The following is a 144179-nucleotide window of genomic DNA, read 5'->3' as shown; positions in this document are numbered from 1 at the left end:
TGGAAGTGGCCCTGATCACCAAGCTGAGCAGTCATGTGACTGATTGGCAAGGTATGGGAAGACTGGTTAAAAAGTAACTGCAATAACCAAAAGGTAAGGGGTAGCTTTTTTTGTGGTAGAGGGAATACCAATAAGAATGGTAAAATGAAAAGGTTATAAGTAAAGTGAATATTTGTGGTTTGGGGATATTTCTTTCTTTTTTTTTAAAGATTTATTTATTTATACAAGAACTGGGGTACAGGTCAGAGGCACAGGAGGGTGAGAAAATTCACCAGAGACAGAGCAGGGAGCAGAACAGGCAGATGGACTGAAAACACTGCTGAGGGGAGCAGTGGACTAGGCAGGAGAGGTCTGCTGCGCCATGTGGGTATCTCCCTGGCTGGCTGGGAATCGAACCCATACTTCAGAGGCTGAGGACAGCTTCACAGTGCAGCGCTCAACTCTGCGGAGGCCCCAGATTTGGGGAAATTTCAACAACTCTTTTAAATCGTGATAATGATGTCAATTCTATGTCATATATCCAACAATATTATTCTGTTATAGCCATTAATCCATCCATCCATCCATCCAACCATCCGAATGTTCATGCCTATGGACATCTTTCAAGTTATACATTTGTTTCAGAAGTTTTCCACATACAAGTGCAAAGTCAAAGTGGAAAAAAAAACGTTCTAGGATGATTTACTCAAATGAAATGATCTGCAGATTATCAGTGTTTCTCAACCTCTGTGTTAATCTTTTTTTTTTTTTTAAATGGCAAACATTTTTTTTTTTTTAATAGAGGCATGCTTTATTTATTTGTTTGCTGGTTTGTTTGTTTGTTTTGTTTATACATGCACTGGGTACAGTCAGAAGCGCAGGAGGGTGAGAGAATTCACCAGAGCCAGAGCGGGGAGCAGAGCAGGCAGAAGGACCGAAGGACACTGCTGAGGGGAGCAGCGGGCGGCAGGAGAGGTCTGCGCGCCATGTGGGACCCTCCTCCGGTGGCCGGGGAGCAGCCGGGGATCGAACCGGCGCCGCAGAGGCCGCGGGCAGCTTCGCAACCCAGCGCTCAACCGCTGCGCCACCGGGGAGGCCCCTCTGTGTTAATCTTATCAGCAGCATGAAAAATGCTCCAAGGAAGAAAGATTTAGAAGTTACGTCACTTGCTAAGTCCCAACACCATTCAACGTATCTCAGGGTCTGATTAGTTTAACCTTCACCATTCAAACTCTCACCACAGAATCTTTTATTGAATATTCTCAATTTTTCAAAAAAGTATTTTGAAAAATATTTTTATGAGGTATCATATAAATATAAGGTTTAGACCTCCATGTGCAAATATTCTTACTAGGTCACCTATAACCACCACCTCAAAGGTAGATGAAAGACACCAAACTTAGGGTGCAATTCAAATTTCTAAGACCCCCACTACTAAGTCAAGTATCAGGAATTTATTGAGCACCTATTATGTGTCAGGTACTATGGGTGGTATTATATAATAGTGACCTGAGTGACGTGTCACTGACTAATCAATAGCATATTGATTATGGCCACTAGCTTGCTTCAAACTTGTGAATCACCCTCACGTCCCCTGTGCTCTTCCAAACTGTATTTGTAGAAAGCAACTTTGTAGTTAGATTTCCAAAGTTCCTTGTTAAAATTGTCTCTTTGCTGGCAGACGAGACTAGACTCATTGAGGAAAGGAGTTTAACAAGCACTGGCTCAAATAAAAATGAGCAGGGGGCTAATTTGGATTTCATTTGTCTCAAAAGTCCTGTCTTCCTGTAAGACAGTAGACCACCGCCCATCATCATCTCCTGAGTGTCTCAATCTGTTCAGAATCCAGTCAACTCTTGGGAGCCAACCCTCCCTTTTATAGCCAAAAATGTTTCTCTCTCAGTCTTTTTTAAAACAATGTCTGATGTTCTAAAATTTTTAAATGAGGTCTGATGTCTGATGTAGCTAAAAGATAGGCAAAATAAACTATAACCTCTAATTGCATATTTAAAATATTTATAAAAATTGGCTCTGGGTTGTAGATCATAGAAACAGACTTAGCTTATAAAAGATTAAGAGATTTTTTTTCAGTCTTGAGGCTTGGATGTTTTGTGAGCTTTATACAGAGGATAAGAGTAAAACTTTAGCTCTTAAAGGATCCCCTTAAAAACTGTATTTTATATCCAGGATAATTCTACAACCATTAAGCCTTAAACGGGTATTAAGCCTGATGCAAAGTTTCCATCGACAGTGGAAACACATACTTAGGATTCTTCAATCTGGGGAGAAAAGGGCTGATTCATCTGTTTCAAGGGCCAGGCAAAGATAAAAGACCTCATCCCAAATGGGGCTGCCTCCTCCCCGAACCTTAACATTCCCCTCCAGTGTGTCTCTTGGTGTGGAAAGTATTATTAATGTCAGTATCACTAGCGCTTCTAAAAGATTCATGGACCATTTCCTCCCCTTCTTCTTGAATTCCCCTGTCTGTGACTGTTGCTGTCCTATGTTCATCTTACTATTGGGCATTTTGGTGATGCCAGCTATAGATTCTTTTATAACTCCCATCACAGAATCTCAGCCTTTTAGAGCTGGAAGGGACTGAGAGATGGCATGGTAAGATGAGAAAACTAATGTCAAAGAACAGTGACTTGTTTAAAGTCACATGGTAAACCCAGAGCAGAATCCTTCCAGGCTCCCTTTTCCATTTTTTCTTGCCATTTTCCCCATCTTTTTCACCTTCATTTTTGAAAAGATCTATGGAGTCCTATTTATAGACCAGAGCGTGAGGCTAGGCAAAATCCAACAAGGTGAGATACAAATTCTATGGAGAGTCACACAAATGGTGATGGGTTTCCAGTGAATAAATGTAAAGGTGAGAGGAATAGAGAATTCCCACTAGAATAAAGCAGCAAGGATGTCTACCAGAAAGCTCAGGCCACCAAACGTTCCAACTGGCAGACAAATATTTGAAGAGAAACAGGGAATCAGCCTAGTCTCAAGATATCTGTTAATTATGAAGGAGAAAATAGTAACTTCATGATGAGAAAATTCAGCAGACACCATCCTAAGCAGTGACCAAAATTATTATCAATAATCGGACAGATGGACATCACATGCCCCCTGAGAAGACATAAAGACTAAAAGCCCATCACCTCTCAGGTATTCTGGACCAAGATGCAGCTCCTCTTTCTAAGTGTGAGCACTCATCAAACACACATGAGTGACAGGACATTCTCTAAAATAACTGGTCAGTACTTGCCAAAAGTGTCATGGTGAACAAAGACAATGGGAGACAAAAGTCTTGTCCCAGACTGGAAGACACTAAAGAGAGATTATCATGACATGCAGCGCGGGATCCTAAAACAGAGATGAGAGACTTGTGCAACCCAAAAGAAAAACAAACCCAAAAGTGTTAATAACATGGTGTTAATGTGAACTTAGCTTTGAGTGATGGCTATATACGATGTTAACATTGGGGCAAACCGGATGAAGAGTATATGGAAATTCTATGAACTACTTTTGCAACTTTTTCTGTTACATTCAAAATGATTTCAAAATAAATTCTTTAAAAAGAGAGGGAAGGGCCTCCCCGGTGGTGCAGTGGTTGAGCGCTGGTTGCGAAGCTGCCCACAGCTTCTGCAGCGCCGGTTCAATCCCCGGCTGCTCCCCGGCCACCGGAGGAGGGTCCCACATGGCGTGCAGACCTCTCCTGCCGCCCGCTGCTCCCCTCAGCAGTGTCCTTCAGTCCTTCTGCCTGCTCTGCTCCCCCGCTCTGGCTCTGGTGAATTCTCTCACCCTCCCGCGCTTCTGACTGTACCCAGTTCTTGTATAAATAAATAAATAAATAAATCTTAAAAAAAAAGAGGGAAATAAAGGTTATGGGAGGCAGAGAGAGGAAAGAGTAGGTAACAGGCTGGACATGTAACATGATAGCTGACCATTCCTTCTAGAACCTAAGGCCACTGGGAATTGTACGTTATTCTATCCTTAACATACACAAGTTAAATAAACTTCTGAGTACAAGTTCCTGTTGGAAAGGATCAAACAGATTCTGATATCCTCATCAGCTGTGGTTGGTGGCAGGGGAGCAGTGAATGATGTCATGTGTCTTTAGGGCAGGCTGGGATCTGAGGCCAGTTACCCTAAAGACTATACGCCCAGAGGCTCACCCGCAATGGGAATCTTACTTCACAGGATAGGTAGGGAAGGCAGCACCCAGCCGAGGTGGGGTCGGAGAAAAGAGGACATTTTTGTTCAGGGCACTTAGCATGTTATACGTGTATGTTTCTGACAATGAACTGCTATTTTGGACATGTGTGAGAGAGACATGTCAGAATCCCAAAGAAAACAGCTGAGTTCCACATTCAGTTGTATATACAAAGCTCCATGTAGGTTAGTGATAACTTTGCAGGAGGGGCGGGAATGTGGGTTTGTTGGTATTTCCAAATGTGAAACAGGTCTTTCATCCCCTCTGTTTGGTTGTCACTATTCTCCAACAGAAAGAAAATACTGGCTGTCATATTGCCATAAACTTGTTTGGCAAAACACTTCAATTCCTTCAAATAGCAAATGAGCATCTCTTCCAAATGAGCTATTCCGACTTCTCCCTGATTCCAGGGTAAAATAATTGCCACATTTGGCTCCAGATCTGTGGACGTGGTAGAGAAAGCCACCTCCAGATTCCAGATCCTAACATTGTATGGAAGATTAACATGGACATCAAACTGACATTACCAATTTAATGGATTTAAACACTCAGCTTTAGAGTAAACAAAATCCAGTGGCAAGGTTTACACAACTTTAGCAATGTTTCAACAATACAACCCAGATGTCAGGGAATGCAAACCTCATAAATGTGTGCTTTCCATTTTGTTTCTTTCATGAGCACAATGGAAGTGGTACAGGCTAGCTAAAGAAGGAAAGGAAATGGATAATTAACAGGTGACATGTCCTGGCTAGATATACTAGGTGCTTTATATACACTCTCTAAGACTTGTGACAGGGTAACTATCATTTATTTCCATCTTCTAGATAAAGACAGGAGGATCCATTCCAAACTACTCAATTTGCCTGGGTAAGCCATCTGGCAAGTGGCAAAGTCAGGGTTTAACCTACGTTGGTGTGACTTACAAATGTCAGTTCTTTCCAAAAGCTAACACTGATCACCTGTAACACTCCTTTACTTAGGACCTTCCAATTTCTCACACTGCCACTAGGTCAGCTAATGCACTATCTAACTTTCAGTGCTTTGGTGGTGATACCTGGTAGCCCTTGCCGGCCTTTTACTGTCTTCCTTATGAAACTAAATTCAAGGTACTCCAGACTTCCACAAAGGTAGACTGTTTTCTCAGCTTCCCTGCATTTGCCGGCATCCACTCTAGGCTGTGTGATGCTTCCTTCACAGATCTGCCCACTGCTCCTGGCCCATGAAGGTGTTGATACTCAGTGTTTACTGCTACTCAATGCTCAGTGCTTAATACCTATTTGCCAAAATGATGGATGAATGGATGGAAGGATGGAAAAGAAGAGAAAGCTTCAAATATTTAAGGTAATTAATATTTTTCAAACTTTATAGAGCATTCTACGTAAGTGCTATAAATGTTACAACTCTGTGTGAATAATTTGCTAAAGCAGGAAACCTAAAGATCCATATTAGAAAATATTCAATGTTTTTAGTTCCATGGTTCACCACTGAACTAGGGTAGGTTTTGGTCCCCCTGCTGAAGGGACATTTGGCAATGTCCAGAGACATGTTGGTTGTCACAGCTGGGAGTAGAGACCTGCTACTGGCATCTGGGGAGTTGACACCAGGATGCTATTAAACATTCTACAGTGTATATGACACCCCTTGACCCCCAACTAAGAATGTCAACAAAGCTAAGGTTGAGAAATCCTGGTTCATTTGATTTAACGGCATATACTTCAAAGCAAGCCCTGGTTTGTCTGTTTGTTTCTGCTTTAATTAAGGGTTTGTTTGTTTGCTTGTTAATGCTTAAGATTTTTGGCTAAACGGGCTGGCTTGCAGAGCCTCAATTTGTCTGAATTACCAAGGAATGCTGGAATTTTCTTGCAGATATTTCTGGAACGGTCAGAAACACTTTGGCTGTCTTACACTTCTGCTCAGTAGCAATGCTTTTTTGCACATTCCTTGACTCTCCACTGGTTGTTGTCTACAACTCAAACTACATAATGAATCCAGCACATAAATTATTTACTCAGATTTAATTCCACTGATGGTTATCTTTGTACTTTTTCCTTTGCCAGCTAATCTGGCTCACTGCATTGGAATTTTGGTCATGCCCATCCTCCTTCTGCACTAAATTATCTCCATAGCATAGTATAAACAGAACAAGCTTGTGTGTGATATGCTTAACTGTTAATTTACCTAATTAAACTAATTCAATTAAATCATTTACATCTTTTTGGTATCATGCCAGTTGATACCACTGCACAAGTGGGGCTGTTTTAGAAGATGATTGTTCAGCAAATGAATGGGGAAAAAAAAGTAATGGAACACAAAATGAAGCAACAGTCCAAATCTCCTGGTTTGAAAATTAAATGATACCGGAAAAAAAGGGCTGCTTTCACAGGGACTGTGATTAGCTATTTTTCTTAAATCAATTTTCTTTAGAAATTGGTATTTTAACATAGGGATCATAATTTATTGCACAGAGATATTTTAAACACTATAGGTTCACATATTTGGTATGTTTAAATAATGTGTGCTCATTCCTACATTAGAGTATGCTTAGTAAAATGTTTTGCAGTACTGACAAGACAGGAACTGAGCAGCTTCTTTTGAATGAACATAAAAAATAATTTTGCTCAATTACATAAATATCTTTAGGATGCATACATATTTCATTTACAGTCATAATCCAAACATCCCTGTCATAGTGATAAATGTGCAAAAGTAAATGTAAAACATTTTATGCCAATAAAAATCAACAGGAAAAAAAGACAAGAAATTCTAGGCAGGAGAGCCTAAATAGTCATCTTTGTAGATCTGCCATAAATCCTTCCTTTGAGCTTGGCGGATAGAAAACTTGCATTTGAGGTAGGACTCTGGATGCCCTGGGTTTATGAATCGGGTGGGTCACCAAAGCTTTATCTTTCTAGGGCTTCAGCAGAGCAGGAGAGGGATGCTGGGCAAAATCTGGTCTTCTCTGTAGGAGCACAAAAACCCAGGCCGAGGGGCCAAGGCTCTCCCTGGACTTTGGGCAAGGAAAGCCCAAGTCATGCAGAAATTCTAGATCCCTCTTCCTTCATTGGAGTTTGCCCTAGTTTTCATCTTCCTCCTTATGTCACTGTACTGCATGCTGACCAGAGGGGCTACCTCGGTGATCCCATTCTCTTGTCAGTGATTAGTTTAGGTTTGGGTGTTGATTTACATTGGGAGTGAGAGGAAACAAAGGCACAGGTGGTCAAAGCAGGTGAGGCTGGAGGGTTGGGAAAGGAAAGGCAGTACCAGAAGCCAAGTATGGGAGAGAGTGGGGTTGGGTGGGATAGTGGTGAGACCCCTGTGATGCGACTACATTTGGATGTGTCTCTTTTAAGAAAGAAAGGGAAAAAGTTTGCTGTTAAGTGACCTAGAAATAGATGTTACCTTTTTACCTGAACAAGGTAACACAACCCGACACCTGAAATTTCTGTGCCCATACTATATCTTTGATGAGACTGAAAAAGTCCAGGCCTCGAGGACATCCTCTAGCCTTTGAATCCTACCACTAAATTTGTTGTTAAGGGAGATGTTAATTTTTCTTATTATTTAAGATAGTTTGAAACAGTTTTTTACCATTTCAGCCTAAAACATCCTAACCAACAGAGTGGCTTCAACTCAGTTTCCTTATTTGTATAATAGAGGTGAGGAATGATGCCTACACCCTAAAATTATCACATAACTTGAATGAGCTTTTTTTTTTTAAGATTTATTTATTTTATTTATGCATACAAGAACCAGGGTACAGGCCAGATGTGCAGGAGGGTGAGAGGATTCACCAGAGACAGAGCGGGGAGCAGAACAGGCACTGATTGAAATACACTGCTGAGGGGAGCAGCGGGTGAAACAGGAGAGGTCTATCGTGCCATGTAGGTATCTTGCCGGCTGGCCAGAATCAAACCTGTGCTGCAGAGGCTGCAGACAGTGTTGTGCTCAACAGCCTGAGCCACCAAGGAGGCCCCATGAATGAGCTATTTTGGAAAGCATCCAACTTGTTGCCTTGCATCCAGCCAGTGTTCAATAAACAGGGTGGTTACTTGCTTTTACACTTTTAGGGGCCTCTTATTTCTGGAAATTGCTCCTCTTGTACTACCCACATGTGTTCATAAGCACAGAGGCCCAACAATTGAGGCTACCAATACTTTTGGACACTAGATTATAATTAAATTCATGAAGGATCCCCACTCTTCCAAGGAACTCTGCAACTACTTCCTTTATCAAGTTTATTATCCTAAAAGTCAATCATCTTTTACCTTGGGCAAAAAAGTGAGTGCTATTCTATAGGAATCTCCCTTTCCAGAAATTGTTCATTGTGCTGTCCTTTCTTATCTGGGACTTTCTAAACAGAGACATACCCAAATGATGGTCTCCTCACAGGGGCTCACCACTGTCCTGCCTAACCCCACTCTCTCCCACTCTTGGCTTCTCCTGCTGCCTTTCCTTCCCTGTCCCCATCTCACCTGCTTGACTCTCCATTCCCACATCCAAACACAGTGCTTTCTAGTAGTAATTAACAATAAGTGCTTATGGGGGACATGCTGGTAACAAAGGTAGGAGGGACTGGGACTGGAGATAGGACCACAGAGAGGGAGAAGCTGGGAAAATCCGTTTCTGGCAACTGCATTGTAGAACATCAGTCCTGGTGTTCACCTCATGCTTAGACAGTGACTCTGGCTGCATGCTGTACTGGGCCACTCGGGGGGACCCACATGGCCAGACAAGGATAGGGTGTTCTATACAAATGCATACCTCACACACCTAGCAATTTGCTAATTGCTTAATCTGTACCTGGCACAATGCCCCATATCTTAAGATCTCATTTAACCACCACCATTCTAAAGGCAATAAGTCCATTTACAGACAGAGACATGGGAGATAGCAAAGGTCGAATGATTTGCCCAAGGCCCTACAGTTGGTGAGCAGAAAATCATAAACTCAAAACAGAGTCTATGTATTCATGTCCAGGAGCCAAAGATTTGGAGGCCTGACCACAGTCAAAACCTGCGGCAAGACCCACGGGCACGGCAGAATCAGGTCATCCTGGCGACCCCCTTGTGTGTACAACAGAAGAAGCACTAGAGTAAGAGGTATCATCACTATTCTGAGCAAGAACCTGTGCAGATCTCAGACTCATGCTTAGTTTACATGGCTGAAAAAATTAGCACATAAATAACAGCCAAGTCTTTCCCTAGTGGTCATTGCAGGAATCTACCAAAGCACTTGAGGCTACCACTTGTGACAGGTAACACACATCTCAAGAGATGTGAACCTATACCCTAAATCACATGCATCGTTATAAACAAATGCCACAGCAATAAAAATAATACAATTAAAACAGATAAACAAATAGCATCAACGGTTGCTAGCACCAGATCAAGGAGGTATGTCTTGTTCCTGGCACACGGTAGGTGCTCAATAATTGTTCGATAAATCAATGAAAGCAGTAGGGCCCTACTTCTTTACTTTCAAAGAAATGTTTCCACTTCCTGTAGTCCATGGGGAGCCTCCATTTTCACTATCCTTCCTTCTCTTTTTGTTTTCCATCCCTTTCTGGAGTTCCGCCAGCCCATAGCATTTACGCTTCTGCAGGCCACACATCAGTGGGTACTAACTGGTTAGCCCCAGCTGGTGTGCACTGGGCTGCCCAAAAGCCCTGGACAGCCTGGCTGTTATGGCCAGAGCTAGGCCGGTGACAAATGGGCTCCCAGTGCCTGTGACTTGGGAGAGCCAATGAATCACCGGGAGGCGCTCTTTCTGCATATGCATGACCCAGAGCAGTGCTAGCCTTCCATTAAGGACAGTGTTCAAAGCTTTGGGGGACCTTTAATTTATTTTTCAAATTAGAGAGACAAGAAAGGGGGTGGAGGCTTGAGAGAGTAAAGAACTCAAGAAGGGGGGAGGTCAAAAACTAAGATTGAGTATTGGGGGTGATAAAGGGTTGACCTGGCAGTGGCTGTCCTCCCTGGCCTCAGAGATCACATTCATGGGGATCAGTGAAGAATTTGGGTTAGAATGATGAAAACCATCCCCACAGGCAAAGAGTTCAAATACAGTTCTACAGTATTTGACATTCGACAAATGTCTTCAAATCCTATTCACAGGGACTGTGTATATGTATTTACCTATGTGTTGTGTCGGCACACATGTGCCTGCATACCAAGTTTGTGCCTGCACACATGCAAGACACAAGAGCCACACACAGTAACCTGTACACATGCAGAAATATGCATGTGGGATGTTTGTAGGGAAAAAAAAATATGACTGCACTGCATGCACAAGCTGCATATAAACCAGCACTAGTGAGAGGTGCTCTTTATATCTGGTTTTATCACAAAACATAAACCTGAGAAGAGAGGTCAGAGAGTACTCAGAAGATATGCCTTGAAGATTCACTGTGTCCTCCTAAAGCACCAGAGTCCACTGCAAGTAAAATCTCAGAGAACGAACTGCAAGGCAGCGCCTTTCCCTTCTCCGTGTTCTGCCCGCATGCATAAAGATGTCAGCATGTTGATTATTCTGATTAGACTTTTAGTGTAATTTACGGGGTCCAGCCATTGTGCCTGGGTGTCTGGTTTGTACTCGCTGCCCTGGCCATGCCATTTTTAAAATGTCAGGCTCAGCCCTGATTCATGGCTGATGCTAGTGACATTGCCGCTGACCTGAAAGAGTTAGGCGGCAATATTTAATTAAAGGGGGGAAGAAAAAGAATCAGCCTAAGGAAAGTCCAGGGAGAAATCTAAGAAAACCAAATCCATTTCTGGGAAGACCAACCTCTCCCAACAAGGAAGAAGTATTGAGAGGCTGATGTATTTGCATTTATTTATTTGTGGCACTGCCTTTTGGAGTGTACGGTCATCCACAAGGAGGGAGACGGTTGCTCTGCTCCCTTCACCATCACTCCACTGACTCCTGTTCCCTTTTTCTGTGGGGCTGTCCTGGGAGGTGGACCGTCACTTTCTCCAATTCCAGCCTTTGTCACATGTGGGTCAGCTGGCCTGCTATCCGGCCCATTGACCGCGGAAGCACCCAGGCTCCAGCAATCTGCTCCTAATCCAATGACCTCTTCCCAGCTTGCATGAGGCCATAATCAGTGCTAACTCCCAGACCCAGGATGCTCTGCAGGTTTCAGGGTGAAACAGAAAATGTGGAGCCTGTGTTCTGCTAGTGGGGGACATAAATCCAGTTCCCACTACCAATAGGAGCCATGTACAAGTCTCTGGAAGGAAGAAATTCCCCAGGCTTTGCAAAGCTAGTAGCTAAAGGGAGACAACAATTATTCCTTAAAAAAATACTCACATCTGTAACATACAGATCCACATACCTTACCCCACAAGCAGAAGGATGGCGCTTCTCATTAATGGAAGGTGACAGTGAGCTGAGGCTGGAGAAGGAGGGTCAGTCTTTGTCCAGGCCTACAGGAGTCAGGCTATTGTCTTCCAGGATCTCCTTCCCCCATGACCCCAGGGTCAGGGGCACACATGCTGGCCTTGAACTCTCCGTCTGTCTTCCCCACCATATTAATTACTATTCCCTTTGGTCAGGCTAAGAAAACAGCCTCAACTGCATTAGTGCTAATTAAGAAGAGTGAGCATGCGATTCTGGCAGCCTTCCCCTGCAACGTTCAGGCCAGGAAGGGGCCCTGGCAATCTTATTACCCCAGAAGCAAATCCTCCCTCTGCTCCTTACTGATCGGGTGACCATAGAGTGGTCCCTCCCTCCAACCCCCAACAGTGACTTTGCCTCTCTTATTATGAATGCATCTACCTCCAGCAGGCCTGGTGACCAGCAAGGACAGCCCTACTCAGACATGCAGGGCAGGGGGTCCAGCTCACTTCCTAAAGCCAAGGGGAGTGAGCAAACAGTGGGTATGTCCATTTCTAACTCCATCTGTTGTCTTTTTTCCTCCTTCATCCTCCATCAATAAATCAGTAGACAAACAGAATAAATGTGAATCACCAAATGTCATCATTCCCGACACCTACCACACTCTCCCTTTAAACCCACAACATTATAGCTGGCTTTTGAGGGAACCCAGCACCTGGAAGCACACAGGACCTTCCACAGGCTCTGAAGATGGTTGATCATTCTTTAAGCTGTCCTCTACATTGTGTCCTCCCTGCCACCCTCACTGCCCTACCTCATACACTGCGCTGGTGGTCATGTGGACTCCAGCCACCATCTGTTCCAGTCCATTCTGCCCCAGGTCACCAGAGTGACATTCTGAAGGACAGGTGGCTTTGCCACTTGCCTAGCTTACAAACACCCAGCTGATGCCTCTGTCTGCAGAAGAAAGTCTTTGGTACATAGCATAGGCCCGAAAGAGCCCTCTTTCCTTTCTCTTTTGTCAACCACCCAACACCAGGGCTAACATCTCCCAGGGCTGTTTCATTGTAGCAGTTCTCCCGGCCCACTCTCTGGCAGGGGAAACAAACACAGAAGTCTGTGTGGTCCAGGAGGAGAAGAAATACGTCCAAAGCAAATGGTAAGACAGTGGGACTATTGAGAGAGCCCAGCCTCTCTCACCCCACAAAAGGTAGAAAAAAAGACTTTTATTTTATGTATATATATACCATTACTAAATTATCATTTTTAGTATTCTACATATTATTATTGATAATATTGTTAATAAAGTAAAATAATTAACAAAATACATAATACATATATTTAAATATGAAACTAACCAGGCTTGCATGTTGGGAACTAATTAAAATTGGAAGGCAAAACAAAACACGTAACCGATCCAAACCACCAGCTGGGACTTGCTTCTCCACCTAGTAGTAGCCTGCTTGCCCACAGCCCCCTGAATAAACTCAGCACCCGCCGTCCTGCCTACCTTCTCGTGACTCTGCCCTGTCGGTTTTGAGTAGTTGGTGAGGCTGTTCTCACCCTCCTTCAGCAAAATTGAATGGAGCTGCCCTAGCTGCTGATGCCCATTGTGCCAGCATGCCCAGGGCAAACTGAATACCAATTAACAAATAGTTTTTCAGTATGTCCAAAATATTGCATGGGATATGCTTATATTAAAACTACTTGTTGTTTACTGAAAATTTAAATTTAATTGGGTGTCCTTTATTTTACTTGTGAAATCTGGCACCCCCACTTTGGCTGGAGCACACTCACTGTGCATTCTTGACAGGAACTCCCTATTCCAGGTGCTGAGGAAATAGCCGGAGAAAAAATGGCACTTTCCCCCCAAAAAACCTTTCCACATGGAACTTACCTTCTGCAGAGAATCAAGGGTCTCCTCCTCTAAAATTAATTTTGTTCAAGAGTTTTACTAGAAGTACCAGCTCTATACCTGCCAGCCAGCCTCAGAGCATCATTGTTCCCACCTCACAAACGGGGAGACAGTGCCATGCCACAGGTGAGGTAAGGCGACATACAAAGATACTGTCCTAGGACAATGCCTGGCATGAAGCTGGAGGCAATGGATCGAGGCAACACTGGCACTATACTCTATTTACATTTTATGTCCCCCTTGGTATCCAAAACATCTTTCCAAGGATGTATGACCACCTAATTCTCTTTGTACTTCTAGTGCCCAGTACATTGTTGGCACACAGTGGGGCTGAGTGGGCTGAGCGGGTCACAGTGTGGTAGTTTCAGTACATGTTAAGGCATGGATTTGTCTCCACACAAAGAGCAGTGGAAATCTTAACAAGACCCTGACAAGGAACGCCGAACACCTAACTGCAAAGGCAGTGTGGTTTTCTTTTCAACCTGGAGGATGCCCTTTGCTTCTTGCCCTCAAATAGACATTAAAAGAAAATTTACATTGCTTTTCTTTTGTACACACTCTCAAAGGCTGCTTGTCTTTGGTGACCTTGCTGCAGATAACCCTTAATAACAAAGTACCCTAATTTTTAAGGGGATCTGAGTTGTTTTTTTGTTTTTTGGTAAACATGTTTCCTGATTTTATTTTTTTGTTGTTGGGTTTTTTGTGTGTGTGTATTTTTTTTTTTAAAGTAACTTGTGAAAGAAAGAAAAAATTACAAAAGGCCCCAAATTCACCCATGATCCCACCATTTAGGAATAGCCCATCAGCATTTGGAGTAGTCCTTTATGAAATATACATACATAAACACACACACACACACAATAAGTTATATAAATTTTTCCTCTTTAAGTATTCATGTCCAATAACTTGGGATCAAACTATATGATTTTTTTCTGTCTTCTTCATTTCATCATTTCCAAAAACATTCATGTTTTAAAAAAACAAGGTTGGGCCTCCCTGGTGGCCAGTGGATTGAGCACAGCGCTGTGAAGCTGTCTTCAGCCTCTGCAGAGCGGATTCAATTCCCAGCTGGCCAGGGAGATTCCCACATGGCGTGGCAGACCTCTCCTGTCGCACCTGCTGCTCCCCTCAGCAGTGTATTTCAGTCAGTCTGCCTGTTCTGCTCCCTGCTCTGTCTCTGGTGAATCCTCTCACCCTCCTGTGCCTCTGGCCTGTACCCCAGCTCTTGTATAAAAATAAATAAATCTTAAAAAAATAAAAATAAAATAAACAAGGTCTTTAATAGCAGCATACTATTCCATATATATGTATACATACACATATATAAAACCCACAAATGTTCCATTATTTATAATTCCAATTGATTATTATTAGGCATTTAGTTAATTCCCATTTTAAAAAAGTATTTAGAATAATGATGCAAAGACTTTTTATACAGAATTCCCCTTTTTTTTCCTTTAGGAGAGAAAATGCTAGAAATTTGGTCAAAGGAGTGCACTTTGGCTAAAATACTTGAAATGGATAAAGCACTTATCTCTAAGAATCATAATAAACAAGCATAATGTGATGTCAAACGGTCTTGGTGAGGTGACCTCCAGGACTATCAATGGAGAGGTTTTGCATGGAGGAAGAAGCAACTGACCTTAGCAAACTAATCTCATCCCCCAGATTCTCTTCCATCTGGCAAGGAAGGCAGGCTGAGATTTAATTTATGAAGGCAGCTGGTTGGTTTCCTTACACCAAGAAGTTGTTAAGAACTACTGAGCTGATGATGGGTTCCCTTGAGTGTTTATGAAGTTCATTGTTAAAATCAAAATATACCTGGCTTGTATGTAAATTCCTATAAAAACAGAGGTTGATAACAAATGCACAGTGTATATGCCATTACTCTGCAGACCTGTTGATAGTCTTCTTTTACTAAGACACTGGGCTTGGCTTAGGGTCTCACCATAGCAATTTAGGTGGCCTGTACTGGCTGACCAGAGTTAGCGTAAAATTCCATTTAATGTCTGGATTCAGAAATACAACATAAAACAGATCAGCTGGCACTCTTTTATGAATGGGTGAGAAGTCCAGAACCCAACCACTTCCATCCCCCAGAAAAATTTTTGACAATCCTATCTGATAGAACTGATCCAGTCAATCTGTTCTGATCCCTCCAAATTCCAGCATTTCAAGATTCTGGCACCCTGTTATTCACATAACAAGAGACCACGTTTCATATCAAAGAGCTCCTTTGTCACTTTGCTTGTCCTCTTTGCCACATGATTCCTGTTCACTGGATGGAGGTGTGAACAGTAACGAAGGAGGTGTGAACAGTAACGAAGGAGATGTGGGAGGCTCTCCCCTGCCTAACAACAGTACCAGCAATGGGAACTGGGCAGCAAAAATGGGCTTTTGATACTCAGATTGCTTGGATGAAATCATTCTTCTGATTTCTTCCAATATGGGCTGTACCAGGCGACAAGAGGCTTTGGACAGACACAGGGTTTCATTTAAGTCACCCTGAAGCTCCCTACAGCTGATCTGACATATAGACAGCCTGGAAACATCTAATAAAAATGCAGATTATCATTAGACTACTGATACTGAGATTGAGACTGCTCACTCCACTAGCGCCCCTGAGATGGAGTCCTGCCCGACTGGAACCTGGGCAAGTCATCAGGAAGGAGAGACCGGGGCCTGGTCACCCTCCTCAGAGTCCTGTCACATCCCCTGGTCCTCCCCCTGGCTAGATGGAAAAGACACAGAAGGGAACATGAAGGCAGGTGGGGGCTACTGTCACGGAGCTGCCACTGGGTATTACTATCATCCCAGACAGCAGCACATCCCCTGAAAAGGGAGATTTCAAACCCCACAAGCTCAGTCCTCCATCCCCTTGTTCTCCCAGTCTTATAAAAATAGAAAGAACACATGTTCCCATTAGTCACTTGCTGGAGGGTTGCTGTGGGGTATATGCAAGCAACCCGTGCACTGGAGCCAAATTTGAATATCATTTGCATCTTCCAGGTAGACAATGGATACTGTTTCAAACACACGCAGCCCCCCCCTCTGCCCATACTCCCTACCCCCACTGCCAGGCACCAAGAAAGGCAGACCAGATGACATTTCCTGGGGATAGGGCCGCTTGTTTGTATGTTTTCACATCCACTTGTAAGGCCCCTCCTGGTGACTGGGGCCCACCCCAGCTGGAGAGGCATTCTGAGAGGCTTTTAATTAAACTTCTGCTTGCCAAGAGTGGTTTGCATACACACAGGAGGGACTAAGTCACTCCTGAGAGAGCCATAAAGACAGCCACTTCCTTTGCTTCTGTGTGTCCTCAACTCTGAGGTTACAACCAGAAGGCTGGCCAATCCAAGCAACCCCTTTTGGAGGGGCATCTACAGTGGGGTGCAGGGCTGACCCTGTGCTGTGGTGGCTCTATAACCCCCTTCCATGCTGGTTGCGTCTGGGCTTCACTGTAGGGCACCTGGGACAACAACCATCAGGGTAAAAGCCGGAGAGAAGAGGGCTATACAGGGGGTTAGGTCAGGGTACAGCCAGAAGGAGAAAGACCAGAAAAGCCTTTAAACCCTACAGGTGGCTTAGTTATTGACCTGCACAGCCCTTCTGGGAGGGCGGAGGCCCCAAGAGCAGGAGGTGTTCTTTGTGCCTCTGACCTGCCTTGACCTGACCTTTGTAACTCTATCAGGACTAGTGGTCAGTAGTTATCAACTGTCAATAAACCGCCAAAACACACACTTTAATTCAGAATACGGGAGGCCCATCTATTTACTGATCGATCTTGGCCTTGCAAGTTGACAAAATGTGGAGTCCCTTGTCTTATGATAATATTGAAAATATGTGCTATGACAAATTGAATGATCTACACTTCTCACACCCCACTCCCGAGGCCCTCAGTAAATACAGGTTGATTGACTGAGATGAAAGGTGAGTGGGCGGGCTTGCAAGAGACCAAGGCCACTGATCTCCGGGCTTGAGACCCCTCAGTTGGTCTCATTAAGGTTCTCTTCTAAAGTCTTATGGAAACAGGGGAGGGCTACTATGCTCCAGTTATCTGGGGGATTTACAAATAAGCTGCACATGTCTGTATAACTGAGGCAAAAACAGAACTGGGAGTTTCAGTATCTATGCTAATAGACACTTTGAGTCCCTGGATGCTTGCCAACCCCTTTCCACATGAACTTAGGCTGCTTGTGGTTTTGCAATTCTTCACTCTCTTCCCCAGCAGAAAACAATTATGTGTTTTTGGAGATGGTTAGATGACATGATTGAGGCTGATCACAACTTGCAGGCTGGGTGTCTGGGAGTTCTAGGCTAATCCTCTGTTTTCCAGATGCTGGGACAGTGGTGAAGAAGAGGAAGGTCAATGACTTCAAGTCACCCTGCATGCACTTGAGGTGACCACTCAAACGGGTTAGCCAGTAGGAGAGCTGGTACTTTCTAGTACTTTGCCAGCATGGCTACTTAACTTGTAAGTTGTAAATAAGAATCATACCGGCAGCCAGGAATTGTAATGCGGAGGAGATGGGTGAGGACCTGGAAAATGCTTAGAAGAGTTGGGTAGGTAACAGGAGGCCTCAGTACATGTCAACAATGTTATTTATGTATTATAATCATATAGTCACCCTCACCGTTAAGCAGGTTGGCTGCATAGCACAGGGTCAAGCTCCTGGCGTGCATAGGTAGGACCTGTATTTTCCTTATCACACTTGCATGAAAGGTTGTGGGGGTTTCTCAGTCTCAGTCCTATTGGTATTCTAGATCAGGTAATTGTTTATGGGAGAACTGCCCTGTATGTTGTGGCATACTGCCAGTACCGCTCTCCTCCTCACAGCTGTGACAACTCCAAAATGTCTCTAGGTATTGTCAGATGGCCCCAAACCACTGAGATAAAGTTCTTGTCATGAACCACATCTCCCGGGCTTGTGTCTGTACATGCTGTTATATAACTTTGGCCTCTGCTCAAGTCTCCCCATTGTTGGCTTGGTTCTCACAGGTAATTACAGGTGAGGCACAGAAGCTCTGAAATCTGACATTTGCCCCTTGGGCTATTTTAGCCCATTGATACTAAACATTAGCTGCTGAAGTCTGGGTCACCCTGCACACCTAGAAGGTGTCCTCCCAGCACTATTGTTGATACCAGGAATATCTGCTGATGCTCCCCAAAGGGTGGTAAGTTCTTGAAGGTCCAGGCACTGGCCGATGGCTACCCACCACCTCTGTCACTGCAGCTACTGGGAGCCTCCACATTGGGCTGCATTGTGCTCTCTGGTGGAAGTGGGAGAATGGCTCTCTCCCTGTTGGTGTTCACATTTCCATGGATGGACACCAAGGTGATCCCAACCTACTATCTCGAGGTGGCACAGGGTTTCACTGAAAATAGGTCCTTAGGTTCATACAAGTGTCTAAGGGAGGCTGGTCCAGAGGACACATCATGCATCAGTGGTTCAACTGTTCCAAACCCAGAGTTCCAAACCAGGCCTTTTCCCCATTAGAGATGCCTTTTAACTGACTCAAGCTGCTCTGGTTTCTCAGACTGAAACTTCTTTAGTCTCTTGGTCAAAGAGCCTTTGGGGAAACCTGAAGTCTATCAGCTGCCTGAGATGATCAAGTGGAGTTGATACACCATTCACTTGATGAAAAAAAATAATATTATCATTCCGACCAACCTCACTCTGTTGTTGTCTAAGTTGCCTGGTATTCTTGCAAGTGCAGCATCCTTCAGGGTTAACTTGCCCAGCCACTGCTCCCAATGGACAGTGGTATCCATTTCCTGATAAGCCATGATCAGCCCCATCCAATTCCAACTAGCTGTCAGGTCTGTGCACAGGTTACAGAGCCATCTCTTTGACACACAAAGTCTATGCTCCACCCCCCCTCTTAATTAGAATTCTTAAGTCTCCACCCCCAACTGAACATGGGACACACATAACATATATGATAAATGACAGAACATGTGTACTTATCTTAGAAATACCCAAAGTCACCCTGAAACTCAATGATTGGTATAACCTCCCTATAAAATTAAAAAAAAAACCATCACAAGTCACAGAGCCTGATTTGGTGCCCAAAGACCATCTTGTTCCTGGCAGCACAACTCCTTTCTGTCTATAGCTCAGCTTGGTGCCCCAGGTCACTGTCACTATACCATTGGCATATGCAGAAGATCTGAAGACACACGTGGTTTTGCCCTGGTATAGAACCACCACCACAAAAGAATCATTCAAGGGCTTACAAATACTAGGCCCTCAATTTTGGAGTAATGCCTTACTCTTCAAATGAAAAAACTCAAGACCAGAGAGATTGAATGGTTGGTACAAGTGGCATAACTACGCAGTAACAAAGGCAAGAACAAGACACTCAATTCCTAGTGATCATCTTGAACTTGCAAACTACAAGTTGTAGAAAATGAACAAATTACTTTTAGGAAGAGGTTTTTTTTTTTTTTACAACAGTTCTTTTCATCCAGCATTGGAGTGAGAGGTTTTCATGTAGGAACACAGTGAGAAATTGAAGCTTATGCCTTTAAGCACCGAAACATAAATATTTTAATGAAACAGCTCCAAAATACATTAAATAAGAATATGCCAAATATTTTTACCTCACCAGTATGAGTGTGTGCATCTTTTTTTTTCTTTTTTTTTGTGGGACCCTCACCGGCGGCCAGGGAATGAACCCGCGCTGCAGAGGCTGTGGGCAGCCTCGCAGCCCAGTGCTCAACCACTGCGCCACCAGTGGAGGCCCATGAGTGCGTGCATCTTATGTCATGCCTTTTATTTTTCTGTAGAAACTTCCCCCCTGACCCTGCTGTCCTGGCATTACTTCAGAATTTATTTTGTTTCAAATAGTCAATATTAATGTCTGTAACTTCTGAATAAATTAGACTGCTTATGATTAGCATTGTCACCAAGTCTATATTCACCAGTTTTTATAGGATAAAACTGTTTTCAAGTAGGAAATACCAATCAAAAGAGCAGATCTCACTATTTCCTAGGTATGCTGCATTTGCAAGTGTTGACCCACTGTGTACCTAATGTCTGCTAATTTTTCCAGATATTTTCAAGACGAAAGAGGTCCTTGTAAATTCTTTTGTAGTCTTTATCAACATCATGGCATTCTCTTAAACAACAGGCCCTGAAGAAAGCTGAAAAGAAGGGCAATGGTCTCAATAAAATCATTTAACTTTTTACTTGGTTTCCTTTGCTTGCACTCAATCCATCCATTCCCCTATTTCTTGCTGTTCTATTAGAGATTGATTTGAATGACAAGTGGTTCTGGGATTGTCCTAAACCGGAGACATGACAAAGGCAGTTCCATCAATTTTATGTTTGACTCAGGGGAGTGTCAAAAGTATATTTGCCTAATGCCGTGGTACCAGTTTATCACACTCTCCCATGCCTGCGACTCTCAGTGCTAGAGAATTCCAGCTCATCAACAAAAAAAAAGTCTACAGAATAAGGTTTGAGGACATTATCACCAAGTCAGATTAACAACAAATAGGGGGAAACAAAAATTGGATCTCCCCTGGTTAAGATGTTTTCCCTGCAGAAGGGCAGATGCTGTTAATGCAGTCCATCCCTGGGACAGGTCTATCAATCACGGTGAACTCCTCATGGCTCAAAGGCAGTCTTGGCCATTTGAACAAAGCCACAAAAATCAAGAGAGAAGAGGGTGTGAAACAAATTACAAGATGCATATAACTAGATGAAAGAAATAATCAGCCAAATGTATTTTAAGTTCTAATGGATTAGTAATTTCCTATGCTGACAGGGAAAGATAATGATATCATATGCAAATCATATTATTCGTTTATACATTGCCTCTCTGTAGTCTAAAATGTAGGAATTTTTAAAAATTGGTGGCTAAAATGTAGAAAAATAATAAAGGATTCATGATAGCCCTTATTATTACAGCTATATTTGTGTTAAATTAGAATTTTCAGACAAACTTCTTTCAAATGTCCAGCTTCCTCTTGAAAATTAGAGGAGAAAAGGTGTGTTAATTACCCCCAACAGAGCAAATGTCCCCTTCGCGGAAACTTCCTACCTGTCTAGAGGGCGATGGTGTGATGGTGTTTTCTACTGAGAAGAAATCAGAGTCACAGACAGCAAAGGAAGTGGCAGCCAGGAGCAGAGACAAAGGTGACAGAGGCTCAGGGAAGTGAAGGCAGCACTGGGCTGAGGATGTAGCAGATCTGTGAGAATCCAATGCCCAAAAGGTAGGGAAGGGGATTTGGACAACAGAAGCACATCTGTCTCAGGACATCACAGAGACAGCCTCTGGGGGTTCTGTCCTTCTTTCACAACCGAAGGAAATGTACGAAAGCCAGTTTTCTCATCTTTGGAACTGTCTCAGAAGGCCTAACATCAGCAGTAGGGGTGGGGCAAGAAGTCCATCAGCTTCCTTACTTGCTAGAAAGTTAGAAGAGTCAGTCAGCAGAAGGGCACTGCTGACCGGGCTCCTTGGTTCATCGTACTGCTAGATGATTAAATGCAGTTAGGAATATTAAAAGGGCCACGTGGGAGATGCAACGTTGTTCATCTCACTTTGCTACCTGTGAGCTGAGAACAGGAAGGACTACCACTGATCTTCATCTTGCGATGGTGAGTACGAGGCATTTGTGGGTGAAAGAATCCTCAAACCTGGGGGTACGTGGACTTTTTACTCATGCCAGAGTGGAACAAAGTACAAAATGCCTATGTAGGCAGGAGGAAAACCACTGAGCTACTTGCTGGCCCTACGTTACTTTAATCCCTGTGTGATGTTCTGAAAGCAACCTGCAATTATACAATTAGACTGAATACACACTTTCCCCATTAGTGTTTATTTTTGTCACCAGTCATGTTGCTTACTGGAAAATGAAGGCCGTTAGTCTATGTGGCCCACCCTTCTTTCCCCCTTTCCAGACATTTTGCTGATCTACTTTGATTTCTGTTTAGTAGCCTGCTGATTCTTCTCTTTAAGGCTATTCCTTGGAGTTTGAGGGGCTCAGAGGTGTGTGGATTGCTGAAATTGAACTTACACGGCATATTTATCTTGAAAAGCTGAGGCTTGTGTAAAGAGGCCCCTGGCAGCTGACTGTCAGAAGGGCAGGAAGAAGAAAGGAAAGAAAGCAAGGAAAGAGGATGAGGCTTCAGAATGAGGCTAAGTCCAGGATGTGGCCTTGAGGTAGAGGACAAGGGTGGAGTGTGTAGTCAAATGGGTCCTTTCTAAGTGCATGGGATTAAGTGAGAAGATGCTGGTGGGAATGCTACACACAACTGGGAGCAGTAACCACAAGTGCTTACTGCACTGCCGAGCTGCCTGCCAGCAATTCATCTGACCATCCAATGAGCTTCCCAGCAGAGCAAATCAAAATGTCAATAAGACACCACTAGTTTCCAAATTCGATCTCACTGCACATAACAGTAAGTCTCAACAATCAATAGCATGTTAGTGAAATACTATCAGAATTTCGTGTAGCAACACGTGGACGAGCAAGTGCATCCAATAAGTATCTGCATCAATGAGTGAAGTCCAAAAATTTTAAATGGGATAGGATGATCAACACATAATTTGGGGAGCAATGTCTTAAAGAAAGCCTCTGAGGGATATGCAAAGAGCAATAAAGGGAAAACTAGAAAGACTGCAGTTGATCTGCTTTTAAAAAAATAGTCCATTCAGAACCAAAAGAATACTTCCTGTTTCTCTGTATCTACTGGAAAAACCACAGTCTCTCTTGTTCTGTGTTAACTGAAAGTTAACACTTTCTCAACTTCATTTCTTTTTAAAAAAAAAGATTTATTTGTACTTACTTATGAAATAAAAACTGGGTGTAGGCAGAGGGTAAGAGGATTCACCAGAGACAGAGTGGGGAGCATAATAGGCAGATCTACTGAAATACACTGCTGAGGGGAGCAGTAGATGAGACAGGAGAGGTCTACTGTGCCATGTGGGTAGCTCCCTGACCAGGGTTCGAACTTGTGCTGTAGTAGCTGACGGTAGCTTGATAGCACTGAGATTAACCCCTGCACCACCAGGGAGGCCCCTCTCAACTTCATTTCTGATGGATTTAGAGTCGAATTTCTAAAGCTACTGATGATCCAGGGTTGGGTCCCTACCTACCATAGCAGTGGTCAATGCAGGAGTGTAACTACAACTCACTAACCATTATTTTGGTGATAGAGGAACATTTTTATTTATTTTATTTATTTTTAAAGATTTATTATTTATGCATAGAACTGGGGTATAGGCAAGAGGTACAGGGGATGAGAGAATTTACCAGAGACAGAGTGGGGAGCAGAACAGGCAGATCTACTGAAATACACTTCTGAGGGGAGCAGTAGGCAAGAAAGGAGAGGTCTGATGTGCCATATGGGTAAGCTCCCTGGCCAGGAATTGAACTCAGGCCAAAGCAATGATAATGCAGAGACTTAACCTCTAGGCTACCAAGGAGGTCCAGGAATGATTTTAGGACCTAAGGGGATAGTCAAGACTAGTCTTTCAAACAGTTTTGAAAAAAATTCGTCAATTTGTCAAAATCCAGTTATCTGAACAAATTGTCACCGAGCCCATATACACAAATATCACCACTCTACTTTTCCTATCATCTGCCCCTTCCCTCTTTTATTGCTCTCATATCATTAAAAGACCAGAACTGCCAACTTTTAACAAACAGAATCACCTTCAGTCACAAAGAGCTCTCCATGAGAATAAACACAAAGTTATTAGAGGTGAGAGATAATACATGACAGTTATGTTAAGCTTGCTGTCTGATTTCTGTTAGGCATGCCCTGATTTCTTTTAAGCACTGGGAAGATGTTCATTTTCCAGTTTATAGGGGGGATCTTATGTGTCTAGAGTGCCATTTAGAGTATTACTAATTTACTAAATGGTACCCTAGTGCCCTGAAAGAGTTAATTCTATTCCAACAGATAAGCGATTTATTTTCTATTTAGCAGCAGGATAAGGCCCACTGCTTACAAATGACTATGCACCCCTTAGAGATCAAGCTATATAAATACAGGGTATGATAATTATAATTATTGTAATATAATGTCAATCCACAGTATTTTTATATGCCCTCTCTAACCTTTGTCTAGAAAGACCAGATCAACATTGCTGAAATCCTGTCACTTTTACATTTGTCTTTGAAAATACGATGCCAAGGGATGAGCCCAATCACTAGGAAAAAAGTCCACTTAACTGATTAATCAACAAATGTTCCTCCAATACCATAATTACACAGAAAGCACAGCCCAGAACCTGCCTCCCCAGAGCTTCCAGTTTAGTTGGGTAATAATGTTTCATGAATAAATGCCAGGCCAGAAACAATGGTGTATGCCAACCAAAAGCTTGTGCTTCATCTACTTCAGAGGAGAGGGGGCAGCACCACCATAAAACAGCTGTCACTGCCCACCTTGCCTGCGAGGAGATGATGACAAGGTTTCTCTTCACCTTGGTCCTTGGTTCCTACGCTGCTGTTTACTAACTGTGTAATTCTGACCATGTTACTCAACTTCTGGACAGTTCAGAATCTAGAAAAAAATGCTGACTTTGAATGTACACTGCATTCATAAATAAAGTTATGTCCACAAAAATACTTGCAAACCACAAAGTGCCATACAAACACAAATACGAAAGTTTCTGTAAGTCACGTACCCATGAAAATGATGGAAAGCAACATCTTGAGTGGGTGAAAACTTGTTAACAATCAGCCTTGGGATCCACAGTTTTCTTTTTTTACCGGGACACCAGGTCTCATTCTCATGGGTGAGAGCCTGGGAAGGCAGCAAGGAATTGAAGTGAAGCTACACTCTCAGGGACCCAAAGAAGGGAGGGTGGGAGTGTTCTAGGGAAGACTAGAAGAAAAGCGAGCTTAGACACATTCAAGAAAAAGCAGAGGGGAGGGAGAGATGATGAAAAGAAAGAACATCTATATTAGCTTTCCAGGTCTGCTACACAAAGTACCGCAGATTGGGGGTGGGGTAGTCGGTTGCTGAAATAAGGAAAATGTACTGTTTCACAATCCTGGAGGCACCAAGTCTGATATGCAGGTATCAGCAGGGTGGTTTTATTCTCTGTTCTGGCTTGTAGATGGTGATCTTCTCCCTGAGGCTTTACATCATCTTCCTGTGGCACATGTCTGTGTCCAAATTTCCTCATCTTACAAGGACACCAGTATCACTGGTGGATCCCATGAATTATATGAGGACATCCTAATAACCTCATTTTAGTTTAGCTGCCACTTCAAAGACCCTATCTCCAAATACAGCCACATACTGAGAAACTGGGGAATGGGGTAGCACTTCAGTGTATGATTTATGAGGAGACACAGCTCACCTATACTATAACAACATGCAAATCCACAGAGTCAGGGATACATTCTGAGAAATGGGTTAAGCGATTTTACAACTGTGTGAGTGTCATTGAGAATATTTAACACAAATGCAGATGGTGCAGCCTACCTCATGCCTAGGTTTTAAGGTACAGCCTTTTGGGACCGCCATCGTTTATGCAGTCTGCTGCTGACTAAAACATTGCACAGGAATGCATTACTGTAGATTAATTTGGAGCTTCACTTAAACGTGACAATGAAGGAAAAAGTGTAAGAAACAAACTTGACAGGGTGTGGAGCAGTCCAGATGTTTGGTGATATAATGGTAAAGATTTGGAGACAGAGGTGTTTGGTGAAGCAAATGGTTTCGTGGGTTGACGTTAGTGAGATGTGCTTCTGGGTATATATTTTCCTAAAATAATAGAGAATAACCAGACCTTCCTGACATTATAATGTGCAGATTCTGGCCTGGACCTTTCCCATAAGCCCTTTATAAAAGATGCTAATTTCGTCACTGAAACACTCCCCTAAAAACCTCTATAAGATTACTTAAAGACCTGTTCTGGTGACCAATTACTCAGCCTAACTATAACTGATTTCTTAAATCTGACTGAATTCTTTTGCTAATGGAAGCCAGAGTTCAGCATTTCAAGGTCTCCTGCTTTGGTGCATTCTCTTTCACATTCCCTGTTAGTGTTATCTTTCCATCTATCTAAGTTCCTCCATCTTTCTCTCTCTCCCTTCCTCTATGAATATGGAGAATAATTATTTAGAAAGTTATATTTGAGCAGTTAAGTTGATCCTCAGATTTCTCTCATTTTAGGTATCAAAAATTCTCCCCTCCCCAACCTGACATCCTAGATTTAGTTTCTCCAAGACACTAAAACATAAGACAGAACACTCTAGATTGTTTAAGCAATGATTTCTACTACGGATAAATTTGTTAAGTACCATAAAGTGAGCAAGTTCGTGTTCCTTATAATATGAATGCATTCAGATTTCCACTCCCTTCAGTGGGATTTCTGCAGTACACTTGCCTTTCAAAATACACTATTCTGTATAGACACTTTATATGCACATCAGCTGACTGGAATTCCCTAACTTCACTGCATCTAAAATGATAGTTTTTTCTCTAATCAATGAATTTGGAGTTTGCTTTGGTTTTTTTCTTCTTGGCTTTAACATACGTTATCACGTTTTACTAGGTTAGATAGTTCACATGGAGGGAAAGGGATGGATTTGTGGAATGCCATTCCAAAATATGACATGTACAGAATTGAAAAACCATACCCTTTTTGAACTGAAATCAGTATGACACTGTCATAAAAAGAGCTATTTGAAAGCAGGATTGGCAGTGAGCAGATTTATGTGGTGGCCTTGTGACTCCTTCCCCATGTTTTGATAGGAACTGATGGGGATGCAACTGAGAAACACTAGTAATATTCACAACTGATGTGTCCATATCATACCCATGCAACATACAACTTCACACACATTTATTTTATATATATCACCTCACCTACACTAGCCTATTATAAATCTTTTCATGTATGCATAAATTAGTATAATTGACGTGTTACTTAGAATTGATATATCACGATATGTGTCTATATCATCTGTATCTGCATTTGCATGTATATATACACATTAAATATACAAATAATTCTAAAAATTATCCATAGATAGAAGAGCTACTTTTTCTAGCTTTATTGATGAAAATAGCTTCCCCACACAATTTTTCCAATGTAACTCCTGATTTTTTTCTATAGCAGCCATTAAATTTGAAGAGATATTATATTTATGTTAACTAGAAGGGAATAGTGATGAAGATCTATACTTGGTATCAAGCAGACTGTCAAAGTGGCACCATTTGAGCAGCTCTGGCACAACTCTCCTTCTCAGTCTTGTTCTACCCAGTTGCCCAAATGCCTGAAATTCACAATCACACAGTATGGCCTGGCCATCTTCCCTTAGATTTTACCTTTTCAGGATGTGATAAATCAATTTCCAAGTTCTAAAGCCTGCATTTCAGTGAGATCTTTTTTTGTCTACCTGAGCTATTTGCATTTATCTGTCTATCTGATACATAGAAGGTGGAAGGGAATGAATACCCCTGGGAGAAGGTTTCAATTAATAAATAATAACACTTTGTATGTAAATACATAAGCCTCCTTTTTCCTTATGTGGAATAACTGTGAAGTATGTGCTCAACACTCTTCCCTGAGTTTTGCTAAAGAAATTAAACTTTAGCTGATCACAATGGCCACCAGGTTGCTAATCTACTTTTTATTAGCATTTTTGCCTTTCCTACTTTGCTTCCCCACACTACTCCCAGCTTCTGAGATAACCTTACAAATAAATTGGTTTTGTGAGAATACTTGTTTCAGGGTCTATTTCTGAGAGAACCCAAATGAAAACATCACTACTGAGAAGCTGCCTTCTATTAAAATGCATGCTCTAAGACCTGGGAGAGGAAAGTGGACTGAGTTTTGGATCACAGAATTGTCCTGCTCTGATAGTAAGAAAAGGAACAGAGTACTGGAAACTCAGTAAAATGCTTGCCAGCAATAGTTAAACAAAGAAAATGGTAATACCTCAAATCATATACCTCAAAAAAGGTAAGATAGGGAAGAGGAGGAAAGTCATTTTGATGTGTCTCAATGGTGCTTTCAACTGTATCCCAAACAGCACAATGGATATGACGAATTGGAGAAAATATTTAGAACTTTCCCTGAATACCTTCCAGCTTAGAGAGAATGCATAGGCATTTTTGGGTTGAGTCAAGAAATAAATTTAAAGAATAAAAGACATTATCCACCACCTAAAGACCTCAGAATCTTATTTAGAGGAAAAGCTGTTTGGGTTTATTATTTTAGAGTGAGGGCCCCAGGGACATAGATAGATAGACAGACAGACAGACAGATAGATAGATAAATATAAGATATTCCCAACCAGATGAAGTGATCCCCAATGAAGGACATTTAATGAAACCTCAGGAGAGCAAAGCCACTGGTTCTCTGAGACAAAGCCCATCAAAATATCCCTTCTTCAAAGCACCCAGGATACTGACAACAGAATAGAATACAATAAGATGTTTCTGAGAGGAAAGGCACAAACAAAAGTACACAAAGTTCTGAGGGAAGGAGAGTATGAAAATTTTATAGCCAGCTAAAGTGTCTGTTCAATTATTTAATTATTCTTGATTATTCCTTTTTATTTTATTTTCTATGCCTTTACACTGCACCTTGAGTATAAAGGCAACAAACCTTCTCAATCATGCAAGAACTTAGTATAAGGCCTGTAAAAACCTTCTAAAATTTGACCTAAAAATAAAGTCCATCCAACTGAAAATTAAAATTAAAAAACAAAACAAAACTGAGCACTGATCATTAAGTATAGGGATATAAAATGATGACAAAATTAATGTGGTATTTATGGCTTCAGAACAAAATGACAAATGTTACATTTTATGACAGAATAGAGTAATAACCAGTAAATATTAGGAGGCAGGGAAAGAAACGGGCAGATGTTATGTTCTCAACTTTTAAGCAGGAAGCAAACCAATACATTATCATGTTGAAACACAAACTTAAAAAGGAATTATGGAACTAGACAAAGTTTTTTTTTTTCCTAGTCATTTTTCTCAATCTTTTCTAATAATATTAGGAACTATATTCTAATCAAAAATATTTTCTGAGGATCAGAAATTTGTTCCGTTTTATGTTTTTCTGATAAATTCTAATATAACAAAGCCTATTACCATTACATTTAATACTTTTTGCTTTATCTCATTTTTTACTTTAGTTTCTCTGAACTTTTTATTCTCTTTTTCTGTCTCTCTTTTCTTACCCTCCTCGTTTCTTACATATGCATGGTAAGCAAATACTTGGGAACATGTTCACTAAATAAAATGACTTTTTGAGTTGTGAAATTTTTCTAAGATTTTACTTTATCCTTTGTACTTTACCATTTTTCATTTTATGAACGTGTATAATGTTTACAAAAATACTAGTTACTATTCTATAAAAAAATATAGGCTCTAATATTTGTTGTGAATGAGTATGAGATTGTGATTTTCTACATGGCAAGAAAGGAAAGTAGAAGCAGGAAGATGCTAAGCACCCCAGGAATTTGGGACATAAAAGAGGGAAAGAAAATTATAATAGAAATATGAGATCATCTTTTCCCCCCATAATTTTGCCTGAGGTTTTGGATTATCATTTAACTTTACTATATTGTTTTTATCTGCTATTTTCCTTAGAGGATCTAACCCCGGAGGAAGCTGAGGAGCCTTTTTCCCTTAATGACACCAGATCTCTCACTCTGACTCTCATATTTTAATCCTCAAGTTTTTCTGAGAATAGCAAAGGAAGACTGACCAATGCCCTCTTGCATTTGCAGATTAACAGATTCTGCTATTAACAAATTGGAAATTCTTCCTCTTATCCCTCTTACAGTGGGAGTCTTTTTCTCTTAATGGCAATATTAGTCCTACTTCTGCATCTTCATTATTAATGCAATCTATAAAGCAGTTTTATTTTTCTTGGCTACTGCAGCCTTCTGTTGAGTTTTAGGAGCATTAAATGGAATGACTTATCTGAGGGAACAAAGCAAAGATTCTATCTTCAAGTTAACAGAGAAGCCAGACAGTGGTAGGCAGCAATACCTGTGTCATGCTTTGTGGCCACTAAGTCAGGACTTACTTGTGAGGTCACAAAGAAATGCCTGACCAACTAATAACGCTGCCATAGTGGGTAAGGTGAGAAGAGAGTTTGCAGTTTCTGACTTGAAACAATGGACACTTGATCTCTATATGACACAAATTTCAACATAAATATACTACAGAGGTGAGACCCAAGACAAAGCTACTTTAAGGGCAACTCAGAGTCAAGAAACCCCACCTTGCAATTCTTTTAGCCTACTTGTTACTTGCATTCAGTCACTCTAATAAAAAGTTTACCCCTCAAATATTTTGCAAAATCAGTGTCTTTTCTTAAACACAGTACCTAATAGCATGTAGTCACTGCAGTAAATATGCTGTTAATCATGAACAGCATCCCCATTTCCAATTACAAAATGAGTATTTAGAGGCATTGTTGTTCAAGGAAGCATTAATAATTTTGCTATTAATGAATAATTAACTTAGCTGACAGAATGAGCCATGTGCCACCAAGATGTTTTAAGCATTTTCTAATTACTCCTCTTTGGGTAAGATTTTTGATTCCCTTTTTGATTTTTTTGTTAAGAAATGATCCCAAATGGACAAGCCATTTATTTTTGGCAACATAAGTCATTTGTTTCAAATTTGTAACTTTACAAGAGACCTAAATTCAGAAGAAAATGACAATTACAAAATACATTTAAAATATTTCATATGTAAGTTCAATATCCATATAAATTATTACATAAATTATATGATCTAGATTATATAAATGTATAAATTATAATATACATCATATACTATAAAATAAAGTCACCATTATCACACTAATAACAGCATATTTACATATATATATCCTATGGTAGAATATTCTGAACATATTTTAGGAAAGAACTATTTCATATGGCAAACTCAACATCTTTATTTTAAAAGCCCATCTCTCTGCTTGAAAAATATCAAAGCTAAGCTGCCATCGGGCCGACCCAGTTATATACAATACAGGATCATTTGGAGAGATGGGGGTGTGCACTGTATTTACTTTCAAAACATAGCTAGTGGGATGAGCTCAACACTACACAAAGAACTCGGAGTTTCTGGGATAAACACATGGGAATTAAGGTTGGCGTGATAAGCAGAAAAAGGAGACTGAAGATTACAAAATTCAGTCACATTTCAAAATTTTCTGCTACAATAATTCACTTTATGTAGAATTAATGTGGCTGATTGAACGTTTGTGCTGTAATTTACTTATAATTAACATTTTATGGTGAACAGATTTTGCCATCTTCTTCATGCTGTGAACTCTAAGCCATAGGTCAAAAACAGAGATGAAACAGATAAGCACAAAATATTCTCACAGAAATATTAATGAGATTTTAATTTACTGCTTTAAAAACACATTTTTCATCAATGCCTGTATATCAAAATCACCATTTTATTTTAATTTTTAATCACATTAAAAATATAATGAACTCCTCTAGCTGGCAGAAGACACTAAAAACTCTAATGAACAAAGGCAACCCTAGATAGGTCGAACTTTCCCCCAACTTTTTCGGGTGCCAGAAATAATGTCATATGGAGAGGTGGCGGTTAATCCAACATAGGCAAGAATCTCTTCTCAATTAATCTACACATTTAATGTGGAATAAATTATTCGGGAGCACTTTCCAAATATGAACCCTAGAAAAAGTATTCCTATTAAAGCCAAGCCATCTGTGAAGACTAAAAGGAGGGCAGTATTTCACTTGTTTGATTTACTCCGCAGTAGGAAGTTCATACCTGTCCAAAGATTAGGATAGGGTCTCAAGCTTTCAAGTGCAGTGAGAGTTGAGGGGTGAGGCATTTTCATTAGTTACTGTCATTATCAAAGTACTGCCTTTCTATCAATGGTTACCATGCTAGTAATACATTGGAAATTGTATCTTCTTTCTCATTTTTGAGTAATTGGCCTCAAAATCTCCTCCTGGGCCTCCCCGGTGGTGCAGCGGTTGAGCACTGGGTTGTGAAGCTGCCCGCAGCCTCTGCAGCACCGGTTCGATCCCCGGCTGCTCCCCGGCTACTGGAGGAGGGTCCCGCATTGTGCATAGACCTCTCCTGCCACCCGCTGCTCCCCTCAGCAGTGTACTTCAGTCCCTCTGCCTGCTCTGCTCCCCGCTCTGGCTCTGGTGAATTCTCTCACCCTCCCACGCTTCTGACTGTACCCAGTGCTTGTATAAATAACTAAATAAATAAATAGATAAATAAATCTTAAAAAAAAAAGAATAGTACTGGAAAAATGAAATTTTAAAAAAAAACCCTCCTTAGAGAGGTCACCTTTGATCCCTTCACTACATGATTCCATCATATCCAATCCTTCTCTTGGTATATAAATATACACATATAACGTTTATTTTGTGATAAATACAAACTTCAAGCAGAGAGTACTACAGCTGCTATCTTATCACTGTTTACACTGTAATTGCTACATTAAGTTTTTGTTGATTAAATGCTTGATTAACTGGGTTGACATTTGGGCCTTTGGGTATACAAGCCAACACGTTGTTTCCAAAGGCTAGCAAGAGTTGTTTCTCCCATCTACTAGAGATAGAGTATATTTCTTCACCCCCTTGAATCTGAGGTTTGCTTTGACTAACAGTATATGGTGAAAATGATTTCATGGAAATCAGCTTTATAGGATAGAGTAACGCTAGCCACGCACAGCTATTCTAGCCATCCCAACCCCAGCACCACCAGGCAAGTGAAAAGAATCATGATTTGGATAGTCCAGCCCAGAAGATTCCATGCAGAGAGGCTCCAGACTAAATTATCCTAGCTTAGGTATCCTCACCATCTTTCCCCAACTTCCATCAACCCTCCCAGATGAGCCCTAATGTCTTGGCGCACGGACAGGGCAATCCCCCACTATGCCCTGTCCAAATTCTTAAAGCTACAGAATCTATGAACATAATAAAATCATGGTTGTTTTGTACCACTGCATTTTGGGGTGATTTATAAGGCAATAATAGATAACTAGAACATCCCAAGAGGTTACAATATGCTACCATACATTTGCCTCTATCTCAGGTAACTTTTACTTTTATTATAGCGAGAAAATTCTGTTAAGAACTAAGGATCTACACATTTGATGTGGAATAAATTATTTTCTTATGAAAGTATTTTACAGATAAGAAGAAGATAGCGCATTCTTTGAAGCAAACTCAGGAGACTAGTAGGAATTTTGAAGCTGATGACAATCCCAAAAGAATACATATCTCATGAGGCTTTCATATGTGTTCTTTGAATTCTTGAACAGTTATGGACCACAGGACTTACCAGAGTCAGTGGTTTCTCCAGAAATTTTACTCAGGTTAATTAGCAATAACTAAATAAAATTCTTTCTTTTTATTCTCACAGCCAGATTTACCAAAAAAGCCTTTTACACACACCTCAATTTCTTCACTTTCTATTCATTTCTCAACCCACTCAAAGCCTCCATAATGACCATTCCCTTTTCTAAGTTAGAAGGTCATCCCCACCCCAATAAAGGGGGTGTGTGGCTAAGAGAGAAAGAATTGTGAAGTACCTACAAACACATGAGAAAAGATGTATCTGGTTTGCGTAAACAACCTCTAATATTTTGCAAATTTTTAAGATGTTTCCATCATTTATGACGACAGTGCTGGGAAAGCAAGGAGATTAGCACATAAGGCAGGAAAAAAAAAATGCTACAGAAAACTCACATGGGCTTGATTCAGCCCTGCCAAGTTCAGACGAAATAAGAGTTGGACATTTTCTACCAAGATCATGCTATCTGTTAGATTTACAAATGGAAGCTTATCGTTGCAAATTCCGAATTGCTTGCCTTTTTGAGCCCACCATGGCATTGCTTTGGTGGGCTTTGAGCCCACCATCATATAGATTAAATAAAACCAGATCAAGGCTACTTGACAGAAACCAAGATCTATACAGGCCTGAGTATCACACTCACCGACATGGCTTTGGAACAAAGGTGAAGGCATTAATCCATAAAAACAGCACCTCTAATAAGAAAGGCCCCAACAGTTCCCAGAGAGTTAACATTTGTAATCTAAGAAGAGACATTTTGGGGAGAATGGATATGTTAATTCTCCCAATTCATTCTCAAATGATAGGAAAGTGCAAACTAAAGAATACAAAATGGGGACCCAGTGACTGCATAAGTAGAACTTATATGATGACTGCACAGTTCTTCTTCCCACACCACATGTACCACTGCTGCCCATATCAGCCCCACAACCATCCCTGGAAAGAAAGGTGACACTGAAGACAGACCTAGCACATCCACGGAGAAGCCAGTAACACCTCACAACTGAATGAGGACAATTCATTTCCTTCACTTTCTAACAAGCTTTAACCCTGTCAAATGACTTGTTAGAATTTCAAACAAAAAGCTAAATGACTACAAGCACTGTAAATCAGCGACAAACATGTACATATTTGAGGAGAAATTACACATGTATATTTCTCCTTTTTTAATAATTTTTTCCCTCAAAGGTTTGTTTGATAAGAAGTGGGTACCAATTAATTTTTACAGAGGTAATCTGATTTGGGGAAGAGGAAGGAGGCTCGAATGAAGAAATCTCAGACCTTGTTGAAAACACATAATCTAGTATTACTTCCTCTAATGGCACATATCCTACCATGCTGGTGATGGGGGCCCTTTCACAAACCATTTCATAAGGTTTCTATTTTATTCTACAAATTCTTAGAACCAGTAGCAAAAGTCTCACTCACCTGGGGAAAATTGCTGTTCAAATGTCTCCAGTCCAGGAAACCATTCTTGCTGTCTTTGAAAAGTCCAGCAGAGAACAGGGTGCCAGAGGCGCTCGCCTTTAATGAGGGAAGTGGGAGGTAGGGTTCTTCTTAAGTGTCGGGAACCTTCTGCCTCTTTTGCTAGGATATCCTGCAACCTTCTACATTTTCATTTTCCTGAAAACCTGACAGGGTTATGTGACAGGTACATTCCAGTTGCTCCTTGTTTCCTCTTACAAGTATCTGAAAGGAAAAAAAAAAAAAAAAAAGGAGAAAGAACATTTTCAATTGTTAGATTCTTAAAGTGGCGAGAGAACGGGAGTTTCACAATTTCCAGATTGAAACAATTCCTTCCTTTCCTTCCTCCCATCATCTCTTGCAGCACAGAAGACTCATGGTTATGCACATCACCTTCCACCCTACACAAAGCAGAAAGATAAAGACAAACCGAAGTGTCATGGAGACAGCATCCCCTAGACAGTATTCACAACTAAATCTCCTTGGAAAATATTGTTTTCTTTACCCAGAACATTTACTGCTAATAAGCGTGAAAACATAGGACAATAGATCTGATAGAAAAAACCACAGCCAAGTATGGTTAAAAAGCAGGGGCCACTCAAAACCCACCAGATTTCCTCTGCCTCCACATCCAAATGAAAACTACAAGCTTTAAATGGAGGAAAAGCTGTTCTGAGGCGTGGGGAATGGGATTCAGATATCAGCCTACCTTCTACCTGGAAGGCAAGATTTTATTAAGAAAGAATCACAAAACATCAACTACTGAAATCTATACACATACACATTAAATACGGACAGATAATTCTGTCTCCCTCCTCTTTAACGTTTTAATTCCTTTCTACACAAAATATTTGCATGGTCTCTCAGAGGCCTGCCCCCTAAGTTCCCTTGAGGAAGGCTCCTGGGTTCCAGGATCAGAGACATAACATGCAGGTGAAAGCGAATCCACAACTGCTGTAGGTCATAAATGGAGAGGGGACTCCCACTTCTGGGGGGTAGTCAAACCGTGTGTTTCTGGGGAGACTGGAAGACCCATCCCTCTCCCTTTCCTGCATCTTCCTCTCCATCCTCAACCTGGATAGTCTATGTCCAGGTCTGGAAGATTTTTATTGAGGAAGACAGTTTTCTTCCATGGGGTAGCATCTCCCTTGAAACCAGCCTGGCAGGCCAAGGGGTAACATGAGACACCCCAGTTGGAGTGGATATCCTGGGTCCCAAACAATTACTTCCATGGAACGTTTGTCCCCAGTGGCAGCCTTAAAGCACCTGGCTTTGATTACATTGTGGGAGCTGGAAAGTTTCCTTACATGTGGATCTGCTACTGATTAGCAGAGTGACCTTGGACAAGCTACTTAACCTTTGTGAACCTCATCCAGTCACCTATAAAATGAGAGACTAATACCTACTTCATGGCGATGGCTGAGTCAAATAGTACACAGAAAGACCTAGCACACCGCCCAGCTCAGGAAAGACACATTAATTAGGCTGGTTGTAGTTTTCTGCCATCTGGGCTTCCTCAGGGGAAGACAACAACTGAAGGAGTGTTGGGAGCCTGCTGCCCTGCGGGGAGCTGGAGTTTTTGGAGAGCACCTGTTTACTCTGCATATGGAGTTCCAGAACGTTAGAAGTTCTGCAAACAGAACTTCTTCCCAGAACTGTTCTCTGAGGATGTACTGGCTTCTTGCGCATGTTCCCTACTAACCAGGAAAACTTGTTTTCAGCAGTAACTTATTAATCTGTATAAGCAAAAACACAATTGTGTGCTGTTTTCTTGTCCCTTTGTTCATATCTTCAATAAAAGCTTGGGCTGAGAGACTGAAAGGCAGAGCTGCCCTCGATGGCTCGCCCCAGCCTTCCCCCATGGCAAATTCATTTAGACTCTGAGTCTTCATTAATGGCAGAGAACTTCACTGTTTGTGCTGTCTGCAGCAAGGAGGAGGCACTGAAACTCAGTTGTTTCAAGGGTTCTTCTGTCATTGTAGCCTGGTTTCCCATGAATCACTTTGACCTCCCTCATCCCAACCCTTGCCCACAGAGTTACCTACTCTGGTAATAGCCGGTTGCTGGTTTTCATTTTTCTATCTCCTCTTTAGCCAATGAAGAAACAATCTATCCTTAAAGAAATCTCTCTCCTCCCACTTTCTAATCTTTTCCTTCTCATTATGTACCACTTTTTTTCTCTCTGCCTTTTAGACACATACATTCAGCCCCATAGCGGTTACCTGCTACTAAAATACCCAAGTAGAATTCTTGTGCCTGCCCTTTGAGCATCAACTCTGACTGTTACTACTTGTCCTTATGCCCCTTACCTCCCTCTGTCTACTCCAGGTCTCCTTCCCCTGCTCCTAACCCCAAGTCTTTATCTCTTTTGCTTTTGCTTTTGTCTCGTATTTTCCCTTTTCACTCAAAACATTTAAAATGACTCCTGATCGGGCCTCCCCTGGTGACGCAGCGGTTGAGCACTGGGCTGCGAAGCTGCCCGCAGCCTCTGCAGCGCCGGTTCGATCCCCTGTCACCGGCAAGGGTCCTGCATGGCGTGACAGACCTCTCCTGCCATGCCTGCTGCTCCCCTCTGCAGTGTATTTCGTCAGTCTGCCTACTCTGTTCCCCGCTCTGGTGAATCCTCTCACCCTCCCGCGCTTCTGACTGTACCCAGTGCTTGTATAAATAAATACAATAAATCTTAAAAAAAAAAGAAGATGCCAATGAAGTTAAAGGCTCTTAATAAGGAAAACACAAAATTTATTTTAAATGTGGAAACATTTGTGGCATCACTGGGTACAGTGCGCTCCTGTTAATGATGCAGTATTACAGAGAACTCTCAGGTACCCTTTACAGACTCTCCTCTCCATGGAGAACATCTTTGAAAATGACAGTACAAGATTACAATGTGGATATCTCCAACACTGATACAGACACGGCACAGAACATTTTCACCCCTGAAAGGTTCTCTTTCCACTCTCTTTCATTCTTGCCAACTCCTCACCAGCTCAACTTTGCTTTAATTTTGTGAATTTGAGAATGCTAATAAATGAAATCACGCAGTATGTAACCTTTGGGTATTGACTTTCTTCATCTGGCTCAGTATGCCAAGTTGTTGAGGGCATCAATAATTTGTTCCTCTTTAGTACAGGGCAGAATTCCACCGTGTGGATGTACCACAGTTTCTTTAACCATTTTCCCATTGAAAGGCATCTGGGCTGTTTCTAACCAGCTGAAGTTATTAAAAACATTTATGTACCGGCTTTAAGTTTTCATTTCTCTGATTTAAATGTCCTATGAGTGCAAATGCTAGGTTGTATAGCTGCATGTTTAGTTTTGAAATTTTTATGAATCCCAAAATGTCTGCTGAAACAGCTGTGTCATTTTTACCTTCTCCCCATGCCTGCCAGCACTTCACATTGTTACTTTATTTTAGCCAATCTAGTAGTGTGTAATCCTTTCTCATTGGTGCTAATTTGCTCTTCCTATACAACTAAGGATAGTGAACATTTTTCCAAGTGCTTATCTGGTATTTGTGTATCATTTTTGGTGAAATGCCTCTGCATGTGATTTGCCCATTTTCTAATTGGGCTGTTTGCTTTTTTTTTTTATGGCTGAACTTTACTTTACATAGTCTAGTCACTGGATGAATATATGGTTTGCAAATTTTTTTTTCAAGTCTGTTGGCTTGGGACATATTTCTGTAGGTCAATTTCTGAATTCTCTATTTTCCATTGATCTCTGTGGCAATACCACCTAAAATTGATTGATAAAGCTAAATAGGAAGACTTTAAATTGGGTATATTGATTTTCTCCCATTTTATTCTTCTTTCAAAACAGTTTTAGCTAGTCTAGTTCCTTTTAATTTCCATATAAACTTTTGAATAATACTGGCTCTATTTCAAAAAAATCCTGCTACAATTTTGATACAATTGTTAAACTTACACTCTACTCAGGGAGAACTAATGTCTTTGAGTGCTCAAAACCATGAACATAGTATATCTCTCAATTTATTTAGATCTCTGATTTCTTTTACCATCATTTTGTAGTTTATAACATAAAAATCTCATATTTTTACTAAATTTACACCTGGGAATTGCTTAAGCTATTACACATAGAACTGTATTTTTAACTTTTGTTTTCATGTATTCATGCATAGTATACAGAAATACAATTGGTTTTTGTATGTTTATCATGTGTTTTGTGATTTTGCTGAACTTGTTTTTCATTCTATTTATTATTTCATTATTTTTGTAAAATCCTTGGGATTTTCTATGTTGACTATCATGTCTTCTGCAAATAAAGATAATTGTATTTCTTTCTTTGCAATCTGTGTAACTTTAACTTCCTTTCTTGGCTTTACTGAGCTGACTATAAATTCCAGGTGGCAGAAGAGTGGTAAGGGTGGTCATTCTTGCTTATTTAGGAGAAAACATCCACTCTTTCATCAGTAGGTATAATGTGGTTATAGGTTTTTTGTAGATGCTTTGTATTTTTCTGAATTTATATCAAGAATGAGTATTGAATTTTCAAAAGGTTTTTTTTTTTGCATGTCAGTTGATGTGATATGTGATGCTTCTTCTCTGGCCTGTTAATATGATGCATTTTATTGTTGATTTTTGAACATTTAACAAGCTTTGCTTCCCTAGAATAGATCCCACTTGATCATGGTATATTACACACACACACACACACACACACACACACGAAATCTACTTGCTGACATTTTGTTAAAGACTTTTAAAGCTATGTGCATGAAAATTATTGACGTGTAGCTTTTTTTTAATTTTAGTCTGGCCTTCGAATCAAAGTAATATTAACGTCATAAAATGTATTGAAAAAAATGTTTTCTCTTTTGCTTCCTTCTGGATGAAATAGTGTAGAATTGGTGCTCATTCTTGAAATGTTTGGTAGAGTTCTTCAGTACAACCAGTGGGCCAATGACTTTTCTTTGTTTCCCCAACTTTCCTTCCACATCTTATTTCCTTAACTCCTTCCACAACTGTGCAAGATATGACACCTATAATAAAGTTCATACTTCTAATACTCATAGTATCTGCTTCCCTGACTGAATCATGATTGATACCTAGCTTGCTGCTATTAAACTGAAATTATAATCACAATTATAGTTCCTATTTACTGAGCGCTTAAAATAAGCCAAGCACCTGCCACACACTTTACCTTTGTTTTCCATGTAAACCATTCCAAAACGTTTTATTGTCACTCAACTTTACGGAAAAACAAAAAACAAAACTGAAGTACAGAGAAGTTAAGCAAGCTGTATCTAGACACCTAGGAAGGAGCAGAAGCAAGACAGAATTTAAACTCTTAGCCAGGCTTCTACAATGAAGTTCTTTCCATGAACATTAAAAATTTCTCTTTTCAAGGACAAGGGCATACATACAGTACTGACATATTTAAGACTCATTTGTGTCCATGGCTTCCAGTATAATCTGTGCTTTCTTTCTGTTTTGTTTGCTTTCTCTTTACCCCTACCTCTTTACCCCTTTTTCCCTGCTCTTTGAGAATCTTCCCCTACCCCATAACCTAGACTTTTCCTCCATCGAAATGGCCCCTTACCTCCCTAGTACCTTTTTATATAGTTGGAAAGTAGGCAGTATCAAGTGGTATATCTCCTTTGAGATGCACTGACCCCACATAAGAACAGTCAGAAGGACACAGGTTGCAGGGGCGGTAGGATGGATACTGCACTGTGCTAAACCGAAGGCATGTCCAGGAGAGCAGAGGCAAGCGGGGACCTGTCAGGGCCAGGAGACACAAACCTGCTCAAAAACCAGAAAAGATGGTGCACTGTTACTCTGAGACATTCCTTCTCTTGTTCTCGCTTTTTTCTTTGCTCACTTTGGGCTCACATTTATTTATTCAAGAAACAGTATTAATGCATTAAAGTAAATGATACTTTGGATGTAGAAACGAACATTTTAGCAGAGGCCAAGCAGATCCATTCCATTCAGGGTATGCGTGTGTGTGCACGTGTGTGTATTTCCTTATTTTCCCTGAGTGCCTTTGCTAGGTAAAAGCCATCAAATATCATTGGGAATTAATACTAATTTTTTGAATAGCCCCAAAGAATTAAAGAGAGAATAAGAGAGAAGGACTAAGAGGAAGGGAGAAAGAGGAAAAGAGGGAGAAAAAGGGTAAGCTCAAAGGCAAAGAGAGCGAAATGGACCAGATTATACAAAATTAAAAAGCAAACACGAGCAGACAATTTGTGCCGAGTGATTGCAAGCAATTACAGTCCAGCTTTTCTGGAGGGAAGATGGGGGGAGGGGGTTATTTCAGCTTAAAAGGAGACTTTATTCATTCCTGATCAGCTTCTCCTACCATTCTCTCTTTTATTCTTGGATATCAATTTAAAAAAAAAAAATCAGCTTTCAGATGTTCCATGTCCACCCCTGCGAATCCACCCCTGGGCAGACAGTCAGGATTTAAGCTTCCAATCGGTTCTTTCTATAGCCCTGAAAACCAATTTGTTCATAAAGAATAAAATAAGGAGGGGGAGAGGGGAAACACAACAAGAGCATGTGTTTCTTTTAGAGGAGAGCTTCAATTTTACTATAATTGTCTAAAGACGGAGCGGCTTTGATCTGAAGAATTATTATTGTGCCTCAGATGCCGGCTGCTAATGTCACAGCTGTGCTGGGGCTCGGCCACGCCAAGGGGCTTGGGGACCAACTTAGTCCCTGACCCGCCTCGGGGTCCCTTGCTTCTTATCTTTCCTTTGTCCACATGACGAAGTTCACTTTCCTGGCCTGTTCCTCGACCGAGGAAGGCCACGGTTCTCCTGGTTTTATCAGAAGGTGGGGCCAGAGTGGCAGTGGCACAGTGAGGGTTGTCGAAGCTGGGCGAGAGTGGGGGTTTTACCTTCACAGGGTCAGCCAAGGGCTGGATGTGAATGTGGACTAGAGAGCAGACCTGGTCCTCAGATCGGGGACCCAGTTGCTCTGGGTCCCACTGGGCCCCCCTGTGTGGCAAACACAGAACACCACCAGTTCCAGCACTTTCAAAAAACACACAGAACTAGTCAGTGTGTTGCTCTGATTTCAATTTTCTGATTTAATAGTTACTCTCTCTCCTGCTTATAGTGCACCAAAGCAAAGAATTCAAGAAGCAGAATTCAACGTGCCTCTTTCTTTCAAGTGCTAAAAGCTGTATTTAGAGTCTGAGAGCTGAGCTGTTTTCAGCATTATGTTTCCGTCCCTTTCTTGCTTTCTGGAAGGACAGAGCCAGATCGGTTCTCCTATGTCACTCATCCAATGGGATGGGCTGGCCAAGATGGGCTCAGGACTGCTGCAATTGCCCCCCAACCCCTCAGCTCCCTTCCTTCCACGTAGGAAGCCACCTTGCTTGCAGGCGCCTCTTCAATTTTACTAGAGACTGGAACCCTTACAGGATCCCTCTCATCTGTTCCTTTTCTGGCTCCCCATTGCCTGGGACAGGAGAGGTCTGCTGTGCCATGTGGGAATCTCCCTGGCTGGCCAGGAATCGAACCCACACTGCAGAGGCTGCAGACAGCTTTACAGAGCAGCGCTCAACCCGCTGCACCAGGGGGGAGGCCCCTCATACTTTTAATATTGCTCTGGGGCTGTCTAGATTTCCTGATCTTCCTCCTGTCATTTTCTCCTATGTTTGATTGAAGTACAAAGATCTCCTCTAAACACCCTAGCTTGGGACTTGAGGCTCCATAGAGATCCCGTCCTCACACGTTGCTGTAGCTCCCACCCTGCTCAGGCCTGACCCACCACGTGATGGGCCCCTCTATTAAAGAAGGGTTCAGTAAATTCTCGCCACTGAGCCTTTGCTTATGCCTTTCCCCTGCCTGGAATACAACCTCTCCCTTCTCTTCCCTTCCCCAAGTCCTTCTCCTCTTTGTGAGCTCTGTTCAGAGCCTAAAGTGTAGATGAAATGGGTAAGAAAATTATTCCAAATGGACATGAAACAAAGCTTCGAAATCCAAGCTACCTAAAACGGCATGGGGTACAGTCTCGGGGTGGGAGGAGCTGACGACAGGAGAGGTCAGGTGAGAAGGGATGGAGCCCACTCCAGGTCGCTAACCCAGTGTTCCTCAAACTAGAAGATGACAGAGAATCCCTGAAAAGACAATGTAGAAAAATGCAAGGGCGTCCATGAACCTACGGGGTTTAGAGATGCCAGTGAAAAACACTGCCTTGGGAAACAAAATCTCAGAAACCTGAAATTATAAACATAACTGTCATTCTAAAGACATATTCACCGTCAAAAATCATTCTATCTGAGCTGAACTTACCTGATATTAAAAAAAAAATACATATAGTAGACTTTTATTAGCCATGCAAGAAGTGGACCTATTACTTAACTACTCTTTGCCTCAGTTTTCTTATCCATAAATAGAATAAAAACAAAACTGCTTGACTCAAAGTGCTACTGAAGGGGTAGACTGAGGAGGAGATATGCATGCCTGCTATGTCTTGTCAGCTCTCAAGCAGGGTCAGCTTTTAGCAAACAGATGGGCTTGATGCCTGTCCTGTCCGGAAAAAACTTGGCGACCTAATCCCAAAGAAGCAGCTCCTTCCCTCTTCAGCTCCAGGAGGCCTGGACTTTACAGAGACTGGGAGGGAGGATTCTCAGGAGGCTGAGGCTTTGATAAGGTATAAATGGCAACCTCAGGAAGCACTGAGAAGGCGGCATGGAGTAAAACATGAGCTCTGAGCTAAAGGGAGATGACTGGGCTTTCCAGGGAGACACGGTAGGACCAGACAGGTACAGAGCAGAAGCTCTCAGGGTGGGAGCTGGGAGGCAGGCTGCACTGCAGAAGTGATGGAGGAAGATCTAGTTGGAAAGATGAACAGAGGTAATTCTAGCTACAGGGGAATGATCTTTGTACTTCAATCAAACATAGGAGAAAATGACAGGAGGAAGATCAGGAAATCTAGACAACCCCAGAGCAACATTAAAATTATAGTGAGGGGCCTCCCTGGTGGTGCAGCGCGTTGAACGCTGCGCTGTAAAACTGGCCGCAGCCTCTGCAGCTCGTGTTCGATTCCCGGCCAGCCAAGGAGATTCCCACACCTCTCCTGCCTCACCCGCTGCTCCCCTCAGCAGTGTCTTTAGTCCGTCTGTCTGTTCTGCTCCCCGCTCTGTCTCTGGTGAATTCTCTCACCCTCCCGCGCCTCTGGTCTGTACCCCAGTTCTTGTATAAATAAATAAATCTTAAAAAAAATAAAAATATCCTTAAAAATTAATTAATGAAGGGCCTCCCTGGTGGTGCAGCAGGTTGAGCACTGAGCTGTGAAGGTGTCCACAGCCTCTGCAGCGCGGGTTCAATTCCCAGCCAGTGAGGGAGATAAAAAAAAAGTATAGTGAGGAGTCAAGATCTCTCCAAAAGGACAAATATCGGCCTGTCTTACGTTAACTTCCCAGTAGCTCCCTGGTGCTGGGAGAGCAAGACAAACCCTGTGCAGCTCTCTGGATCCTAATTCTTGACCCTGAAACTCTTGCTTTCCCTTCCTTTTAGGGAAAAGGGCATGAACAGAAATAGATCAGTAGGAAAAATAAAACAGAATTTATATAGCAGAGGTTATTCAAGGGGAAGTGAACTGATGTCCACAACTTACACTGAAATATAAAAATATATATATATAAAAAGTTGATGGAGTGATGGATGGGAAGAAGGATGAACAGATGGAGACACTGATAAAGCAAGTTATTCCAAGGCTAACAGCTGACAGTAGATGGTAAGTGGATGGATGTTGACTGGAAAAGTTTTTTAACTTTTGCAGGTGTTTGCAAATTTTCATAAAATTTCATATGAAAACAGGGGAAAATAAGTTAGCAGAATCCAAGATAATCAACCCATGTCCTTGGAGTGTCAGGATAAGCTGTCTGAAAGGAGCATTTGGCAGAATGGTAAAAAAGGTAGATTTTCTTCAACTCTTCCCTCCATGTCCTTACCTTTCAGTGCCTCAGTCCATTCCCAGCAGTGGACAACTTGCTAAAAATGTTACTTGTAAAGATCTAAGCTTTGAGCTTATGGAATCTGTGTTTTATCTGGTGGAATTTCATTTGATTTTTCCTGATAAATGATACAAGTCTTTAGCATTCAAAGAAATAAATCCTCAGAAGTACAAATTTTGCCAGTGGAAAAGAAACTTCTGATGGTACATCAGCTGGAATAAGGTTTGGTTGCAAACGTCAAGCAGACCAACATGACTGTGACTTGAATAAGATGCAACTTCATTTCATGCTCACATAAATAAATCCAAACAAAGTGGCCTAAGAGTCTGTACTTTAAACATCTCAAGACCCCTGGTCCTCCCCAGCTTACTGCTCCAACATTCAGAAATGATGGTCCTGTTCTTCATAGTCCCTGGCTGTATCTATATTCGAAGTGGCACACTGATGGAATGAACAGAGAAAGGGATCAATGGCATGCATGACCTGTCTCCTAAAAGTGGCTCCTGGTTTAATGACATGTTCACACTTAGCACAAGGGAGACTGGGAAATGTAGTCTTTATTCTCAGGAATGTGCCCAACGGAGAGATTATATTACTATGAAATAAGGGAGAAGGGATTTGGGGAGACCACTAACAATCTCTCTCAAAGCTGGGAAGAATGTCTTGCTTGAATATCCTAGTCACAAATTCACAATTTTCTACCTCCTCTGACTTCCTGACCTTACTAGCACCCCCTGACAAATGGTCTCCTTTCTGGCCTGATCACATTGTCAAGAGGGACAGAAATAAGAAACTGTGTCTAAGAGCTTTAGCATTTAATAAATAGATATTAGCATTACCATTTTAGGGATAAGAAATGGAAGTTTCCCTGAATGCAAAACATTGGTGAGGTATTAATCTCTGGAGGCCACTGTTCAAGTATGTAAGTATGCAGAGCCAGGCTCCCCAGTCTCTCCTGCCAGTCAGGCCACTACCTCCGTCACATAACTGATACCGTGAAAAGCATGCAGGCTGCCTAGGAACGGAGGAGTTTTAATGAGGTGGTCCCTCCTGCAGGGAAACAGGCAACAAAGCTGCAGTGTGCTGCAAGCAGACAGGTAGAGAATGCAGGGCCCAGAAAAGTTGGCCAAGGATCCTTGAGTCCTCAAAGTCCTGACGGGGTTTTTAAGTTAACTGAATGCCACTGACTTCTCGGTCAGAGATCCTCAAGGATGACTGCTCTTGAGAATCACCTGAGCCTTTGGAAAACCTGCTACTACTTAGTGCCAACATCCAGATTCTGATCCTATGAGCCCAGGGTCAAGCTTGGGGTAGTGAGATTTTTCAAATCTCCCAACATGATTTTACCATGCAACCAAGTTGGAGAATCACTAGAATCTAGAACACTGGTCCTCAAACCTGAATGTATATACCCCATTATGTAAACAAGCAGATTCTTATTCTCAAGGTCCAGGACACGAATCTGCCTTTTATTAAGTTCCTAGGTGATATCGACTCTGCTCAGCTTTGGGGCACACTAGCAAATTTGATTCTTGAATTCCTCCTGCACTTCTATATTCCTGGGGGTTCTGAGGGATTGCCTACCTGTGCAAGGGAGATCACAAGGGTTCTGCTCCTATAATAACACCAGCCCTCTCCTCCCAAATGGGACTCCAGGGCTGCTCCTTGCTGCTTGGTCTGTATCTGCTTTCATGTTTAGAGTGTCATTCACTAAGCTGATGATGATCTAGAATAGCCCATGTTGGACACAGCAGATAATAGATTGCTGATGCTCACACAGCTCTTTTTAATATCAATAGTTAATGCCTAGTGCTAATGAACAGCCAATTACTAATAGCAATAATCACATTGAACAAATAGTGATAGTCCTACATGGTACAACCCCCTCTGCACTGCTCCCCCCCAACACAAATTATAGTTCCAAAGGGGCATCCAGAACCTTGTTTTGACAGGTACAACCTCACACACATACAATTAATAAGATGGCTGGATGGACTGAAACTCTAGTTTTAGTGGATGTAACTTTAGTGTAGCACACAGGAAATTAAATGTGAAAGTGTCATTAACATGGAAGTTGTGAGTTTAATTCCCTACACAAGGTGCTGACAAACTGAGACTGTTAATCTATTTGCATCACTGCTGTGGTATCCGGTGAAATTTCTTAGAATTTATCCTCCTCCCCCCCCCTTTTTTTTTTGAAAGACACCTGCTTATAGCATCAAAGACACAGGGTCTCAGAAACCTGAGAAAATGCCAGCACACCACTAAGGAGAATGGGGTTCCACAGCATGGTCTGTGATGGCTAAAGACGGCACATTCAGGGCTGATTCAGGATGTAGAATTTGTGTGTGTGTGTGTGTGTGTGCAGTTTCCTTAAATATTTCTTCTTAGAGGAAGCAATGTAGCACTTAACGTCTAATGACATCTATTAAGGAATTCATTAAAGAAAAACTGATAACAAGATATGTTATCATAGTCAACAATTAGCTGTGCCATGAAGGGATCTTGATTGCTCTTAGAATGCAGCTGTTCTTACAGCAGAGCGTAGCACAGGTGCACCTTTCTGCCAGCTGATCTGACCCTTGGGCAGTCTGCAAGTCCTTGTCATAGGTAAGGAGATGGGTCAAGGAAGGCTATTCAAACTCAACCTTGGTGACATGTGGGCATAAGAAAGCTCCATTCTATGGCTCTATCTCAACTTCATTTTTCCTCAGGCTCACACTTTACTGCAAGTCAAACTGACCTGGGTGGTAAAAGGAGATCTCAGGAGACCCTGTCTAAGTCCTGATCCCCTTGAGGACTAGGTTAGAAGGAACTATAGTGATATCTTTAACAACAGCTCTCCTAAGGGAGAGCTCCTTTCTGTTCCCCTAGGTGGTGAAGGAGAAGTTGCTTCTATCATTATGGTTAGTCTCAGCCTGGAAAAACCCCTGCAGGAAGCTGGGACACTTCTGAGATCTAGCATTTGAAGCCAGAGGGCAAGCCTGTCCGTGGGGATAACCCATCTTCTGAAAGTGACAGTGATGCCCAACTGGGCTGGTGGCCAGACCCTTCCTTTTCCTCTGCAATTGCTCCTGCCTGAAAAGGGTTTGGACACTGGATAAATACCATTCCTCCTAGCAGTCTTTTGGTTTTGATTTAAGGACCTCCTGAATGTTAGAGCCCAAACAGGTTTAAACCAGCTTTTAACCCAATTTCCTTACTTCACAGATGAGAAAACAACAGAGAGGATTACCAACAGCCAACTGGATCAGGAACCCAGCTTTCCTGACCTCTAGTGCAGGATTCTATTTTAGAAATCTTTAAGGAAAAAAAAAAAAAATGCAAATCTAGGGCCTCCCCTGGTGGCGCAGTGGTTGAGCACTGGCCTGCGAAGATGCCCGCAGCCTCTGCAGCACCAGTTTGATCTCCGGCCACCGGTGAGGTTCCCACATGGCGCGCAGACCTCTCCTGCCTCCACTGCTCCCCTCAGCAGTGTACTTTGCTCCTTCAGCCTGCTCTGCTCCCCGCTCTGGCTCTGGTGAATTCTCTCACCCTCCCGCACATCTGACTGTACCCAGTGCTTGTATAAATAAATAAATCAATCTTTAAAAAAAAAAAGGTAAATCTCAAGACTCAGAGAAATAACTCTTGAATTATCTTGCCGTGGTGGCACACTATGAAGTCACACAGAGCTGCTGGCCGGCTGCTTGCTGTCCACACTGTGGATTCGGATACTTTCAGATTGCTGCCAGGACCCACGCCACAGAGAAAGGGCACATCCTTTACTTGTGCCACCAATGGGAGAGAAAGCACAATGAGTTTGTAACAGACCATAACCGCCTGAATCAGGCGGGTGGTCCAATAGGAAGGGGTATACTAGTTACTCTGTTGCCCCAGACCCAAGCACCAGCCTCGATCCTTCCTTCGCTGCCCTATGTCCTGAGAGTCCCATCTCCATTTGTCAATATCATCACCTGGCTGTACTCTTCTTGCAGCTCACAGTAGGTCTGGCTACTGGCAAGGCCCAGATGGAGGTCAGAGTACTGGTTATTCATGCTGTCTCCATGCCCTACCATGTGTTCTGGCAGTCTCACATCCTTGTACCCATGGCCACAGCTCAGCTCTCCCACAACCACAGGTCCCCGTCCCGCCACTTGCCACCGTGGTCTGCCAAGGTGCTTCATCATCCTTTGTCAATTCCCTTTACTCTATCACCTCTGCAAAGCATCCCACTATTAAGCTCTCTCTATTAAATCAGTGTATCAAGTGTGCACTTTTCCCTGCTAGGACGCTGCCTAGGTCCCTGCCTGTGATGCCTCTGCTCTCCTTGATACCTGTGGCAGACCTGCATTACATAACAAGAGCCTATGTTGACTGATCTGAGCATGGGATCACTTTCTTTTAAAAGGGGGAGAGCAAAAATAAGGTAGGAGATACAGTAAGTCCTACCTTAACATATTAAGTTCTGAGAAGCTGCGGCTTCAGTGAAACAGGGTGTAATGAAAACATTTCTACCAAATCTCAGGCTAACTGACATAAACAAGAGTTATGCTCCTCCAACATATTTCTGGTAACAAAAACCATCACCAGATTTCTAAAGACCCAAGGCACCTCTAATGTTAACGATAACACATATGCGTTCATGCATCCCTTCATTGTCCAATCCACTTTCTTGAGTTCATGGCCAGAGTTTATCTGGGCAGCTCAGAGCACAAGGCGAAAACCCCTGATAGGACTCCCTTTGGATAGGACTCCCATTGCAGGGCACGCTCACACTCACTTGACGGGCACAGCTGAGACACACCAGCGGACCTCACCTTCACATCTTTGGGAAGTGGGAGGAAACCAGAGTGTTCAGAGAAAACCCACACACATATAAGGAGAAGATGAAAGTCCACATGGACAGTCACCCCAGCCAGGAGTGGACTTTCCCCCCAAGCAATGCTAAAATGAAACCACTCTGAAAAAAACATCATCCCTGCCATCTGTAGGAATCCACCAGTAGCTGGTCAAATCTGCCCGGCACGTGAGAGTCCCTTGGTCTACTTTAGATCATCCCACTCAAGTGACACGAGGCCACAACGGAACCACAGGCTCCGATTCCAGGGTCACCACCGATCACTCTGTGGATGTGGGCAGGTCCCTGCTTCCCTGCCCTCGGTCGGTCACTTGACACCATTCCCTCGCACGCCTGCTGAACATGATGTGTCTCTATCTGCAGTGTCCAAATGCTACCGACCCAGAGTAAGCGGTCTTAAATGCTAAAACAAACACAAATTGAACTGCTTTTCCCATCTGTTTCTTTAACAAATGGGAGCTTAGGCCCATAGGGAAACCTCGTGGGTCAGGGAAACATCAAATGAACACTTCTGAATAAAAACAAATGTTTCTGAAGATCTCAAGATACTCTAAACACAGCACTCCATTGGCCAGCCCCGCCCCCTCCACGGCCTGCACAAGATCCCGATGACAGCATTATTTGCTTGAATTGGATTTGTTTCTGTGCCCAGAAACAACACACGAGGAACATGGAAAAGGAAACAGCTACTGGGTCCTAGAAGTTTTTCCAGGACACTGTCTGGGACCAGACAGCCATGAAACAAAAGCTAGAAACCACACTAAGGGAGGGAAAGGTGCATTGTTGGGCATCTATGTTATTTTTCTTCGTTTAATATAAGAAACGCAAAGAGTTGTGACTCAAATGCAAAAGTAAAAGCTGCCATGGGAGAGCGCACTCTCAGGGGAGCAGGAAGAGCGAGGGGCACTGAGAATTCTCCACCACTTATAAATGAAACAATGAACTTTTTGACCAATATAATGGTTTTAGTTATACTGGTGGAATGATAAGTAGTTTTACTTGAAACTATTTTCAAAAATGAAATTATTTCCACCAAGTAAATATAACCTATATCTCTGTTCATGAAAGCAAAATAAAATAACTACTTTGTTCAATCTATTATCTGCATGTTAAATAATACCATTATCAGAATAATGATCCTTGGCATATATGCGTATATTTGAATGATTTGGCATAGTGTTTTCCTAAAGAATGTCTTTTTTTTAACATGGATTTATTTTTTAATCTTTTTTGTTTCATAAAATTGCATATAATCTCCTATCAAAAAGCGACATTTTAGAGCTTTTTGAAGAATTTCATATAGAAAAGTACTAACACTGCATTTTATTGTTAATAAAGCTGAAACTGTTGACATTCTCGGTTGAATCTTCTCTGTAGATTATAACAATATTTTTAATTGAGGAAAATATTTTCTCTGAAGTACTGACAAAACTTGTAAGGTCAGAACAAATTTTACCAGAGTACCTCCAATTTTTTTTTCTAATATTAAAATGTGTAAATACTTTAACTCAAATATTTTCTCTGATACTGTTTTTACCTCCCAAGCATTTACTATTAAAAGATTTTTACAAGGAGAAAATGAAATTGTTTCTATGCATGATCCCCAACCCTAATCCTAAATCTTCCAGTTTCAATCCTTTTGGCAAGAATATAACTTCGTGGGGCCTCCCCGGTGGTGCAGCGGTTGAGCGCTGGGTTGCGAAGCTGCCTGCAGCCTCTGCAGTGCTGGTTCGATCCCCGGCTGCTCCCCGGCCACTGGCAAGGGTCTGGCATGGCGCGCAGACCTCTCCTGCCGCCCACTGCTCCCCTCAGCAGTGTACTTCGGTCCTTCTGCCTGCTCTGCTCCCTGCTCTGGCTCTGGTGAATTCTCTCGCCCTCCTGCACTTCTGACTGTACCCAGTGCTTGTATCAATAAATAAATAAATAAATCTTTTAAAAAAAAAAATGACTTCTGTTAAAAAAAAAAAAAAGAATATAACTTCGTGTAATTAAAAATGGAAATGTGCCATCAAAAGATTCTTCTCAGGGCCTCCCCGGTGGTGCAGAGGTTGAGCATTGGGTTGCAAAGCTGCCCATAGCCTCTGCAGCGCTGGTTCGATCCCCGGCTCCTCCCCGGCCCCAGAGGAAGGTCCCACATGGCGCTCAGACCTCTCCTGCCGCCCACTGCTCCCCTCAGCAGTGTACTTTACTCCTTCTGCCTGCTCTGCTCCCCGCTCTGGCTCTGGTGAATTCTCTCACCCTCCCGCGCTTCTGACTGTACCCAGTGCTTGTATAAATAAATAAAAATACATGTTAAAAAAAAAAAAGATTCTTCTCACAGGCCAAGATATTCCAAAGAGTGACTATAATAGCAAATGAAATTTTGTGTAATTTTGGAGCTCTTGGTGCTTAACTTGCCCCCTTCTTCTCTTTTTATTATAGGAACAAATTTTATTGTTTTCCTGTTTGCAAGCAGTTTTTCAACTTTTTAAAAAGATTTATTTATTTATTTATACAAGCACTGGGTACAGTCAGAAGCGCGGGAGGGTGAGAGAATTCACCAGAGCCAGAGCGGGGAGCAGAGCAGGCAGAATGACCGAAGTACACTGCTGAGGGGAGCAGCGGGCGGCAGGAGAGGTCTGCGCGCCATGCGGGACCCTTGCCAGTGGCCGGGGAGCAGTCGGGGATCAAACTGGCGCTGCAGAGGCTGCAGGCAGCTTCGCAACCCAGCGCTCAACCACTGCGCCACTGGGGAGGCCCTCCATTCCTTGAAAACTTTGATTAAAGTTATCCAACTGAGGTTGAAAAGAATGCAGCTGTAATTTACAAATTAGTTTAGAAAAGAAGTTCAATAGTGGTTGATTTATAAAGTAATCCTTCAAAGGCACAACATCTTTTGAAACCCAATTAAGAGTGGGCAGCAATGAGAAAGCGCAGCCTGGCACAGAAAAGGTTTTTTCTTTATATTTAGCATCACTTACATCACAAAAATTCTCTAATTTGATAACTCAAATAGGATATACAAATATATTTGTAAATTTAAACCTTTTTGTCTTAATTGATCTAACACAGCATCTTAGTGGGAGAAAAGTCTGAACTCTATGAACACCAGAACAAATTCCACATATATTTCTGCCCCATAGATTCTTAATTTTGTAATAACATGGCTTTTACCATAAAGCTGTGCTTCACAAAAGTCTAAATGTGTATTATCATTATAAAAACGAATCACTTATTCTTCTGTGTTAAATTAAAAGTTCATTTAAAAAATGAATCTGACACTGTGGTAACAATAAGATCAGATATTTCACCTTCTTCAGAGTGAACTTCCAGAAATTGATTTCCTCAATTGGAAGTGAAAATTTGGACCAATTATTTTGATTTTCTTTCTGAAAATCAAAAATTCTTTGCGAAGCACGTAATAACACTAATAAAATTGAGACCCTGCAAACACTTTGTCTTGCATAGGCACATAAAGAAATGGAATAAAAAAAATGAGTGACATTTAGGGAAAAAAGAGTCATTTAACGTAAATGAAAAACCATAATTTGCAGATGAATATGTAAACAAACTTTCTGCCCATTCATAAGTGAATTCATCCCCTACAAGAGAGTCTTCTTAAAATAAGCTGCTGATCTTTAATTAGCAAATTTCACCTTCTTTTTCATGTGGTCATTTGGCACAGTGGATGGTAAAGGGCGACAAACATTTAGAGCAAGTCAAATGTTCACAACTTTCATAAGAAATGGAAACTTATTAATTAATTTTTCATTACACAGACACTTTTGCTTTTTGAACTCACATCCTCCTAAAGCACCGATTTCAAAATAAAAATGTTACCCAAGGATAAAAACAATATGCTGTGGATTCAAATTATAATACATGATGCAACTGCTATTGTAGAAACGTTGTGTGCGTTGACAGGACTGCTCAGACTATTTCCTGCCTGAGACCAGGATCTTTCCTACACACCCACTCCAGAGCTCGCCACAGTTTCGCACAGATCCTGCCACCAACCATCACAGCGGCCAGCTGCCCCTGTGGGTCCCAGCGCTGACTGTGGCACTAGCAGCCAGAAGTCACAGCGTCAAACCACCTCTCACCACCAGCAGCAGGCGCAGAGGAGCGCCGGAGCCCAGGGGGCCCCAGCTGCGCGCACTGTGCCTCATCAGCGCGCACCCGGCATGGCCCACACGGAAAGGGGCCGCCAGACCCCCTGCCTCTGGGACCCAGGGAGGAAAGAGAGAGGTGGGTCATCCTCAGTGGTCTTAGGCTTGCCCACAAATTCAGAGGCGAGTTCGGGTCCTCTCTCACACAACAGCAGGAGACCTGGCAGGAGCCCGAGGGACAAAATGGAGGTCTACTTGGCCCCCTTGGCATATCTGAATGCAACAAATAATGGAGACAATTTGTGAAAAAATAACAATAAAAGTCAACTCTGAGGCAAACATAAAACGGACACGATGCCGAGCCAGAGCGACGCCCCATGAGCCCCCTGGGCCAACTCAGAAGTGTCGTCATCTTACATTTTAAAGTTTGGGCTCGATTTTCATCCCGGCAATTTTCTAAATGTCTTTTCCTTTCCTCTGCAAAGTCTTTTTTCTGTGGACCCAGCCACCCCTCAGGACTCCCGGGCCCTTCATGAAACAGAAAAGCCAGGGACGGGACGTGGCTGGGCCCGACGCGACGAGAAAATGGAGGGAGACCACACCGGGGTGAAACCCCCCCTCAGACTTCGGGAGAGGCGCGAGCGGGCCTGTGCCCACGTCTCGGCCCGGGTCTCCCCTCCTCACCAGCGAGGCGCGTGTGAAGAAGACAGACGCCCGCGGCTGGGGGGGCGCAGGAAACCTTAAGGCCGAGGGCCCCGGGGCCGCCGCCAGCGGGAGGCACCCAGGGCTGCGCGCAGGCCCCACCGACCTCACCTGGCGCGTCGGGGCGCGGCTCCACGCTGCTCCTCGCACGCAAGGCCTCGCCCGGAGAGTGCGTGGGGGCCCGTGGGGGCCTCTGGCGCCCCTCCTCTTGGCTGACCCCTTCCCGGAGACTGACACCGGCTACGTCTGCCCGGCGCAGCAGGCAGGCCCCAAAGGAAGCGGCGCTCCCGGCCGCGTGTGCGCGCCCCCGCGCGTGAGGCGAATCACGCCCGCGCATGAGGAGCACCTGCCCCAGCAGGCGTTCCGTGCGCACCTGTTCCGCTGCCTGCCGCCTTCCACCTGTGAGCAACCTGGGGCAGGAGACCCTAGGCCTGCCTTGTTTCCTTCTCGCGGACACATACCTGGCTCACAGCTGTGCCACCTCATGCGAAATGAAGGTGAACACGCTCCCAAAGAGGGAGGATGTCGCAAAGGACTCTGGGAAGATATCTAAAAGACCATAAAAGGTGATGGTCGCGGGGCCTCCCTCATGGCGCAAGGGGTTAAGCACCGTACTATGAAGCTATCCGCAGCCTCTGCTGCACGAGTTCGATCGCTGGCCGGCCAGGGAGCAACCCACAAGGCAAAGCAGACCTCTTCTGTCTCACCCGCTGCTCCCCTCAGCAGTGTATCTCAGTCTGCCTGTTCTGCTCCCCACTCTGTCTCTGGTGAATCCACTCACCCCCTGCATCTCTTGCCGGTATCCCAGCTCTTGTATGCATAAATAAATAAATCTTAAAAAAAAAAAAAAGGTGATGGTCACAACATGGCAGATACTACTCCCTCAATAGGATCAAACCCACTATCCTATTATGTTCCCCTTAGGGACCTGGAAGTGGGGAGAGGACCAGTCTAATAATAACCCCACTTTATAGCTGGGCAAAAGGAGGCCCAGGGAGGTTAAGAGGCCCGGGTGAGCTCAGGAGGTGCTGGTGGACCTGTGGTTGGCCATCAGTCTGAGCACATCTGATGGGTGTCAGTCCTCACAGCCTGCTACCTCCTGAATAACTCATCCATTGCTTTTTTTTTTTAAGCAGAATCCAAAAAGTCCTCTCACCAGATTAAATCATCCTGACTTCAGATATCTAAAACAGCTATTTTTTCTTTCAACATTTGAAATGTTTTTTAAGGGTTTATTTCAAACACCTTTTCTTTACACTGATTGTTCAGAACTTTCATTTCACTTTGTCAGTGTTTTCTGTAGTCAGCTCTGATTTCCAGAAGGTTTTTATTTCTTCTCTATGAGTGGCCACCACCTGCTTACTGTTTGGAAGGGTTTTGCTGTGTTTTCTTGGCTTTTATCTTTTGAAACGGATGAGAGGAAATGTAGGTAATGAACCTTGTTTCCACTCTTCCCCCTAATCCCCCCTATTTTTAACTCCTACTGCCACTGCTAAAGATGAGTCTAAGGAATGGAAAATTCCAGGGGTGTAGATAAGTCTATGGGAGTCCTCCATCTTCCTCCCTAGGACTCAAAAGGCAGAGGAAGGCAGAAATGTGCCTGGAATGTCCGAGTAGTCTAGTTGTCTCTGAGAGTGCCTGGTCATCCACAAGGACGGGACCTGCTATCGTCTTCTAAGTGGCCTTCTAAGTGGCAATGCAAAACTATCTGTCTTCGTTCTAATGATGACACGTGGCTGCATTAGGGAATACTAGTGACCCTGATGGACACTAGCTTGTCCCATTTTTGGCTCATCTGTATACCCTGGCCCTTAGGGAAGCAGCATTGCATAGAAATATATAAATATTTTACCATCCCTCTTGCCCTCAGGGTATCAGGTTTAATGAACTAAACATCCTCCATTAATCATGCAGTGAAACATTATTTACACCAAGTGAGAGGGTAAGTGACCAGCTGTAAGGACCAGGCAAGGACTCCATCTGCTCAACTCTTCCCTATGCTGAGTCTTCCCACATCTTTCAGAATGAGTCCTAAATCCCACAGTTCTGCAAGCTGAGTAGATACCTGGCTGTCCTGCCCTCTTCTCTCCCCCTACCCAATTTCATACACCAACTTTCTCACCCCCCTTAGCTCTAAGGCACGTCTTCCTCTGTCCCCACGCTGTCCAGAAATCATGGTCATGGGATTCTTTGGCTCACAGAGGGAAAAATCGTCAGCTCTTTTCTCATGACAACACCATAGCTAACAGGTCAATTACCTTGTCAATAAAGAAAATGTAGCTGAAGTGAATACAATCCCTGAGGCCTCGTGACATCTCTGAATAGCCTTTGTAGAGCAAATCTAGCACCCACCTTAGAGCTGTGACAGGCACTCCATATAAGTGTAGACAAGCCAGAAAGAGAAGGGGAGAGGGTAGGTGGGTTGGTTCTTGGGTGGGGTGGGTAATGAAGTGATGCCCAGGCAGAGCAGGGCTTTCCCATAGCCAGGTACCCTGTACCCTGATCCTACAAACATAAGCAAAGGTCTCTGCTTGGAAGCAGACCTGGTGCTGGTTTCTTACTGAGATCAGTGATGCCCCTTATACATTCTGACCCCACTGAAATCTAAGCAGGTAGATAGGGAGCTGCCATCCAGCATAGAAAATGATGATGTGAGTGTGTGAGATGTCTTCTGCCCTTTGTCTCCCTCCCTTCTTTTGCAGGGCTGTCACCCACTGCCCATGAAAGGGGCAACGTCCCTTCCCCCCACATGGAGCATCATGCATTTGGCCAGTGGTCTAGCCAAGCCTCTCCCAGCCTGTGCACTGCTTTAGCCCAACACTAATTAGTAATGCAATCCCGCAAAGAGTGAAGCTGCCTGCCACCTCCCCTCACTCATAGTGATTTATGTTCAATTTGTACAAATGGAGAAAATGAGATTTCAAATTTCAATGCCATTTCTGCAATGAGGTGATTAAAAGAGAGAGAGGTATCGCCTTGCACTGTATAGAATATTGATCCCAGTGCTATTTTCCTTTGCAATAACCATTAGCTCAGTATTATTTGCAAACCTCTAATGTGAACCTGGAGATGTAATTTACATTTGTGCCTCACTTATTTGCTTTAACAAAACAACACAAAAGCTTTGGGTCTTTCAATCTATCCATATTGTCAATAAAATTAGCAGCTAGAAGGGGGAAAAATTATATTCAAAACCATAACTTCCCATTAACTACCACAAGACACAACGCATTGTTCCAAAGGAGAGAGCATATCCTGGTTAAACCCCTTTCAGTCTTCACCTCCCCCTGTAATGTCCTCCCAACTTGGGACTAAGGTTCAATAAGACAACTCAAAAGTGAAGCATGGCCTCCTGCTAACAGAGATAAGCATGGGTGCTGGGTGGCCATGCACATCTAAGGCCTGGTCCCTGGAAGCACATCCCTGGAGCAGCCCATCGTCTGTGCCAAGTGCTGACACGTGCCTTGCCCAGAGTTCCAAGCCTGGCTGCCAGGACAAGTGTGTACCCATAGACATGTGTGGGGCTGCCACTGACCCTCCCAGAGGCTTCCCAAAAGAGGGAGGGGAAGCCCAAGGCAGGCGGAGGGTGGGGGAGCTGGGAGGAGAAGGAGGTAATCATGAATAAAAGCACAGGGCTGTGTTAGTGCAATTCAAGTGGCAGTTCGTCAGCCTCCAACTCTTAACAAATAGGCCACACAGCTCCACTCTCATTTCTTGTCTCTGCAAATCCGTCAGCTGCCTACCACTGCCTACCAGACCCTGGAAGAGGAGAACAAGAAAAAGGGAGAGGTGGGGGGGGGGGGGGAGCTAATGACCCATAATTGTCATGATAGTGGGAGAGGGGCCAGGCAGCTGTTTTACATTCCTGGTATGTATAGTATGCAAATATGGACAAAGGCTCGACACAGTTTCGCTATTGTGGATCCGGAGGGTAACCAAATTAGCCTTTGGCAGCCATGGTAATTGGGAGGTGCTGTTCCCATTAGGAGTCCTGCAAATTATGAAGAAAAATGGACCGAGGGCTTTGTCACAAATAATAATACCAAGAAGAAAAGAGCAGGCGGCTGTCCTTTCTTTTCTGCCCCCACTCCCCACCCTTTGCCTTTATTTTTTTTTTAATTTCTGTATTGTGTTGTTAATACCTCTCCATTTAGTAATAAGAAAACAGCCTGAAATCCCCCACTAGACGGTGCACAGACTTGATTGCAAGAATGTCAAGTTTGCAGGGGAAGGAGCTGGCTAGGGGGAGGAGCTCCTTCTCTGCTCAGAAGAGCCTGGGGCCTGAAGGTAAGGAAGGTACACTAGAGCTGGGGCAAACCTTTTGGCCCAGAAACCTGGTGGTGATGGAAGCTCTGGAATTCTCTATTTGGGAGAAAAGGTTCTTTCCAGAAAGTATCCTCTCTTTATTCCAGTGGTCCAGAGAACCTGGCCTCCTGGGTTATGGTTGGGTTCTGTCTTCAATCTCACTCCCAGAGAGTCTAAAGTTCTGGCTGCCTCTCCTGTTTTAACAATCCAGAGACCAGCTTGAAAACCTCCAGTCATCACAGATTAAGCCCCAAACTAACACCGGAAAGATTTGAGACTTATGCCCTTGGGCATTCCCTGGAGAATGCCTAATTCCATGTCCCCAGGACCTGGGTGCCTGGTGAGCAGATGGGCCACTAGAATATTAGATGACACTGGGATGAGCTTTGTGTGGCCTGGGTGAGTAAAGGGGAATGGTCAGCTTGGGACCAAACTGCCCCACATGAGAAGCATGGCATTAGAGGGGACAGTGGAGACTGTTCTGAAAGCTACAACATGAAGGACTTTCCAAAGTGCATTGTCTTTTAAAGCAATCAACTTCCAGCATGCCCTGCTTTCGCATCTGTTTGTCCTATCCAAGGAACACCTTCCATGAAAGAGGCCTCTCTGGAAATACAATGTCTTGCATTTATATTCCTCCAGTCATATAGGGACATGCCAAACCTGGCTCTGGCACTAGCTTTTATTTTACATTTCATAAAAATGTACCATGTTCCGTTCCAACAAGGAAAGGAACAGGAAGATTCCACTTAGAAAAGAGGAGAGAGACAGCCACATACTCACCTTTAAAATCAGACAGTATTTTCCATAAGGAAAAATAATGCGATTTTTCTCAGGTTTGAAGTATCCTCAGACACCCTGCAACAGAAAGAACCTGTCCATTTTGTCCACCAAAGGGTAAAGAAAGAATGAAGGGCTAGTTGCACACATTTGGAAAATTAACAAAAACATGAGACACCAGGGAGACATCAGGTCATAGCCAAGTCAAAGAGGGTTGAAAAATGAGTAGGAGGAAATGACAAATTGCTGGCACAATGTCACTGCAGATGGACCCAACAGTGATGTGCAAAAGGGTCGGGGCGGAGCAGCAGGGCCCAAATGCTGGCTCCTATTCCTTTGCAATGTTCAAACCCCAGTCCAGGAGCAAGGGAAACAAATGGCCCCAGGTTTCTCTATGCAGTCCTCCACCCTCACGCCGTTCCTGGCGAGTTTTAAAAGAAGACCCCTCAACTGTCAGATACAGTCCAGGTTTCCTATCTCTTTGGAGAGGAACTTTAGAATGAAAAATACAAAACAAAACTCTCTAGCACCTACAAATATATATATATATATATTTTTTAAGATTTATTTATTTATTTATTTATTTATTTATTTATTTATTTATTTATTTATTTTTGCCGAGGAGACCTAGGGTATAGGCCAGAGGTGCAGGGGGTGAGAGGATTCTCCAGAGACAGAGTGGGGAACAGAACAGGCAGATCTACTGAAATACATTGCTGAGGGGAGCAGCAGGCAAGTCAGGAGAGGTCTGCTGCACCATGTGGTAGCTCCCTGGCAGGGGATTGAACTCAGGCCAAAGTGCTGAGACTTAACCCCTAGGCCAACAGGGAGGCCTGCACCTACAATTTTTTTTAAATTTATTTTATTTATATAAGAACTGGGGTACAGGCCACATGTGCAGGAGGGTGAGAGAAATCACCAGGGACAGAGTGGAGAACAGAACAGGCAGACTGAGAAAATACAGTGCTGAGAGGAGCAGCGGGTGAGACAGGAGAGGTCTGCTCGCCATGTGGGTTGCTCCGAGGTCGGTGGGGATCGAACCGGCACTGCAGAGGCTGCGGACAGCTTCTCAGTGCTGCGCTCAACTGCCTGTGCCACCAGGGAGGCCCCTAAAAACACTTTTTAAGAAGAAAAAGGTTTGTACTTTCCCAAAAAAAATGCCCTTCCGTTTTGTGATGATTTAGTGTTTTGTTATAGTTCTGCCCCTTGGCCTGGCTTACAAGGTCTCTGACATCTGAGTTCCTGGCTGCTCTATGATCTCTTTTTCTCTCACTTCCAATCTCAGAACTCCAGCCACAATGTCTGGACCTCAACATGCCTTCTCTTATCTCTTATTTTCCAACAAAGTACTTTCTCTACCAGCCAGGAGGTCCCTGTTCATGGCCCATCTTGTCTGTCTCTCTGTCTCCTTCTCTCTGTCTCTCTCTGTCTGTCTGTCTGTCTCTCTCGCTCGCTCGCTCGCTCACTCGTGTACACACACACACACACAGAGGCTGACTCCTCTTTTCCCTCTTCCTCAGCTCCTTGCTAGGATGCTACTTCTTCCGGCAGCCTTCTCTGATCTCCTGAGGTTGGAATATGCCTCATTCCTACCCATCTCCCACACTCACACAGTGGCCAGGGCTAGAACTTATTACAAAGTTCTCTAACTTTCTCTGTGAGAACATGGACCACCTCTTCTGCTGACCAGCATGTCCCCAGTACCTAGCACATATAGAGTGGCTGGCATATAGAGTTGAGCCATAAACGTGTGAATGAATGCCATTTAATTATCTAAAAGCTGAACTGATTATCCAAAAACTTAATGGAGCACTCTGCCACTCTGATTTGGTATCAGGAAATTCTTTCCAGGAATGTCTATGAACTACAGAATTCTAGCCAACCCCCAACAGAAAAATAGACCAGAGTGTATTGCAAATACCAAAGTAACTTGATGGTGCTTGTTGACCTCATGGATTTTGTCATGCGGTTTTCATTCCAGTCAGAACCTCCCGTGCCTCCTGTTATATCTCGGGCTTCTCTTCCTTATTTTTCTCCTTTAGAAATGTAATTCATTTTTATCTGCAAATATTGCAAAGAGTACATTCTTCAATGTGCTGTGCCCTCCTGCTCTGCACACTTCAGGATTTCAGGCCTTACCATAACCCAGAACAAGACCACCTCAACAACCTTGCAAGAAATTCACGAATACTGAAGCAAATTCCTTTCACCATCAGCCCAATTCAATTCAGGTTACTGAGTATTTATATCTTACATATATATGTGTGAGCTCATAAAACCTACTCGAAAAATAAGTTCTTATAAGATGATAGCTATAGCAAAAATGAAATGATGGAAAATGGAACTAGAGATTGGAGTTTGGTAGAAGAATAGTGTTCCTTATGCTGAAGTAGCTTGCTATTTAGAAAGAGCAAAGGTTTGACCTTGAGGAATGGGCAGAGATAGCAAATAGGAACAGAGGCTAGAGCAGAACCTTTCTGAAAGGGGTTTACAAAAAGATAATTTTGGAAGAGAGTCACGTTGGTAAGAGCCTTGACTATCAGGCTACTCAGTATTAATGCTCCTCGCCACATGATTTGCTTTGGGCAATGGTCCTTGGTTAGGATGATGTCTGCACAAGTTTACAAAGTGCTCATTCACTGGGGTTTGTTTTCTCTTGCTGCTTGCTGGGAATCCTTCCTGTATCATGTGACAAAAGTCCAGACTTGCCTCCTTGAGGAAAAGAGACCAAATGGAGAGAGGGGTCCAGCTGTCCTAGTTGATCCAATTGAGGTCTCAGACACGTTAATGAGTTCAGCTGTCACTGTGTGGGGCAGAAATAAGTTGTCCCAGCTGAGTCCAGACCAAATGGTCAACTTACAGCTGAGTAAGCAAACATATCTTTCTTGTTTCAAGTTTGTAATGGGGGATGATTTGTTACTCAGCAAAAGATAACTGATACAAGGTCCTCAAAAAAGAAGTCTCAAAAAACTTGAGAGAACAAGATCATTCTTTTGGGAACAGATATGCTTGCTGCGAACACGGCAAGTAAGCTGAAGGAAGGGAGCCCTCCCCAAGGGCTGCCTGATCAGGATTGTCACAATATTGTGGCAGGTTTGAAATAGTAACCATGAGGGTGGCAACAAAAGAAGGGACATCCCACTATGGTAGTAATGAAAAGAGCAATGTGGGCCATTAGTTGAGTTAAGGGATGATCAGAAGGAAAGAATAACAGACTCCACAGCATTGGTGATCTTACAACCAAATGACAGCCCCCAGCAAGTTCAGTATATGCTGGGGGAAGCACAGGGATAAAAAGGTAGGTGCTGATATTGATAGGGGTAGGTGCAGTGGACGAATCTCAACGGTTACCTGATATGATCCTGTGGAGGCAAGAAAACATAGGGACTGTGGGTGGCATCTGACTCAACAGGGAAAAGATTCAAAGGTTCAAATTTTCCCCACTCCAGGCAGTTGCCTGTGACTTAGAAAAGCATGTGATATCCTGAAAATAGAAATATGACAGGAAATACAAACCTCAGGAGAGTTGTCTGTTAGCCTACCCATTATTTTTATTTTTTTTTCCCATCACCTATCCACTATTAAAGCTGATGGTCAATTGTAGAAGCAGTTGTTAGGGGCCAAGACAGAGTGGTGGTTCAGAGCCTTTGTTCTATTAATAGAATGAAATGGCAGGTTAAGTACCTGCTAGCTCATAGCCGTGGAAAACTTCCTTAAATCTCAGTTTCCTCATCTGTAAAATGGGCCTCATCTGTAAAATGTTCCTGTCTCATATGGTTGTGATGATTAAAGAAAACCATACATCCAAAGTATTTAGCAGAGCATCCAGTACAAAGCAAATTCTTAATCTTATGATTTTCAGTAGCTTTTTCATCCTTCACATTTTCTCTAAGTTCTCAGTAGTTCCTTGGTATTAGCCAGAAAGATTTCACCATTTTAATATCATCTGTACCATCTCTGCTACTTAAAATATATTAATTATGGAAAATGGCCTTGATCATAGCATTTGAATCTGGTAGAGAGAAGAAAGTTCTGTACTTTCCTTATGTTTGGGATTCTAATGTATTTCCGATGAAAATCTATATGTACATTCAACTATATTTGATCTTTATTTCTATCCCATCTGGCTAGCAAGTTCTCATTAAGATATGATTTAAGAACTGAAAGTTCATTAAAAAGATCATTTTGTGACAAAGTGAGATGAGCAACGTAGAAATGATTCCGTATCTTCTCTAGATCATCCCATTTAGGGCTTTTTTCCAACTGAATCCAGCATAATTCATAGAACCACTGAAATTTGCCTTTCAAACCTCTGGAATAATTCAACAATTAACATCATACACCCTTGTTATCCACTGCACTGGATCCAAATTGCAACATATACCACTGCTGGCAATTTTCTCCTACAACTTGCTTACTTATAGCAGCATTCTCATAGAAACCTTTCTTCTAAATTCAGTTCTAAGGGTAAATATTCACAAATAATTTATGGTTTCAATATAATTTTCCCTTTTGATGAACAGAATTATGAGGGAAAAAAATAGTAATATCACTTTATAAAAAGGACAAAGTTCCAATTCAGAACGCTTAAAACAATTTTTTTCAAAATTTTTTAAGTGAATAAAATAAAGCTGAGACTAATTGCAACGTTATTAGTATTCCTTTAAGAGCAGGGATTAGGGCCTCCCCTGGTGGCGCAGCAGTTGAGCTCTGGGCAGCGAAGATGCCTGCAGCCTCTGCAGCGCCAGTTCGATCCCTGGCCACTGGGGAGGGTCACATATGGCACGCAGACCTCTCCTGCCACGCCCGCTGCTCCCCTCAGCAGTGTATTTCGTTGGTCTGCCTGTTCTGTTCCCCACTCTGGTGAATTCTATCGACCTCCCACGATTCTGACTGTACCCAGTGCTTGTATAAATAAATAAAGAAATCTTAAAAAAAAAAAAAGAGCAGGGATCAGTCACTGATATATGTATTCTACAATGTCAAAAAATTGTCTGAACTGTACTGCAATAAAATCACTAACACCATCTCTATTCATGCTATATAAAAAAATGAAAAACATCACATCAAGTGTAAATACATGAGAGGCAACACTTAAGTAATTGTTACAAATTTCTATTGTACAACCAATTCTCCCCAAAATTCCATTGCAGTTATTCAAATACTTGGGGAAGAGTATCTTAAGACATGTCAGCCAACATGTTGGAAATTGTATTAAGAATTTTACTGCAACTCAAAAGGGAGGAATAACTGTTGTTTCATTTAGTGAGATCAGCAGATCAAGAATCATCACATCAACGTTCATATTTCCTTAAACTTATTTTCCAAAGACAGGAAGATTTTCATAGTTCTGTAACACAGAGTTGGGAATTTTTGCCCAATTCCACTATAAAACTTTTAAATTATATAGAAAACACCACAGATGATTCCCTTACTGTTCACACTTATAAACATTTTATTTTGGCCTACGCAATGTGAAAATCAGTTTCCAAGTGGCATGATATAGCTGACATCAAGAATGAATTTGATATATTACATAATCCTAACTTTCATTGATGCAGGCTTCATTTAAAAGAATTGCCTTGCGTTAAAAATTAAAATACAAACCAATTCTATTGAAACCAGGAAACCACAGAGGTGACATCTAACCCAATATTTTTTTTTTAAATTAATATATAATATGATGTCAGATTTCTCACCGTGACTAAAATTTATCTTACTACTCTGTTAGGTGTAGTTTTTTTAATGCGGTTATCATATTCCTAGAAAGTAGATGTACATTTGGCAAAACCTCATACAATCATTCTTGCTCATTCTCCCTTTTATACTAATGGGATTTCTGTTAGTCAGGGTAAAGCTAAGCTCTGCTGAGGTAACAAACAGACCTTTCTCTAGGCTCATATAAGATCCCTGCTAAGTCTGTGGTTAGACAGTGCTCTTGTGTCTTGAAGCTAAGTCATCTGGAATATGGTCTCTGCTGCTGCTATGTCAGGGAAGACAGAGGAAAATGGTACCAACTGGCTTTTATGTGGCTCAACCCACTTTCTCTGTCCCAGTTCCTTGACTAGAAATAGTCACTTGGCTCTAACACAACTGTCTCAAAAAACAAAACAAAACAAGACAGCACATGGATGATTAGTGAGCACCAAGTGTCTTTGACACAGTTGCTAAAATAAAATTATATCACTAAGTGGTTTTGAACATGCCTCAAAAGATTTCAAACTACAGTCAAGGGACTGGTGCCAAAGTATTGAGAAATACACAACATCCTAACCACTTCTTATAGTCTTTCCTCATGCATGTGCGATTACAAAGGTAGCAATGAATACTATTGACCAGAAAAGTATCACAGGTGTATATAATATGCACACAAATTTTATATGTATACACATATGTATATATGTGTGTGTATGGTATGATATGCATCTCATATATGTATGTGCATTCATATGTGTATATCATGATGTACATACTTATAATCACAGGGACTAAAATGAAATTCCTTTAGTCTATAATGGTTTTCAACTGAGGGCAATTTTGCCTCCTAGGGAACATTTAGCAATGTCAGAGATATTTTTGGTGTCACAGCTGGAAAGGGTTTACTACTGGCATCTAGTGGGTAAAGGCCAGGGATACTCTTAAGCATTCTGCAGTGCATAAGACCGCACCCACACCCACGAATTATCTGTCCTAAAATGTCAATGGTGCTGAGGTTGAGAGACCTGGTCACCAGATGGCCCATGAAATGCCAACTTCCTGTTGTGCCCATTGAGTGTTTTTGAACAAAGCAGCCAGAGGTAATTGCTTGCCATCAGCTATGTACTCCTGCTTCCTTGTGGGTGGTTCCCAAAACTGTATGTGTAACATCTCTCAAATGCCATATATCAAGAGATTTCTCAGTTATGTGTACCTGGATGCCCTACCATTTCTTTATCTCTTGTCTTGTACTCCAGTCTTCTTTCTACCAGCTCTAGTGTCACTGGCCTTCCACCCTGCCAGCCACTCCCAAATTCTCCACTTTCCCAATCCCATACACCTCCCAATCCTGTAGATTTTTAGCTCTGATAAGACTCTGGAATCCATCTCCCTTGTCCACTGTCTAGTATGCTCACAGTTATTCCCACAGACTAATAATATTTTTATTTCCCTAGTTGGCTCCCCTAACAGCAGTGTCTCTCCATCCTAGCCCAGCTTCCACATTACCACCAGGGAGGTGACGTGGTAGAGAAGAACTAGTGAAGAATATGGCATCAGGGACCTCCCTGGTGGCGCAGTGGTAGAGCACTGTGCTATGAAGCTGCCCACAGCCTCTGCAGCACTAGTTCGATCCCCTGCCACTGGAGAGGGTCCCACATGGCATGCAGACCTCTCCTGCTGCGCCCGCTGCTCCCCTCAGCAGTATATTTCATCAGCCTGCCTGTTCTGTTCCCGGCTCTGGCTCTGGTGAATTCTCTTACCCTCCTGCGCTTCTGACTATACCCAGGTCTTGTATAAATAAATAAATAAATCTGAAAAAAAAAAAAAAAAGAATATGGCATCAATTTGCCTAAATTTGAAAACCACATCTTCTGCTATAATATGCAGATACACCTTCACCTCTCTCAGCCACAAATGTAAAATAGGACTAAAGGCCTCCCCCTTATAAAGTGGATTATGTGCTATAATATATAGAGACTCCCTAGTACATATAGGTACTCAATGTGTTTCTCCATTATTTGCTATTGTTATTATTATATCACTTTAAAAATCACTTTAAACACTAAATGATTGCGATTTGTGAGGATTAAGCAGTCACTACTAAATGCTTTAAGCCTTCAGTAATCTGTTCCTAGCAATGAATACAGGACTGTAAAACTCAGTTTGGTCACCACACATGCCTGTGTTACTTTTCACTGCATCCATGGTGTTGTGACTACCAAGTAGGTATTGAATAAGTACACATTACACTAATAAATAATAAAATAAAAAATTGTTAAATGTCCATATAATATAAATATAATAAAAGAAATAAAAATATTCTGTTTAAGTTAAGATTGTTATTTCTGATTTAAGAGCTTCCCATTCAAATACAACTCTTCTTGAAGACTATTCTCTTTTGCCTGCAAAAAAAAAATGCTTTCTTTCTGCTCTGTTCTAACTTTCAGTCTCTCTGGAGTTACCTGTTGCTCTGCAACTGTTGGTCTGGTCTGCTTCTAATAGACCATACATCCTTTTATGCCAGGATCCGACCTGGTTCACCTTTTAATATTATCCCCACTCCAGTATGCACACATATATGCACATTCATGCACATCAGCTCAACTGATTGAATTTTCTCATTTATTCTTTTTTTCCAGAAACTTCCATGGCTACATGTCTAACCAATCATTCCACTCACACACCTAGCCTTTTAAGTTCTATTCTACAGTATTCTGTGGGAAAGTATTCTCATTCCCAACGTGACTGGAAGAAAACAAAAGCTTATAATTCGAAGGAGTGAGAAGCAGTGAATTCAGTAATAGCTGAATTGAGTCAGAAATGAGTGACCGTTTCCAGCCAGTCAGCGACTTAATCATGGATGGACTGGGCCACTGTGCATGGGAAGCACAGACGCATGAGCCTCAACCCCAGCCACACCAGCCCTGACTTCGAGGTCATTACTGCTCATTCATCCCGATGCCTCTGCCCAGGTCTACCCAGGTTATTCCTCAGCTACTGAGAAGACAATGTAAACCCACTATTCCTGGGTGCAGGGCACCCTGATGGGCAGCTGCACATGCAGCTGACCTTGACCAGCTGAGATTTCTCTGATCTGAGTTCAGTCATTGCCCCTGTCATCTGACACTCAGTCTGCCAGACCTCAGAGCCACGGCGAGGGAGGCTAAAAAGCCAAATTAATAAAACTAGTATCCAGCGCACCCTGGACTGCAGTGTGCATGTGGCTTTTGAAACTGTCCTGCTTTCTGCCCGGAATGCCTGACTCCTGTCTACCTTGGTCTGTTCTTCTTGAAACCTCCAGACATGCTGCCTTTCCCCTTTATCCTGCCCCCCCCCTTCCAGGTCTGGATGCCTTCCTCCAGGGTTTCCCTGAGGGCCTCTTGAAGCTGGCAGCCAAAGAGTCACTTCCCGGTAGGTGCAGTTGGCACGCCAGCAAGTGTACTTAAACTTTGTGTCTGATCAAGTTATGTGTATTGGATCTGAAACCAGTTAGTCAATTCGTTCAGGTCCCTAAGTGGCGATTTGTGGTAATGTCTACATCAATACGAACGGAGCGGTTTGCTAGCTGGTTTACGTAAAGCAAGTGCTACAGGAAAGAGGGGCTGCCTCCAGCCATTCTGCTAATGAAGATATGGCTGGAAACGTAAGGAAAGTGAATAGCCACGCAAGTGGGCATCCAGATGTGGACCTCTTACGTGAGGTCCATTTTCTAGGATGAATTCAATTTGCCTCTTCCACTCACCCTCATTTCTTTTTCCCTGAAGACTGTTTTGTTGCTGCTTACATGCAATCATTAGTATTCTAATTGCATTCGGCGTATATTAAAGCCCCGAATCCAGGGTCAATCTGTATTAGAGACTTATAGGAGAGATTTGGAACTAGGGGGAAAAAAACCACCACCACGATGTGTGGTGCTGAGTCTACCATCTCCTCCTTTGTCTTTTGTATAAACAATTTCTGTTTGCCTGGGCAGGGGAGAAAACAGGCAGGCTAAGAGGGGGTTATTTAGTGTGCGTTTGCCCATTGACTGTATCTCTTTACTACTGCAAAGCACATTGTTTCTAATAATTGTGATAGATGGATACTTATAACCCACTGGCAGAATTCCTTTAACATGTTAAAATACTACCTTGGTCTAATGCATAACCTGATGTTTCAGTTAGTTTTCAAATGTAATAAACAAACTTGAAAAGCAAATACCCCTGAAGAAAAAAGAAGATGTTTCGTCTCTGAGGTGGATTCCTTTTTAAATCACTGCCTTCTTACCAACCAAGTCAACCCCTTAGCAGGTCTCTTCTTTAGCTCTGGGATATTCACATCTTCTAGGAGTTTGATGTGAAGGGAGGCAAGCCAGTGCACATAAAATACACTAAAATCTGTATGGCAAAAAGCTTTGGCTAAAACGGAGCAGCTGAAATCCACCTTGTTCTGGTGTGCTAAGCTAGGCAGGAAATAGAAAAATTCCTGACAGAAGACTGAGAAGTGTTTCCCTGAGTCCCATTTCTGTCTTCACCTTGCTGGGTAGAAATTGGGTGTCTAAAAATGGTACCTTTGCCCTTATAATCCCACCTTGATGCACTGGCCCCTAAGATCCTGCTGCAAATGTTGCCCCTGAAAAGACATTAAGGCTCAGAAGCTTACCACCATCACCCCTGATCCAGCAACAATCCTCAGTTCCTTGACAAGAGGCACATTTGACATGGCCCGGACAGGGTGAATGGCTTAGCGGCCAAGTGGCTAAATGCAGACAGAATACTTGATTTCCTTCTCCCTAATCAATGCACATTTCTGAAATAAGCGGCTTTAAGTTGCGGGTCACATGAATTTTTATTTCATTTTGTTTTCTTGCATTTTAATGTCCATTCTCTCTTATTGTTGTTTCCATCACTTTCCATCATGGTCGTGCTGCGGAAACACAGAGCACGATTTATGGAACCTTAACATAAATATGATGCTAGACAGAAAGAGAGCGACATATTAGTTTAGAATTTGCAGACTCTCACACACGGAGCGCACATTGCTGATTTATGAAACTGAGATAGCCTGTAAATCCTAAAGTAAGGCGCTGCATCCATAAGCTCCTAAAAAGCAAAAGCCACAGCCCCTCAGCACAGCCTCTGGTTGGAAGAGCCCCCTACCCACCCACAGCCCTGAAAACAAAGACACACTAGATGTTTAGCCTTTTGCTTTTCTTAGAAAGGCATCTTTTTGCATCTTTAAAAATGAGTGCCATGGTAAAGTGTTAGGAAGGTTTTCTCTTCATCAGTTAATGAGGGCTGGCATAGGAGGTCAGGGAACCAGTGCTCTTTGTTTTCAGATCTAAACCCTTCCTGCTGTCATTCAGATGCATATTCCAGAGGGCTGTGCCCTGTGCAAACTACATTTCCCAAGAGCTCCCTTACCAAGAGGCTTCTGTTTGGAATCAGCCAATGGGAGGCACTGGCAAAAACTGGAAGACTGGAGTAAGGGAGAAGCCAGGTATTTCTCCCCCATTCTCTTTCCTGTTGCCTCCACTTTGGGCAACCCCAATTGAAGAAACTGCTTTTCCTCACACTCTGACTTGTGATGGACAGCACTCTAGCTCCCTCCAAACAGCATGGGCTCTGGACCACAATGCCTCCCTTTGTTCTGCTGGGCTAGGACTAATAACAGTTTCCTGATGTTGCTTAATCTATGCTTAATCAGAATCTTTGAAACTAGACAACATATTAATTTCCCTGTATAAAATTTACAGGCTCCTTTTTCGGGCTGGGGGTCACTGATTCAGAGGAGAAGTTTAGAAACTGAACCACCATCTCCCACTGATCAACACTTGGACAAGGAGGAAAGTTCCAATCTGCTTCCAGCCTCGCCCAATCCTCAGCTGCCTGAGGACTGTCTGACAAGTTTGCTGCAACCACATTTATTACACAATATCTTTAATTTCTTCTTCCCCTGGAGAAAGACAGGCTCAACATAGACCTCAATATATTCAACGTGAAACTCTCTGGGAATCCTGGCAATAGCACCAGTGGGAGGGGGCTGAAGGTGAAGCACCCCAAAAGATGAGGTTAGAACAAGGCAGAGAACACAACAGCCTTAGGAAAGAAGGAAGGATTATAAAGATTACAGGGGGACACCCAGTGAAATGTATGTCCTTTAGAAAACCAAAAACTGACAATGGAAGCAGAGCTTAAGTTGCTTATGCTAATTTACTTCAAAATCCCAGTTTAATGACCCCTTTGTGCCTCCACCCTAACCATCCTGCTGAAGACATAAATAAGCTGACATCCTGGTTGTGTAGTGCTTTGCAGCCATTTCCCAGAAAACTATGCATGCACACTAGGTTGTACATGTGTGCAATTTTAACATCATTGTTTATGCGTTTAAGCACTCTGTATAAACTTTGAGTTGGGAGTTTCTCCCTGGTTGCACGTTGCCTCTTAAATGTTTCTATTGCCTTCTGAAAGCATACAGAAGTGGTGACGATTCCACCAGAACTCATCAAGCTTTGAAAACCACAAATGAAAGAGAAACCCAAAATATGCAAAATAATCATTTTCAAATTAGTTGATGTGGGTAGAGAATGAGATGGCACTGGCCTTTAGTAGGGGGATGTTGACTGGGGAGCATGAGGGGGTGTCCTGGGGCATTGGCTATGTTCCATATCTTGATATGATTCAGTTACATGAGGATGAACATAAGAAAAAATAACCCCATAAGCTATACACTTCACTGTCTACTAGATATAAGTACTTATTAATAAAAAATGTACAAAGAATCATTTTCCCAATGGCCTGCAACTCCAACCACTGAAGAGTTGGAGAAGGGATTCCATTTTAGAAGAAAGATGGCTATGATCTCTTTTTGAAAGATGGGTCTTTTCATGAAATTCGGTAGTCATGGTAGACACATAAGTTAGCTCAAGGAATAACTTCTTGTTTAGCAGGGGGCCAAGAACATCAGACCCTGTCTCTTGGGTCACAGGGTTGCCTGGGAATGTGAGTAGTTACCACAGTGAAGGTCCCACTGGGAGTTGCTCTTAGGGATGGAAACTCTTGAAGGCTATCTTCACTCATGGAGTTTATTCAGGAGTGGGCTGGGGGATCAACATCTTCTTAGACAGATGAAGGAAGCAGAACTGGGTCAAGGAGAAAGTTGAAGGGGAATGCAGACAAAACCAAAGCTTCCTCGTAAGGGGAAATCCAGAACAGGAGGTAGGAGGGGATGTTATTAAGCTTGGGCAACTACCAGAGAGGACTCTGTTGAGAGCTGCCAGCTGCAAGTCAGGAGGGTGAGAGCTGCAGTTCTAAAGTGGGATATGCATCAGGAAGGGGCTGGACGATTCACTACAGGTGGAGGCTGAAGTAAGGGGCAGGTACCACTTTCACACCTAACAGTATCCCATTCCCCAAAATATGTGAGCTGTGTGCTTAGGAGACCCAGAGTGGGGTTGCTGTCATGGTTACAATGACAGAACTAGTTCATTTAAAAAAGGATAATCTCAGAAAGCAGGATACTGAGTCTGAAAACACCATGTAGATAAAGAGATTGAATGTCCAGTGGGATAAACTCAAGAGAACCTTCTTGTTTCTCACAGCTATTACCCTCTCTTCTGGGTCACACCCAACAAAGACAACCAAAGCCCCAGGTTCATCTACCCAAGGGGCATCTCCCTGAGTGCAGCCATGTTGGAAAGGAAGGCATCCTTGTGCAGGTTGCAAGTGAGTGTGCAAAATGGGTAGGAGTTAATAGTGCGCTGAGGTTTGGGAAGCTGGTGACAAGTTGCTGGTTTGCATTGGGTAGATTCCTTTTTGAACAGGTGGCAAGTGACTGACAGGCATTATCTTAAGTGGAAGAGGACATCTGTGTTTTTCACATAGTAGAATATCAGATCTTTCCAAGTCACACATTTGGGAAAACAGCTGAATTGCCTTCTAAGTTCCTCATGTTGTGGTACAAATATCCGCCTGCTACACAAACATGAGAGAGGCACAGCTTGATGCTGAAACGAACTGAGCCAAGTCACTGAAATTCCACACAGGAACTTGGTGAGGGGAGACTGGAGGTGTTAGGAGAGGAATCTCAGCAATTGAAAGAGGAATGTATAGAGATAGAGAAGACATATGGTCACCGAAACTACAACTAAATATTTTCAAAGTTTTCTTTCTCCTTAAACACCCACCTGCACACACCACAAACAATTGGAGACCCTGGAACATACCTGCCTTCCGCCGGAGATAGCCACTATTTCAGAAGAAAGCCATCCCAGCCACTGCCCAGGAGAAACTCTATCCTATATAAGCTCCCCCCTTCTGGAACATTTACCTAGCAATGTCTGGCACCCCTCTCTGAACTGCGCTGTGAATGCTTCTGCTTGATTGGTCACCATCGATAATCAAAGCCATCATTGGATTGAAACTGACAATCAGATCAGGCATCGAAATTAAACAGGAACATGAGTCTTTTTTGATGGAGCCATTACACTGAAGAATTCTGCTAAAGACACCCTGGCATTTATTGAGAACACCTCAGAGCAGGACTCAAACTGTGAATGAAATGGAAAATGTCTCAAAGAGCTCTCAAAATTAATTAGAAGAGGTAAAAGAAACCTGAGAGAATGGCTGCCATGAAGAGGACGGGGCTTCTGACGGTGAGTCTGTGCCTCTGTTTGTAAGCCACACCTGGCACAACAGACCATGCCAGACACTCATCCCTGGAGGAGATGAAGAGCCTCCCAAGGGCCTGCCTTCCTTCCACCTGTGGGGAAAGACTCACTGGAGAAAAGGCTTGGATGCTATTATGTAGGATTTTTTTCTTTTCTTAAACAAAGAACCATTTGTTTACTTTGATAAACTGTGCCTCCCACAAGCAGCAGGTTATCTCTTTTCTGTTTCTTTCCACCAGGAGGTAAACCCACTGAAAAGTGGTTGAAGATACAGCATTAAAAGTCACTGATTGGGCAAAAGAGGGCCAGAGATCAAGAGACCTGTGGTTAGTCCATTTTGAATATAAATGGGAACTTCTAAAAGGCCATTAAGAAAAGCAGCCTGGAAAATGCACATTTTTCCTGGCTTTTCTTTGATAAAAGCCTTGCAGCCAGTGCCAACAAGACCTGCCAGGCAGCATGAAGTCGAGGATCCCGGGACATTTAACAATGAAAGGTATTGGCTGAGAGACCTAGAGGGCCCACCATGTTTATATTCCCTTTTTAAAGGGGTCATCATGCCTCCTTTGTACTTGATTGTGACCCCAACAATGGACCACAATGAAAAGCATCAGAGATGGGGTCCCTGATCAAGACAACCATAGATAACTGTGTCAGTGACCTATGAACTGGGTCAGCCTAAGAAACTGCTCTACACCTCATGCTGAGCTGCCACTCAGACCCACTCGTGGGGGTGTGGACTTCAAGGCATCAAGGAACTCCAAAGGTAGTAGAAGGTACAGAGTCTGAAAATCCCATAAAAAAAGAAAGTCAAAGTCACATGGGGAGAAGAGAACAGAGAATTCGTGCCAGTAGGAGAAACAAAAACCCAGAGAAAAGAAATCAGTTAATCTCTTAGACTCTCCTTCCTACTAGTCCCCATGCAAGATTTGATAGAATCGCTAGAGTAGAAGCAAAGGGCATCACTTGCTGAAGGAGAGATTATGACTCGGTAACCCCAGGAAGTGAAGGTGGGCTGCTGGGACACCAGAGCTACTTAATGAGCCCCAGTGATACTCCATTTCTTTCCGATCCTCATCTGGGTGCTCATGAACTGGTTGCCTTTTCTTCTCCTATCCCTGGGCATTATTAAAATAGATTTTATTGACTTCAGTAAACTCAGAGAGTCTAGGATCTTTGTGACCTCAAAGAACCTCCCTGACACAGTAGGACAATAGTGTTGAATGCAAAGGTGAACATAGTTTAGGGTGCATTTGTGGTATGTCCCAGGGATCCAAAGACTGGGACGATCAAGGCCATGGGGTGGAACTCACTCGGAACTGTCCATCCCTTTCCCCACTTTCTCGAGGAATGTTCTAATCAAAGCTGCTCCCTCTAAAATGGGATTCAGCTTTCATTCACACCACAGAGCCGGTGGCCCCATGGCTATTGAAGATTTCATCTGGGAGGTGTCTGTTGCCATGGTGACAAGCTAGAGGCACTTGTCTATAGTTCCTACTTAGCTGTTTGCATGCCTCACATTCCAGGGTCGTTATGTCATGGTCACTTAGGAAAACAGCAACAGCAGCTCAGGAGCCTCTACAGGTAACGCTGTCTGTGAAGATGTTTGGCGTGTTGGGCACATTGACAACTATGTGCTTCCTTTAGCTTCAAGTCGTCGCTGCTCACCAAGAGGGGACTCGCCTGAGAAATGTCACCTGGTTAACATGAGGCCTGCCTGTGACGGGGGTTGAGTGCACATCGCTCGTGGTGGTGGTGGTGGTGGCTCCACAGTGGCACCCGCTTCGTGAGATGGATAGCTGCGTGTCCTTCCTCCTGCCCCGCCCCAACTCCTGTGCTTCCTGGCTTGCCATTACCAACATGTCCATTACAGACATGTTATGATTTGCCTGGATGCACAGTTTCCTAAATGGGGAGAGTGGAGGAAAGGGACCAGGACTTCCCCTTGAAGAGCCATGACATTGAACGCATTTCTACATGAAACATGTTATCAGAGAAGATGGGAGACGTGCCCTCCATTTTGGGAAAATGTTATCAACTGAATTGGGCCAATTTCAGACTAACACCAAGGGATACAATTGGTTTTTTTTGTGTGATAATTTTCACCAGTTTTTTTTCCCCAAAAAGAAAAAAAAATGAAATATTAAAGGAATAGATTGGGGTTTATAGTCCTTAGAGCAAGAAATGAGGATAATAGTTACTCATTTCCGCATTTTTGTAAAATACTATTCTGTTCTGGAAATTGCTCCTTATTTCAAAAATAAAGAAAAAGGTAGAGGTGGGGGGAAGCATAAATGGGAAAATAAGCCTATTGTTTGAGTCAAGTTTGATAAAAGTCTGATTAATAAATAAACAGAAATGAGATAAAATAAACAGATAAAATTCTGATTAAAAAATAAACAGAAATGGGAAATGGAGGCAATGTTACAGTTTTCTTATAACCCACAGTCTAACAATTTCTCTTTCTTTCTTCTTCCCAATTTTAAATATTCTCCCTCACCACCCACCCCCAAACCCCAGCTTGGAGAAGAAAGTATTATTTTCATCATAATGTTCTTTTCTCATAACTGTGGAATAAATAAACAGTGGCAGGATGCTAAGCCAAGAGAGGAAAGAAACATGTGGCCTCCAATCTGAGAATTCACATCAGCTTTTCAGAAAGCGGGAAAAGCCAAATCATCCCTTACCCATCTCCTTCCCTAGGTTCTCCCCAAACTGTCTTTTGCTTTATTTGCTCTTGCATAAAAGTCTATGTAGGTTTCCAAAACATTTCTGCTTTTTCCTAGAGCCAATCAAATATAGAGTGTGTGAAAAGCATGGTAGCTAAAAAATAAGTAAAAAAAAAAAAAAAAAGGTAATTATCAGGAGGAGGAGGAGGAAGGAAAGGGAAAGAAAATAAACAGATAGGACACAAGGGAACTGGGCCAAATGAAGACAAAGCAATGCACTTAACCCACCTGGAGAGCAAATCCGACCGGCAAGGCGCTCTCAGCCAATCGCCTGGGTCTGCAGCAGGGAGGAGAGCCGGCATGGGTTCATTTGGCCGAGGAGTGTGTTTCATAAACCTTACGGTGCAGCTATGAAAGCTATCAGGATCTTCCCACGTTTCCTGTCATTCTGTGGAGATTGGTTGCTGTAGTGTTGTGGGGGGGAGCAGTGGGGAGTGGAGATGGAGGGGGAAGAGGGTGGTTGGGTTGTTGAAGGGGGAACTGGCTTGGATGGGAAGCGGAATCACGCAGGAATTTATTTTAAGTGCATAGACAAAATGAAATGAGGGAAACAAACCCAGTGTATTCTTTTTGGGTCATGTGAGGGAGCCACTGGCAAAGATAATATTGGGGGTGGGAGGGAGAGAGAGAGAGAGAGAGAGAGAGAGAGAGAGAGCAAGAGAGAGCGCTTTCTATTATTCGGGACACTGGTGAAGCACACTGAGGCAGCTGGAAGATTAAATTAAGTATTATATCTGCTGACCCCATTGCCATGGTTACCGGACAGCGGAAAATATTAATCAACCCAAGCCTTTTCAGATGAATGTGCTTGAAAAAAATACAATAAATATAAATATATACGTATATCCTCCCTGCTCTGCTCTCTAAATGCAGAATGCCAGCCAGTGCACCACCTGATTGTAAAGATAAACATATAAAAAAGTGTTTTCTCTGTGAGAAACCTTCCTTCACTTATAGGAGGTAGGGCACGAGAGGTGGGACTGACCCTTTGCTCACTTTCTCCTGAACTGGTTTCTTCCCTGACCTCCTGCAATAATCGACTCTAATGTCTTGCATGATTGCAAAGTTGAGGGGCTGTTGGCTTCTTGTTCCAAGGAAACCTGTTCACTACCGACCTAGCCGGGCACCCTGGCACATGAACTGAAGTCAAACACACTGAAGGATCAAAAAAGAGAAAAACAACAACAACATATAAATAAAATCAGAAGCCCACCAAGTGAAGAGAAGAGAGAAGAGATTCCAGTCTGTTTGGCTGAGTCTACAGACCCCAACACTTAGTTTCTCTCAAGTATAAAACTTTCCCTGTTTTACTGACTCAATAGCTGCACGGGGTCATCTCTAAGTCTTAGGTTTTGTTTCTCACCCTATCCCTAGTCGCTGACACTGTGAGACATCCAGTCTGCCTTGAAAGATACCTTCACAGTTCTGTTAGGCATTTTCTTCTCTTACCTCCAGTATTTTCTGAGCAGCTACTATGTGCCAGGCACCCTGCTGGGCAGTGTGTGGGCGATGAAGCCAGCGCAGGCACCTGTGTTAGGGCAGGAAGGGGCCTGGAAGCTCATCTTCAAACCTCACCATTTGGTAGATGAAGACCCTAGGAACCCCTAGTGGGTAAAGGATTTGCTTAAAGTTCACAGCTATGTTGTAGACTGGATTTGGCAGAGAATCTCCTAAGCCCTGGGCCTGATTTGATCTGAGATGCAAAGATTGCTATGAGCACATTTCTCTCTTCATGAAATGCTACAAGCTCCTAACAGGCCCGCACTTCCACCCCCCACCCCTGCCCCCGGGTGCCACTCAGCTCCTAGACTGTCTGTCCCAGATATTTAGGGGTGCCTGAGACATCTAACAGACGAGTTCCCCTGTCTTTCCTCCATCTCATCACCTTCCATATCCTCCACCTTCCTAACTCTGTTCCCCCTAAAATATCCAGCTTACTGCTGACAGACTCCGTTTCCAGGCTTCCTTCCCCTGCTGAACGCTTGTGTTCCTGGGTTAACACAGAGGCCCAAGGAAATGCCCTCAAGTTCAGCACAGACCTGCTAACAGAAGATGCACACGAAACAGCTCCTAAAGCTATGACACCAACGCAGGTCCCCTTGTCAGGCCTGGCTCTGACTCCCCCTTGCCGGGAACCACAGGGGTTCAGATGGCTTTTCTCCTAGTTAAGCCCTCACCACATGCAGCCCTGACTGAGACCAATCAGCCTTCTCCTTCTGCTGAGGTGCAATTTTACACAGTAGGTGACATTAACTCGGTAGCTGAGTCCCCACGTGCAGCCACGGCAACCATAGGGTCCCAGCAGATGACAGGAGGCAGTGGGTTGTATGATCCTGTAAATTATTTTCCCATAGTAACAGCAAGATTACACACTTTAATATGCATGTGGCCTCCGAGAGCCCCCTTCTTGGCTGAACCCAGGCGATAATGCATATTTTGTATCCGGAAATCCATTCTAACCTGGGCGGTATGGAACAGAGAGTAGTTCCCAGGGGGTTTCCGCACCATCCTCTTACCAGGCCCCTGCCACAGGCTATCACGGGAAGGGCTTCTTCCTTTGCTATCTCTCTTGACCTCTAGGTGTTCTAGCTTTATAGGGACACTCTTAGGATGAATACAATGCCATTTCCAGGTTCAGCAAGGCTTTCTGTTTTAATGTTTGCCTACAGCATTTTTGTTTCTTTAGATAGACACATCCTGATTTGGGTATTCTCTTTGTGGGGAGAAAGAGTAAAACTGTATCAGTAAAGAGGAAAGAAGAAATTAAATAGAAAAGCAAGGTGGTATAGAGGATCAAGAACAGCTTCTGCTGACTGTACACACGGCAGTTTCTAGGTTTATGGCTAAAGGTCATATTCATTTAAGTTCAATACAAAATACCGAGTAGCCCATCATCACTCCTAGAAGAACTATGTAAACCAGACAGTATGTGCATCAGACAGAGTGAGGGAATAGTGGGTTCGAGGTCACAGCATGAGTGTGAAATTCCACACTGCGACTTTTTACTTGTTAGACAACGGACAAGTTTGTAACCTGTCTAATCCTCAGCCAATAAATAAAACAGAGTAATTATGAGTGTACAAAATTGGTATGAGATTAGTACTCAGACCTGGCAGATGCTCAAAAAATGGTAGGACCAAGGAAGTGTGGCCAAAATGATATCTACATTCTTTTGCAAATGCTTAAAGGCAATAATTTGGTTTTGATATAAGGTATTTCCCAAAATGCTCATTGGTCTTACTAGCTAGCCAACCTGGTGACAACTCATTTGGTGAGCTAGGAATATTGAATCAAGACTCACAGAGCAGTGTTTAACTCACTCTGCCACTAGAAGACTGGATTATTTATTTTTCTGGGGCCTCAACTCTTTTACCAGTGAAATGGGTGAGATGGGCCATGTGGAAGCATTAAGGTTTAGTGAAATTCTAGGTGCTTTGGGGGAAAGGTCAAGATTTTATGATAAGTGAATTGGTTAGTGAGGGCTAAATTTTGTTTTTCATATATATTAACACAAAGTGGGGGAAAGGCATATTCCAGAGAAGGAGAGCTGAACATATTCCACGCAGGGGAAGGGATATTTATTATATTTCCAGCAGGACCATGCTGTTCTCCAGCACGGTCATTACACATATGTGAGTTAGGCTGAGCAGAGCATAAAAACAAAGCTTTCATTTGATCACATGGAACCAGTTAAGGGAAATAGCGTGAGTTGAACTTTGGACAACCTTGAATCATACTCAATTTATTCTCCATCATCCAACAAGTCATCATCAAAAACAGGCCAGGGAGAAGAGCACACACTGGAAATATACACGGATGCAATGGCACATTATTGTCCAGACATGAATGAAAACTGTGGTTTCGGCAGGCCCAGTCCTTCCTGGCCAAAATAGAAGCAGTGTCTCCTCCTTTGTCAGAGGAGGCTGTGTGTCTTTGACATGTCTACCAAAATGAGGACTGTGCTGAGGGTCTGTGATGTCTTTTGAATAAATCACAGCAAAAGAGATCCCTGTACTGAATTATGAAGGTTCACACATGCACACCCAGGGCACCTTTCAGACTCTCTGACAGAGAAATTCAGTGCCGATGATACAGATCCATTCCAAAAGCAGTTTCACTGGGAAATACATGGTCATGTGATTGAGAACAACTAATTTAGATATTTTCAAGGTCTTCTCTTCTCTGCTACAGCTACTTTGACTTTGATCTGGATTCTCATGTTGGTTACTAGAATATATTTTTATATTTGACCTTTGTCAATTCTGTTCCTATTTTTTATGCCCCTCCTCCATTCCTGTCTGAGAAACCTCTACATAGGCATTAAAACCTAGCTCCCACTGTTTTTGTCAATGATACAACTGCACTCATAAACTCACTTTCCCCCTTTTCACAGTGCTCCCCTCCTCCACCAATCCATCTGCCAGTCTTTCCAATGCCTACTCAGAATAAAAGTCACACCACGCAGGGCTGCAGTATCTGGCCTTGAGACAGCCCCCACTTCATTTCTTTCTACTCTTACTATGGTCCAGACACCCTTGTTTGCTTCCCCTTCTTGTTTTTCTTTGAGACCTTTGTACTGGTTGCTCCCTCTCTCTGCACTGCCCTTTTCCTATGAGTTTGCTATGACTGCTTCCTTCCTGTCATTCTGATCTTGACTATAATGTCACCTTTTCTGAGAAGACATCTTTTATCAGTCAAGCTAAATTCACTCTTACCATCTGCTAGTAATAATATGGTCCTCTTCTAATTCCCCATATAGTGTTTCCTGTTATCTGATATTCTTCTGACATGTTTGCTTAACTGGGGTCTGTTTTCCACCACTCCAGGGTGAATTCCATGAGAGTTGTGAGTGTGTCGACTTAGTTTGCCAGCACCAAGATGGTAAGTGCTCAATAAATTCATGTTGAAAAAATGCCCCAACCCATCTTTTCATGGCCTTCCCTATATACTACAATTGAAATGCCAATCATATGGTCTTCTCAATGTTTCTGAAATTTAAAGGCTGTGGACTGTGTTTTGTTCACTTGGACAATTTACTCCATGCCAGAAAGATCACACGGGGTCAGTCACCACCCTGTGCTGATGAGCACCAAACAACTCCAAGTGGAACAACTTACATGTAGTGGTGTGAATGGGAGTTCAAGGAGTTTAGCAGTGTCCAACCTGAACAACCATAATGGCAGTTCGAATTTCTCTTTATCAAGGAGAGAAACCAGGAGGTTTTATCTTTTTCTTCACTTCTTCCATGAGGAAGTATTGATATGCAGTGTATTTGCCCTAGCCAACTCCTCCCTCAGTCCACACCTTAGAGTGTAGGAGGCTCACAGAGCAAGCCCTTAGTGGGATCTTGTAAGGAGCAATGCAGCGCACCACTTCACATCTTCTCTGCCACTGCTTACTCCAGCAATTAAGACAATGGCCAATTATACACATAACTCTTTGACTAGACTTCTTGCAGGTACCAGACAACGCTTTACCTTGAGATGTGCCTCAGAAGTTTGGCCTTTGCCTTGTTTTTCTGATGTTGTGAAATCAGGTACTTAGAGTAACTTGCTCAATGTACAGCTATGGCTACCTTAAAATTGGCCAAATGGGGATGGAAGTCAATGGAAAATTGCTTCTACCTTTTATAACCTAAGTAGACAGCTCTGAGAGTGATTGCAAACACTTCCTCAGAAGCTCCAGGTGGAATTAAGCACATTGGTTTATAGCAGTGGCCAAGTTGGCAATCTTTTTTTGTGTGTATTGGCTTTCCTTCATTCCATGTATCTTTCCTACACTCCCTTTATTTCCACCCCCGAGATCATTACCAAACAACTGCCCTATTCTTCTTTCTGGAGAAGCCCTAGCCAATGTAGTTGATACCATCAGGTATGATAACACTGACATAATGGCACTGCAATTATTTAGGTTCTCACCCAAGATACATTGATATGAAAGGCAAGAGGAAGGGAAACCATGAGATTATGTGGTATTTCTGATATTTTCATGGTCTTGGGAAAGGATAATTACAAATATATGGACTTGAATGACTTTTGCTAACCATTTTGGAAACCTTCCAAAAAATGATAAACTCAGAAGATAACTATCAATTCAAAGCCATCATGAAAACCTGGGCTCTCAATGGCAGCATTTTAAGGGTCTTCATTGCACATGCAGTCACATGCAGGTAGAGCTGAAAATGAGGCCCAGGACAAAATTTTGAGGGTAGAACTACAAAGAAGATTAAGAGCATAGCTTCAGCAGGTCTCCTATACCAGTTAGCTAGGCATCTGATAGAAAAAAAGACAGGAACTTGAAACCTAAAATTCAATCAGTTGGGTGGATAATCCTAAGAAACTTAAATTTCTAGATTCCCTTGATCCCTTACAGTTGGGCAGAGGGAGTCCCATCCCCAAGAGGAGAATAGTCTCCCCTCACCTAAACTCATAAGCAAAGACCTCAGCTGAGGCAGGTTCTTAAGACCACACTTGTAGTCTTCAGCATTCACTCTTAACATCCCTTATTGCCTTCAACCTGAAAATTTAGTTTAGGACTCAGGAAAAGTCAAGAGGGTAAATAAAATCCCTGTTCCACAAAGAAATAACTTTCACACTGAAGTAACAGCAAGACATAGGTAATTTATATTGGAAAACACAGAACATCAATGAGAATGGATTTAATGGATGTTGGAACAAGAGGGTTGGAAAATAAGGCAGTTAGGGAAAGAATTTAATGGGGTAAGAAGACTGTATTTTGATTTGCAAAGATACCTGGAGCCACTCTTAATACTTGCATGAGTTAGCTCCTAAAATCTTGGTCATGGTGATGGCCAACAGCAAATGAGGCAGAGAAGTAAAAGTGCCTTGGCATTGTATTTAGGAAGGATCAGGAATGTTAGAATTGATCTATTACTGAAGACTGTAGAACCTGCTACCTTGCTATGTTGCTCAGGAATGCTTTCTTGACTACATCACCAAGGAACACACTAGAAAGCCAGGTACTGACATCTCTATGAAGTTTATTGGTGGCTGCCCTCTATAAGTCAGGGCAAAATAAAATGCCATCATGGAACGGCATTCCCTAATGTCAATGCGGACAACAGGATTCTGGAATGGCAGAAATGAGACAGTGGTACATAACCCTTCAAGGCAGGATGATTATAATTACTGCAAAGGGCAGCAAGGCTGCACTGGCAACCACAGCTCTGTGGAGATGGCTGAAGATTATGTTGTTCAGGTGGGTGAGATGGAAGGGTAGCTCTTTGAAAAGAGTCCTTTGTGTGCATCTGGACCCTCATAGTGACTGCGAGTCTGATTACAGGACTCTAACAGAGTATGTGACTAGAGCTGTCCTTCATGAGCTGGGTATCACTAGATGCAATGAGGTTGGTAGGCAGACCAACATGCCATCAAACAATGGAAATAATAATTATATTCAGGGCTGGCCTTGGAAGGTCCAAAGTAACATAAACAGGTGGCCATGTCCCAATGTCAAGTAAATTGGTTGCAATGATAGCTCCCCCAATCCATACCATATGGCAGGGGGATATCCCTAATACCAGCTGGTAAAGAAAGAAAGAACTTGGGATTGGTTGATGGGTCTGTTGGCACAATATGTTGTTGTGAACTATATAAACTATCTGATAGCTTCAGTTGAGTGGCCCCTATGACAATGGCAGATCAGTTGTTCTGCCATAAAGTGGAGCCCTTAGGATACATGGGGTGAAGATAAAAATGATTGAGATAAGATATACAGACTCACAAGCAGTGGTAAATGTCTGGTTGGTCAGAAGTTTGAAAGGAACAAGATCAGAAGATTGACAGTAAGGTCTAAGAAAGAGACACAAGGATAGACCTGTAAGAGTTAGCATGAAGCATGTAGTTCTTTTGCTCATGACCACCACAGAAGAGGCTCTGAATAAGCAGAAGGATTCACCCTGTCACTCTTTCTTCTTGGGTACACAGGGGATTTGTTCTGCAAAGGCAGGAGGGGTTAACAATGGAGGGGAGAGTTTCACAGAGGAAGTGATATTTTAGCCATAATGAGGGATGAATCTATAATTGATAGGTGGCAATTATTACTAAAATAATTTCTGCTGCTGCTACTTCTGACTACTATTTATTGATGGTATACGACATTCCAAACACTACGCTAAGCATTTCATACTTATTTTCAAATCTATTCCTCGTAATGACTAATAAGTTAGTTAATGAAAAACTAATGAATTAGGGCCTCCCCGGTGGCGCAGCGATTGAGCGCTGGGTTGCGAGGCTGCCCGTGGCCTCTGCGGCGCCGGTTCGATCCCCGGCTGCTCCCTGGCCACCGGAGGAGGGTCCCACATGGCGCGCAGACCTCTCCTGCCGCCCGCTGCTCCCCTCAGCAGTGTGCTTCGGTCCTTCTGCCTGCTCTGCTCCCCGCTCTGGCTCTGGTGAATTCTCTCACCCTCCCGCACTTCTGACTGTACCCAGTGCATGTATAAACAAAACAAACAAACAAACAAATAAATAAAACATGCCTCTATTTAAAAAATAAATAAATAAAATAAAATAAAATAAAAACTAATGAATTAGTTCTATTAAATTCTATTGTTATTAATCAGTATTTTATACAGGTCAAAGTTAAATATTCTGAACGACTGTTTTAAGTATGATAGTCTATACTTCCACTGATGATACTAACAACCATTGGTTAAGAACAAACTTTGCATCTATCATCTCATTGAATGATCAATAACCCCACGAGATAGGTATTATTATCCCTTTTAACAAGTGATGAACCGAAGCTCAAAGGAACCGAGTTATCAAAGCCTTAATTATCACAGTCTTCTGGCTCTATCTTCTACCTCAGTCAGATGGAAAGTCAGAGAGAGGCAAGGCATTGATCTTGATAAAACTGTTAGGAATGAATGAATGGACGAGTTGAAATGATTCACCACTGTTCGTGATTTACATGAGAAGGATAACTGGATTCCTGTTCATACCTTCCTACCCCCTTCATCACTCTGTCTCCTAAATATGTGATGATGGGCAAAACAGGATCACAAACTAGTTGGTTGGCCACAGTCGGCTTTATAATCTTGATATTTTATTCCAATTTATTTTTCTCTCATAAATCAACAGGACTCAGGTTTTGAGAAATAAACAAAAATAAAGAGAACTCTAGCATATTCATGGCAAGGTATGTATCCCAAGAGCTTTTCAGACGCTTTGCCATGCTACTTCCCAGAATGCTTTGAATTGCACACAAGCCAGGAAATCTGCTTTCTGAAGGCCCCCTTTCCATGCCTTTATCTACATAACTTTCATTGACCTAAATCGGATTTGTGTGTGCAGAAGGGCAGCACAATTGAGGCTCGGCAAGTCTTGTCCTCTTTTTGTTAAGCTTCCCAGGCTGCCAATTACCAATTCCGTGCACATGGGGATGTACAGGACACAGCACATTAAATTGGAACAGAATGTACTGGCTAATGATAACCAAGTCAAATATGTAAAGGGATTCCTAGGTAACAAAGATGGAGTGGAGGTCTGAAGCTGTAAGATAGGGCTTAAACTAGAATGGAGAAGCAAAAGGCGGGGAGAGGAATGGAGAGATGGGGGTGGGGTAGTGTGTGTAGGAGAGAGAGAGAGAATATATGAGAATCTGAAGATACAGTTTCTTTAGAAGTATGTAATGGAGAAGTGACTGAAAAATAATCCCTTGAAATGATTTATGGCTAGGGGGAATCTGGGACCGTTTAAAATCCGCCATGGAGGATTCTGGGGCTCTATTTGGGAGACATTTCTTTGGGCTGCATCTATGTCTAACCATTTTGATCATCTGACCAGCTGTTTAAACGGGGTGATTGTGTGGCTGGCTGGATGGGTGAAATCAGTCAAACAAGCCCATCTGGAAGATGATGTAGAGTCAGTCAAAATACTACCTTCCTGTGCAAATGCAAGCACATTGTTTCCATTGGTCATTTGCCATTCTGTGGGCTGTAACATGGAACTAAGTAATCCCTATGAAGTAAATTTACATTCAAGGACAGAAAGCAGGGGAAAGCATGTCAGCACTTCCACTGTTAACTCTTCAACATTGTCGTTAAACACTGGCCTCCAGGTTCTTCTAAGAATACAATGTCATGACCGATGTGAATGTATTTTCAAAAATTAAACAAGTCACACAAAATCCTAACACTAAGTGTGATCAATGCTAAAAACAAAACAAAACAAAACAACAACAAAAAACCACATTAAATTGCCTCTTGTAGCTGGGCTGTACCAAGGAAGTGAAAGCAGCAGGTCCTCCCTTGTAATCAAAGCTCTCACTCTTTCCTGGGTGATGTCATGAAACCACATGTTTAGACAAGAAGATGTATGTGTGTGTATGTGTACAAGTGCACACACAAACATATACATGTAAGTGTACACAAGAGATACACACAAACAAAAAATCATCTTCACATTATATGCAAGCTTAGCTGTTTGAATGTTCTCACACATGACAGAGCAGTGATTAGAAGTTTGAAAAACCACCTTTGGCAGGTAATGCTCAAATATACCTCCGGCTTGGTGCTTTCTCTAGAAGGGCACTTAAAATGCCTGTAGACCACTAGGCATTGTTATTTGAAAGTTATGCCTTAGAGCCAATATATCTAAAAAATAAAAATAACTTCTCCCCAGTTTCCCCTTCCTTCAGTGCACGTGATCTCCCTCCTGTGAACACCAGTGCAGCAGGGGCCTCCGCTTTGCTTACATTATATCCCTACAGCCCCAAGCAGGGCCCAGCATCTACCCACATCTACGCTATGTAGCAGGTGTTCAGTAAACATGCGCTGAATGATTTGAGTGGGGGGACAGGTAGGTGGGACATACATGCACCGCCCCCCGGCCTTGGGGTTTCTCTGGTAGTACTTTTCCAGTTACACTCCAAGCTGTGTTATCTTCTTTCAGAACGCTTCTCTTTTTATAAATTAATTAATTATATCTTTACATAATTGTTCCTTTTTAAAAAAAAAAAACAACACAATGTTTGCTTTCTTTTCTCAGGTGTAGTCCCGATAGAATTCCCACCACCTATTCACCTGGGCACCATCACTATAGTCCCTTGCGCTCTTCCTGCCCTCCTTTTCATTTTTCTCCCTCCTCCTCCCCTGCAGAATGTCTCTGATTTATAGTTGTCTGTTTATTTTTGTTTTGTTGTGTTCTGTTCAAAACACTACTTTGTTTACCTCACTGCATTGATGGCGGATGAGAAGGAATACATTGAAACACTCAATAAACTATACAACACCATGCACATTTAGGATAAGTACTCCTTCCCACTATGCTTGCTCACATCCCAGTTGAGATCTTCATCACCTCATAATATAGCTAACAAGCAGAACTGCCCCGCTTTCTTCTAGAGTCTGCCTTTGTATTACTCCATTTCCCTATTAAAGAGTACCCCCTTAAGCTCCGTTTGGCTATGTTGACTCACCACCTGAACCCTTCAATGAAACTCCCTGTGATCTCTAAGATTCCAAATTTGAGACCATCTCACTTGTGGATACTTATGTCTCCACTCATCTCCTTGCTCTGGAAGTATCTGTCATCTCAGGCCCTTCTAACAGGCACAGCCATCTTTGCCTTCTTAATGTCTGTCTTTCTCCACATTTATCAGTAAGATCCTTGGGTGAACAAATGCACTTGAATGTTCCTCCCCATCAACCTTTACAAATCCCATCAGACTTTCAAATGCACTAACTAACCTATTGCCTTCTTTCCTATAGCCTGAGTTGCCAGTCTCTACAACTAACCCAAGTTAGTAGTCTCAGTACCTGAGGCAAGAAATATGGATTATTTGGAAAGAGCAAGAAAAATGAGCAAGAGAGTGGGACTATAGTGGGCAACTGTGGGAAAAATATTGGAAAAAATATTTTTTCCTTAGAGCCATTTCACTTGTGAGATGAGGAAGCATGCCAACTCCTGAAAATTACTGATTGAGGGACATGTGCAGGAGGGAAGATGTTAATTCCAATCACTTCCATCTGCGACCACTCCAGAAGGCAAGTGCAGAGATGTAGATCATGGAATAGTTCAGGTTTAAGCAAAGTGTGATGTCTTATGTCCCAAATACAACCTGTACACACATTTTCAAGTGGCCACATTTTCAAAAGTAAAAAGAAACAGGCAAACTTAACTTTAATATATATCTTAACTCTAATGTATATCTGTTTTGATCATTAATAAATTTTATCCAATATAATGCCCTAAATAATGTCATTCCAACATGCAATTTACATAAATTACTGAATTAGTTGAATTTTTTTGGCAATATGGCTTTAAAATTTGGTATGCATTTCATACTTACAGAACATGTAGGACTAGCCATATTTCATGAGTTTGGTAGCCACATGTGGCTACTAGCCACAATTATTGGATAGCATAGGATTAAGAGATACAGGCAATCCACTTTAAGTATCTCTTACAAAAATAGTTTCTATTCACTAAGATATCTTCTTTTGATTGACTATTAAAAGTACTGATCTAAGACTCAGCATACATTGCTTAGAAATGTCGGGCCTTCCTGGTGGCTCAGGCAGTTGAGCACCGCACTGTGAGGCTGTCTGCAGCCTCTGCAGTGTGGGTTTGATCCCGGCTGGCAGGCGAGAATCCCACATGGCGAGGCAGACCTCTCCTGTCTCACCCACTGCTCCCCTCACCAGTGTGTTTCTTCAGTCTGCTGTTCTGTTCCCCACTCTCTCTCTGGTGAATCCTCTCACCCTCCCGCGCATCTGGCCTGTGCCTTGGTTCTTGTATGAATAAATAAATGTTTTTTTTAAAAAAAAAGAAATGTCATCTACCTTTTCATGTGGTTAGATCTTATTTCCCCAAATAAAGATAGATACTTCTTGGATTTACTTTTGTCACCATTCCATTAGTTCCTTTTTTATTGCCTTGTTCAATTAGCTTTTGCCAAATGATTGATTCTGAGCAGTCACCTTATTCGAAGGTCTCTAACATTCTGCAAGGAGAAATCACTGTTAATTCCCCATTTGAAGGGTGGGGATCTGCCAGTTCAGACATCAGCTCAAGGGGATAGTTAGCTCTGGGTCTGGCAGCTAGGAGCCCCGCCCTTAGCAAGACAGAGTCAACCACCTCACAGAGACAAGAATTTTAAAGACCTCCATGGAAGGAGATGTTACAAATTCCTTTCATAGCAAACCTGAGAGTTTAGCAGATTTTTCTATATGACTTTTAAAAATCTAACTTAAATTATCCTTAAACTGTCTTTGTTTCTTGTTTTTCTCTATTGCCTACATTCATTTCTGAGTCCAAAGAGGTCTTTAGAAAGCAAAGGATGGGCTCTTGGTGACCAGTTTGCCATTAAAAGGTTAACATGTCTCCCCAGCTAAACAGAACAGGAGCCATTATGCTACAAAGCAAAAACTACTGAGAGAGATTTGTGGCCAAAGGAGGCAAAGCAATGAAGGCAAGATGTTGCAACATCCAGGAGAGTCTCAAAGGCACTAAGTGGTGCTCATTGCCTACTAATGGAAAATGTGAATTTCCCAAGTCTTGTTTAAGTAAGCAGATAGATATAAACACTTCCAAACCCATCAAGATCTTAGGGTAAAAAGGGGTGATCCACTAAATTCCAGAAGGTTTAAAATAATCTATCCCTGAACGCAAGCCTACAAATGTTTCCAATATTTTGAACTGATGGTTATTTATGACACTCAAGCCTCTGGTAAATGGGAAGGCAGTATGTTTCTGCTGGAAAAGAAGATATTTTCCATTGTTGATTATTAGTATTGGGCCTATAGATGGATTTCTTTTCCTCTTCGTTTATCTAAGATTAAATGTTCAAGATCTAATCAGTCTCTTTTTAAATGAAATTTCTTTTTAAAGCCTATTTTCTACATTTCTCTAAAATCTCATTTATTTTAAGATTATGACTTGATATTCCTTAATATTTTTTCTTCCTAACTCTATCTGAGTTCTTCTACCTTGGGCTTATTATTCATTATCATTCTTCAGAATCATGTATGCACTTTTGAACTTTAACTTTCATCAAGTGGAAGTAGATAAACAAACTGTGGTACATCCATAAATGAATTAAGTTAACAAGCCATGTAAAGATGTGGAAGAACCTTCAGTTCTAAAATGCTGCTAAGAGAAAGAAGTCAATCTGAAAAATTACAATAACATGATTCCAACTACATGATACTTTGGAAAAAGAAAACTATGGAGACAGTAAGAAGATCAAATGGTTGGGTGGGGGCAAGAGAGGGAAGAGAGGAATAGTAGAGCATAGAGAATTTTTAGGGCAGTGGAAATACTTTGATACTACAGTGATGGATACATGTCATACATTGACCCAAACTCACGGATTATCCAATACCAAGCATGTAACCTAATGTAGACCATAGACTTTGAGTGATTATGGTGTGTCAATGTAGGTTCACCAATTATAACAAATGTATCTAGTGAGGAATATGACATGGGGGAAGTTGCCCATTGGTGAAACCAAGTTGGTATATGGGAAGTCTCTGTACCTTACTCTCAATTTTATTGTAAACCTAAATAAAGTTACTTACTCTAAGTAAGTATTAAATAAATAAAGTTACCCACTTCAAAGCTCACTTAAAAAAATTTAATGGAATACTGTTGTTACATTTTATGGTTATGTTTAATCCCCCAAAGTTCCATTTCCTGAAACTTCCTATAAATTGCACCCAATTCTGTAAATGAGAATTGGAATTATGTAATATTTTGTCTTCATCTAGGAGAAAATTTAGAATTATAAAGGCATCATTGGACAAAACTGTTTAAAACACTTTTAAATTCATGTGTGAAAGTTGACCATGGGTTTTCACTAGATGAAATAGATTTTTAGAAAATACCTTATAAACCCTTATAAAATTTTTTTTGCTAAATTTCAGCTCACAAATATGGGTCATCTTCTCTCTTTGGGTTTAGAGAAACAGTTGAGCTGCTTTTTAAAGTCCCCACTCAGTTCATTCCTTTCCAATCCTTTCTGCTATGGAAGACTACAGTCGCTACTCATTCTTCTATAAACATCTGGTGTCTAGCAAGTGTACACAGTAGAAGTGAAATTAATGCTTCTTAAAGGAATAAACTGTGTTGTCTGTGAAGTTAAATGCAAATTTAGAATAAATCAATTAAATTTAACAAATATTTATTTAGCATGAATAATTTATACTAAAAAAAAAAGGGAGAGATGACTATAAAGACATAGATCCTGTCTTCAAAGAGTCCATAAAATAATATTGGGAAAAGAAGGACAGAGATAATTATATACCAGAGTGATATTGATAATATGTTGGCACCAATTAATATCCCTGCAGAGAAGAGAGATATAAACTTTCAATTAAGGTTAACAGGACCAGGAAAACTATCATAAAATACAATACTCAAATCCACTGTTGGGCTCTTAAGAATGTCAGATTACAGGATATAGCACTTTGGAATATCACAGTGAAAAAATAAAACCAAAACAAACCAACAAACATATTCCAAATAGCCCCCTGATTTTCAAAGCTTTGAGGGATACTGACTTCCATTATCAAGATTAATCTAGGCCTCCTTGTAGGTTGGTGGGTAACCATTGTAGGGTAGATTAGAGAACAGATGTTAAAGTAGCTCTAACACTTCAGATTTGAAGAATATCATCAATAAAATACAGAAAAATATTATCTCCCTTAAAGGGTTGTAAAGAGTTTAGAATGGAGTTTGGTGCAGGAAAAAAAGCCCCCAAAAATCCATTGTAAAAATTGGGAATTAATAAATGGGAAATTCACTTGGATTAAAAAGCATTTAAACAGGTAAATGTTTAAAATGATATGTCTTTAACAGGAAAAGCAAAATACAAATCTTAGAACAAATATAACACAGCTTCTTTCAAAGCATTGTTGCAAATATTAAGTTAGTTTTGCTGTTCTCATTCAACAAATACATGTCAATTAGATTCTGATATCAACAACTTCATCTCTTCATGCCACCTGAAATCAGGGCTGCTGAAGGAAGGGAAGAGTCTCGAGGTATTTTATGTACACCCATGTCCTGGTGCATAGCCCAGGCTCTGTCATAGAGTTAGGATTCAGAAAAAAATGGCCCTAAATTGGTGACATGAAGGAGGTAGTTTAGGAGAATGGAAAATGACTGAACAAGGTCAGATTCCTTGGAAAGTGAGGGCAGGAGGACACAGACATTCTGGAGCTGGGGAGCACCAGACTACCTTCCCTTACTGTGAAGTTGTAACCAGTCCTTTCTATGCCCAGAGAAGTGGTTTCACTATCCTTTCATTTTTATTCCTCTCTTCTACACTACGGCATTACATTGCATGACTTTCTTCTAAATGATTTGGGATTATTCATAATTTAAACAACAAAAAAGAAATGTAAGCTAAATAATCAAACCCACATGAGAATCATTTAGCAAAGAACTTCTGGAAAACAGTACTGTCCTAGGTCAATGAGATCTCTTACCACTCAGACTTAAGCCCTAACACAGTTGATAAGTGGTTTCTGAACCTGTGACCACATGCGCCCTGTCTGGATATGCTAGCAGCATCTCGAGATGCCACCTTAGGGGTGAGTTGTGAGGGCTTCCCCAGAATATGGTGGCCCTGTCCCCTGGACAGAGTCCTCTAACATAATCAGGAGTATGTGGCACACCCTATGGCATTTTCTCAAATGCCCAGATAGCACTGTCAGTTTTGCAAATGTTCACCCACTCAGATGCTTGACACATTTTCCTGCAACTTATGTGATATGGGAGGGAAGAAAGCTGAGTTTTTCCCTGTGCATATTCTGAAGGAAGAGAAGACAAAGAAAATAAAAAAGGTGATCTCCCTGAAGATTTCTCCCCCAATCTGTCTTGCTTCTGCATGCCCCTCACAAAGAAATCATTCCTACCTTGATGAAACTCTAAGCTTTATCAAAACAAACAAACAAACATATAATATTGAAGCACAGTAATTAAATCCTATCATTGAAAATACAGAAGAATTGGTGGCTAAGTAACAGTCCAGTCAACTCATTGAGAGTATCAGACCAAAATCGATTGATTTTGAGAGTTTAGATAACAGCAAGTGATACTTTGAAAAAACTGCCACCATTTCAGTTTGCACATTCATTAGATAATGATATCCTCATCATTAGAATTATGTGTTGGAAAAACCTTATGTTGGAAAAAATGGCACAGTTCTGCCTGTGCTTGGATCCCTGGTAAGCAGCTGATGTGAATGTCTGATTGACGGAAGGACATAAAGTTGGGTGTGAGCATGGATTTAAACTGAGTGGTTTCTCAACTGTCATCTGATTCCTTCCAGAAACCAATTCAAGCCACTTTTGTGGGTTCCTACCTTGTGCAAGGCACCCAGGCCAATTTGAGCATGATGTTTACATAAATGCTCTCTTCCTAGGACTTGGTTTTCTCTCCCTGAGAGTGACAGGTGTTCCTCTAGAATGACAAAACATGTCATGCTGGGGAGAATCACAGAGATGAGCAAATCTGACCCCTTCATTTAAGATTTATAGACTTGGATGCTGCTGGAAAAGGGATGTCTCCTGCAAAGTTGATGCATGTTGAGTGAGTACTGGTAAAGTGAAGACTCTGACTTTTATTTCATGCCCTTTCCATTTTGGTTTGCACAAGTGAAAAGCACAAGACAGAGAGCTGAGAATTACCTTCATGGTACCTAGTTTTATCCCTTTTCTCTAAGAGTTGAAAAACCAGCTTGATCCACATATTCTGATCATAGCGGGAAGGAGTGAATTCCTTCACTCAACAGATCTTCTTTTTTCTTTAGTGCTTACTATACATAAGCCACTATACTTGGCAAAGAACCTCAAGGTTAAGAAACTATTTGGGGCGCGTTCCTGCATCGCCATTTTGCAGCAGCGACCTTTCTTGCTGGAGACTGTGTGAACCCAGCAGAAGGCTCACCGAGGAGACAGAGGTAAGCTGGGAGGCTTGCCCATGCCGGGCGCCTTCTAGCCTGCAGTTCCAGCCCAGAGGGGAGCAGCACCCACCGCTGGGGCAGACCGGGCGTGCAGGGGAACGCGTCCCCTGCACCGGCATTTTGCAACCGCGACCTTTCTTGCTGGAGACTGTGTGAACCCAGCAGAAGGCTCACCAAGGAGACAGAGGTTAAGCTGGGAGGCTTGCCCATGCCGGGCGCCTTCTAGCCTGCAGTTCCAGCCCAGAGGGGAGCAGCACCCACCGCTAGGGCAGACCGGGCGTGCAGGGGAGCGCGTTCCTGCATCGCCATTTTGCAGCCGCTACCTTTCTTGCTGGAGACTGTGTGAACCCATCAGAAGGCTCACCGAGGAGACAGAGGTAAGCTGGGAGGCTTGCCCATGCCGGGCGCCTTCTAGCCTGCAGTTCCAGCCCAGAGGGGAGCAGCACCCACCGCTGGGGCAGACTGGGTGTGCAGGGGAGCGCGTCCCCTGCACCGGCATTTTGCAGCAGCGACCTTTCTTGCTGGAGACTGTGTGAACCCAGCAGAAGGCTCACCGAGGAGACAGAGGTAAGCTGGGAGGCTTGCCCATGCCGGGCGCCTTCTAGCCTGCAGTTCCAGCCCAGAGGGGAGCAGCACCCACCGCTAGGGCAGACCGGGCGTGCAGGGGAGCGCGTTCCTGCATCGCCATTTTGCAGCAGCGACCTTTCTTGCTGGAGACTGTGTGAACCCATCAGAAGGCTCACCGAGGAGACAGAGGTAAGCTGGGAGGCTTGCCCATGCCGGGCGCCTTCTAGCCTGCAGTTCCAGCCCAGAGGAGAGCAGCACCCACCGCTGGGGCAGACCTGGTGTGCAGGGGAGCGCGTCCCCTGCACCGGCATTTTGCAGCAGCGACCTTTCTTGCTGGAGACTGTGTGAACCCAGCAGAAGGCTCACCGAGGAGACAGAGGTAAGCTGGGAGGCTTGCCCATGCCGGGCGCCTTCTAGCCTGCAGTTCCAGCCCAGAGGAGAGCAGCACCCACCGCTGGGGCAGACCTGGTGTGCAGGGGAGCGCGTCCCCTGCACCGGCATTTTGCAGCAGCGACCTTTCTTGCTGGAGACTGTGTGAACCCAGCAGAAGGCTCACCGAGGAGACAGAGGTAAGCTGGGAGGCTTGCCCATGCCGGGCGCCTTCTAGCCTGCAGTTCCAGCCCAGAGGGGAGCAGCACCCACCGCTGGGCAGACCGGGCGTTTGCAGCAGCGACCTTTCTTTGCTGGAGACTGTGTGAACCCAGCAGAAGTTCCCCAGAGGAGCCAGTGGTGAGCTGGGAAGGTCACCCAAGATGCCGGCCAGTACCAGCAACACAGTGTCACAAGGAATACGGCAAATTAGAAAACAGGCAGTAGGGAGTAGAAAAGCCACATGCAACCCAGCAACTCCTCAGCAAAATAGCACACCGCAAAAAGAAAACCATCTACCAGATTGCAACGACAGTAACTTGGAAGAACTTCTGAACCTTACAGATAGAGAATTTAAAATTGCTGTGATTAAAAAATTGACTGAAGTCATAAAGGAAAACAATGATAAGGGGAAAATAATTAATGACCAAAAGAATGAAATTGAGTCCCTAAAGAGGGAAGTAAAAGAAATGCAGGAGATCAAAGAATTAATGGAGACGCTAAAGAACTCTGGGAAAAGCAATGAAAGCAGAATAGATGAAATGGAAGAACGAATAAGTACTCTTGAAGACACAGAAATAAAAAGAACTAAAACAGAAAAGGAAGGAGAAGTACGAAGGAAAAAGACCGAAGAAAGACTTCGGGAACTATCTGACTCCATGAGGAAAGGAAATATAAGAGTTATAGGAATCCCAGAAGGAGAGGAGAGAGATGTAGGAACAGAGAAAATATTCATGGATATAATTGAAGAGAACTTCCCAAACGCGAAGAAGGAGCTGAAAATTGATATACAAGAAGCAAGAAGAACACCAAACTTCCATGACGAAAGGAAAAATACAGCAAGACACATAATAGTAAAGCTCCCAAGAATCCAAGACAAGGAAAAAATAATGAAGCTGGCAAGAGAGAAGAAACAGATAACATTCAAAGGGAAACCAATCAGACTGACATCAGACTTCTCTGAAGAAACACTACGGGCAAGGAGAGAGTGGAGGGACATAGTCAACAGACTCCAAGAAAACAGATGCCAACCAAGAATACTCTACCCTGCAAAGCTCTCCTTCCTCTTTGAAGAAAGAATATGGACCTTCCCAGACAAACAGAAACTCCGGAATTTCATTAAAACTAAACCCCCACTCCAAAAAATACTACAAGGAGTCCTGAAGCCAGAACCTCAGAGGGACGAATAACAACAAAAGAAGGCCAAAGAAAGTTATTAAAAGAATAAATAAATAAAATCAAAGGAAAGACAAACACAATGGCAAATACAGATGCTAACATATCAATACTAACTCTAAATGTAAATGGACTAAACTCTCCAATAAAAAGACACAGAGTTGCAGGCTGGATTAAGAAACAAAACCCAACCTTCTGCTGTCTCCAGGAAACACATTTAGCTGCAAAAGATAAAAATAGACTCAAAGTTAAAGGATGGAAAACAATTCTACAAGCAAATGGACCAAAAAAGAAGGCAGGAACAGCTATACTCATATCAGATAAAACAGATTTCAAACTTAAAAAGATAAAAAGAGATCCCAGTGGTCATTACATTATGATCAAGGGAACAATACTTCAAGAAGAAATAACACTCATTAACATATATTCACCAAACGAAGGAGCACCAAAATATATCAGACAACTATTGGCATCTCTGAAAACAGACATCAGAGAAAACACATACGTAGTGGGAGATTTCAACACACCACTATCAACAATGGATAGATCAACAAGACAAAAAATAAGTAAAGACACTAAAGCTCTAAATAAGGATCTAGAGTGCTTGGGCTTAACAGACATATATAGAACACTAAACCCAAAAAAATCTGAGTATACATTTTTCTCAAGCGCACACGGATCTTTCTCTAGGATCGATCATATACTGGGGCACAAGACAAACATCAACAGATACACCAAGATTGAAATCATACCAACCTTCTTTTCTGACCATGAAGGCATCAAACTAGAAATAAACCATAAAAAGAAGGCAAGGTACTCTCCTACCTCATGGAGATTGAAACCCACACTACTGGAAGTCCACTGGACTAACGAGGAGATAAAAGAAGAAATTAAAAAATTCTTCGAATTGAATGACAAGGAGGACACCAATTTCCTAAATGTATGGGATGCAGCAAAAGCAGTAATAAGAGGAAAATATATAGCAATAGATGCTCACATCAACAAACAAGAAAGAACTCAAAGAAACAACCTAATCTCGAAGCTCAAAGATCTAGAAAAAGAACAACAAAAAAACCCCAAAACCAGTAGAAGAAAAGAAATAATAAAAACCAAAGCAGAAATAAATGAAATCGAAACTAAAAAAACAATCCAAAAGATCAATGAAACCAAGAGCTGGTTCTTTGAAAAAATAAATAAAATAGATAAACCCCTAGCCAGGCTCACAAGGGCAAAAAGGGAGAAAGCACAAATAAATAGGATAATAAATGAAAGAGGAAAAATCACAACGGACACAGCAGAAATCAAAAGAATAATTAATAACTACTATGAAAAGTTATATGGAAACAAGTACAACAATCTAGAGGAGATGGACAAATTCCTACAACTCTACAATCACCCAAAGCTAGATAAAGAAGAAATAGAACACCTAAACAGACCAATTACAATTAGCGAAATTGAAATGGTAATCAAAAACCTCCCCAAAAACAAAAGCCCAGGACCTGATGGATTTACAAATGAATTCTACCAAACATTCAGAGACGAATTAGTGCCTATCCTTCACAAACTCTTCCAAAAAATTGAGAAGGAAGGGACAATACCAAACACGTTCTATGAAGCCAACATTACACTAATACCAAAACCGAACAAGGACAACACAAAAAAGGAAAACTACAGGCCAATCTCCCTAATGAACACTGATGCAAAAATCCTCAATAAAATTTTAGCCATCAGAATCCAACAATGTATCCATAAGATAATTCACCACGACCAAGTAGGATTCATTCCAGGGGCACAAGGATGGTTTAACATCCGAAAATCAATCAACGTTATCCAACACATCAACAAAAAGAAATATAAAAACCATATGATAATATCAATAGATGCTGAGAAAGCTTTCGACAAAGTGCAACACCCATTCATGATAAAAGCCCTTGAAATTCTTGGGATACAAGGAACATACCTCAACATCATAAAGGCCATCTATGACAAGCCAACAGCCATTATTATTCTCAATGGTGAAAAGCTAAAAGCAATTCCATTAAGATCTGGAACAAGACAAGGATGTCCACTCTCACCACTGCTTTTCAATATAATACTGGAAGTCCTAGCCAGGGCAATAAGACAAGAGAAAGACATTCAAGGAATCCAAATAGGAAAAGAAGAAGTCAAACTATCACTATTTGCAGACGATATGATATTATACATAGAGAACCCCAAAAACTCCACAGAAAAGCTAATTCAACTTATCAATCAGTTCAGTAAAGTGGCAGGATACAAAATCAACATGCAAAAGTCAGTAGCCTTCCTATACACAAACAATAAATCTGAAGAAGAAGAAATCAAAAAAACCATCCCTTTTGTTATTGAAACAAAAAAAATCAAATATTTGGGAATAAATCTAACAAAAGAGGTAAAGGACCTATACAAAGAAAACTATAAAACACTGTTAAAAGAAATAGAAGAAGACACAAAGAAATGGAGAGACATCCCCTGCTCATGGATTGGAAGAATAAACATTATTAAAATGGCCATCCTTCCAAAAGCAATATACAGATTCAATGCTATTCCAATCAAAATTTCAATGTCATTCTTCAAAGAGATAGAACAATTATTGATGAAATTCATATGGAATCACAAAAAACCCCGAATAGCCAAAGCTCTCCTGAAAAAAAAAGAAGGGAATGGAGGCATCACACTCCCAGACTTCAAACTATACTACAAAGCCATAATCATCAAAACTGCATGGTATTGGAACAAGAACAGACATACAGACCAATGGAATCGAATAGAAAATCCAGAAATAAACCCACAGATTTATGGTCAACTAATCTTTGACAAAGGAGCAAAGACTATGCATTGGAGCAAAGAAAGTTTGTTCAATAAATGGTGCTGGGAAAACTGGGTCGCTACATGCAAAAGAATGAAGCTTGACCACTACCTCACACCATACACAAAAATCAACTCAAAATGGATTAAAGAACTAGACATAAGACCTGAAACCATAAAATATATAGAAGGAAATATAGGAAAAACACTACGTGATCTGCACATCAAAGACATCTTTACAGACACATCACCCAAAGCAGTGATAGTGAAGGCAAAGATAAACAGCTGGGACTACATCAAATTAAAGAGCTTCTGCACAGCAAAAGAGACAATAACAAAAACAAAGAGAAACCCCACCAACTGGGAGAACATTTTTGCACCCAACACTAATGATAAAGGACTGATCACAAAAATCTGCAAAGAGCTGATGAGACTCAACAACAACAAAGAAAATAATCCAGTCAAAAAATGGGCAGAAGAGCTAAAAAGAAACTTCTCTGAAGAGGAAATGCAAATGGCCAACAGGCATATGAAAAAATGTTCAACATCACTTGCCATCAGGGAAATGCAAATCAAAACTACCATGAGATACCATCTTACACCAGTGAGAATGGCACATATTAAAAAAACTAGCAACAACAAATGCTGGCGAGGGTGTGGAGAAAAAGGAACTCTTCTGCACTGTTGGTGGGAGTGCAAACTGGTCCAACCACTGTGGAGAGCTGTGTGGAGATTTCTGGACCTACTAAACATAGAGCTTCCATATGATCCAGCAATTCCACTCCTAGCTATTTACCCAAAGGACACAGAAACATCAATTCCAAAGAACACCTGCACCCCTATGTTTATAGCAGCACTGTTTACAATAGCTAAGCTTTGGAAACAACCCAAATGCCCAAAAATAGATGACTGGATCAAGAAGATGTGGTACATATATACCATGGAATATTACTCAGCATTCAAAAAAGATAAACACATGCAATTTGCAGCAACATGGATGGCGCTGGAAGGGATCATGCTCAGCGAAATAAGCCAAAAAGAAAAAGAAAAATACCGGATGGTCTCACTCATAGCAGGAATCTAGAAAACTTAAATAAGGGACCAGGAAAATGAATAACTATAAGAAAGTGAAAATCAAAATCAACAGAAAACTATGAACCAGAGACACTTTTAGGGGGGCGGGGGCGGGAGGGGAGGGATTGGGGTCAGAATGGGGGGGCTGCAATTGTATGGGGAATATAACAATAAAATTTATTAAAAAAATAAATAAATAAAAAATAAAATAAAATAAAAAAAAAAAAAAAAAAAAAAAGAAACTATTTGGCCTTTGCTTTCCCTGAGGTCCCCCTTTAAAGGGCAAACATCTTGAAGTGGATCTTATTAGAAAGTATGTGGTCAGTGTGTATATTCTGATTTCATTTGCACTTGTAGTGTCAGAAGTCTTTGTTTCCCACATTTGTACACAGTCTTTCCCCAGATGGGCTGAGAGCAGAATGAGTATTTGCTTTATTTTCACAGAGGGTCAGTATGCTTGCCCAATTAGACAGAAGCTTTCCTTTTTCTCCCTTCTTGCCACCTACCATTCTACATAATATGGTCCCAGACAGACAGTCCCCAAGTTTGAGGGTGCACTGTCACCTACAGCAGCTCTCACACCACAGAGACCCCGAAAAAAAGATTCTCCCCTGTATTTGGCATTGTTCAAGAATGATAAGCAGACTAGACACCCAGCAGGAGCCAGCAGGATGAAGGAACTATCTTGTAGGATTCTCTCCCCTCCTCTGGAGATTCCTATTGGTGATTTCTCTTCTTCAAAGCTTTAGCACATACATTTAGAGATAACTACTAGATGTCTGTATATAAGAGAAAGCTCCAGATAAACCAAAGCTATCTCACTGTATTTATAAAACCTCATACACACAGTAATTGTAGCTTGAAAGAAACTGAGAAAAGGCATGTTATATATTTGCTGAAATTTACCTAATGGGAAGAATCTCCCTTATAATTCTTTTGTAAACCCAACTGGAGGGGGTGGGGGTAGTAAACAATGAAAAAGACTTCCTCAGGGGAAAGGAGCATTTAAAATTTACTTACTTGGTTTCAAGAAGAGCAAAGAGACAAGCAGGGGATACACAGATTCTGAGTGGATAGACATGCTTCATTTCAGGGACAGATAACATTTATCTTGGTATGAGGGTACAATTTCAGCTGCACACCACATACCCCAAGATATCACTAAGTCTAAATATACCACCATAAAAGGTAAAAGGATCAAAGTCCCCATCCTTGCCTATTCCCCCCAGGACCGGCAGCCAATATCTCCCTGACCTCCTCGAAAGACCCAGAAAGGGTTCAGGCTTAATCACTTGTACACAATACACCCTTTGCAGCCTTTTAATATTTCCCGTAATTTTTCTCTTATGAGTTTTGAGCTAACATAATTCTCAAGACACTTCCCTTTTAGGCCTTACATCAGCAGAGGGGAAAGCACTGGGCTCCGGGACAAAGCAGCGTCCAGCCAGACACACGATTTACCCCAAGCTTTAGTCTTCGGGTGGCCCTGATGGCAAAGCTTTTAACTTTGTACAATCCCTGCCTCTCAAACAAAGACGTGATTAAAAGAAGATGGGGGAGGGGAAATAACATAAAGATGGAGATGTACAGGAGGCCAGCTTGGTCCCTGTCCGGCACACAATCCATTCCCGGCCAGGAAAATGATTGCAGCACAATGGCCGCTATGGCCAGCCCAGGGCAGCTGTGAGATATAAATTGTCAGCAATGACCATAAGCACTCAGAGAAACAATTTAATTCCTCACTTCCGCCATCATGGGCTGATATATTCTTTCAAGGTCATTACCCAAGGCTAGAAGGGTCGCTTGATTAACGAGTGACAGGCCCAATGAGGGCCAGTGTGCTCGAGCAAGGCCTTATATTAATTAGACAGAAGCTCGGGAAAATAAATGTTACAGAGAAAGGAGGGGCTGAATCTTGGGCATAAGCTGTGACCTCGCCACCCCCACCCCGTTCACCCCACAAAAGATAACACCCTGACCTTGCTCCTTAATGCTATACTTTAGCTTTGTTTTAAAACCTATAAAATACAAAACATAAACCATGCTTCGTTTCATATTCAAAATGACCCAGGCCCTGGCCTCCAGTTTTGACACTGCCTTTGTCTAACCCTTTCTCACTTAGTTATTCTAATTTATTGGTTAATTCTAAGCAGGGATGGAGAGAACTGCACATCTCAGAAGCAGCTTAAACCATGTTGATCTGAGCCAAGGGAAGCAGGAGAATGATGACACTTCACTGTTTTAAGCCCAGTGGCTAATAATCTAGCAATTGCTCTTTAATAAAATGTCATTATCTTGCTTAAGGAGCTAAGGAGATTTGGCGATAACAGGAGACTTTCAGGGTAAATGACCATTCGAAGCAAAAGGGGCTTAAAGATACTCTGTGCTCCTCTTCCGGTCTACTGTATCTCTTTGATTATATCTATCCTGAAACCCTCACTTTAACAGACACAAAGGAATAAGGGGATTTTAGTCAATTCGAAGCATTCATTTCCGACACAAGAGACAACTAGTTTCAGAATGGAGCTTCATCTCCACCAACCATCAGAAGGATTTTTCCTCCCTCCACCCACACATTCGCCATTTCCATCACTGATCCCATTGGGAAAGCAATCCTGCCAGCACAGAGGGCTCCAGCCTAAGATGGGCACTGTGGGCCTCCACATTTGTTTAAATTTCCCACAAGTCCATCACCTTCTATTAAGTGAACTCAGGCTGGGCATGGAAAAGGCTTGGGGGCCACTCAGGAGGTGAGAAGGTTGTTGGTAGACCTTTCCAGTAAGAAGTCCATCTACCTTGGCTTTCAGTCAAAATGGAGACAAAGAGATTTCACCTAAGGGACAGGCTGCTTCTGTGATCTCCCGTTTGGTATTACCTCCTGACCCAACACTCTACACACACCAGACAAGAGGTTTACAGATGGCTCCTCTGTGATCCTGGTGGGGGTTAGGGGGAATCCACTATGGTCATCTGTGTCTGAGATGGCCCCAATGGTTGCCACTTGCTGGGACTCAAGCCTTATGTCATCCCCACCCCCTGAATGTGGATGAGATCTAGTGACTCTCTTCCACTGAAAAAGAAACAGAGATTGTGTTGAGGTGTCACTTCAGAAGTCGGGGTACAAAGACTGTGACTTCTGTTTTTCTTGTTCTCTCTGTCATTCTTCCCTGGAGCATTCAGTCTGGAAGATGCAAGCTGCAGTATTTGAGATGCCCTATGGAGTTGGTGGCTCTGGCCAATAGCTGATAAGAACCTCAGACTTGTAAATAGCCATTTGGTAATGGGTCTTCTCCAGTTGGGCCTTGAAATGACAGCAGTCCTGCTGATCTCTTAACAGCAGCTATACAAAAAACAGACTGTGCCAGAGGCATCCAACTAAACCACACCCAATTCCTGACCCAGGGAAACTGAGATAATAAATATCTGCTCTTTAAAGCTAGAAAGATTGGGGTCATGTGTAACATATCAACAGATAACTACTATACCCACTAATTCTACTACTATAACTACTAATTCCACTGATCCTGCACGTCCTGCAGAACAAATCAACGATGCTGTATTTAAGCTTCCTCTTCTCTAAAATGGGAGCAGTGCCCCAGAGAGACTTTAGACATGAATTAAATACCTACAAGGATTTGGTTCTGTCAGTGGGAAGGGAAATTCTGTGCGTTATCAGCATATTATGAGTAATCGATGTACATTACCTTATCAGATTTATCAGTTTGGTAGAAGATGTAGCATCATTATCCGGTGCAATTATTACACTATATTTTACATCTCTGCGTTATTTGTCCTTGACGGATCTCAATAGAGGTGCTAGCCAACAAATTTGCAAAGACAACTTACATACTTATTCACTCATCCATTTCTCCAACCGTCCATCCTTTTATTCATGCTTTCCACAAATATTTATTGAGCAAGCAGGAACATTGTAAGAGATATAAAAATGCATTCAGTATGGTTTATGTCTTCAAGGAGTTTATAATCCAGCTGTGGACACTAATTACTGGAAGCTAAAATAGAATGTGATGAGTTTCATGAGAGTAGAAAGTGCAGAAGGAATTCAGGGGGCGGGGGAAGAATTCAGCTCTGGCAAGGGTGGGGGGGTCGATAAAGAGACAGGCATGCACGCTAGCACTAAGGAACACATGGTGAGTACTAGTTCCCCAAGTATGGATGACATGTGGAGTCACAGCCTCTCCTTCCCTCTCACTTCGACCAACACCACACATTCCAAGCACGGTATCAGAATGGAGTTACAGTGAGCAGCCAAAGAGCCAAGGTAACTGGTACCCTGGGAATCACACCCAGGACCTCAGCTTCATTACCCCGGCTACATTATAATGATACATTACTGAACATCAAGCTCCTGGATATAAGACAGGCATCTGGCTGTCCAACCTTCTGAATTGAGAACAGCATGTAATGAATCCCCAGTTCCTTAACATGTTTAACAATTAATAAGCTAGGGTTTCCTTGAGGACAGCAAAGAATAAAATATGAGCATATGAGGAAGAGGTCACACAGCATAAATGTCGGCATAAATGTATAGCATGAAAACAATAGGTGTGATGAGGTTGGGAGTGAGTAGCTTCTCCTGTACTTTGAAAATAGAGTGAAATGCAGCAGGGTCTAAATTATCTGGAAATTAGTCAGTTCTGCATTTTATTCTCTATGTAGATGAAAATTTTGCCCATTGGACAGAGTAAATGCCAAGAAGAAAGCTGCCCTGGTCAAAAGATTGGTTATTCATTTCTGGGAAACTCATAAAAAAAAAAAGCCAATATGGGGAAGGAGAAATAAGGGAGATTGGTGTCAAAGAACAGGATTAATAGGAAAAAAAAACAACATTCTGGCTCTTCTAGAGAAGCCAATTCAGCAGATTTCACTTGTGTGAGGTATTCCACCAGCCTAACACTGAGAGAAACTGCATGGTACCCACCCACCCAGACGGGGAGGGCAGCTGGCAGCTCCCCAGAAGCAGTGCCATTTGCATACAGCAGAGACCATCGGACTCTTCCTTCTCCTGTAGCCTGAGGTCAGCTGGCAGGCTTGATGTACCTGTTCTCAGACCCGAGCCCTGTGTTCAGGTGACAAATGAGAAAGCACCCACCAGACTGCAGAATTCTAGAAAGAAGAACGCTTCTCAGGAAGTCAATGGCACCATACCTTTGTGTCTTTATCCAGGTAGTAACTCAGTGGCAAATAATTTTCACACTCTAAAATTCTGATTTCAAATGCTGGAAATAATTTGTGAATGTCACTGTTCCATCCCAATTGATGCACCTGCTTCTTAGTGGCTTAATTAGCCCATCTTCAGTGGTGTGATTACATGCAGCAGTTGGGCAACAAAAACTTCTCAGAATAGAATTCCCCTCAGATCCAAGATTCAGTTCTATGAGGGAATGTTTAAGGGAGGGGTAGACAATTGCTTTGTATTTGCCAGCTGAGATGTATCTCTCATGTCCCAGGTTAATTATCTTCCCTAAGTAATTCAGATGTGACCAGAACTCCCAGCCGTGCATTTCCATGGCTGGAAATTTGCTTCCCTTATTCCAGAAGTTAGGACAGGCATTTAAGTTTTCTAAACCAGAGTTTCTCAACCATAATATACACATAAAACTGCCAAAATGATGCCAATGCTACTACTGCAGACCACTAATATGGAGAACGAGATTCTAAAGTATGGTTTTAACCCAAGCCACATTCCTATAGCTTTCTGAACACTTATGATTAAAATAAGCTCATAATGACTTCAGAGGTGCATCTTTTAGATATTTTGCTATCTGTGCACTTTTCACACTGCACGACGACTGCTCACTTATCTCTATTATTTCTGAATTATGATGTCCATGAAGTGAGGGCTGCATTTTATTGATCTCGATAACCCCATGTTTGGCACAAAAATGCTTGACAACTGGGTGTGGATTTGAACTGAATCCTGTCCCCTGGTGAAGATTAAACACCCAGTCATCAAGTGGGAGAATTCTGTATGGAAAATACACACCAACATGCTGAGAACCTAAAAGCTGCTGGAAAGTTGCTGACTAATAAGACAGATGAGCTGTAAGTGTTTTTGGGAAAACATTCCAAATGGTTTCCCACTTTCCCTCCCTCTCAAACTGTTACTATCTAGTGGGAAAATATAAATTGCATAACTTCTAAGAGAGTCACAGTATCTTGCCCTTCATAATGGAAATCGTTGTTGCAGGTATAACCATCCCTGGCCATCCTTCTCTGGCCTTTAGCTCTGCAAAACATATCCCTGCTGTCCAAAATGTCTAGATTGGTCCATTTCTACCTTTCAGGTCAGCAGCTGGTATTATTTAGGGGCTTTTGTAAGTCTTTCAATGTTAACTTTCCCTTGAAGAAACACTAATTCAAGACTTACTTCACTGCCTTTCTTATCTAAGAAATTTTAATTAACACTATTATTACCTTTGATGGATCTGAGTTGTGGGTCTGTAGTATTCTATGTATAGAATGCTGTTATTTTAGTTGTCATTTGAAGAGATAGAGCATGGAGGAGGCACACTGGGGTCAAAGGTTAAAAACTTCCCATTATGGCACAGGTAAGTCATGGGGGTTGTGTTGCATGTTTATGAAAGTTGTTAGAGTTAAAAGTTCACATCCCAAGAAAAAAACTCTAGTGATGCTGTGGTGATGGATGTTAGCTAGACTTATTGTGAAGATTATTTTACAATGTATTAATATACAAATAATGAATCTTATGCTGTATACCTGAAATTAACATGTTATATGTCGATAATATCTCAATAAAAATAAGGAAAGAAGGAAAGAAGGAGAAAAATCACAATCATGCTTTAGTTAACTTTAAAGGTTATTTCCTGGTGCTTAAGAGAATGGATTCTGAGCCTCCTTGGTAGCACGGGGATTAAAGTCTCAGCACTATCAAGCTATTGCCAGCCATTGTGGCAATAGTCTGATCCCTAGGCAGGGAGCTAACCCACATGGCACAGTAGACCTCTCCTGTCTCGCCTGCTGCTGCCCTCAGCAGTGTATTTTCCCACTCTCTCTGGTGAATCCTCTAACCCCCTGCACCTCTGGCCTAGATCCCAGTTTTTGAATGCATAAATAAAAGAGAGAGAGAGAATGGATTCTGAAGCCAAGCTGCTTGAATTCTAATCCTGACTCTACTACATACTAGCTGTGTAACCTTAAGCAAGTAACTTAACCTCTCTGGGCCTAGATTTCCTATCTTTAATGGAAAAATGATTGTACCAATATCATGACCATGAATCCCAAGTGTAGCAGCCATCTTCGTGTCTTTATATAGTTCATTCGCCATCTCATCCTCCAAGATGACTAGACATTTTCTCCTTTCACTTCAAACTATCTACACATACTTCCCTATTCTCACTCTTATTTGAGGAACTTGCTTGCTATAACACCAAGAGAAGGGACGCAATCAGAAGTGAATTTCCAAGGGCTCCTGACTACCACACCCACTCATGTAATTTGTGTAGTTTCACAGTCGGCCATCCTGTTACCACAGAAAAAAACTACTCATGCACTTATCTAAAGCCAATCACTTCACTTCATGCCAGATCCTGCCCCTCCTGCCTACTGAGGGATACCTCTCCAGTGAGTCTCCCTTTCATCATCAGTTTTTCTCTTTCTACAGGGTCATTATATTCATTGCCTTAGTGACCACATCCAGTTACATGACTTTAAAAATCATCTGTATCCAAGACCCCAGCATTTGCATTTCTTGAGCAGACTTCCCTTTCAAATTCAAACTCCAATATCCAATGGGTAACTCAGTATCTTCACTGAAAATAAACTGAGAAAAACTGTTTTCTTCCACTACATCTGCACATCTCTCAGCTATCTCAGTTGACGGCAACTTATCCTTTCAGTTGCTAAAGACAATGACTCACTGAAGTCACCCATGAATTATCTTTTACAGCCTGAACCATCAGGGTATCTTCTCAGCCCTACCCAGGCTGAGACTCTGATCCTGAACACTCTGTCATACCCAGGACTATACTGCCTGGTCAAAGCTAATGTCATCACTCACCTGGATGATAGCAGTAGATGGTTCCACTTCTATTGTCTCCCCTCTGCAATCAACCCGGCAGTCAGAGTGATCATTCTGAAACCTGGATGAGGTCATGCTACTCCTCTGCCCAAAGGCCCTCTAATGGTCTCCCTATCTCATTCAAGGTCAAAGCCAAAGTCCCTTCAAGGGTTTACAAGTTGACTACATACACACGTGCCTTACCTCTTTGATTCCCTGTTTCCCTTCCTCTTGCTCATTAGGATCCAGCCACAGGGGACTGCTTGACGTTTCTTTGGCACACTATACATAGGCAGTTCTCGGTGTTTAGAACATTCTTCCCCAAATAGCCATAAAGATGATGCTCTTATATCCTTCATGTCTTTGCTTCAATATCCTCTCACTTACTTCTGCTCTGATCACCCTGTTAAAATTGCAACCTGTCCCCATGCCCAGATCTTTGCTTTATGCCACTGCATACATCACCTTCATAGATAACTTTATTATGCGTACTGCTTGTCCTCCCCAAACACAATAAAAATACCAGGGAACTCTGTTTTACTCACTGTTATATCTCAAGTACATAGAACAGCACTTGGCATAGATTAGGTGCTCAATAAATATTTGTTGAATTAAAATGAATTCATTTTGAATGACAGGTTTTCTAAGACTCATATAAGATCATATGTGTAACAAGCTTTGAATCATTGCTCAAAATGCTAGCCGCCACCACCACCATCATCATCAGTATCACAGCTTCCAAATAATAATGGTGCCTGAACCTTTCTTATGGCATTTTATAGCATAAAATACATAAACAAAAGCACAAGCACCAGAATATTCACTTTGTACAAAAAGGCGACTTTTATATTTTGGGGGGTAGAATCCAGCTTATGGTGATACTCTTAATGATCCCTTTGCCCTGAATCACCAATAGGGTGAGATTTTATTACCATTCTTTTCACACAAAAAAAAATGGGCCCCAGGCCCCCTAACCATCAGGAATAGATTGAATTCAGTGGTAATAAATAATAACCAAGTCTCCGGAGAACAACAATAACACCATGATTTTTAGTGTTTGCCAATCTTCCTGGTGTAAATACTCCTACCATGGCTGATATCAATCTTCCAACATAGTATTAATGAATGTAAAGTTGAGAAGAGACAGATAGTATTATGTAGTAATTGTATTATATAGATGCAATAGACTTAAATACCTTGGGACTATAAATGATAGTAAAATGAAGTAAATGAAGAGAGAAGTAATTAATTGTAATTATTGTTTTAAAATATAATTAGAAGTTCAAACAATTTACTTTTCAACAGTGGTTGTATTTAACAACCTGCTCACCAAAATTCTTGAAAATTTAAAAATAGGCTCTCATGGGCCTTCCCAGTGGTACAGTGGGTTGAGCACAGCGCTGTGAAGCTATCCACAGCCTCTGCAGTGCGGGTTCAATCCCCGCCGGCCAGGGAGATACCCACATGGCATGGCAGACCTCTCCTGTCTTGCCCGCTGCTCCCCTCAGCAGTGTTTTTAGTCCATCTGCCTGTTTTGCTCCCCACTCTGTCTCTGGTGAATCCTCTCACCACCTCCCCCACCGCCCACACCTCTGGCCTATAACCCAGCTCTTGTATAAATAAAATTAATCTTTAAAAAAAAAAAAGGCTCTCAGGAACAAGCTTCAGTGTACTACTGATGGGAACCAGAGAGGGCATTTGATCCAAGCGGGACAGTAAGAGCATAAACACCAGGATATTCACTTTGAGCAGGAATGGGCAGTCTGCTGAGAGAATAACGATCTGCAAAGAGAATCAGGGATCAGGGACCAGGAGAAAATTCATGGGTTGCTGAGAAAAAATATCAATTTGTGGATCCAACTATTCCTGATGTTGACCCTTGGGTTCCAAGGCATGTCTTTCTACATTTAAAACAAATTTCCTATTTGGGGGCAGGCTTACAGTGGTTTCCAATACTTGTAAACAATTGTCCCAAGGTCATGAATCTTAGTTGATTGGGGTTGTCTGAAGTTATCCCAATTTCATCAGTAGCACTTACTATTTTATGCTTAATAGAAGGTAGATACTGTTAACTAGAAAAATGAATTATTGCCTAGTGAGTGCACTTGTGTAATCTGAAAAAAAAAAGCTTACAATACACGAAGTTTATATTAGATAAAAACACTAAAACAGACTATCAGAAATGAAATTTGGGGACCTACAGCCTGACCTATACTGGCAAGTGTTACCCAACAGTTTGTCATTTGCCAACTCCAGACACTTTTCCACCACTTTTATGATTCTTGCCATAATTGGGTATCATCAAAGTCAATGTACCACAGCAGAGAAATGCAATTCATTCAATCTGCATAAAGTGTAACCTCATTTAATTGCAACCTAAGCCAAAATATCTATAAATTTGTGGATTTAATGGGTTAATTATATTTTAATATACTTTTGAATAAATAAACCATTACGAAATGCTGCTGTGTGTGCTGCCTTAAGTGGTATACCCACCAAAAGATGTATCCGGGGAAATACTACTCCACTTTGGCCAGATTCTCCAAAGCTGTCCCTGTTTCATGTGGGTTTTCTTCCAGTAACTTCTGCATAGCACACATAAGCCTGAATTTATCTGAGGACTACGTTTTGAGGCTTCATGACAGTAGGGACTAATCTGCTGTTATTAAAATGAACCAATACAAGGTAGGCACACATTTAATGACAGGATCTGAGTTTTACTATCTGGGAAGATGTATTTGCACAGGGTCATTCAATGACATCCTTTATTAAGAAAGAAAAGGAAAGAAAAGAAAAGAAAAGAAAAGAAAAGAAAAGAAAAGAAAAGAAAAGAAAAGAGAGAGAAAGAAAGAAGAAGGAAGGAAGGAAGGAAGGAAGGAAGGAAGGAAGGAAGGAAGGAAGGAAGGAAGGAAGGAAGGAAGGAAGGAAGGAAGGAAGGAAGGAAGGAAGGAAGGAAGGAAAGAAAGGTGCATGGTGAGCATCTGACAATCCTACCGTTCAAGTTCATGTTCACTTGCCTAAATGTGTTTTTTTCTTTCTTTCTTTTTTTTAAAAACAGAGTGGGGAACAGAACAAGCAGACTCACTGAAATACACTGCTGAGGGGAGCAGCGGGCGAGACAAGAGGGGTCTGCAGCGCCATGGAGGTTGCTCTGCGGCCGGCGGGGATCGAACCGGCACTGCAGAGGCTGTGGACAGCTTCACAGCACTGTGCTCAACCACCTGTGCCACCAGGGAGGCCCTCTTGCCTAAATGTTTATCTGACATGAGAATCCAAACGATACGAAAAATGAGTTATCTAGCTCGTCGATCTCATCACATGCTAGGTGAGTTAGAGACCTGACTCAGTTACCACCAATTGAACGTATTAACTCGATGCCGACCATACCAGCCCTGAGCCAACCCAATGCTACTGACCAATGCTCTTCTTCAAGACTTCAGTGGCTGGTGTCTCAGAGTTCATCACCTACACTGTTTCCAACCTGAAGGGAAGAAAGCTTGGGCATGTTTCCTTGTGTTTTGTTCCCCACTCTAAATTCAACCCGTAATGACTTAGGGGGTTGTCTCTGAGGCCTACAAATACAGATGGCTCAAACTGTGCTCCAGAGGAAAGTGATGTCTCAGGGCCCTGAGACCAGCTGCTCCAAGCCCCCCTCCCTGCCCAGAGTAGCTCAGCCACACTTTAGGATCCCATGAATGATGCTGGGGCCTACATCAGCTTTCTCTTGCACATTACCAGGGAAAACTGCCATAGGCTAAAGGGCTCAATGCTGAGTGTGTATGGCCCTGGTTTTATTGAAATCCTTTGACGTTTCAAGCCACAAAGTGGTACATTGAATCTGCACAGAGTTTGGGACTTTTTGGTATAGTAATGAAAGACAGTGCTTAAAGTCTCTTTTCTCCCTGCCTTCTATAGAACTTCATATATGTGCATTTCTACTTCACACATTTCCTGGAATGATGTAGTCGTTTCTGCCTGAAAGGGGGGAAGTAGCCAAGAGATCATGCAGGAATATTCTGAGTGTCGAGTGTAAGAAATGGGTTACCACCTGAGCACATGCATGCAATGCACGAATGACGAAAAATGGGAACGGATTTGTGTCACTGTCTCCAGCTTTTCATCTCCCACCTTCTGTGTCCACTACTGTGAAAGGTTTGGGGAAAATAACTTCACCAAGAGAATGGCACTAGAAATTAGTAAAAAGACTATGAAAAAGGAAAAGGTTGCTTCATACTTGAGTCCTAACCTCATTCCCAGCTCTGAGAGTATACCAATAAGAAGTGTGTGCTGACAGCATTCCATAAACAACAACCTCAATGTCTTTTTCTAAAATCACATCTCTCTGAAAATGCCTTAACTCTTCTCTCCCTTCTGAGGAAACAATCCTATCTCCCCTCACATCCAGGGTCAGAGGAAATGTCCAAGCAGCAGATGAGATACACACGTGTCACCACCTCCTACACACGCGCTCTCGCTCTTCATGCAGCCCCTCATGCCTCACTCCTGGCACACGCCTGCCTGCTAACTCAGCAGAGATGTGACAGCTTGGAATCCCCACCTTGGCTAGCCTGACACCCCACCTCTGAAGCAGGTGGAAAAAAATAAACACAGGTTAGTCCTACCTCGTCATGACACAACCTCCCAAAAAGAACAGCCCTTCTGTCTGCCATTTTTTCAACAACCCCATTTTCTTGGATAAGCGTGTGACACAATGAATCCCATGCGGACCGTGGTTCCCTCCTCAATAAGCCTCCGACATCCATCCAATTCAAAATCACTGAGACATCTTATTCAAAGAAACCCCACCGGTAACAGGTGAGGCGGGGGGCATGTGAAAGAGGTCTGCCTGAGAAGACAGGGCCTGATAGGGGCGACAGGTTGGGGGATGACAACATAGAATTTCAAATTCTCGTGAAAAACAGACACCCGTAACTTATGTTATCACACAGGTCTTTGTGTTTGTTTTTGAAAACTGGGATTGTTGCACAAGAGTATTATGGCTTTCCAAGTGCTTCTATGTGGCCGCATGGCCCCACAGACACGTACACCAGACCACTGTCTCCGCATTCCAGCTAGGGTGTAAATGAGTTTATAATGTCCAGCATGCTACTTTACATTGTTATCAGATGAAACTGATTTTATGCCCCAGCTTACATACCCCACCTCTTCAGCAAGCCTCCCCAGCCCCTGATCATTTTCAAACTCCCCTGGGCTATAACTGCTTTTCTTCTTCTTTTTTTTTTCATTCCCCTTTTTTTTTTTTTTTATAAGGCCTCTGGCCTTACACTGCTGTTTATCACCTAAGGCAAACTCTCTCTCTCACTCCTTTTCCCTCTCTGTTTCTTTAAATCTCTAAACCACAAAGCATCGTGCGAGCAACAGCGTGGGTCAGGATATCAAAAGAGGGAACTTTTATAGGTTTCCTCGATAACATGGACAATAAAAGAAGAAGGAAGCACAGGCAGCATTACTGACCTTATTTGATGCTGTGCAGTAAAGAGAGACGGCTCTTCCACCCGTGTGGGTCCAGGCTGTTGGTGTGTGAAGAGGGAAGCTCTGGATCAACACTTGGTCTGGGTTTTCCTATACTCTACGCCAAAGCTTTCCAAGTGTTTTCAGCAAATAATACCCAAATAAACAGAAGGTTACTGAATACATTAAACTCACTGCAGCAAGAAATTGCTTTTTGATGCCCAGTATATACAGACACTGTTTTTCTCCACACGCTGACATATATGAAGAGAGCAGGAATTCGCAAACTATGCTACGGAGGTCCATGCGATGAAAGCAGAGGTCTGTGCTCCAAATATTACAGATGTTAATCAGCTCTGCCCAGGAAGCTACAAGCTGCGTATTTCAGTGACTCATATTAGGGTGAGATTTTGGAGTCCATTGTCATAATTTTTTGTATGCAGATATATTGTATTTAAAGAAAATGTAATTTTCTTTGACCTGACAGGACTGCTGGCTTTCAGGTTAGGCCCAAGAGGAAAACAATTTCAATGACCCTTAAGAACAACTGTTTCCAAAGTCCTTTGAGCTAGTTAAGCTCCTACGTGAGTCAAAATCAGACAGAAACGTGTCTGCTTTGCATGTGGAACTGGATATACATTTCAATAGCAAAGGTCACTTTTATAAGATACTTTTAGGGATGAAGATGATTTTTCCTCACAGGAAGAAACTCTATAAAGGAGCTTATATTTTTTTACTTCAAAATCTTACCCTTACCACCTCACCCAAATTTTCTAAGAGAGTCTCGGCCTCTCACTTTCCTACCTTAACTGAAGAAAAGGATAAATCCCTTTACTTTACCATTAGTAAAAATGAGAAATAAAACAATAGTTACTGTCTCTTCTAGAGAAAAATCCAATCTGCACCCCCCACCCCCCTTAAGAAATATCATTCTGAAAACAGCCTTATCACCATCACCTTCACTGTTTTCTAGATCAAATATAGGGCTTGTTGATGAACACATGCCTTGATGACAACCGAGATCAGGAGCGCCGTATTTACTGGTGTCCAGAAACAGTCGCACGCAGAATCTAGTAAGATGCTCACAGTTTGAGGCTGTGCCGACAGGGCTGTGAGTGGGGCTCAGCCGTGCTCACATAAAAGCATAAGAAAGTGCCGCTTTGCCTGTGTGCCCTAGAGGCAGGGGGCTGGAGATCCAGGGAAAAGAAATTTGGAATACACTGTGGTAGTCATGTCCAAGAACACATTCCCTCTGCTCTTCCCAGAAATGACAGCACTGCCCCCTGCCCACTGGGCAGGAGTTTTCCAAAGGCATGAGCCTGACCCTCACTCTCCACCTGCCTGTCTGCATCCTGAAACACAATCTCATCTTCATGAATATTTATATGGGGCCCAGCAAACTTATGTGAGATTTGACATCCCCTCCCTCCCTCCCAGTACAAAGTATTAAAAACACATACATAGAAAAGAATTCTATTTATTTGGCAGACCAAAGGCTACAAAAGCCCTCTGACCCCCGACTTGTGAGCAAATTCAAGAGCCCTGCTTGCTGTACTGAGGCCTGGGTACTGACATCCCCCCTTTTCCTTCCATGGGACACTAACACAAAGACAGCTCACAGGACAGCACGCAAAGCACAGAGAGGAAAGTGCTTCCTTTTTTCTCTCTCCCTTCCCACCCAGTCCTGGGCTCCTGCTCTCCTGTTTAATGTTGTGACATCACAGGTTTCTAAGTCCGGGCAAATATGGACCGTGGGCTCAGGATCTAGCCCTTCCTCCCCAAGCACACCCAGGGACGAGGTCTAGTACTCCTAAGGCTCACTAGACCAGACACGCAGGCCTAGGTGGGGACTGCTAGGGGTGTGCACTCTACCTTCGATGCAATCTGGGTAGGACTGAGCTGATAATCAAGGACTGTAAGATGATGACCTCAGCATTTATAAACCAGGGGCTGGAGAGATTTTTTTTTTTCAATCCAGCACCTCATTTTTATACAACTGAGTCAAGCTGGCAGATACCTATCCATTGTAACCTCTTGAACTGGTGGAGTTTATAGGTTGAGACTAAATGAGATATCTTTCCAAATGACAATCTCTCATGCTTCTTCTATTTCATCAGCTGGACCCGAAAATGTTCAAATAAATCCTCCTAGTATTATGAAATTTTTCAATAACTTGGAATCATTATCTCCCCCCACCCCCGGTAGTTTGCAGGAACTCCCTGAATTTGAGAGGAATCCAGTAAGTGAAAAAACATACAAGACGTCCAGTTCAATTTGCATTTTAGATAAATCAATAATTTTTTAGTATAAGTGTGTCCTGTGCAATATTTCAGACATATTTATTCTAAGAATATTCACCGTTAATATAAAATGCAAATTGAACTGGCATCCCCTATTTTATCAGGGAACCCTCAACAAGCAGAGTTGGTGTGTGTGAGCATGTGTGTGTTGGGGTGGGGGTTGGAGAGGGGGGTGGAGAAGTGGAACTTTACTCTGTTGTGTAAATTTGGGGAGGGGAAGATGCATTCTTGACCCCCCGACTCCTGCCTTGGAAAGAAGTAGGGCCACGGGAGAGAAGATCAGATGAGCTTTGTAGTTTTTAGCCATATATTTGCAGGTGCCTGGGGACTTCTGAAGGGAAGCAGGGTTCTGAATGCAACACTGAATTTACCACGAGAGGAAGAAGCTCAGCTTGGGCAGGTATGTTTTTCAACAAGGTGCTAACAGAGCATGAACAGGTGATTAACATTCCTCTGCTGAGGTTTATGACTTCATTAGAATATTTCTCATCATAATTGAATAGGTAAAAATACCTAGCTATTAAATACAAGCCTATCCCTCAGGATGACCAGATTATCACTTGAATTTAAAATCTTTCTGAATTTTTAATAGTGCATAACAAATACGATTATTTATGCACTTTCTTCCACTCCTCACCTTGCCAGGCCTACAGTTATTTGGATGGGAGGGATTAAACAGGGCTGTCTGCTCCTGGCACATATCTCCCCAGTCCCTCGAAAATATTTCGCCAACAGGTACCTCTTTTCCCTGTGACCCAGATAAAGCCTGTCCAGAATCCTTGGGGACGCTGCTCTGCCTTATTTAGAAACCTCTGGTAATTAGCAGTGGGGAGATGTAAGGGGCCAGGGTGTAAAGGGAGCAGCTGAGAGTCCATAAAGCTGGCTGCTGAGAAAGTCAAGTGGAGGCCTGCCTAGCTGAAGGCCCTTCAATAGATCTGTAGTCTGGACTTGAACCCTACCCTCTCACCTCAGGGTCTGATTTTCTTTCTTTTCCTTTTTTTCTCCTCCCTGCCCCCACCCGCTCTTCTCCCAGCTTCTCTATCAAGGAGTGATGTACTCACACTGACTGTGAATAAATGTGCATGACCCCCACCTACCCACCCCCACTTCCCGGAGCCCTCAGCTGGAGAAGGGCAGTTGGGGGAGGGAGAGAGAGAGACAGACAGAGACCGAGAGAGACCGAGAGGAGAGAACGCAAAGAGGGTGTCAGAGGCAGAAGGGAGGTCCCGACTTCCGCACAGGTAATTAAAGGACTGTTTTCAAGGGTGCACGGGCAAAAGACAATTCGGCCCTAATGAAGCATCGATCGACGTGCACTAAGGTAGAAAGGAGCTGACATTCACTCAAAGGTGCCTTTAAATGATGTAAGACTCTGCACCGGGAATTATTCCTTCTCTGCTGTCATTGCCTAGGACCTGGGATAGAAGGAAAAATAATAGGAGTTTGTTTTAAATTCATTTTATTTCCACATTGTCACAAACGTTGTATGTTGGGTTTGCTTTTCTTTCTTCCCTGTAAAATAATATGATGCACTGGGGGTGGGGGGGCTTCCCTGTTTAGGGTAAAATTTCAACATTAGTCATGTGAATCCCGGCCCGTCTGGGATTCACGAGGTCAGTGACGGCAAAGCCAGGGCTCCTGGGGCAGGCGGCGACAGTGCTGGCTGTTTGGAAACCCAAACTCGTTTCCTTCTGTGTGTTTGGTCTCTATCTACTTTGTGCTGGGGTTTGCTCTTTTAAGGCCAAAACAGAAACCTCCCGGGAAAGCAGGGGGAAGAAGGGGGGACGATGAGGAGTATGATGGGGGCTGAACAGGAAAAGGGCTAAAGACTGGGGAGAGGTCTCAGCAACTCAGGCATGGAGAGGGGGTTTCACTTTGCCAGCAAAAGCCAGGCAGAGCCCCGTACCACGGGAGAGAAGCCAGCCCAGCCTCACCTCCCAGGCTACCTAGGGAAGGCTTTCTGGACCCTTCTCTGGGCTAGACATGCCCTGGACCTGGCTGCTAGTTTTTCTTACTAAGCCCTAAAAATATTTGCATTTGGAAGAACACGTGAATGATCATAAAAGGAGTCAAAAATGCCCATCGTGCCAAGTAAATTGGGGTGGATGACAGGGGAGGAGAGGCTGTATTGATTCCCAAACAAGTTGAGTGTTATCTGAAGAGGCTTCGTCCACAGCCCACAGCTCAGCTGGATCTTACAAGAGGCCGTGGCACTCGACAATAGCAGGTCCCTTCAGAGCAGGAAACACAAAGGGAATTTGCTCTGGCTCAGTCCCCACAGTGAGGCCCTTCGGAAGCTGAAGAGAGTTACTGCTTCTTTTCCCCCCAGCTAAAAATAAGGGAGGGGGTGGGGGGTGTCGAATTCTCTTGTACATAGTCCCGTATAGACATGCAGGGTACAATGAGCTGAAGAAAAGGGGCCCTTTGACAGGACGTTTCAAATCATCGGCTCTTTCTCACATTTTCTTTCCTTTTTTCTTGCAGAATTTATCGTGGTTTCTTGATTTTGCTCTTAATTTTGGTTGGGTTTTGGAGGGAGGGGGTGGCAGGATATATTATTTAACTTGATAAACAGCATTAGCACACTGCCTCGCTGCCTCCCTCCCTCGGCCTCTCTCCTATTTATTCATTTGTGTTTACATTTCTAAGACATCCCTTTAGCTGAAGGAGGGCACTTCCCACATATTGCAGTATTGGCCATTAATGCAAACGAATAATTTATTGGTTACACAACCTCTGAAGTTGATTTTTTTAAAAGAAAAAAATTGGAGCCCAGTTTTCTGGGGGTTGCTGCATTTCTATCTATTGAGTCCGCACCTTCCTCTCCTTTTATCTTTGCAACAGTTAGTAACATTCTATTTATCCATTGGATGCTATTGCATCGTGGTTCGTATTTTATTTTATAGTCTAAGCTAAAAAGAACAGGTCAGGAAACAGAGGTAGAAATTGGGTGGAACACCTGCTGAAATAATAAAATAAAAAGTTTTCTCCTAAAAATGGCTCAACTGTAGCCCAGCAGATCCTATCTGCATTAATTTGGCTGAACAACAAGATATTGCAGGGGACAAACTCTGAATAAAGCAGTTCCGAGTTCCCAGAATTGGCACAGCTCAGCCTAAACAATGGCTGCTTCCTATTCACCTTAACCCAGCTTTTCAAAAGAACATCCCCAGAAACACAAAGCATCAGCGGGAAATGGCAATTTTATGAATCCTAATCAATCAAAGGGCTTATTAACTCAATGTGAAGCCAGATTAAAATCTTTAATTATAAATCGTGCTAAAAGGAAAAACAAAATGTACTTATGGTACATTGAAAATTCCGGATATTAACATAGTTGCTATTATCTCTGGCAATATTAAATTCCCCCTCCCTCTCCCCCCAACAACCTCACCTTTTTCTATGACTAAAGAACAGGACTACAGAACCCAAATCATTTTTTTTCCCCTCGATTTATTAAAATGTATTCTTTCTCGCCCCCTGTGCATTCACTAGGTTGCTGGGAAGCTGCGTTGGTGGTTGTAGGAAGGGGTAGGAGAAATCCCATTACTGAGCCCTGGGCGCCCAGGGTTTCCGTGTGATGCCGGGGGTAGTCTGGGAAGCTGTTTATTAAGGGGGCAGAGTTGGTGTGGTAGGGTTTTTTTTTTCTTTTGGGGGGACTCGGGGAGACAGCAATCAGAAGTAGAGCTTATTCGCTAATGAAAGTGCTTGCATGTCTGTGCTTGCAGGGCCGGCTGGTAGGGGTAGAGACTGCCAGCTCCAGGAGGGCCCTGTGCTAAGTCCCGAGTGAGAAAGGCTCTGGGTGCTGCTGCTTCTGCTGCTTCTTTCTTTCTTTCTTTCCTTCCTTTTTTTTTTTTTTTTAATCAGACGGACATTTGGGAGATGACCACAGCAAATTTAATCACAGTTGGGGGGTGAGGGGGGAGGGAGGTAGAGCAGAGACCGTGATTCACATGTTTTATTTATTTGTTCAGAGTCACGGCCATCCTATTGTGTGTCCCTCATTCTGTCATTTCAGGCCCCTCGGACCCACCCCCTACCCCTGCCCCCATTGTTAATGTAAGAGGCAGAGAATATAACCACATTTTATAATAATAACATACCCAACACGGAGAAAGCAGGAACCTCATCTTGAGAGGGGTCCTTTTCTTATACTGAAATGATGATTTAAAAAAAAAAAAAAGAAAATGAAAAAAAAAAAAGAAATCTTTCTGCCCTAATGACAATGTGGGATGGAGAGATTTGGTTCTTTGTGTAAAAAATGCAGTGATCTTCGTAGCTAGGGTGCATGCCCCGATTCCTCACCTCCTGCACGTGGGCTATTGTGCTCTTCTACTTTTATATTTACAGGACAAGACCTGTGTCACCAAATTGGCTTTAAATTAAAAATAGAAAGAATGAAGGAAAGGAAGAAAGAAAATTGCGCAATGTCTTATGGACAATCAAAGCTAATAAAAAGAAAGTAATACTCTGGTTTAAATTAAATCCTACTTCATTCCTTTTGTTCAAAGTTCAGATTTGCTTTCTTGGCCCCTGGCCTGACACATTCCCCTTCCTGAGTTTTATTCCTTTAGTTTCAGGGACAAGAAACCCTCACTCCAAAATTAGGATCTCTGCCCCTTTCCTTTCTAACCCTAGAAGGAGGTTTTATTCTTGGACAGAAGGAGGGAGCAGAGGTAGGTTAGAAAGAAGAGAAATAGCTCTTGCTGACAATCTTGATAGTGAAAGGGTTTGATTTTCATAATACAAGGTTGACTCTGCTCTTTTTATCAGAACACTAGGCCTACAATGCCGTATTTAAACCTGAAGCAAGAAAGGTTCGAAGCGCCTGTAGATACTACCCATGTCTGCCCTGGTGGTGTGTCCCGGCTCCCTCCCGGTGCTACGCTTCCCTCAGGCACTGAGGATCTTCCCTCTACCACATTCTGGTAGCTACCACTATTCTAAAGTGCAATAAAAGATGATTTTCCTGATTACTTGGGAACTTCTGAACAGAGACCATGCCCAACATCACTTTAAAGCCATTTACAAACATCTGTATATGCTTTGAGCAAATAAAGATACACCCAAATGCAGCTTTAGTATCTGAAAACTTGCAGGCTCTGATGTGGGTGGCCAGCTCTGTAGCCACCCCTAGTTGCTCCTCACTGGAAGCAGGAGTCTGGTTTTTCTTTTGCTCAGATGTATAATTTTTGTTTAGGTCTTGATTTTTCTACCTTTGCTGATGGATGACTGGGTACTTATCTAACTGTACAAATATAGCTAGAGGACAAAGAGTGAGTAAAATGTCCTAAATCAGTTTTCATGGCTAAAGTGCACACGGAATCCATTTTGGCAAAAAGCACTCAAATTCTCAGAATTCCTCTAAATCCTTAAATGCCACACGGCTGTGATATTCCTTTGAAGAGGAGCATTGGACCTAATAAACCGAATACTGGAGACACAGATCTCGTCTTCTATAGTTCTTGTAACAGCTTTTCACTAAATTCAAAAAAGACCTTTTGTGCTTAACTGGGTTTTCATTTCATTGCTTTTAAATTTGTTAAGCTTGACTTTTGACACTTTGGGTGCTTAGCTTTTTTTTTTTTTTAAGTGCAATTATATAATAAATATTTGTGTTTCCCAAAAAGGAAGATGTTAATCTGTTGTTAATGCTAGTAGGCAAAGAATAAAATGTACTTCACTCTTTTGTGATAAATAGCCCACATAAATATGGACATTTTCTAAACATCATCTCTATGCAGCTAAAAGTATAAACTATTTTTGCAATAACACACTGAAATGTTGTGTACACAATATATTCACTCCACTCCACTAGAAGGTGTAAACAAAATAGGGGGAGAATGAATAAAGTCAAGAAAGGAAGATAACTTACATAAATAATTATGTAAATAAAATTTGCTTTTGAATTGCTATCTAAACAAATTTGACATCAAATGATAAAAAGCACTAGAGCACTAGTAAATTATAATCCTTTATCAAAAATAAAACTATTTGACTCATTCCATTGATTTACATTCCCAATTTGCTTCAGCAAATGAAAAACTATGAGAAGAGGCAGCTCCCGTCAGCCAAAAAATGAAAACAAGCATTTGTTTTAAAAATTATATTTAAACTTACATAATGTTATAAACCAATGTTACCTCAATAAAAACTCATTTTTTTAAATTGTATATGGAAATTTAGTTACTTCTCAGAAACCATGAAAGGGACATTTAGAAACTGTTCAAAAGGTGATGCACTGAAATGAAATTTGCTTCTGATGTCCTTTTTTTTTCTTTTAAATATTCAGAAGTGATCATCTTCTTAAAGAGGTTAAGACTGGGTCTAATAGAAATGTATTTTCCTTTTCTGCCTAAAGGGAAATGATTTTTAAATTTCACAAATAAATATTCTATTAAAATCATTGTGAAAAGTGACATTATTGTTAGTAAGTGGGACATAATTTTCAAACATTTTAATCCACTTAATTTCAAATATTCCAAGTACCTTTAAAATATTGTACAGGTATATTTTTATATACAGCACAATTCTTACTTGGCACTATTACAGAGCTGTATATTTTTTGATGTCATGAAGAAAACAACAGGCACACTAGCAAGAGAATAGGTTCAGTTTTCTATCTTCTTTAGTTTTGTTTCAAATCCAAATAAATAAGGAATATAAAAATGGTTTAAGTGGTTATTTTAGAACTCTGTAGGGAATCTTCTTTTTAAAAGTATCTCAGGCCTTTTGTAAAGATTTCTCACATCAGTATTATGTCATTGGCTTCCTTTTGAAAAATACTCGACTTTTTAAAGAACCTTATAATTTAAATTTATTTCCTATGCACATACATGGTTTTGTCAAAATCCCAATCCAAACACAGAAAATGCCCTGTGTTGCCTTAACACCTACAAAGCTAATGTTTATAGGCCAGCTTAAATCTAAGGCGAAAATATTCACCATCACTCCAGGCTTTTTTTTTTTTTCCCCTGGATCAGTCGAGCTGTACATTTGATATACAGACTGATTTTTTCCCCATCAAAATTACATGAGAAGCAAAAAGCTGAAATCTAAGACTGTCGACAAACTGGGCGGTTCTCCCCACTCCTCCTGTCTTTTCTCAGTGTCAGACTCTATGTTTAGATAAAACAATTTATCTTTATCATTTTCAAGCTGGTCAGACGGGGCTAGGGGGTGGGAGGTGCAAAGAGGTGGTGGGGTGAGGGAAAAGGTGATTGTCTCACTTGTTGTCAGCGGGCATTGATCAGCCCTGCTGTCTGCTGGTCTCCGAGGTGAGGCCTTGTCCCCAGGGAGCACTTCGGGGCTGGGCCGTGTCAGTGCAAAGCTGTATTGAGTCATGACCCAAATGACGGCTTATTGAGGGAAACGGGTATTGGCGTCCAGATCATTCTGAGACACCCTCAGTAACACTTAAACCAGTCCACTCCGTTAATGTCAGGTCACGGGGGACACATTTAGCCCCCTCTGCTGACCATTAGACCCTTTGATGGAGTGGACGATAAACTTGACGGGACAAGCTGGACCCTACTCTCCAGCCCACCTCTGTTGACAACAGGCCCAGTGCAGGGCTGCCTTTGGAAGAATGCCAGGGGTCCCTGTGACCAGGTCCTCTAGGGACCCTGTCCCTTTTACACCAAAGAGGATAAAATAGAACAAAAACTAGTTTTAACATTACAGCATCAAAGGGAGAAAAACTAGGCCCCATGATCCTTCGCGAAATTTTTCAACAATGAGGTCAGACAGGAATTGTGGATAAAGTGGTCAGGCTCCACCATTTTGTAATTTTTATTTCTTGCTTTGATTTTTCTCTTTCTTCTAAGCACTGCTGATATAGTGCAGGTATTTTGAAATCCATTTGTTATACCTTCTGTGGCAAAGAACAAAAAGAATTCCTTATTGTTTCCCAGGGAAGGAGAGAAGAATTCAACAAAAATGCACTCCGTGGTGATCACAACGTTTGCAAGGGCAGTGTTCTAGAAGGGAATTATTTTATTTTGTATCACCAAACATCAAATATATGGGGGGGGGGGGGAGTGGGAAGCTACAGCTAATTGCATCTCCCTTCAAAGGGAGCATTAGCCTAAAACAAACTTCAGCAGGAAAATGAATCGAAAGCATAAACTAACAAAAACCAGGTCTTTGTTAACATTCAAAGGGTGAATTAATAATCATTATTGCTACTATTTAAACAAATTATACCTAAATCTTCTGTTACACAAGAGATCGCTACTGTTTACTTTTTCCGCTTTCCCACCAGCAAAGCGGTCTCTGGTTTGACAGAGCAGCTTCTCTGGTATTACAATGCTTTTATCCTAGTTTTAACACCTTGTCTGTATTCCTCTTGAGAATTAGCTGATATTGCATTAGAAGGGAAAATGAGAGGGAGTTTTGAAGTGGCCCCCACCACTGAAAACTGGATCCAACACAAACAGCCCTCTTGCTTCTTTGAGCAACACTGGTTAGTGAGGACACAATTAGCCACACACTTATACAGTGTTAGTACAAATGGGCCAATCATTTGGCCAAATTATGCATCTGTTTTGTCTTAAAAGTAGAAATCTAATTAAAAAGACCATCTCTTTACTGAACTATTAACTACCCTTCTGATAAATAAGGAAGCAGCTGTGGGACATGTTTAACCAAGAGTGAGGGAGGTGTGGCTAACGTCTGGATCGCATTGTCTACCTCGCATTATCCAAACTGAGAATCTCTCCCAGAGTTTATATCTTTGTCTCCTAGTGCACTTTGGGAAACCTACAGCTTACTAAAATTCAGAGTTATTTTTTCTAAAAGGAGTCTGCTTCTCAAAGCAAGCAGGTTACATCTCATTTTTATATCAATTTAAGTACTGTTGCATTCTGGAGAAGTTGGACAAATTAAAACCCACACCCTGCTTTATCATATCCTGCTCCTGATGCTTTAAAGTAAGATTTCTGTGAATCCAGAGACTTTAAATGATTTAAGGGGTTTAAACTTGGCATGCTTTTTGGAAGAGGATTTATAGTAACTCATTTTCTTTCAACTTACACAATTGTGTACAATGTATGTACAGTGCACAGCTATCATCAACATTTGCTAACTCCATCTTGATGTGTTATGGTGAGCAGCTATAAATAATCCCAATACAGATGAGTCTGTGACTGAATCTGTATGAGTGTGTGTGGTGTGCTGTGTGTGTATGAGAGTGTGTGTGTGTGTGTGAGAGAGAGAGAGAGACAGAGAAACAGAGAGAGAGAGAGAGAGAGAGAGAGAGAGAGAGAGAGAGGAAGAATCTGGTCATGTATCTTATGCATCTCATCCAATAAACTTCTCACTAGAGCCTTAACTCGAGAAGGAAATTACATTGATCTGGTATTTATAATGGGGCAATCTTGAGTTTTTAGTAGGATGAGACACCGAAGGGAATTTACATCATTACCAGTAAACTTCTCTCTCTACTCTGCTTTCAGCAATTTCCCCCACTTCTTCCTTTCAATTTTCAAAGCCAAGAAAGCGTGCAATTAAGAGAAATATACATCTATTATGCCCTATACTATTTTAGCACCTAATAAGAATACCACTAGTAATTGAAAAATTAGTCATGAAATTCATATTGACGAACATGTTGCCTCTTCATTCAGAAATCATTCTATCCTGATCCAAATGTACATTTCTGAGGCAGCTGCTGAAAATGCCTAAGACATGGCATCTACTCAATAAAATCAGCTTGACTTTAAAAAAACCCACAATTTCAAATTTACATTTTTCACTTTATCACTGCCATTAGAATTCCAACTGAGAAATCAGTAGACTCAAGATGACTTCTGTATGACTCTAAAATCTTAGGTATTTTTTCTGAGAACCAGAAGGCTGCATTTTCTCTGAACTCTGTTCTCTGAGGACCTGAGTAAAAGTGAAGGAAGAAAAGCATTTGTTTAGTAGCAAAAGAACATTAGATACATGTTTGTGGTGCTGCATTTATACTCCTTTTTATGGTTTGTTTGTTTTTTTTCTTGCTCTTGACTGGTCTTTCTGCCTATAAGATTCTTGGAAAATAGCATCTCCATCCACATGCCCACTTTAAGGGAGCTAAGTCTGAATTTGACGCTCTCTGCTGGTGACCTAAAGTTCTCTCTCCTGATCTCCATTTGCAACCCCTGCCTGAATATTACAAGGAAACTATTTCTAGCTCCCTTTGTCACATGTCCCCGTGATCTGCAAACTGCCCTAATCACCTGTGAATCTGATCCTAGGGTGACAGGAGCAGTGCATCCACTTAATCTTTCTAACTGATGAAACATGAAACATCTTACTCCAATGCTTCTCAGCATTTTCAATTGATACCTGGACAATAGATCTCCTGCCTTCTTCTTTTTAAAAAGATTTTATTTATTTATTTTTGCACGGAAGAACTGAGGTGCAGGCCAGAGGTGTAGGCCAGAGGTGCAGGGGGAAGGAGGGTGTGTGAGTTTTCACCAGAGACAGAGTGGGGAACAGAACAGACGGAGCTACTGAAATACACTGCTGAGGGGAGCAGTGGCTGAGACAGGGTCTGCTGCGGCATGTGGGTTAGCTCCCTGGCTGTGGCTCGAACTCAGGCCATTAACAGTGGTAGCACTGAGACTTACGCCTAGGCCACCAAGGAGGCTCTGTCTACCTTCTTCCCCTGCCCCCTGCAAAGATGGTGGATGAAAAGGATTCTTTATTTGAGTTTCTCATTAATGTTTACATTTCACCTAAATCTCAATGCATTTTGAAATAGCTCCTTGGACTTCTCTTTGTTGTATGCTACTAGAGGTCAGATCAAGGTCACCAGGCTATTCTCTGAAAATAGCACACAGTATTAAAATACACGTATTCCACAGTTTCAACATTGTCATTGGGAACCTGAGTTCCTATGAACGGAATGCATACCAACAAAACAAACAACCCCGCTTCTCATCCAAAGGTAACCAAAAAGGCCAAGACTCTGGCTTTGTCCTCTAAAATAGCCCAGGGTTCCTGGGATAAAATGATGGAAGCCTGGCATAGCAGAGTCACTTCCCAATATAGCCCAAACCAAGCACTTAATCTCCAGCATCACCTGCAATCAGCTCTTTCTCTTTATTTGGCAGTTAGTAGGAATGATCTATCATGCACAGACTGGTCAGGATTATCGGTCTATGATGGCACAGTGGCAACCTGACATCCAAAGCAAACTGAGGGCAAGATGGGATGGGTGTCCAGCAGAACCAAGGATCCCTCCTGAGTAGAAGGCAGGGAACCCCAGGTTAAGCCCCAAGCACAGGATGGGTAAGGATGCCGCTTCCAGGGGAAGGCAAGAGGTTCCTCCTTACACAGACAATCTAGGGGGAACCAAATTATTTCTTTCCATACATCATGCTTCATCATCAGGTCACCAAAGTACTTAATGCAGATTTTTAAGAAAACTAGGGCAGATGACCAGATAAAGTGATAAATCAGGATCTGCATGTCACACAGTTGTTTATAACAAACTAAGTCTTAACTACTGCACCAGGAGTGGTAGTACAAGGGGGGAAATGTATGCAGGCAACAGGGAGTTAAGTAAATAATTTTTTCTTTTCTTTGTCGATGTGTTTAGTTCTCTTCCTGCCAAGATTCATCTCACTCTGCTATCTTGTGAGAGACACATATGGTGCAGTGAAATTGCCATCCAAGAAAGCATGTCCCAGCCTGTTGAGACATCATCAAATAAGATTAAAGCAAAGTAAAAATAAAAAGATAGAAAGATTTTTTTCTTTTCCTTGTACAGAGAACATCTGATGAAAGCTACCAAGGTACTTGAATTGCTTCTAAAGGTTTTGCAGCCATTTCTTTACTTTGGGTGGTTAAGAAAAAGCAGGAATAATATGACAATATCTTCTTTCCTTTCTCCAAGTTAGTGGTGAAAAATGTGCTTCATAATAAACCAGATGTATATGAATAAAATACAATATTGCCTTCGGCACTCCTGTTGCAAATTGCACTCACACTTGCTACAGACAGACTTCAGTTCTCACTTTTCCCTCCTTTTCTCTGGATTCTGTGAGTTGAAACTTTCCCAGTGGTGTCAAATAAAACTTGTATTTTTCATATTCGGTATCATAGCCACACTCTCCTTGTGGTACGATATTGCTAATTTCTTGCATTTCGGATCTCAGCATAGGAGGGACAGAGTATCATCTTTACCCAACTGGTGATCAGATTTCCCTCCCACTGTTGAGACTCAGAAGACATGAGAAATTCAAGTAACTATGCATCCTAATCAGCAGCCCGAAGAAGCCTTAGAGGAACAGTGCTTGCCTGGGAAAGTGTGGGCTCCCCTGTTCTTACCATTACTGCACATGACACTGAGTGTCCAGTATGCCAGGGATTATAAATGGGCCCTACCTTCACCCTTGTACCTGGCCATCCCAGTGGGTGCAGTTACGAGTTGGTGAGATTGAAATCAGGGCCACCTCCAGAAGGCTGCCTCTCTTCTACCCAGATTCCCCCTGGGTAGGACTGACAATAATATCAAACTTCTTTCCCTGCTCACTTTAAGACCCTGCTGGCTCGGGGCAAATTTATGATGAGAAAAGGAAGAGGGGAAATCCACATGCCCTTAAGTTTCCTTTCTCGAATATGCAAGACATTTCTAGCAGTTTCCTTCCAAATTCCTCCCCAAGTGGCATTTCAGACAAAGTACAGTCAATTCTTCTAAAGGATGCAGTTAGGAGGTAAATAATCCTGTGCTCCACATCAGAGAAGGGCCTACAGCCCAGCTTTGAAATTAAAATAAATTTTTAAAAAGTGTCTGGAAAAGAAGGCTGGTATGCCAGGAAAGACAAGAATGTCCCCTTTCACAGTGCAGAGACTGTTCTCTGGGATAGGAGGTCAGTTTGTGTTGGGGACCAGCAATGCGGAAGCTGCCTGTGCATTTGTTTGCAAACTGTCCTAGGTAAGGAGCCATAGGTTTACAAGCTCTTGTTTCCAACTCACGGCCTTAATTGGACCTCTGGAAAGCAACAATGCATCAGTAGAAGAGATTATCACTGGCCTTAATAAGCTGTTGTTGGCTTTCATAACAGCCACAGCCTAAAATGAGGCACACGGAGCCCAGAGACAATCTCACCAATTGCCTGGAGCAAGGATTAAAGAAACAAGGATCCAAAGGACAGAAAGAAAGAAGTGGGGAGGGGGAAGCACAAGAAATAGGGGCTAATGTAAAATCGTTTCCATATTAACCTTCTTCCCTTCTGACAATGGTCAAGTTCTGATTCAAAATACAAATTATCTCCAATTACTTCAAAAGAGGCAGTCAGAGAGCTGTCATTTAACCTTCACCATCTGTTTGTCTCAAAAGAAAGCTGCACAGCCTGCCACGCCGGGCCCCAACTTTCCCTTCGAGCTCTGGAGGAACACCAAAGAGGGAGGCTTATTGTTCTCTGGAGAGAAACCTATGGGGGCTTTATTGGGGATGAAGCGGGGGGAGGATTGTGGAGAGGGAAGAGGAAAGAAAGGAAGATGATATGGAGGGACCAGAGGAAGGAGTTCTGAGAGGTGATTTCATTCAAATTGGGTTGATGTCTGGTGTTGAGTGGGTGGGCTCACCCACCCTTGGACCCTGCTAGCTAAACATCATCCACTGGAGGTTTTACATTTTTAAAACAAGATTGATCTTCAGTTGATGACTCAGGGATGGGCAGAATCAACTAGGCCCCCTCATGTGGCCAGGTCTCTCAAGGGTCAGCTTGTTGGGATGCAAATGCAATGTCACAGAGTCCCTGTGAAGCGTTCCAGTCTAAGAAACAAGGCTGGAAGGCAAAGAAACAAGGCTTTGGGAAGATGAACAATGTGTGTGTGCTATACTCTCTGATGAACAATTTGTGGGCTGGAAAAAAAATTTGCCCATTGTACAAACCCCCCCAAATCACACCATTTAGGATGGCCAGGTGGAGGCCAAGTCTTTCTGGAATCTCTCAGTGGAGACATGGCATGTCAATCTGTATCAAATTATATCTAAGAACACCAACTCTGATCATCCAAAGTGGTTCTTAAAGGGCTTTCTCTCCTTCAGGAAGCCAAGAGTTAAAGGTATGGAGAGCACCAACTTATGAAGACGTTCCAGGACAAGGCCAGAAGGATCAGTAGGGAAAGAGTTTCCCAACAGGCCATGGTGAAATAATAGGGTGAAAATTTCTAGATGCCTTACATTTTATGGGAAAGTTCTAATGTTCCTACTCAGATACATTATATTATTTCCACTACCTCTGATTTTTATTTTCCCTTTTATAGCCCACTAAATAACAGGTTTCTTCAGGAGGGGAAGAAAGAAAACAGACTCCCTATTTAGGAGGACAACATTGCCTCATAAACAGTTGGTGTGTTTGGAGAAGAAAGGCACCTGGAACATCCTCTAGGAAAACACCTCCAAACAGCAGTGCCTTGTGGATGTAGGGCAAATACCCTCTGGTCCAATAGTATTAAAGCTTGAGATTTCTTTCACCATAAAGCCAGGGCCTCTTGTTTCTCCTCACAAAAGCAGATGGGGACAAGCTGATAAATACTGAAAGATGCTCTTCATAACAAGAGTCAGGACACTCATGGTAGGTATGAGGATGAGCTGGTTGCTGGCAGAACCTCTGTGAGGGGCAAAACCAAAACTTCTGAGAATGAGTTCTCCATTCACTATGACGACCTCTCCCACACAAACACCCCTGCATAGACGAGAACACCTCTACTTCTATTCTCCTCTTCTCTCTTCTCTGTCTCCTTCCCTGAGCCCCATCTCCAAATGTAGTCAAGGGTTCAGTTGACAGATCATTGATAGATGCTGATTTGCACTGAGGGACATATACTGGCAGCACTGAGTTTTGATGAGATTACCCTCTTTCAGGATGTGGAGAGCTAGAAACCCTTGTATACTGTGGGTGGGAACATGGACTAGATAGTCCCTATGGGACAGTATGGAGTTTCTCAAAACATTAAAAATACATCTATCTGATCCAGCAATCTTTCTCATAGGTATCTACCTGAAGAATCCAAAAATACTAATTGGAAGAGATATATTTACTCCTATGTTCACTTCAGCACTGGTTATAGTAGCCAGGGTATAGAAATAACCTACATGCCCAAAGACAGACAAATGGATAAAGATTATACACACAATGGAGTACTACTCAGCTATAAAGAAAGATGAAATCTTGCCTTTTGTGACAGCATGGAGAGACCAGGAGGGAATGATGCTAAGTCAAATAAATCAGGAGGATAAAGACAAATACCAGGTGGTTTCACTCATAGGTGGAATACAAAGAAATATAGCAAAGGAACACAGAAAACCACATTCATAGCAAAACAAATCCTAAAAACCTGACTAGAGGAGAAGGTAAAAGGTGGGAGCAAAGGAGTGAGGGGGTCCACTGGACCATAGTGGAGGACCCCTGGGGCTTTGTGGGTATGCACATACATTGGTAGAGGTATAGTCTTACATCCCTAAAACATATACAGTGTTGTAAACGGTTACCTCAATAAACATAATTTTTTTAAAAAGATCTATCTATCTATCTATCTATCTATCTATCTATCTATCTATCTATCTATCTATCTATATACGAGAACCAGGGTATAGGTTGTGTGGGAGGGTGAGAAGATTCACCAGAGACAGAGCGGGGAACAGAACAGGCAGAGTGACGAAATACACTGCTGAGGGGAGCAGCAGGTGAGACAGAAGAGATCTGTTGCGCCATGAGGGACCCTTGCTGGCCGGCCGGGATCGAACCAATGCTGCAGAGGCTGCAGACAGCTTCACAATGCTGTGCTCAACCACCTGCGCCACCAGGGGAGGCCCAATATAATTTTTTAAAAAAGAAATTCTCTTGGGAGCCTCCCTGGTGGTGCAAGGGGTTAAGATGCAACCTGTGAAGCTATCTACGACCTCTGAGGCATGAGTTCGATCCCCGGCCAGCCACAGCACTACCCACATGGCGCAGCACAACTCTCCTGTCTAGCCCGCTGCTCCCCTCAGCAGTGTACTTCAGTCAAGCTGCCTGTTTTGTTCCTCAGTCTGTCTCTGGTGAATCCTCTCACCCTCCCACACCTCTGGTCTGTACCCCAGATCTTGTATGCATAAAACAAATAAATGTTTAATAAAAAAAGAAATTATCCTCTTTCATATTGTCTCTAAGGTCAGTGCTTCTTTCCAAGTTCAACTTAGGAGAGAATGGACTACCCAATGAATTGTCAAAAAAACGAAGAATGGAAATAAAGACACATGCTTCTTTTGGTTCTAGGTGCTACTTCTCATTAAGCAGCAGTGTCTAATGGCAGCTCCCCTCCCATCCATGTTTCCTTGTCAGATAGTGCACACATTACATGCTGGAAACCAACATAGAAATACAAAGAGAAAACGGCAGAACTTCTCGGAATAAAAAGGCCTCCCATGGATGGATTCAGGCTCTCCCAGATCCTGCTGCCATCATCCCCTCCAGGGTAAGGCAGGCAAGGACAGTGAGAAAATTGCTCAGGAGGAGCATCTGGATCAGATTAATTGACAGGCTGGAGCATCTGCAAACTTGTCAGGCCTGAGTCCACAGCCAAGTCCCGTGAGCAGGTCTGTATTCAGGAAGGGAACCGGCTGTTACATTTCATAAGACAAATATTATCTGTTCTTCTTCCAGGATGCTTGTTATTAAAACTTGGATTTAATAAAAGAATTAAAAGGGCTTGTTTCATTTGACATTTCATCCACTAAAGACTTGCGGGGTGGGGGTGGGGGCAGGGAGGAACCCAGGGCTGTGATGATCAGGAGTTGTCAGTCAAGTTTTTCTCTCTGTTTTGCTTGCACTTGGCTTCTATCGGGTGATTTTTGCACCAAATGTTAAATAAGTCACAAGGTGCTGATAATTTCCCCATTACAGAAATCTGTGACCTATTTTAGGACCACGGATGTGTCAAAGATTTTCAGTTTATTATCTCTACGTAAATATCACACTAAAAAACAAGAGCTCTGCCTTGCCATGTCCTATAAACTGGTAGCTGAAAAAAACAAACAACAAACCCATTTATCAGAGCCCTTGGTGCTCAGACGGGCTGCGAAGTCCTTTCAAAAGCAAGTGCTATTTTGTCATAAAGACACTGACAGGGTTGATTTTTTAAATGCTTCTTGGGTGCCAAGATTCCCGCTAATTTCATGCTTGCTCTTTACATTTATAGCTCTGTAGTTCTTTTCTTATGTTACCCCATCAAGCCAGTACTTCATAAAGCCTGAATCATCATCACTATCTTAATTGCCAAGCTGGGTTTGGAATGGGTCCAGGTCAGAATGATAAAATCCCTGGGGGAATTCCAGGTGCTAAGGGAGTGGCCCTGGCTGGGGATTCAGAAGTGGTCTCTGAACTCTACTTGGATCTGCTGCACGTGGGGCATGTGGAGATGATCTGTAATTGAAAATAAGGCTTCATAACTAGGAGATGGGAGTGTGACATGTCTGTGATGTGGGATTTGGCCCCTGAAATTCCACTGGTGTAAGTTGTTTCTACTTCATGGTTCATCAAGTCAGACATAGGCCAAATTAAAATACTCCATCAAACAGGGAGGTGTGACTGTTCTTAACTGAAATATAGAGACTTGGGAAGGTTGATTAACCAAACAGGCAAAATAGTATGAAATCACTGGAGAAAAAGAATAAACAAGATCTAAATTTCTCCTGAGCCAGGGTCACCAAATAAACCATAAGGTGAGAGAGATAGATAATAGGGTAAAATATATAGGATATTTAGTATAAAATAAAATGGGACATAGTTATACTAAAAAATGGTAGTGGCTTATCTGAAATTTAATTTTATCTGGGTGGCTGTGTTTTTGTTTGGTAAAACTGGTAATCCTATACTGAATTTGAACCAAGTTGATTTTTAGAGGCAGGAAATTAGAGTTCTAAAACTTTCTACTGACAGTAGATGTTAGAGAGGTAATAAGTTTTGGTTTTCCAACATATGTAGATAGGAACTACAGGATAAGGTCATTCCTGATAAAATATCTGAATTTTTATTAAAAAAATTGATTTTATCACTTTTATAATTACCTTTATCACCAAAATAAGAAACTATTACTAAATGAAAGACCTTAGAAAAGATAAAAAGATCACAAGTGTTAAATAAATACTTGGCTATCAAAATTAATTAGCTCAAACCTTTAAATACGGTCCCATTACTTTAGATAAACTCCATCATTTTTGTCATTGTCCATATTTACAAATTCAGTGCAAAGGTAGCAGAAATCAACACTTTCTCTTATTCAGTTCAAATTATCAGAAATTTGAATTTATCAAATTTAAAATAATTAGTTTATTATTTTTGTATTTTACTCAAGATAACTAATTTCCCCCCCAGTTTTCTCTTTTTCCTTCAGATTATAACAAATCTCATTACCTAAAATAGGCTTAGATCTGAGAAGGAAACAAAAATACCAAGTTTGATGACACAAATTCTTAGCCAAAGTTGATGTTAATTGTTGCAGGCCCTCCTGGTGTGTTTGACCCATCTCTGTGGGCTTTGGAATGACTGAACTGTGGAACCTCTTTGTCCCCTGGAGCAGGTCTGCTCTTCAACTCAGAGAAATGAAAAACAAGGTATTTGAGTATACATGAGCTGCCACCAGTTGCCTTACTTGCTAAGTCTGCTTGAGAAGAGTTGCCATTCTGATTGAACGAATATTGAGAAGAACAAGAACAAAATGTATACAGCAACTATTTTGATAAGAGTACACTTATTTTTAAGCATCCAAATGGGACCTAGGCATTAATATCCTCTTTCAAAGACAATCTAATAAATTTATCTACCGACGCAGAATCTTGAGGAATTGGTAGTTCTATTTGGGCTCTGAGCCACTGTTTTGAATTGCAAAGTGCCAGGAAAGGATGCATCTATGAAGAGTCCTAAGAGTCACCTTTATTTATTTGACTCACCAGTAAAGACAGAAAAGATATCTCCCTTTTCAATCATGGCCTTAAAATGACAATGAGTGGGACAGAACCAACAACAAAAGACTTTTTTTTTTTTTAAAGTACAGACATATCTAATGCTTCTGTGTTTTTAAAATCCTTTCTATAAAACTGGTCCTATTTATTAGTGGTGAAATACAAACCATGTTATCAAGAATCTTATGGAAATAGGGGCCTCTCCGGTGGCTCAGCGGTTGAGCGCTGGGTTGCAAAGCTGCCCGCAGCCTCTGCAGTGCTGGCTCGGTCCCCGGCCCCCGGGCAAGGGTCCCACATGGCGCGCAGACCTCTCATGCTGCCCGCTGCTCCCCTCAGAAGTGTATTTAGTCAGTCTGCCTGTTATGTTCCCTGCTCTGGCTCTGGTGAATTCTCTCACCCTCCTGCGGTTCTGACTGTACCCAGGGCTTGTATAAATAAATAAATAAATAAATCTTAAAAAAAAAAAGAATCTTATGGAAATAGATTGCTGTTAAGTGATAATTCAGAATCCACCTCCTAGTAAAGCTACCACACCATTATAGGGTGATAAGCAGAAAATCCTTGCATCCGTTAAAGAAGACCTTTGCCTGAAATTGTAAACCACTCAGGTGCAGTTCTAATGTCAGTGATTCAAAATACTGCTCTGGGGCATTTCGGCCTCTAGTAGTGCCCAGAGTCTTTACAGATGAAAGCAGAGACCTAAAACTTGGCGGATGGAAAGGACGTCGAAGAGTGACTGGCCTATGAATGTGGTCTTAAAGGTTCAATTTTCACATGCATTAATATCACAGATGACAATGTAAGTATTAGGAATTATGACCGATTGTTGTCCAGTCCCACGTTGAGTGAAACAACAATAATCTTAGTAAGTTAATTTCTACCTTCCTCCCACCTTCCATCCTTCTGTCCACCACTTCTGGCTGTCTACCCAGATTTCGAACTGTGAGAAGCACTTGATTGCCACCTGGAGTGCATCATGAACCCAGGCTTCTATCTGTAGGGTGTTTTGTAGTTGAATTCTAGGATATTTTTATTTCAAAAAGAGAATGTTAAAAAGGTATAAATACTATCCTCAAAGAGTTTACAGTCCAGGTGGGAAGACAAAACACCCATAGAGGAGATGACAAAGACTCCTAAATCCAAGCTTCTAGTGACTCAAAGCACCTCTGTGGAACTTTTTTATAATAAAGAAGCAAATAGATATGGTTTTTAAAAAATGACTTCAATTATAATCCATACCAGATACACATTAGGGATATGACAAAGGCAAGGTCTGACAGATGTTGTTTGTAAGTCACATCCTAGTTCCCTTCCAAGATGACAGCCCCAGCTTTTTCTTCTCTATCACCAATGCTTGGTTTCATCTTTTAAAGCTGAGACTCGCTCTCCCATACTCAAATTATGTCAAATACCCCATCACCTGAACATCTTTAGTTGGTTTTGACATGACCAGGACTAAGGTGTGTCAAGCGAATATTCCCTACCTGGCCACAAGTTTTACCATCTAGATGTCAAGAAGATTTTTGACTGGATTCAATCTCCCCCACTTCATATTGTGTCCATGGGAAATAAGTCTCACAAAGTATCATAATCCCCATCTTCTCTCTCCACAATGGCCCAGCTGCTCTGGGCCAACGACTTGGTGCCTCAGACCAACTGAACCCAATCTCCTCCACTTACTGGCAAAAACATGCTCCACCCTTCACCCTGGTTCACATCGGAGTTCCCTTCCAAGAATCTCTTCTAATCAGCAACACTTGGTTTCATTTCTTAAAGATGGGACTCACTACCCATATCCTCAAATTATGTCAAGTGTCCCATCACCTGAAGATGTGAGTTCCATCATTGTGTTGTATTTAGTTATTGTCACAATCCCAAGACTCTGGCTCCTATTCTACTTTCTTCATACCCATCAGCCTCTACCATCATCCCAACCAGATCAAATCAACACAAACAAGGGTATAAAGCAGATTCAACCTGCAGCTGTACTCTATAATTGGTCCTTTTAGCCAACGCTTAGCATTAGAACTTCAAACATGGGTCTATTTTCTAGCCTAACCCATTCTTCAGAGGTATGGAGTATCTATGTAGCTGGTGGTCAAGCCTGCTCAGATGGTAAGATTTAGACTGTTCTTCAAAACTCTGTCATCTCCACATTGCAGTATTATATGCTGGAAGCTAAGTAGTGCATTTAACTTTGGGGTTCCTCTTTGTTCTCTTAGAGAAACACTGGAATTGTTTCCTCTAAGGTGCTATGCCTCCTGGTTAGCTGGAAAATAACTACTGCCAAACATTTGTATCTGGTGCTAGTTCAAAGGAGTAGGAAAGGTTCATGGATGGCTTATTCAATTTTATCCTTTTGATTTCACATTGATGGGATTAGGAAGAAAACTGAATTCTTCAGTGACTGCTGGTCCATGTTGCAATGTAAAGTTCTAAAATTCAAGAGTACTAGCTTGGACACAAGGTGGTGCTACGGAGTAACAAATTAACTGGATTCTTTTCCCCAAAGGTGACCTAAAATACTGAAGGTTTGCAAGGCACCTAATGGTTTACAGATTATTTTCATGCACATTATCTCATATATTCCTCAGAACTCCAAGAAGATTGAGCTAGTCCCACTGTTTGAAGGTAAGGGAAATTGGTTTCAGTGTGTTAAATGACTTGTCCAAGATCACCAAGATCAGACTAGGTTTCCCTTCCAAGTCTAGGTTTAGTGCTTTTCTTTATACTACTGCACAGCTTAGTCCCTCTATTATGTCAATGCATTCTCTAAGTTGGCTGCCATCAAATCTGCCAACCTGGGGAGTTCTGAACATGTTAATGCAGCTTACACTGTGAGCCTAACTGGTCCTGCTAGGTTGGGGAAAAGGGGTACTTGAATCTTACTGTGTTCTTAGGGATTTTTGGTCAAATTCTAGGGCATAGGAGTGAACAGAAATATTTTTTGTCCCTGGGAGAGAAAATCAGTTCTGGGGCTACTTGGACTTGTATCTATTTGGATAGAAAACTATTTATTGAACTTTCCTGCTCAATCCAGAACCATAGCCTGAGATTCCCAGGGCAGCCACTGCTTGGAACAGTCTTGGACTCCCTCCTGCTCTTCTGATATTTTTAGTACCTCCTGAAGATGTGTTTCAGCATGTCAGAGGGCCCTGGGTGCAATTAATGCCCTAACAGCAGTGAGCCATATAAGCCAAGGGGGCTTTGTAGATGGCAGGTGAAAATCAGATTTATCTCCTATTAGGATTATCTGCTAGGCTTAAAATATCCAACATGGGTGCTGTATTTCTGGGTACATTCGTTTCTGAGGGCTTCTATAATAAATTACTACAAACTTGGTGGCTTAAAACAAGAGTAATTTATTGCCTTTCAGCTCTGGAGACCAGAAGTTCAAAATCAAGATTTGATCAGGGTGGATTCCTTCTGGAGGCTCTGAGGGCAGGTTTGACCCAGGTTTCTCACCTGGTTTCTGATGGCTGCAGCAAATCTGACATTCTTTGCTGAAAGAATCATCACTCACATCTCTGTCTCCATCTTCACTGACTTTCTGTGGTGCGTCACTGTGTTGTGGCTTCCTCTGTCTTTTTCAGTGAGGACACAGAGCATTGAATTTAGCTTCTGCCCTAAACCCAGGGTGATTGCATCAAAGATGCTTCACTAAATGTATCTGCAAAGATCCAATTTCCAAGTAAGATCCCATTCTGATATTCTGGATGGCTATGAATTTTGGGGAGGGAGGGACTATATTCAACTCACCATACTGGGTAATCCATTCCAAGCACTCAGTTTTTTTTTTTTTTCCTTTGAACTACTTCTCCATGTTAATTCCACTTAACAAAGATGGAGAATCATGAGTCATATTGTCCCCAGAAAAGCTCTTATTTCTCTTCCTTGAGACCCCACAGGACCTTCCCTGCTGAGATGAAAGCAGTCATCCTCAGCCACGACCTCTAGAGAGAACTTCCCTCCACTGAGGTCCTTCCATTGAATCTACGTCAAAAATCATTTCTTTCCTCAGATTCTGCACAGGAAGATGGAGATACCGTTTCAAGTTTGAGAGGACACGTGTGGTCTCCTTCCATTTGTTCTGCTTCTATTCTAAGTCAGCATTTGCTGGTGTGTCTTCTTGCCGAAGCATCCCCTTAATGAAGACAAGTTCATGGCAACAGGCTGGGATATATGCCTTCGACTATTTCAGTAATGAGTCTTAAAGAGAACAAACCCTTTGTTTTGGTGAGAAATGCTAATTGAAGGAAATAGTTTTTCCTTCCAAAGGACACTGAATAGAAACCAATGTACTATGCAAAACGCAGATAATGCCTCTTCTTTTACCTGCTGTTCCTTCAAACAGAAAACAAAACACAACCCCAACCAAACCAACTGTTCTGGCAGGAAAAAGAAAACTGCCTCAATATTTATATTCTCCAACAAAGTCAGTAAGGAAGGAAGGTGAAGGCTGAAAATACCCTTCAAAGCACCACAGAAAAGAGCCAGGTGGGTTTCTCTTAGCAGCTGGAAATGTCTCAACAGCCACCCTCCCCCTTTTTTAGTTGCCAAATTCCTTTATGTTTCTTTTCTTAGAAAAGTGACTTTATAAAGCCATTAAACTACTATTAAAAACACAAGTGAGCAAAACTCAAAGCGTAGGCCTTTTTCTTTGATTTTTTTTCTAATTTTCAGAAAAGGGTTTTGAGAGTTGGAATATTTTTGTGAATGTCTTTGTGAGCATTTAAATAGTCTTGCCATTTGTAACATCCCCTAAATAAGGCAGATCTAGGAAATCTGCCTTGCATTAGCCCACCTGCTGGGCCAAAGCATGAACATGTATAACCCCAAATGGGACACCTCATTTGCCAAAAGACCCACACTTAAAATTACCTGCTTCTTTGGGCTGCTACACCCGGTTTTCATCAACGTGCATGGAGCATGATTTTCCATGTCCTTTCTCCCCCTAGTTGGACAGAAAGGGAAAAAGCAAAGAGAGAAAGGAGGGAAGCCTTCTTGAAACTCAGGTAAGGAGGGATGAGTCCCACAGCAAGTTGATCCTGGGCTCAGATTTGAAGTGGCTATTTCTAGACACAAGATTGGACAGGCTTCCAGGTGCAAGGGTCCTGTTCTCTAGAAAATATCTTTGGTAGTGAAATCTATCCAAAGAATCTCAAAACAAATTACATGGTAAATTGTTGCCTCAGTTCTGGCCTACTCTTTCTTGCCCACTGTTCAGCTCCAACAGCCCTGGATGAGCTGCTGCTGAAAGCCTGAAGACAAGCAGATTATGCAATGTCATGGGCCTGGGAGACTCAAGTTTACAGCCCAACTTCTCCAGCCCAAGCAGTTCATCTAATTCATATGGGTCACAGGCTGTTTAATTAATGACTAAAGTTTCTTTGCTAATAATTTGGGCAAGGTAAGTAGAATGGAGTCAGATAAGGGGCCTGAAGTATAGTCGTCCTCTCTCCGCCTATATCTCAGAATACTCTGCCCCAAGCTGACTAAAACAAGAAGAGAGAGAGAGAGAGAGAGAGAGAGAGAGAGAATGGGCTTGGAGGGAATATAGAATTCCTTTCAGACAGATAGCTTTTATGTCACTTTCCTATCCTTAGCCAAAGCAATTTTGTGAGTCTTCAGTGGCATGTGGGTCTTAGGTAGCAAATAACAAGTCTTGATATGAAAACTGAATGCAGAAAACAAATTAGCATTTTGAAAATAAAAAGCCTGGCTTTTAATCCTATTAAGATCATGGCTGATTTTTTTCCCTGCCCCTCCCCTAAAAACTCTGAAAGAGATACTGATGTTCCCATTACCATAAATGCTAAGATCAGCATTTCCTTTGAAAGAAGTTGTTAATATTTGGAAATGGTCGGATTTCCAATCCAAGCTTTGATTGTTATTCTATACTAGCCAGCAAGTGCCAAGGTCACGGGGAGATTCACCTGCAGACTGAGCTAAATGAATGCACTCGGCCACAATGCATGTATAATTTAACATTCTCCTCTCGAGTACTTCCATGCATTCCTAAAAAATATTTTATTACAATAACAAATTGGTTTCAAAATCATGCATTATGTATTCTGAAATTAGGTCTGCCAGTGAAACCTGTATACACAAACATGTACACTCCCCGGCAGGGCCGGAAGAGCCCACAAATGCTACTGCTACCAGCATGGAGCTTGAGAGGAACAGTTAATTCCACAAGGAATCCACTGTCACTTCTTTTATTATCTTAATCTGTGTATTTGGAAAGAAAAAAGACAAACCGATTATTTGCTGTAAATAGCAGTTAGAAACCTAATCATTCATTTCCCTCGTATTGTCTCCTTTCTGAGAAGGTAGTGTGTGCTGTTGGTAAGAGGCACCTGGTATTCTAAAAAATAGACTTGCTAAGGCAGTTTTAACTTAAAAAGCAAATATTCCTTGACTATTTAAAAATCTTCTTTTCCTTGATCTGACATGTTCCAAATCCATTTTATAGAAATTGGACTTTAACAAAGCTTCTTTGAAACATTAAAGCTATCAAAACTGCCCCTACAAATTTGTGTTAAAAATACTCTCTGTGCTGCAACTTTCATCACTGAGTGATCCAAAAAAGTTAACATATTCAAAAAATTCCTTAGGATTCCCATCACAAATGCAAACCCATATAATGTTTCCCTAAGTAGACGCGTATTTCTGCTTCCCAACTTTCAACTGAAGTTAAACACACATTGATTTAGCATCCTTTAAAAACAAAGGTACAGTTTTCTTGTGCATAATATGTGTGTTTCCTAGGAAGCTGATATATGAACCATTCTGATTACAATGCTTTTCTGATTCCTTCCCTCTTTTTCTCTTTCAAACTTTATATTCTGTGGAAAAGAAGTTGCATCTCACCCAGTGGTATTAGTGAATCTTAGAAGGCAAGATTTCCCAAATAAATGATGAATTCCATGATGCAGAAAGTGTTTGATCTTGAAAACATGAGAAAGAAATTTAGTTGAGTTTTTCTCTTTGAAAAGTTTTGTAGGCCTGAGCTTGATCTCTCTATATTAAAAGAAAAAAATATCTAGTTTATTTCAATAGGGGATTTGTTTTTCATTAACTTGCAAGCTAAACGTCATTGGTCTGTTTCTATTGGCCTACTAACTGGTGAATAAAACAACAAAATTCCTAAGAGAACCACTTATAAATCTCTTTAAATTAAAATCAGTCTAATTTTTATTATAAGACCAACATCATGATAGGCTTTGTATTTTTAAGGCAATACCCAGACCAAAAAAAGTTTAATTCCCTGACAAGGGCTTTTAATAAAGACAAATCATAGGTAAGATTAGATGCTGCAAACTTCCCATTTAAAAAAAAAAAAAACAACAACCTGCAAACACTGTGTTAAGAAATGATTTCTCCTTAATTTTGTTTCAATGTAGTGATATGACTAGACATATAGCTTTTCTATAGTGAAATTATAAGGAATAATTTTCTCTAATCTAATCAGTAATATCTGAAAATGGGAAATGTTAACAGCATAATTTCTGATTTCTTTTGTATTGTAATTTAAGGCTGACACATTAAAGCTTTGCTTTACAGAAGAACAATTAAGAAATTGTTGATGGAAATTAAATATTACTGACAATTGAAAATGCATTTTCCCTCATTTGCTGCATCTAGAAATACCACTCCCACCTCCCATCAAAGATAATCTAAGTTAAATAGTATAAAAGTAAAAATGAGAAAAATCTGGCTTCTTTGGTTCTAAACAAAATGGTGATTATATAAGTAATAAGCAAATTCTTGCATGCGCACATGTGTGTGTGTATGAAAATTATGAAAATTTTCATACACACACACAAGCACATATGTATATGCATTTGAGAATCCTCTATAAATGCCTTAAAACGTAATCTGCTGGCTAAATGATTAAGGTCTCTGGGTTTGCTGGCTGCTGAGCTACATCCTTCATTTTAGCTGTGGGCTATTTTAAGCTGAATACAAACTACTTTTTTATGTTATTAAAGGCAGTTCACATCTTACACCACCTTGTGTGTACGGTATACAGGCCAACACAAGCAATTTAGGAGAGTATCAAAACAGAAGTTAAAATGGAAAACATAAAAAGCCTTCAGTGACTAAATTTCATTCCCATAACACTACAACAAACCGTCAGAGCCATCTTTCCTTACACTGACATCAAAGTACTAAAGAATAATCCCTGGCGCAGATAAAAACATGCTGCAAACTCCTTTTGGGGGAGCGCTATAGCACTGTTTCAAATTGGGCTTAAAAAGGTGTCCCTACAACTACAGTAGATTTTTATGGTGAATAGTAAATACATAAACTCATCTATGATAAAGTATATAA

The sequence above is a fragment of the Talpa europaea genome (assembly GCF_964194135.1).
Source record: "Talpa europaea genome assembly, chromosome: 16".
Classification (NCBI taxonomy): domain Eukaryota; kingdom Metazoa; phylum Chordata; class Mammalia; order Eulipotyphla; family Talpidae; genus Talpa; species Talpa europaea.
This window is presented reverse-complemented; position numbering follows the sequence as displayed.